The sequence below is a fragment of the Pyrus communis genome, chromosome 15, assembly GCF_963583255.1.
Source record: "Pyrus communis chromosome 15, drPyrComm1.1, whole genome shotgun sequence".
NCBI classification, from domain to species: domain Eukaryota; kingdom Viridiplantae; phylum Streptophyta; class Magnoliopsida; order Rosales; family Rosaceae; genus Pyrus; species Pyrus communis.
This window is the reverse complement of record NC_084817.1, coordinates 9608976-9718323: the sequence shown is the minus strand read 5'-3', so window position 1 is coordinate 9718323 and position 109348 is coordinate 9608976. Positions and strand designations below refer to the sequence as shown.

At 37.9% G+C, this 109348-nt stretch overlaps 14 protein-coding genes and 1 pseudogene across 19 annotated transcripts; 7 read left to right on the top strand and 8 right to left on the bottom strand.

The window, feature by feature from the left end:
• The first annotated feature begins 10895 nt into the window (after positions 1-10895).
• Positions 10896-13697, top strand: LOC137718271 (uncharacterized). The gene is made up of 4 exons (XM_068457789.1): positions 10896-11027; positions 11171-11222; positions 11333-11497; positions 13528-13697. The coding sequence occupies exons 1-3, from the start codon at positions 10949-10951 to the stop codon at positions 11481-11483; spliced, it is 282 nt and encodes a 93-aa protein (XP_068313890.1). The 5' UTR covers positions 10896-10948; the 3' UTR covers positions 11484-11497; positions 13528-13697.
• LOC137718268 (potassium channel KAT3-like) lies at positions 11494-18547 on the bottom strand (annotated as a pseudogene).
• A 4027-nt stretch (positions 18548-22574) lies between these two features.
• On the bottom strand, positions 22575-23757 carry LOC137718269 (acetylglutamate kinase, chloroplastic). The gene has a single exon (XM_068457788.1). The coding sequence runs from the start codon at positions 23713-23715 to the stop codon at positions 22726-22728; it is 990 nt and encodes a 329-aa protein (XP_068313889.1). The 5' UTR covers positions 23716-23757; the 3' UTR covers positions 22575-22725.
• A 3211-nt stretch (positions 23758-26968) lies between these two features.
• On the top strand, positions 26969-30322 carry LOC137717806 (aspartate--tRNA ligase 2, cytoplasmic-like). The gene is made up of 10 exons (XM_068457291.1): positions 26969-27552; positions 27667-27774; positions 27870-27983; positions 28087-28377; positions 28472-28582; positions 28788-28841; positions 29042-29121; positions 29224-29339; positions 29677-29791; positions 29954-30322. Exons 1-10 carry the CDS (start codon positions 27040-27042, stop codon positions 30078-30080), a joined length of 1629 nt encoding a protein of 542 aa, XP_068313392.1. The 5' UTR covers positions 26969-27039; the 3' UTR covers positions 30081-30322.
• A 1930-nt stretch (positions 30323-32252) lies between these two features.
• LOC137718639 (fasciclin-like arabinogalactan protein 14) lies at positions 32253-33400 on the bottom strand. Its single transcript, XM_068458189.1, has one exon. The coding sequence runs from the start codon at positions 33332-33334 to the stop codon at positions 32483-32485; it is 852 nt and encodes a 283-aa protein (XP_068314290.1). The 5' UTR covers positions 33335-33400; the 3' UTR covers positions 32253-32482.
• A 1562-nt stretch (positions 33401-34962) lies between these two features.
• LOC137718563 (uncharacterized) lies at positions 34963-37946 on the bottom strand. The gene is made up of 4 exons (XM_068458116.1): positions 37411-37946; positions 36271-36367; positions 35718-35777; positions 34963-35335 (listed from the first exon to the last, which is right to left on the bottom strand). The coding sequence occupies exons 1-4, from the start codon at positions 37833-37835 to the stop codon at positions 35255-35257; spliced, it is 663 nt and encodes a 220-aa protein (XP_068314217.1). The 5' UTR covers positions 37836-37946; the 3' UTR covers positions 34963-35254.
• A 3454-nt stretch (positions 37947-41400) lies between these two features.
• LOC137716720 (glycosyltransferase BC10-like) lies at positions 41401-45415 on the bottom strand. Its single transcript, XM_068456099.1, has 10 exons — positions 44978-45415; positions 43733-43831; positions 43530-43654; positions 43366-43437; positions 43170-43260; positions 42313-42393; positions 42158-42217; positions 41923-42045; positions 41793-41831; positions 41401-41580 (listed from the first exon to the last, which is right to left on the bottom strand). The coding sequence occupies exons 1-10, from the start codon at positions 45383-45385 to the stop codon at positions 41452-41454; spliced, it is 1227 nt and encodes a 408-aa protein (XP_068312200.1). The 5' UTR covers positions 45386-45415; the 3' UTR covers positions 41401-41451.
• A 6080-nt stretch (positions 45416-51495) lies between these two features.
• On the bottom strand, positions 51496-55421 carry LOC137717030 (putative disease resistance RPP13-like protein 1). Its single transcript, XM_068456349.1, has 3 exons — positions 55202-55421; positions 51931-53222; positions 51496-51840 (listed from the first exon to the last, which is right to left on the bottom strand). The coding sequence occupies exons 2-3, from the start codon at positions 53212-53214 to the stop codon at positions 51496-51498; spliced, it is 1629 nt and encodes a 542-aa protein (XP_068312450.1). The 5' UTR covers positions 53215-53222; positions 55202-55421.
• A 4016-nt stretch (positions 55422-59437) lies between these two features.
• On the top strand, positions 59438-63651 carry LOC137718378 (pentatricopeptide repeat-containing protein At5g24830-like). The gene is made up of 5 exons (XM_068457916.1): positions 59438-59718; positions 59809-59954; positions 60402-60587; positions 60725-62307; positions 62612-63651. The coding sequence occupies exons 1-4, from the start codon at positions 59713-59715 to the stop codon at positions 62079-62081; spliced, it is 1695 nt and encodes a 564-aa protein (XP_068314017.1). The 5' UTR covers positions 59438-59712; the 3' UTR covers positions 62082-62307; positions 62612-63651.
• Positions 63652-65147: 1496 nt separating this feature from the next.
• On the top strand, positions 65148-69350 carry LOC137717621 (uncharacterized protein At2g24330). The gene is made up of 6 exons (XM_068457039.1): positions 65148-65378; positions 65501-65794; positions 66009-66153; positions 66850-66959; positions 68353-68773; positions 68874-69350. Exons 2-6 carry the CDS (start codon positions 65531-65533, stop codon positions 69125-69127), a joined length of 1194 nt encoding a protein of 397 aa, XP_068313140.1. The 5' UTR covers positions 65148-65378; positions 65501-65530; the 3' UTR covers positions 69128-69350.
• Positions 69351-70464: 1114 nt separating this feature from the next.
• Positions 70465-70947, bottom strand: LOC137717029 (basic form of pathogenesis-related protein 1-like). Its single transcript, XM_068456348.1, has one exon. The coding sequence runs from the start codon at positions 70945-70947 to the stop codon at positions 70465-70467; it is 483 nt and encodes a 160-aa protein (XP_068312449.1).
• Positions 70948-76336: 5389 nt separating this feature from the next.
• Positions 76337-83726, top strand: LOC137717739 (ubiquitin carboxyl-terminal hydrolase 26-like). 4 transcript variants are annotated; one of them, XM_068457203.1, is made up of 15 exons: positions 76338-76670; positions 77419-77516; positions 77610-78206; positions 78330-78585; positions 78837-79576; positions 79691-79799; positions 80135-80313; positions 80564-80848; positions 80923-81130; positions 81521-81589; positions 81817-82047; positions 82371-82634; positions 82750-82891; positions 83041-83249; positions 83350-83726. In XM_068457203.1, exons 2-14 carry the CDS (start codon positions 77437-77439, stop codon positions 83133-83135), a joined length of 3255 nt encoding a protein of 1084 aa, XP_068313304.1. In that variant the 5' UTR covers positions 76338-76670; positions 77419-77436; the 3' UTR covers positions 83136-83249; positions 83350-83726. The 4 variants fall into 4 exon arrangements, with proteins under 4 accessions (XP_068313305.1, XP_068313304.1, XP_068313303.1 ...); XM_068457202.1 differs by having other exon boundaries at positions 83347-83726; XM_068457201.1 differs by having other exon boundaries at positions 83344-83726.
• Positions 83727-87230: 3504 nt separating this feature from the next.
• LOC137717740 (uncharacterized) lies at positions 87231-90027 on the top strand. Its single transcript, XM_068457205.1, has 4 exons — positions 87231-87668; positions 88001-88312; positions 89083-89275; positions 89418-90027. The coding sequence occupies exons 1-4, from the start codon at positions 87321-87323 to the stop codon at positions 89843-89845; spliced, it is 1281 nt and encodes a 426-aa protein (XP_068313306.1). The 5' UTR covers positions 87231-87320; the 3' UTR covers positions 89846-90027.
• A 789-nt stretch (positions 90028-90816) lies between these two features.
• On the top strand, positions 90817-93443 carry LOC137717391 (uncharacterized). 2 transcript variants are annotated; one of them, XM_068456754.1, is made up of 8 exons: positions 90817-91054; positions 91400-91642; positions 91974-92082; positions 92189-92234; positions 92371-92456; positions 92538-92596; positions 92935-93061; positions 93172-93443. In XM_068456754.1, the coding sequence occupies exons 1-7, from the start codon at positions 90966-90968 to the stop codon at positions 93035-93037; spliced, it is 735 nt and encodes a 244-aa protein (XP_068312855.1). In that variant the 5' UTR covers positions 90817-90965; the 3' UTR covers positions 93038-93061; positions 93172-93443. The 2 variants fall into 2 exon arrangements, with proteins under 2 accessions (XP_068312855.1, XP_068312857.1); XM_068456756.1 differs by having other exon boundaries at positions 93151-93443.
• A 353-nt stretch (positions 93444-93796) lies between these two features.
• LOC137717390 (uncharacterized) lies at positions 93797-97455 on the bottom strand. 2 transcript variants are annotated; one of them, XM_068456753.1, is made up of 3 exons: positions 96900-97455; positions 94611-96730; positions 93797-94164 (listed from the first exon to the last, which is right to left on the bottom strand). In XM_068456753.1, exons 1-2 carry the CDS (start codon positions 97256-97258, stop codon positions 94618-94620), a joined length of 2472 nt encoding a protein of 823 aa, XP_068312854.1. In that variant the 5' UTR covers positions 97259-97455; the 3' UTR covers positions 93797-94164; positions 94611-94617. The 2 variants fall into 2 exon arrangements, with proteins under 2 accessions (XP_068312854.1, XP_068312853.1); XM_068456752.1 differs by having other exon boundaries at positions 93797-94153.
• Positions 97456-109348: the final 11893 nt, after the last annotated feature.

Sequence of the window (109348 nt, the reverse complement as noted above, 5' to 3'; positions counted from 1 at the left end):
CATTGTGAGAGATTCTTTTATAAAGCCCCAAAGATTCCTCGAAGCTTTAAAATGGACTATATCCATCATTTTTCTAGCCCTATAGAGGATGCTCTAACTTTATTATTTGTTGAAACCATCACTTTTTAGTGCATTTCAAGTGTGTTTGTTTAGCCTCACTAATAAATTAATAATCATTGAACTAGACTGCATTAGGTATTGGTCTAGTCCTTTGTTTGTTCCGTGTTGAGATTAAGATCAATAAAACTAAAGGGGACTCGCACTAGGAAAAACCCTTCGCTAGGAGATCTTACCACCACCCCACCCCACCCCCCCCCCCCCCCCCCCCCACCCCCCAAAAAAAAAAACCATGGGACCTCTAAGACCTCCCTCCTCTTTGTTTGCTCTCTGCCCTCCTACCCGTGTTGTGTGTTTTCTGTCCACAATCTAGCTCCCTCCTCTTTGTTTGCTCTCTGCCCTCTTGCCCGCGTTGCATGTTTTCTGTCCACAATCTAGCGAACACTACCAAACCACCACACTCTCTCCCCTCTCCACGTTCTGCTTGACGACAGTGCCTCCCTGGGTGAGCAAATCCAAATTGCCATTCACCAAAAGCTCGATGCCAACTCTCATCTACGCGTTCGTGCTCAACCACACCATCTGCAACTCTAACGCCTGCATCCATCGGCCAATGTTTCATCTCGTTAGGGTTCATTGGGTTGTGCCCGGTTCCTGAATTTGAAAAGGAAGACAAAAAGAAAAGTAAAGAATAAAAAGGAAGGAGAAGCATCTAGAAAGAAAGAGAGAGAAAAGAAAAAGAAAAAGAAGGGGGAGAGAATTAAAAAAATGACAAATAAATATTTAGATCGCAAAATTAATTTAGCCCGTGATATTGTCTAATACTGTACTGCGATTTAGTTTGACATTGTATCAAATGCCTTATTATTCTTATGCTAGTTAGTTCATGTCAAGTTAATTCAACTTAGTCTCTGAACTTAGTCAAATCCAAGATAGTCCGGTAAAACAAACACATCCTTCATGTCTAGTTTCTATTAGCTTCAAAACAATTATGTTATATTTAATGGCCTCTTAGCTTAAAAAGATGGGCAAAGATTGAAAGAATTAGATCTATTTGTCAATTGAAAAATGTTAAGGGGATTTTCTCAAAAGTGTAATTTTCTAGGAATTTTTGTAATCTCACAGTAACGTTAATTCTCATGCTAATATTATAAAACATTGTACAAAAAATATGAGGTGGTAAAAAATTCATAGAGAGTCCCATTAGCATTTCTCCAATCAATTTGTCTTTGAACTTGTATTGAGCTGTCAATTTCTCTCTTAAACTATAATTTTAACTAATTACCTTCCCAATCTTTTATAAATAGTCAATTTCTCCCTTACGTTAGATTTTGAATTCTTTCATCCAATTTTCCATTCATTTTAGTTACATGAACAACACATGACAACTGTATGAAGGCAAAAGGATAATTCTATTTTGATGAATTAGGGGCAAAGACAATACTTTGCAATTGCTAATTAGACTCCCATGGCTAATCTTCAAACATAAAACATACGAAGTCAGATAGGGGAAGAGAAGAAGAAAAAAACAATTTGATGTTCATATAAGGATAAAATTCCTTTGTTGCCTTCAAACATTTGCCATATGTTATCCATATGACCAAAAAGAATGAAAAATCGGATACAATCAAGATTTTGAGGAGAAATTAACAATTCCTTACAAGTTTGAGAGCGAAAATCTACAAATGAATTGATTTGTAATTAACTAATAATTTACGGCCTCTTGTGCATTTTTGTATGAAAATGTCTAGAAGATGAAAAACAGATTTATTTAATTTGACGTGTGGTGTGCATCAATTAATGGGATTTGGATCCCATCTGAGAATTCTAAAAATCCTCGGATCCTATCATTTCATCGTACATTGTGAAATAAAATATCATTATGAATTTTTTTATTTAAAAGTAAACGTTAACAGTACTTAACAAAATCTAATCGTACGATAAACGATGAATGAATATAATGTAGATCCTCATAAAGAGAATCCTCATCTTATCAATGCATATGTAACATTGCTCCTACTCTTCTTCTCAAGTACTCCATTGGAAGTTAACGGCGGTTAGAAACTTTAGATGCAAGCAAGCAAATGAATCAAAACAAAATACAAAGGAAAAATAAGTAGGACCATTTCCCTGCAATGAGATTACGACATTTCCTTACAGACTCACTTTTGTGTTTCTCTCATAAATCCCATTAACGTGACAAATCCTTATTTTATTTTGTATTTTTTTTTAAGTTTTTCAATAACATATTTTGTTGCTTAATGACGATTGTTATGAGTTCACATACGTATAGTTTGTTAACCGCTGAAATTCTTTTTAGAAAATTCTATTTCAATCTTTGAAGAAGATCGTTTTTATAATAAAACTGTGTATAAGATTAAAAACTAACTTAAGTCTTTGACATTTAAGTGTAATAATCAAATATTAATTAGGCTGTAATAGCTATTGAGCTTTTGTATGTAGGTTATATAACTTATATTGATCCTCATAAACAATAAAAATATTATTTGACAATTATTATTAAGTTCCTACAATAAAAAAAACCACATACATCATATATTCTTCATTGTGCGTAAATTTCTATATATATGCATCTAACATACCTATATATGTACTATAGTTATGTTCCGAGATATTTTGTACCGATACAATTGTATTGAAACTTATGTCCCAATGCAATCGTACCAGGACCGATCCAGAGATTTTTGAGGCCCGGGACGACGCTAAAAAATGTGCCCTCACTTCATATAAAAAAATTTATTTATTTTCTCACATAAGACATCAATAGAATTATATTTAGAAAAACACTTCAAACTCAATAATTTAAAAACACGGAATAACTAATTTATTTTGTATCGAGAGAAGGAAACCAAAAAACTTCGGGCTTACAAGTAGATAGATTATGAGTTTTGTTTTCCATCTAAACTTTTAAGTGAGCTATTTTTTCTTATTTACTAACGTTAATATAAGACTAAGAATATAATAATATTTTCGAGTCTTTAAGGATATGTATAAGTAATGAATGAACACTAAATTAAACTTTTTTATGACACGTAATATTATTTGCAAATTTGGGCTAAAAATTAGTTTACGCGTTACTCTTTGTTGAATATTAAACTTGAATTAGAACGGATATTTAAAAATAGCAAACCACATAACTACTAGCTAGTAAATAAATTAACAACCAAACAAAAATTTGTAAAAAATTGAAAAAAATACTCATGCACATAGCATTTCAAACTTAGGACCTCTCGTTAATTTTAAACAACGACAAAAACCATTGCTTATAATTAAACTTCTTGATCATTTAGCCAAATTTTATAAATTTATACTATTATGAAAAGAAATTTGTAAAAATTGGAATGTAAATAAATACACACGGTGTTTTGAACCTAAGACCTCCTCATTAATTTTAAACAACAAAACCACTAGTTATAGTTAAAATTCTTTGTCACTAAACCAAATTTTATAAATTTATACTCTTATAAAAATATATATAATATACCATCCTAATAATTTTGGTGCCCCCAATTTTTTTGGGCCCTAGATGATCGGCCTGCCTGCACTGGGCCTGGGCCAAGCCTAAATCGTACCGAAACTGATGTGCCGATATATTCGTACTAAAACTTATGTATTGATACATTCATACTGAAACTTATGTATCGATACATTCATACCAAAACTTATGTACCGATGCAATCGTACTGAAACTTATATATTGATACATCATACCGAAAACTTTGTACTGATACATCAAATCAAAACTTATGTACCGATGCAATCATACTGAGACATATGTTTTGATATTTCCATACCTATGAGTTTTTTTTTTTTAATATAAATTGTTTTTGTATTGTTGTTGAATTTTGTTATTATAAGAAATTAAATTTGAATAAAGTCTTTTTCTAATATGTGCGGACATGATAAATAAAATGGTTCATTCGTTGAATATAAATATGAATAATTTTCACAGCTATATTTTTCCTCGATTATTGTCATCCTTTCATGTTACATATTTTATTAATTTTATGATAGATTCAAAATTATGTATTCTCTTCTTTTTAATTTAAAAAAAAAAAAAATTCCTTGTTTGCCGAGGTTAATCAAAGTGCGTAAGTTGGTAATTTGATAAAATAAAAAAAATTTGGTAATTACTTTTAGTATTTAGTTTTCATTTTTTTTTTTCTGTTAAAAGAAATTGAAAGTACTTACTAAATAAAATTAAACATAAATAATATTTGAAGAAAATTGATCGTATGATGTGCGATGAACGGATACAAACGATCCTTACAAAATAGATCAGGAGAAAGTGTTTTTCCATTAAAGTAAAAGAGTTGCTTTATACCTGTGAAAGGGGGTTGGGATTTTACTTTTTGTCCCAAGGGGGACACGTGGGGTATAATATTCATATTCATATATTGATCAAGTTACAGTAATTATTACATGCATTCGGCCTTGCTTTCTTCCGATGGCCTTTTTGATCCATTAATTAATTAATTAATTAATGTCAACCTAAGGGGGAGAGAAACACTAAAAGACTCTGTTAAAAATAAAATTTTCATATTTTTAACATAGTATTTTATAAAGAAAATTAATAAAAAATGTTTGAAATTCTTAAATTTTAACAATAAGAATAAAATAGATGATAAAATGACTAGTATTAGGATTAAATTTTCAATGTAAAAATATAATTTTTCGTTAAAATAAATAATACAGAAAACTTTTCGTTAAAGTTTCTTATTTTATAATGTTGATATTAATAGTAAATTATGAGTGACGGAAAATCGATAAAATATACACGTAAAATCATCAATAGATGACTAACACTGGAATGCTGGATATCTTCATAATATGCCCGAAATCTAAGACGCGGCGGAGCGGGACTGTTTGAACTTTGAGGGGGTAGGTTATAGGTATTGTGGTGGTTCCCACAAGACATGTGAGGATAGTTTGAGTAAATAAATTTGAATTCCCATTCAGGCTTGTCCAGTCCTACCTTCCCTCATGGAATTCAATTCCCGCGGCATCAAAAGTTTGACTCAGATATGTAAAAATGAGACTTTCTTAAAAGTAAGACAATCTATTGATACTTTGTTACTTTATATTTTTAGTGTAATATATTAATATTAGTATAAAAATTAACGTTAAACTGTGAAGTGACAAAAAATCTATAGAGAGTCATACTTTGAAAGAGTCTCCTAAACATTTATTTAGACTCCAAATTTAATGTGGTACTTTTCATAAGGCTAGGTCATTGAACAAAAAAGTAGTCAAAATGACACATGAGATTAGCATAACTCTTTATTTTGATCTCTAAGATTTAAAATCGATAGAAGTGGTTCTTAAGTTTATCTACTGTCAATCATTTCGGTCATTCCATGAAAGAACTCCGTTAAATAATGAAAATGACAACAATATCCCGAATTGTTGTCAAATCATTTTGGCCTATTGTTTATTAAATTGATGATATATTTGTTATTTTGTTCCTTATTTATCAAAGGTTTTTCATGGAATGATCAAAATAATTGACCGTGGACAAACTCAAGGCCCACTTCTATTGATTTCAAATCTCAGAGACCAAATGAAAAATTATGCCAATCCCAAGAACCATTTTGGCTAAAAAGCCAACAAAATATGACTCCATGTACTTTTGCTAAGCATATGGTGGAGGTGGACTTTAAACATATATGTTTGCTTTCCACCTTGTGTCTAAAAATTCTCTGCTATGATAAAAGGTGATGACTTTATAAAATTTAACACGGAATGACAATTCCATATGAGTGTTTGTATTGAAACTAAGCTTAGAAGTGCTTTGGACAATGCCATGTTTTTTAGGGATTCTTTTTGTCAAAAGAGTTGGATTCTTATTTGGTAATCCAATAATGTCAATGTGGTCATATGACTACATTCTTGCTTTTATGAGAAGCATAACAACATATATGGGACCACAACAAATGTAAGTACATATGCATGTTATGGGGTTTTGTGGAAATCCCCCAAATTATTGTCAATGTGGTCACAGGACCTTTGAGAGTTTGGTCCTATGGCACTTTCCCTTCCTATTAATGGCATTACTTCTTTTTATGTATAGCTAATTTACTTTTGATACATTTAACCCAACAACCAAACATCAACGATGTTATTAGGGGAGAGAACAAATAGTTAAGTGACTAAATTATCCAGCATCTGCAGAAAGGGGGAGATAGATCCAACTAAAACGAAAGTCGCTAACAAAATATATGAACTTGGGGGAAATGACTGATGCAACACTCTTTCTCAACCGGTGGGAGCTGGCGGTTAAGGAATTTTACTTCTCTTTCGCTGTGAAAATGTTGTTAAACAATTGTCAATCAAATCCATATTTCAATGAAGAATGGTGAATTAAATCAGTCTAATAGGCCACGACCACGTTCATATACAATACAAGTTCATATGGTAGGATAATTTTTTTTTTTCTTCTTTTTTTGGCAAAACGCTTGTAATTTAGTTGATTAAAAACATTTGCTATTGCACACGATGTTTTGAGTCATCTTAATAAGTTTCAATACAATTCCTTAGAGCATTAACAATGGAGTTCTTAAATAGGAACAACCACCGAAATGAGTATACAACAAATATGAAGATAAAATAAATCTCTAATGAATCAAAAGGTGAATCCCTTAAGTATAAGGATTCACCGGATACTAAGTACATGTACTCACATATAGAGATTGAAATGATGGACCCGTTGGACAACTTAAGTGGTTAGCTTCCCCACCAAACTGAGTGCTGCTGTGCAGCATGAACACCAAATGGATCTTTGCATGAAGAAAAGGGAATTTTGGACCTTAGGGTAGAATATCATTTTTACTCTAAAACGTATTCATTTGGAGTGTCAATAACATTTCCCTTAATGTTTTGTTTATTAGGTATTGAATCAATGTATTTATTTTAATTTTTTTCTATTTAACAAATGATATTATTTACACTAAGTAAGGGGGTGGCTTAGCCTTACAATAGGCTAGCAACTATATGGTTCAAAATCACTTTTTGGCGAGAATTGAACATAATACCTCTCACTTATAAGTAAAGATGAATATCACTAGACCATAGTATTAAATGTCAATGTATTTTTTTTAATTAATAGTAAGCTAATGCCATCTTCCCTGTCTCTAATTATTCCTCATATGTTCACCATTGATCTGGTTTAATATAAAAAATTATAAAAAAAAAAAAAAAAAAAAACGAGGTTACCACATTACAATATATTTTCTATATAGGAAAACTCAAATACTTTTCAAAAATGTCAATTCGTATAGGTACAAAAATAAAATACGAAGAAAAAAACGTATCCCAACCGTCTACCGACTCTTTGGATTGATCACAGATTGGGATCTGGGTAAATTCATGTGGGTCCCATTTAAATTAAGGAGCACAATGAATGTACGTTTCACTCAATTCGTGGTGCTTTCGGCTGCTTTTGTTTTATTTTTATTTTTAATTACTTAGGCCCCGTGTAGTGGGCAAGCTGGACTCTGCTATTTTCACTGAAATTGGCCTGTAGCACAGTTAAAGTTTGGCAAGAAAAATTGTAACACTAATTGTATTGGTTACAAATATGAAACAACGGAAAATATAATAATTATGTAATGCAATCACACATATGTGTTATGTAACTCATCTCTGTTAATCAAATTTTATTTCTAAGGCTCAATCTCATTCAATTTACCAAACCAGCCTTAAAGATCTCTCTTAAAAGTGAAATTTTTTGTTATCTTATATTTTCGGCATAATAATTTATAATATTGGATGAAAATTAACGTTAAAACTATACATAAATTTCATAAAGAACTCTCCTTTTGAGGGACTCCATTTAGCTTCTTTTTTTTTTTTTTTCCCTTTTATCTTTATTAGATTTTATGTGGTGCTTAATTAGCAACATTTCGAAGGAAAAAAAATAATTTATAAACACACTTCAACTAAAAAATTACATAATCGTATGTAATTACAAAACCTTATATCCTGCAAGCTTCCTAGTTACCCAAACACAAAGTACGAAAAGCAAAATAATATTTGTTTTTTACTTTTGTGAAATCTTATTTAATTTAAGAAAGAGAATTGTTATTAGCACTTCAAAAATCTTATTTGGCATTCCAAACTTTCTATAATTTGAAAAAAAAATACACTTACGAAAAGTGTAAAATAAGATTTTTAAAATGATAATAACAAATCTCCGAAGAAATATGTATGCATCATGCTTTGTTTGCTACCTCCACAAGTTCCAAAAAATTCCGCAGTGTAAGGAATAGACAAATAAATAAAACTTTATTGTTGGAAAATTACCGTTTCATTTTTGTCCTCGGTAAACGCTTTGGGTAGATACTTCACGTGGACACAGTGTTGGCCTGTTGCTGTTGGTGGTATGTGATCTCACCGTATGCATAAAAATACAAGAAAATATGACCACATCAAATATTCAATCGTTCTCAAAATAAAAAATAAAAAATTCAATCGTTCAATTCAATATTCTAATTTTGGTATCTAGTTGCTTCCTTTAAGGATGCCAAGGAGCCATCCACAAAGAGGTTGTAATTTATTTTCTATTTTTTTTTAACAAACGACTTTATTTAAACGATAGGAAATGAGGTTTTAGCATCACAATGAGTTAGTAATAATGTGATTCAAATTCGTTTTTGACGAGAATCGAATCTAACATCTCTCGCTTACAAGTAAATAGTTTGTAATTTATTTACCAATAAAAAAGAGTTTGAATTTTGAGCCAAGTGTTTTTTTTTTTTGTTTTTGGTCAAAGTGATTGAGAACCTAATTTTTTGGAAAATACCTAGAAATAGGACAATTTATCAATCTTGAGACAAAAATAGGACATTTCAAAAATGCACACGGGATGCACCACAATTGAACTGAACTGGAATTTTCCTATACCTTGAAATGACTTAATTGCCCTCGTATATAAATGAGTTATTTCCTCTCATTTTCTGATTTCTCTCTCTACTCTCTCTCCTTTCCTCTCTCTCTTCTCTCACTTTCTCCCTCACGCACTCTTTCTCCCCTTCTCAATGTGCACACACGGTGCACTATCATCCCGACCAACATAGCCCAAATTGAAGCCACCACCAATTTCATCTCGTCCTCACGAGTCCAAAACACCCAACCTTGTCATGAATCTCATCCCCGATCATTAGAATCGAAACTCAAGCAGGCCGCGAGTTTTCAAGCCATTTTCCGGCATCACGGCAAACAATCGAGGCTTGAGACCACCATCACTGGACTCGCATCGAGAGTAAGAACAAAGCCTAGTCATTAACTGTTGGTGCACAAAACCCATTTGTTTTTTTGCTCTCTTCCTTCCAATATTTGCAAATTAGTGGGATTAAAGAAGTGAGCTTTTTCATATTTGGGGAAGGGGAGAATAAACCTAGAAGTTGTATGAAGTAATAGTGAAACAAAATTTAATCAATTTCTCCCTTCTATATCATGGAATTCCCTACCTTGTTTGAATGTTGTGATGGTGTTTACTAAAAATTGGTGATTTGTTGGGTGAAATTTTTAGGATATGCTCACTGTATGTATACGACATGCACATGATATGCTCACAGATCTGAGCCAAACCAAAAGTCTAGATCTCACAACTCTCTTTTCGAAATCAGAAAAATGACGTCATCACCTGTAACATCACCATCAAAATTTTCAATGTTACTATTTTATAAGGTCACACAATCAGAAAGAGGAGATTTTCTACTTTTGGGCCTAAATTTCACAACTTTGCCGTGCACATGAACCCCTCTAAAAAAAAAAAACACAATTTGTTGTTTTGAACTTGACAACATTTATCCAAAATATTCATCATCAACGATGCGAAGCAATCAAATATTTAACTATTATTATTATTTCTCTAATTTGTTCTATAGAATTAACTAATAGAAACTAAGTTAGTTTCTTAATTTACATTATAAAATTATAATAAACTAATAGAAATTAAGTTGAAAACATATAAACTTAGCATGAATTTTATAAAAAAACTTATCCAAAACAACACCGTTTTGAGTTTGGGTTGTTAAAAAAAAATTAAAAAAAATTCAAACGCTCCACTTTCGCTGGGCAGATGCGTTTTTTTCATAGCTCCGCCCTAAAAACCACCTAAGCAAGTCTTAAAACTAATTTTTAAAAACACTAATATTTGATTGAATAAACTACACTGTTATGGATTTGGCAAACAAAATGCAGCTCTTCTCTTACTATATGATATGTCAAGCGATTATAACTAAATTGTTATTAACATTCTAAAATAATCGTTATGTAAACAGAAAACAAACACAAATAACTATTGTCTCAATCGTATTTTTCAAGTTCCATTTGATTTGGTTCACAATAATAGGGGAAAAAAAACTATTAAAACGAAGGAAAGATATATCACCATACCAAAATGATAACTCGATTTAAATAGGGGTGTGCTATCCACACACTCTTTTTTACTTGTCACACACCTTCTTAGTTTCTGGCCATCGAATTGAATGAATTAAAGAAGATAAAATCACAGAAATTAATAAGGAGTGTGTGAGAACTAAAAAAAAAAAGTGATATTTTAAATCAGGGAACTATTATTAGCACTCCAAAAATCTCATTATACACTCCTCATAAGTGTATTTTTTTTTAATTATAGAAAGTTTGGAATGACAGATAAGATTTTTGGAATGCTAATAACAATTTCATTAAATAAACTCAAATTTAACATTTTATTAAGTTTCCCTCCTTTTTTTTTTTTTTTTTTTTTTTTTGAAGTACTCTATAAATTGGCAATTAGCGCATTCCAGAATCTAAAATCCAAATCCATTTCAGCTGCTGCTTTTGCCAAAAGCTCAAACTTTACATACACACAGAGATCGACACTCCAATGGCTTCACCATCTCAGTCGGACCTTCAGCTCCAACTCCAATCGGAGTCCGAGTCTCCGATGTCATCCATCGTCTACGGTCATTTCACTTCTCTCTCGCGCAATTCAATTTCACTGTCATTTGCGATTCCGTTCTACGATTTCTTCCCTTCTAATTTGAGTTTTGAGCGCCAAGAAAAAAACTGTTTAAATTTAAATTAAATTTTGGATAAAATGGCGCAGTGATTTCACAGCAAGTCCAGGGTGCGATGGAGAACATGTTTAAGATGATGAGGTCAGTTTTCAATTATTCTTTTCAATTGATTTCAATTTCAACGAACTGTTTGATCGATTTGAATCTTCCGAAGTTTTGAAGGACGATTTAATTATTATTTTTTTTTATAGCGAAATTGATGAGAACTCTGCCGGGATTTCGGAGGAGATCGAGAAGTGCAAGGAATCTGCTCTGGAGAAGAAGAAAGGCTTAGAGGAAGCCAGAGAGCAAGTCGAGAAGGCCGCTTATGCCGTTTTGGAGATGCTCAACAACCGTCCATAGAATGCACAGGTGCTGTAAGTTCTTGAATCTTCATATTTTCCATGAATTACATTATAAAATTTCGTTTACAAGATGGCCGAAACTGATTGATTAGTCTTCATTCGTTCATACATAGAGTGTTTGTGTTCAAAAGATAAACAAGCGGTCGTTGTCTCTTAATGCGTTTAGCTCTTCGACCTGTGAGCCGTCCGCCATCACAACCGTGCTCCCTCTTTTTCCCAACTTTTTCTCTGCATTTTCGCAGTAAAATAGTTAGTAAGTTCGAATATGTTATCAACTTGTGACGAAAGTGTGAGCAAGGTCGAAAATTAGTGTTTTGTTTGGTATGAAAGTGATTGGTAAATGTTAGTTACTGAGAAGATTGTGATATTCTAGTTTGTTTGGCCATAGGTTGAATCATGAACTCTCCGGCCTTCTGTGGCGGATTTTATTCTCACCATTTGTATTAGCCACTAATCATCTCCGGCCATTTGTATTAGCCACTAATCTTCTCCGGCCATTTGTATTAGCCACTAATCTTCTCCGGCCATTTTATAGTTTTTGGAATTGTTTAGCTTAGTCCTTGAACAAATTTTTGTGGAGGTATGTGTCTCAAATATGGTAGTACCTGCTAATTTCAGAAGGTCTTCCACTGACTCGGGCAAATGAATGAGTTTTCCATTCGTGTAACCTTCATCTGGATGATGTCCGTGAATTATGACTCTCATAGGAATTGGCCCCAGAGTGGAAGTTTCGCTTGTTTCTGTAAAATGATAACAAAATCTTAAACTAAGATGACAAATATCCTGAAAAATTTCATGCATAGTATTGTAATGCTGTGTCCACATGTTCATCCTCTTCAAAAGAAAATTTGTGTTTCGCATTTTCGATTTGACTAAGGGATGAGTTTACCTTCCGTGTTAGCTTCTCCTTGGTAATTCACTGGTTCGTTTGGTTGTATATGCTGCAAATAAAATCATCATCATTAGCATGAACCGAAACTACTCAGTGTTGGGTTTCCTTCAATGCAGTTGAAGTTAATCTAAGTAAAATGTCTGGAAGAATTCCGAGTTCTTAGTCTTTTACATTGGTGTGAGCTCACGATGTTTTTCTCTGACAAACAATACAATCTAAGGAAAAGCCATATAAGTAGACTCAGATTTACGGTCAAAGTATTCTGTCAAAAATGGAGATGTGTACCTCTATATTTAGGTCATCCAACAATTCTGTTAGAAACGGTAGTTCTTCTCGCACCTCTGTTTGCAAGTCTCTCAAGTGCTGAAAAGGAAAGAGTCAGCATAAACAACTGCCTATGCATGGTAGGGTTATTTGTATATCTTAAAAGAACAAAACGAGAGCAATGGATATTTAGGTCACAATGCGAAGCTCTATGTTTTAGCGAAATGATGTGCCTGAGAATTTACTTAATCTCATCAAGTTTTTTTCTTAAAACTTCCAAACCATGTCACGATAATATTGTGGAGGGAATGAGATAGATTTGTTACCTCGATTAAGTTTTTGAATATTATCTTGCTGTCTTCATTCTGTGACTGTACCATTTGCTTGAATGATTGATGACTGATCCGAATAACCTGAGAAAGCTTTTTTGTTCTCACTGTAAAAGGTTGGGAGATGTTGAAACATATCCCAATTTCTCCTACCAAGTCTGCAGATCCTAGGTTTGACAAAAACTTAAAATACAAGCAAGTTTAATTAGAACAAGATACATAAGAAAAGGCTTCTCATTGTCAACATTGATGCAATAGCTTGTTTATGTGTCAGAATTCAGAGGTTTGATTCATAGGTCATCAGTTAGTTGGTTAAACATGTTAGCGATCTCCCGCTTAATGCTACTTTTTCTTTCTGTTAAAGCTAGGGGAAGAGAGGGGTATAGGTAGTTCATGGTTTCTGCTTTTACCATATCTATTCCTTGTATTCATTTTCAGACTGTATCTGGTTATTGAAGAGGAAATCTGAGATGAGCCATTTCTTACAAGTACAATATCCTTTCTGAGCTACGGTTCAAAGTTGAAGTTTTATGATCTTTGTTCATCTGCATCTGCAGGTTGTTGGAAGCTTAAAAGACACAACTCAACGTGAGAAAGCTAGGGGTGTCTTCCTTGAGGTTGGATTGATCAATTTCTGTATAGAGAGATGCACAGTAGGAGCTGTTTAAGATACTTTTGTGAATTTCGTTCCATACACGCTTATGTCATCTTGCATTTCATGCTTTACTATATTACGATAATTTCTTGACTCTCGAGCCTTTCATGTTTACCAGCCCTTCATGATTACTTCTTCATGTTTAGAACTTAAAGAGTTAAACTAGCACATACAAACGCAGTACACTCTCTATAAAAACTTTCTAGGCAGATGCTCTCCTGTATGGAAGATGCAACTTACATCTCACCGTTCATCACTGGGGAACCTTAAGAGAGTAAATTGCATCTTCCATATAAGAGAGGTTCTGGAACCCGAAACACTCTATGGAAGGCTCACAATGAAGTGCTCAAGGGTACCTGTTCTGTGCCGTTCTTGTACTTCAGCACGTCCTGCATTTCAAATATGCGATGCAAGTTTATGTTTCTACTATAGCGTGTATAGGAATGACCAAGATGACCATATTAGAGAGAGAGAGAGAGAGAGAGTACCAATGCTCCAGTTACTAGAATGTAGAAATCTGTTGGGATTTCGTTTTGTAAGATGATGTCAACTTTAGGTGGAAAATATTCTGCTTTCATCTCTGAAATCTGCAAACAACAACGTTCTTTGATGAATTGATGCAACGACGAGATCATTGCATAGGAAGAGAAGAGAGTAGCTATACCAATTGGACGGTAAGGTGTTCAGAGACTCCTTTGAACAGGTAGGTTTTCTCAATGGTTTTTTTGGAAAAGATGGTGGGCAATGCTGGATCTGATTGCCTTGGGAAGGTCTTGAAGCACCACTTCTTGCTGCAACTCTGCAGTCTTGAACTTGAGCTGCGTATGAGCCAGCATTTGCTCCTTCAACCCTTGAGGAAGTCTGTTCTTACTCGCATATCTCAGTATCTCATTGATTGCATTCCTCTGTTTACAAATCACATTGAACAATTTAACACAACTAGCCACTTCAAATTAGTCTATTATATAAGTAATCGACATTGCGTCTAGTTTATCAATGTTTTTCGCACACCCTTTTTCTCACTTGCTGCACACCCATATTAATTTATGACTTTTAAATTGCATATATTGAAGAATAATCAAACAACAAAAATAAACATGAGTGTGCAGAAGGAGAAAAATATGTGCATAAATTATTTCCCCTATCCAAATGTTGGGTCAATTATCCACATATGGGTGGTTATTATGGTTATGGACTCCAAAGTGGGTCCTACATGCATTCAAGATTAATACTGAGTAATGTTGAAAACATTGGCAATGTTGAAACCGTTGGCAACTTAATGAATGCCCACATAGTTTTTTCAATACCCACACAAAATGATGTAGACTTTGGAAATAAAGGTGATCGTATTTTCAAAGTGATGTGCTGTAAATTTCAAAATGTAAGAATATGTTCATATGAAGTTGCTCTATAAATAGAGCACTCCAATTGCTATCAAAACATACAGAAAACAAAAAGGAAAGATCAATAACAGTATCTATTCCTTCCTCTTTTATTTGTCATCCCCTTGAATTATAGTTACAATGTGATATTTTACCCCTACTTCGCTCATGTTACTAGTAAATGTTATCTCTCTAACGTTTACCTATTTATAACAAGTAAAGATTTTTTATAAGATAACGTGTTTATGTTATTAGACTCTGATTATTATTACACATTCAATCGGCATTCATGCAACAATCATCTCAGTTAATGTCCTTAGAAAGCCGATTTCTCTTTAGTTTATTTGAGAAAAATGCAAAGAGGAGGAAATGGTACCATGAATAAAGTTCGGACAGCGCTACGGACGATGAGATTGGTCATGTTTCCAATTATGTAAGCAACGAAGCCAATGTTGAAAAGCATATAGAAGATGGTAAAAATCTTCTCTTTGAAGTTGACCGCATGTATGTCGCCATATCCAACGGTGGTGAGAGTGACGGTGGCCCAGTAGATGGAATACGTGTAACACAACCAGATGCTTCTGGTCTCGAAGTCGTTGATTTGGATCCCGATCCATGTGTCCGCTGCTTCTTTCTGACGGGTTGCCATCCAGAAGAAGAAGCAACCTGATGAGTGCACTACGAATAGTGTAACCTGTGCTCCAAAACCCCACAAGGGAAAAAGAGGGGTTGATTCTAACTCTGTGCATTGTTACGATTTATGCTGTTAGATTGTGAATTAGGTTGTTGATTACGTAAAATCATGCTTCTTTGAATGTGTAGACATCATATATTCTAAATATATAATCAAATGAGATGGCTCAATGTGTTTGATAAATAAAAAACGTATGGTTAAGCGTACTTCAACTAACATATTAAGTTGTTAGACTGCTAATTATGATCCATGATAATAGGAATTCCGACCTAATTATGCAGTCACATGGTGAATATGTTAAGTGAAACAATAGCTCAAAGGAGGAAACTAGATACTCACACAAATTAGTTTGATGTATCGAACCCAGAAGTAGCTGAAGCGTGTGTCTTTCTCTAGCCTGCATGTGGATTAAACCGAAAATGTTCGCTAGGATCTTAATCACATGTTAATTATGTGTGATTAGGGATTTAATATGTAGTTAAGTGCTAAAGTACCTTTTGAAGAGTTCACTAACACGCCTGAGACGCCATAGGCGAAGCATATTAATGAAGCGAAAGACTTGTTGATGGTGCATATTGCCAGTAAGGATTCTATATATCACATGAAATGGTAGAGTAGATACTACGTCGAATGGAAAATATATTCTTGTAACATACCTATAATTGCCAACAGAAATAGATAATTTGTATTAGTATCAAGATTAATTAATCATCATTCTTAACTTATTTTTTTAGGGTGAAGCGCTGATTGAGTCCCTGAATTATCATCTTAGTGAAAATTAGGTCATTGAATTATTTTTTCATTAAAATAAAGTCCTTAAATTCATTAAAAATTGCTAATTTCTTCCCTACTATTATATGCAAAGCTATTTTATCCAATTTTTCGTTAACTTAAGTCACTTGACACACTTTAGAGTGTAATACCGTCATTTTCTCGTCTATAAGCCCTTAACATTTCATATAGGTTGCAAATCTAATGTCTAATTTACCCTCCAAAGCTAACTTTATACACTGTTTCTTTATGAAAAATTACCAATCTACCCTCCAATGTGTATCACACGCATGTAATGTGACTTAAATTGATAGAAAATTGAATACAGTAGCTTCAAATCTAACATTAGAGATGTAATTGGCAAATTTTTATAATTCAAGGACTGATGTTTTTGAAATAGTTTAAAAATCTGATTTTCACTCAGGTGATAATTTAGAGACTAAATTGACATTTTACCTTTTTTTTTTTTTTGTTTAATTATCATTGGTAGTGGCTAACTTTGGCAATCAATATGAGTTTTTTTTTTCGTATAAAACTCGTTGTATGTAAGATAATTCACAATAATACGAAATAAAGAATTAATTCAAGTGGTGAGGTAAGATAAATTAATAAGAATCAATTTAACTATGCTAGTGTGATCCATCCGAAGAAAGGAAATAAATTCCATACAATCATTAGTTTTTAAGATAATTTTTCCCGTTTTTTTTAATTTTAGTCGATTACTCACTGGACATTTATAATTGGCCAGTTTCTAGTAATGAATTTTTTTAGACGAGTAAGTATTTTTCTTATCTAAAATTGAGTCTTAAATTGAAAGAGGTGAATCAAGACGGTCATGTGAATCAAGTCACAAGAAAGACTAATGAAATGTCATCACAACTCTAACATGTTGCTGAAAAAGTAAGGCCGTGGAGAAGATTCATATATAGTTGTCCACATTAGGGATAACATTCAAGCAAAAGTGTACGGAATGAACTAGCGGAAGAGAAGAAGAAAAAAATCAAGATGGATAAACATTTCCGTAAGTATAACGCCAAGAGGAAAATTGACCAATTATAAAAGTTTAAGAGAAAAATTGGCTAAAACTAAAATTCTGGGTAGAAATTGGCAATTCTCATAAGTTCGGGGAAAAATCGACAAATAACTCAGTAAGAAAATATGACACCAATTGGTATCCAAAATTTATTTTAGTAAGTTGGTCTATCTAGCAAACCATCCAATATAGTATCAGCAAGATTCTTGAAATTTTCTTTCAAATCTCATCAATTAAAAAAAATCTTAAATTATATGGCAATACTAACAAGAATTTTTCATAATCAAATATGTTTCCTATTAAATAAAAAAAATCATAAATGGTATCAAATTAATCTTTTTTCTAAAAGGCAAAAAAATATCTAATTTATGACGCCATAAATCACTCCTAAAAAGGGCCGGGAGTAAATCCAGGGGGAGAAGAGAGATAAGAATGATTACCTCAAAGCGATTTTCTTGTGATCAAGTACTAAGAGGTAGGTTGTCTTGTCCAAGTAAGCCACGAAGAAAGTTAGGACGATATCAACGGCGAAGAATGCATCGACAGCCAAATCTACGGGCAGGAGTGATCCAGTTGCCACCTTTTTGAAGGCCAGTTCGAATGGCGACGCCCATGCTGAGTATATCACCAGCACCACCAAAAACGCCTGCCACCACCTTCGTGGATACGAAAACGTGTTGTCAGACTGTGAATCAGAACAGATATTTATACTCATTGTTAACTGCGATAGTATGTAACGTATGTCAAACTATATGATAAGAGAAAAGATCTCAGCGAGAACATTATGTTTTACCTATATCTCCTATCATAAGGAGCAATAACAAATTTCTTGAGCTGCAAGTGGGCTTCATCGACAATGGTTCCAAAAGCCGGTAAGATGCTGCTTGACACAGAGGCCAAGTTCCTAATCTCGCCGCCCGAACGCCTCCGGAACAGCAAAGGCAGCGGCGAAGCAGTTGCCGACCACGACGACATTTTCAAGTGAGAAGGGAGAGACAATAGGAGGCTGTTGCTTCTTGTTATATGTAGATTATAGTTCTAATTGTTTTTTTTTTTTTTTGGAAGGAATTATAGTTCTAATTGTTTGTGCGAGTGTGAGGGCTGAGTAAATCTTATGCTAATCAATTTTTTGTCACAAGTATATAAGATAATATTTTTTTCTACCTGATTTGGGGAATTATTTGTATCACATCCGTTTGCTTAGAGCCAAATATTTCCAAAAGAAGTATAAATTTAAATCTTTCTAAGCATCTTTTATCTTGTTTTGTTAATTAGCATCGCCTTTATAACTTCCCTTATCGGACAGTGTACATTGTATGGAGTATGTGGTCCGCTACTAATTAATTGGTATTTTCTCAAGTAGTCTCAAGTACATAGAGTTTCAAACCAGTGGCAGTGATGTATGGGTGAAAATCCAACATACAATCCGCTAGAATATTGAACCACACATTAAGCAGCATTTTAATTGATTCAATCTAAATTAGGAGAGGAGATATGAACTTGGGGTGCAGAATAAGAAGCATAGTGTTTTAGCTAATTCGGGTACACTCTAATCAGCACAAGTAATTAAGATAATGAACTAGAATTACAACTCTCAATAAGCAAAACGTGTATAATATGAAGAGGCTCCTCAAACCAATATGTTGATCGCTGATAATGAACTTGAATAATTCTACTTGAAAAGGACTCCACCTCGAATTCATCTTAAAATTGTATGGCACTAGGAATCACGAAGCTAGATAAGCAAATATAATCTCTAACATGAGGAGCCAAAACTTCTTCAAGCCTGGATGGTATAACCATGTAGTCGATCCATAAATGAGATTTGAATGTGCTTGCTAGTTCATGCTCGTGTTTGATAATGGCTTACCTCTTACAAAATGTTCTAAAAGACGTTAGAGGTTAGTCGAACGGCTGGCTGGGGGCCTAGCCTCCTAGGCGGACTAGGTGGATTTAAGTAAATTTATTATATTTCGTGTAAATAAGTGTCTGTTTATACTTGAAATATATATAATTTCATCATAAACTACAAAATAAAATGACATATTTATTATGAAGTATTGGAACATAATGAAAACATGGGGAGTAAAATATAATGTGTGCTCATTTAAGTATGTAACATGTCTCTTAGAATTTATTAAAAAAATAAAATGCATAATGAAAGTTATTTATTTTCTGTTTAAGTGAGCCGTGACCTAGGCGTGTCTGGACATGTTAGGCAAGTGGCTAGGCGGGCGTCTCAACATGTCTAATCGCATTTTCTTAATTTTCAAACCTTACAATAATTCTATTATTTAACGCTAAGATCGGATATGATTCTTTCCTTTTTTTTCATTTATGACTTTTGCATATTGTCCCACCAAAAAGCCATACTTCCCTTTAAACGGAAAGCAGTTATCTTGACCATCTTCTCCTCTGAAATAATTATTTCTTTGAAGAATTGATCCACAACTGAAACTCAATCAAAAAAATCTTCTATGCATTCACTACCCTCATAACGATGAATCTTCCCAACATCAAGTTGACGAGTTTGTCTTGAAGCAAATCCTCCAGTGCATTCTGCATTAACAAAAGATTGTCCGCAACCACCATAGAAGATCCTTGATGTGCCACAAATAGTCTTCCTCCCACAATCAACATTGAAGAGAGGTTTGCTTTTCCTACATCAATTATCATTAGAACATGGCAAATCCCTCCTCTAATACCAATTGACGCAACACGAAGAAAAGAGATTACAAGCGTAAAATCTTGAAGAACCAAAGTTTCTGGAATTCACTAGTTCGATAAAAATCCCAAAGGATATTTGATTGTTGATTGAAAAGATGAGTTACAATAATAACATCAACGACTTAAATAAGCCATTTACAACTTTTTGGACAACTCAAAAGCTTAGGGAATTAAACGATAATTAAATTACATTAATCATACAGAAAACAAAAGGTCCGAATTTTGTTATAGAAATTAAAACTACATTTTGAAATTCTAAACAACTTTAGATGACCACAAATACGACATATGACACGCCCAATTATAATACTCAAATATTTCTCACTGCCTATCCATCTCCATATCAATTGACTCAATATTTCTCAACTTTAATTCTTGTTTTTTCAGAATTCAAAACATTTTATTTTCTTTATACTTATTCGTCAAAATTAACCTACGTCTATGTCGGCTAAAACATTAGAGAAATTTTTATTTTTATTCTGATAAGATAAGTGCCTATTGACATTACTCAAAACCCTCAAATAAACACTTTTCCTTAGCAAACAGTCAAAGTTCATAGATTAATACTTAAAAAAAAAAAAAAAACAGATGAATTCGAGCTTAAGACATCTTTTAAGATTGTAAGTTACTAAACCAATAGCTAGTTATAAATTAGTACCGACTCATGTACCATATAGCATGAAAATTATTTATTTTGGTGTAAACAAATGAGGTTGGCAAGGAATTCACACGAACAAATGAAACATTGTCAAATCAGTTCAAAATTGAAAAGAGGTGAAATATGAGCTAGAATAGAAAATAATAGCGACTGGCCGGAGACACTGGCCACTCGGGTCAGTCAAACGGATGCTGAGTCTCTGCAATTACCATTCATGTATGTAAGGGGGGTTGGGGATACTGCTGACCTTGTGAAAGTAAAGGTGCTTTATAACTGATAGATGGTGGAGGACTAACCAGATTGACAAACACATTAAGCGCCGGTTGAATATATCTGGGACAAATAGAAAATCAGATTAAATGCATTGATATCAGAAAAGCAACACAACAAAGTAAGAAATGACTCGTAAGCAGGTCTTTAACTCAAGGTCCACACAGCTACCACCAACATGAATATTGCTTAATGTCGAATCATCTTGCGGCTGCTAGGGACCAATGCAACAATATGCAGAACACCCGATGCATTTGAAGTAATCGTGTAAATTACGCTCGACAGGTGGAGCCTGCAGAAAGAAAAATCAGGTATAATCACATACGGAATCAAGTGAAAAGGCAATAGAGTATATTGGAAGTTCATGTTGCAAGGGTGGGGAATATATTATACCTGGCATAACTCCAACATAGTAATAAGTCCATTAAAACCCAAATCTTATCTACTGCAGGCCAATGAGTTCTCACTTCTCACAAATGCAGGACCCAGCTTTCGGTCCTTCTGTAGCTGCAGGAATACTGCATCCACAGCTTCATCACTGATGTCAAGCGGCTTCAAAGCAGACCTTACACTTTGGAAGATTCTGAGCTGCACTTCGAGTGTTCTTATTTGGATCCACAAGCATAATAAGATGTGCTCTGAAGTACTGCTGCAAGGCAACACACGTGCGGAAAGCTTTTTGTTTCTCTGATGAAGTAAGTACGTCTGCAGGTGACCTGCCATTCCGAAGTGATCCTGAACTAGGGGGTCCTAGTGCCCCAGAATTTAGTCTAGACCTTACCGATGCAGCATCATTTAAAAGTCCCAGTAACTTCTGAAAGCCATCCTGAGAATCAAAAGCATCAAGAACGGCCCCGGGAACAAATGCAGCAGCAAAAAATAAGGCTGCATTTTTCCTGGCTTGATCCTGTGAGCACTCATGAAGTTGAAGTGCTAATTCAACCACCTGGTAGACCACATCTGAAGGAAGAGCACAAACCCGCTCCATTATTCCGTTAAAAACATTAATTGGCCATAAAAAAATGAACAGAGTAGATGAATTTAGTCACCTAAGTAAATGAGAATTAGACCTCTTAAATGCTAAGCTTCACCCGATATGTCATGACCTGGAGAGAGCCGATAGTAAATAGGCAAGAACAAATACCAAAGAAGGTTTGAGTAACCCCTATCCACAAACAAGGCAGAAAATTTACAATGAGCAGCCAAAGCACAGACAAGCTGCATCACATCAGGCAAAAGCATCGCAACGTTTGACGCCTCATATACAGACGTTGGTTCTTTTAAGACTCGATATTGTATCGATTAACATGTCAATAACAAAACACATTGACATGTTCTGGACACATTGTCGGTACAATATCGATCATGCACAGAGAATTTCTAAGCAGTTATGCAAATATCAAAGGATATAGACTTAGAGCAACAGATAATTCATAATTGTTGAACCTCGTTGTTTATTACAATCGATGTTGCTACACTAAGGGGAAGTGAAGGATTTGAACAAGGACTTAAGCAACTAATTAACATTTAATCATTCAGTACTTAAGCAACTAATTAACGTTTAATCATCCAGTAATCATAGTTCCAGCTCCTTCATCAGTCAAAATCTCAAGCAACAGAGAATGTGGCACTCTCCCATCAACAATGCTAGCAGTCTTCACACCCTGCGCCAGCGACCTCACGCAGCAACTCACCTTCGGAATCATTCCGCCGCCGATCTTCCCCTCCGCCACCATCTTCTTCACTCCATTGATATCAATCTCCTTCACCAAACTCGACACATCATTTCGATCCTCCAGAATTCCCGCCACGTCGGTCAGCAGGATCAGCTTCTCCGCCCCTACCGCCGCCGCCAGCTCCCCCGCCACCGTGTCCGCATTGATGTTATACTGCTGCCCGGTCTCGTCCGCCGCCACGGATGCAATCACCGGGATGTACCCTGCCTCGACGTTGGACCGCAGCGCGGCGGGGTCCACCCGCGCAACTTCCCCGACAAATCCCAATTTGGCGGCGTTCGGAACGGGCCGGGCCGTGACAAGCCGCCCGTCCATCCCGCAGAGTCCGATTGCCTTGGCGCCGGCCCGGTCGATTAAGGAGACCAGATTTTTGTTGACTTTCCCGACAAGGACCATCGATACGACCTCCATTGTTTTGGCGTCGGTGACTCGGAGGCCGTCGACGAAGGTCGCCTCGATGCCGAGGCGCTGGAGCAAGAGGTTGATCTCGGGGCCGCCGCCGTGGACGAGGATAGGCCTGAGGCCGACGCAGGAGAGGAGGACGAGGTCGTTGACGACGGAGGCCTGGAGGGACTCGGATTTCATGGCAGCGCCGCCATACTTGACGACGATGGTCTTGCCTCGGAATTTCTGGATGAAGGGGAGAGACTCGGCGAGGATGTCGACTCGGAGTTGCCCCGGAGTGGGATCAGGAGACGACGGGGATTGGGGGAGAGAGTTACGGATCGAGAGAGAAAATGGGGGTTTGCGGTGGAGGGAGAGGTTGTTTGGGAGCTTGAGTGATGGCGATGGGTTTATTAGGGTTTTAGCTGCCAACATTTTTGCTTTTCAGTGAGGCAGTGGAAGCGCGAGAGTGAAGTGAGACCTGAAGTGACGACTGAACTCACGTGAGAACCGATTTTATTCCAGTTTTTTTTTTTTTTTTTTTTTTGTCAAGCATAAATTTTATTGTACTTCAGTTAGTTGACACGAGCATTTGTAATTCTCTTATTTTTTAAGTTCGAATATTATAAATGGCAAGTTCAATGTTAAATTTATTTTTCAATTTTTGTTAAGATTAGAGAGAGAAAATGTGAATTATTTTATTTTTATTTATTTTAGAGTTAATGCACAAAAAATTACTCAATTTTTATTTATGATTTCAAATTAGTGTCAACTTGTTAAAATATTTCAAATAACTACTTAGTGTTTTGAAAAATTAGACATTTGGTAGGGACTTTACCTACATTAATGATGACATTACTTTTTTTTTTAGAGCATCTTGATATTTTTAGACTAAGGAAATAAGGAGTTCAGCTAAACCATACAATGAACAATCTAATTTGGTATCAAATACGCCATTCACGAAATTCAAACCTTATACCTCTCACTTCCAAGTGAAGAGGAATATCATCAGATCGTAGTATAGCTACTTAGTGTTTTGAAAAATTAGACATTTGGTAGGGACTTTACCTACATTAATGATGACATTACTTTTTTTTTTAGAGCAACTTGATATTTTTACACTAGGGAAATAAGGAGTTCAGCTAAACCATACAATGAACAATCTAATTTGGTATCAAATACGCCATTCACGAAATTCACTTAGACCTCTCACTTCCAAGTGAAGAGGAATACCACCAGACCGTAGTACTGAGTGGTTAATAGTTCCTTGAACTAGTCACTTACATATTTCTGTTAATTTTTTATTATTGCTTTTAATTTGTTTCGTGTAATATATGTTGATGCTTCAAGGTGATAGCGTCAAATTGAGATTGTGGCTGTAAAGTCTCTTGGAGAGTGCCGTAGTTCTGATTTAGTTGGGAACTAGCTTGTGTAAATTTTATTGGGATTCTAGAATATCCTCTAGATAGTGTTCTGTTTCAATTGTATTACTTAAAAGAAGAAGATTCTCATTTCCATACTACAATAAATTGATTCGTTTGGAAGTGCTTTTAAAATAAATTGACTCGTTTACTGCTTCTTCCACAAAACACTTAAAGTGTTTTAAGTGTTTTGTGGAAGAAGCAGCAAATATATGCTTCTTGTAAGAAGCATTTAAAGTGCTTATACTTTTATAAGATTCACTTGAATTTTTAAGAAGAATTTGTTTTAAAAATATTTTCTCTAAAAGTACTTTCAGTTATTTTAAAAGTACTTCCAAACAAGCTCAATATTAGACACAATGGGTGAGGTAATACACTCCTCATAATTTACCAAATCTCTCGCTACTCCTTGCTGCACCTCTCTATCCCTCTCTATAATTCTTCACTTGAATCGACTTATACTAGATAAAAAAAAGTTTGTGGCGCTTGCCACTTAGTACTACGCTAGTGACATTATTCTTTAGTTGTAAATGAAATATTTTATGTTCGATTCTCATCAAAGGTAAATTTGAATCACATTATTGCTAGTCCATTGTGAGGCTAACCCACCCCTTGGTTTAATTACACTAACACGTCCTGAGGTTTTTCGTGTTTTCACAAAAACTCCTCCCATTTGATAAGGATCACTAATACCCCTTGAGGTTTAAATTCGCTTTCACATAACCCCTCTAAAAACGTATATACCCTTGTAGTTAATTACTTAAAATAAAAAAGCATAATAAATAAATAGAAAAAGAAATCAAATTAAAAAGAATCACATTAAAAAATGGCTAAATTGTAGAGTTCCTCTTGGCTTTGAATTCTGCGATGCATGTGTTTGGGTTTTTGGTTTTGGTATTTGACTATTGTTGGCTTCCTTCAATGTTTTCAAGATTCATAATTAATCTCTTTATATTTTTTGGGTCTGATTCATAAACTACGACAACGAAAAATTTCCTAATATTGTTTATAATTTACCGGAAACAAAGATTTCATTTGATCATTTTTAATGTCTAGAAATAAAAAATCCGCCAAAATCCAAAACAAAAAACAATCGGAATTGCAAAGACGGATGTTTTTCACTCTGATATGACGGCAGTGGCCAAAGCGGTGGTGTTGAAGAAGCAGTTGTAGAGGCTAGTGAGGGACGAATTAATATAAAAATGGTTTGTGCATTAGGTCAGCGGGTTTTCTTCACTAAACACCGTACAAACATGTCAGGCTGCGACCGGTCTGTGTGGCATTGTTGTTGGGTTTTTGGAATGTTCTTGCGATCCATTTGTGGTGATGACTAAAGTATGGGGACCAGATCCTTTGAAAATAATGCCAATCTTGAAGCATCTCATAAGTTGATCGCTTCATAGGGTTTCTTTTGTTTTATTTAATGGTGTTTCATGTAATTTTGTTTAATTTAACATTTTTCTAGACTTATTTTATTTATTTATATAAAAAATTATTTTAAGTAATTAATTATAAGGGTATATTTGTCTTTAAAGGGGTTATGTGAAGGCAAATTAAAACTTTAGGAGATGTCAATGATATTTCTCAAATGTGAAGAGATTTTGTGAAAACACGAAAAATCTCAAGAGGTGTTAATGTAATTAACCTCTTACTTTTTCCTTATTCATGTAAATAATATCGTTGGTTAAAAATAAAAATAAAAGTTTGGGGCGTTTATATGGCAATTTGACATTTTGTACAATATTTTGCTCCACCCGATATATTAAATAATAATGTTATTTAATAAACTTTTTATCTTTATGTGGAGTTGGCAACCAATCAAATATTTAAAAACATAACAACATTTATTATATATTACATTAATCTATTAAAATATCATTTAATAAATTTGACATTTGGTGTCAAATTTGACAACAAAAGACTTTAACTTTAAATGACTCAACACCGTCTAAGAAATTGAAGGTTCGGTTGGAGAGAAATTGTTGCTATTTTTTACTATTATATGCCTACATGGTAATTTTGACATCTCATTTAGATATGAAGAAAAAAAAGGAAAATTTCGGGCCACCTTTCATCATCGGGGTCCCCTATGCGGCCGCCATTTGTTTGTGCCTCGGTTTGTTAGCAGTCGGGTTTTTGACCCGTTCCTACAGACGAGACCTGTTTACAAACCTGAACCGTCCAGATATCATCCAACGGCCCAAAATAGACCACCCTTCCCATTACAAAACCCGCACCCCGGACGGACAGATTCATTGCCATTCCACACTCGAAGCCCCTGTAATTTCTTGCGTACTTTTCTTCTCTTTGAAATTTCCACACTCCGATTCCGATTCCAATGTCGACACCGGAATCCCAAAACCCCGTCGCCTCCGACCCAACAACCGAAGACGCCTCCTCTGTAAGCAAAAGCGCTACGAAAAAAGCCGCCAAAAAAGCCGCGAAAGAAGCCAAGAAAGAAACCCCGGCCGCGGCGGCCCCCTCTCTCGCCGTCGACGAGCAGGACCCGCTCGCCTCCAACTACGGCGAAGTCCCGCTGGTCGAGCTACAATCGAAGACGGCTGAGGACGTCAGCCACTGGACCGAGGTTGGAAACCTGACCAACGCGTTGGAGAACCAGTCCGTGCTGATACGTGGCCGGGCGCAGACGATTCGCGCCGTCGGGAATAAGATGTCGTTTGTTGTCGTCAGAGAGAGGGGGTTTACGGTGCAGTGCGTGGTGACGGTGCAGCCTGACACCGTGAGCCGCCAGATGGTGAAGTACGTCGCCGGGTTGAGCAGAGAATCGATCATCGATGTTGAAGGCGTCGTGTCTGTTCCTAGTGTCGAGATTAAAGGCACCACGCAGCAGGTTTTGTGATTTTCGTTTTTTTCTTCGATTTTTTGATTGGTTTGTGTTTAATTAAAACTTTAATTAGCTGAGTGATTACGTAGTGATTATAATCAAAATGTTGGGTTTAATCAGGTGGAAGTTCAAGTAAGGAAATTGTATTGTGTGAGTAGGGCTGCTGTCTTACCAATTAACATTGAGGATGCTGCTAGGAGTGATGTCGAAATCGAAAAGGCGTTGCAGGTAGTAAGATTACAAGTTTTACTTTGAATTGGGTTGTTGAAGCTTTGTTAAGCATTTTGGGAATTTCTTTCTCTTAGTATGTGTATATTCATTAGGCCGGAGAAACACTCGTTCGGGTTAATCAGGATACCCGCTTGAATAACCGAGTTCTTGACTTGCGAACACCGGCGAATCAGGGTATATTCCGCATTCAGAGTCAAGTTGGAAATGTGAGTAGTCTTTGTACCATTTGCAGTTGTTTCTCTTTGCAAAGTTGGAGGATTTTGTAGTAAGATATTACTGCTATGTGTAATTGGTTGCGTTGTTCTGTAGATCTTCAGGCAGTTCTTGATATCCGAAGGCTTTTTTGAAATCCACTCGCCAAAGCTGATTGCTGGTTCAAGTGAAGGTGGTGCTGCTGTTTTTAAACTCAATTACAAGGGTCAAGAGGCCTGCCTTGCCCAGTCACCTCAGCTTCACAAGCAGATGGCTATATGTGGTGACTTTGGCCGTATTTTCGAGATTGGTCCTGTTTTTAGAGCTGAGGACTCCTTTACCCATAGGCATTTGTGTGAGTTCACCGGTCTTGATGTTGAAATGGAGATCAAGAGGCACTATTCTGAGGTAGAATTATAATTTTTAGGCATTTGTTTACCGGTATCCCCCCATATGATGGTGGATGTTAATTCACGGAGCAATTATATGCTTGTTTGTTCAGGTGATGAACGTTGTTGGTCCATTGTTTGTTGCAATGTTCGACTCCTTGAACAAGAACTGTGCAAAAGAGCTTGAAGCTGTGGCAAGGCAGTATCCATTCCAACCGCTAAAGGTTGCACTTCTGATTTATTTTTTGCTGTCTTTGGTATTTGGACTTTGATATGTTGGGTGTTGAATGGTCAATGAAGCATTGCCTAAGCAATAGATTTATTATCTATATATTCTGAGTTATAGAAAAAAAAAATGTTGCCAACGATTTCAGTTTCATGTCCACACAGTTTTTGGATTCTGATTATTGTCATTTCTCAAATTTTCAGTACTTGCCAGAGACGCTACGTTTAACATTTGAAGAAGGTGTTCAGATGCTCAAGGTATTTCCACCCATTCTTTTTTCGCCACTGAGTTGAGTAACAAATAGTAAATGCATGGTTGTAGACTTTGGCAGAGTTGTTTCTCGAATCACATGGTCTAGAGCCATTATTAGTACTAAAAGTCTGGAATCTGAAACATGCATGGCCTGCTTTCAATTGAAGATTTCTTCCATATATTCTAAGTTTGATGTGTTTTACAGGAAGCTGGGGTTGAAGTGGATCCTTTTGGGGACTTAAACACCGAGAATGAGAGAAAATTGGGCCAACTAGTTCTGGAGAAGTAATTTTTCTTGCTTGTTCTACCCAATTTTTAGTTTGTTCTCATTTTATTTAAGTTCCGTTGTCATCATAAATGTTTGAACTGATTTTTACTCGATTATAGGTATGGCACCGAGTTCTACATACTGCACCGCTATCCTTTGGCTGTTAGGCCATTCTACACAATGCCTTGCCATGACAATCCCGCTTACAGTAATTCGTTTGATGTTTTTATTCGAGGTAAACCATCATTGTTTCTATCAGTATTACTCTTGCATTTGTATCCTGAATCATTTTGCTAATTTGATTTTGGTTTTAAGCTCACAACTTCAGTGCTCGATAGATATGTTAGACATCATCTAGCTGTTAAATAGTTGTTAATTTTTTATGCATATTGGGTTAACTGAGCTAGGAAAGTTTATAAGTATATCATAGCGTCTTTTATTCTTAGGTATGTTAGATTACATTTCCTGATGGTATATTGGATAGAAAATATATTATTCTCTTTATACTTAGGGACTCCGGTATACAGTAAACCGTTTTGGAGTGACGTGACTAAATGTAATCCATCCTTTAGGCGAGGAGATTATTTCTGGAGCACAGCGTGTACACGTTCCAGAGTTATTGACTGAACGTGCACAGGCATTGGGAATTGACGTGAAGACGATATCAACATATATTGATTCTTTCAGGTATCCTTTCCTTTTGCTCCCTGTGTTATTGTTATTATTTATTCAAAATGTTGTAAGTTAGAAGCTCTTCACAAATTGGCTTCTGAGTTTGACCTAACCGTGCGATACTAGTTGACTTCCCTCGATTACACTGCTTAATGAACCTTATGATGCTTCTTGCAGATACGGTGCACCTCCACATGGTGGATTCGGAGTAGGGCTGGAGCGTGTTGTCATGCTTTTTTGCGGTTTGAATAACATCCGCAAAACTTCTCTCTTCCCTCGTGATCCACTTAGGCTCGCCCCTTAGAGGTGCCACTGTTCATTAACATTATCGGAGAATTTTGTTTTTGTAAGTTTTACGAAACCATCTGTTCTTACAACTGATGACAGACATACATACGTGCCATGTTCAAAATCTCTATTTTTGTTGTCTGCTCGAGTCGTTTTATTAATGTTCATATGTTTCAGAGTTGAACGAATGGATTATTTGCTATACCTTCTATCTACATTCTAGTTTCCACATGAAATGTAACACCATCTTCAGAATCATTCGTCTCTGCAACAACGTGAGATTTTTTGCTTTACGAGATTTGAACTCAGAACCTATTCCAAACTAAGGCAAAATGGTAGAAACCAAGTCCGCTGGACTTCGCGGATCGATGGCCTTCCAAGAAATGTGGAAGACACCATGCACATCCCTCACCACAAATTTAAACCAGAGGAAGCCTTTGTACTGAATTAACCTTCTCTGTTCTCTCGATCTCTTCATCTTCATCGACACTCCTCTCCTCTCTCTCTCTCTCTCTCTCTCTCTCTCTCTCTCTCTCTCTCTCTCTCTCTCTCTCTGTAAGCCTTTCTCCGATGGGCTCACTCTTATTGCTCACTCGATCTCATACCCTTTTCTCTCCCATGGCCAGGCCACCACAACCACAAAAATGGACGAAACCCACATTTTAGCGAGGATAGTATTATTTATACATTCATTTTTAACTCACATGCATCTTTGTTAATTTTCTGCTATTGATCTCTTCTGTTCAATCAATCCGACGGCAAAAAATTGAGAGAAGTGTGTGAGAAATAAAAATGAGTGTGTAGATAGCACTACCATTTGACAACTGTTCTTGCTTCTAATCTTTGTAGCTCTTATTTTTTGTATTTTTTTTAAGAAGAGTACAATGTCTTTATTCATAAAAAAAATTTCTTTTAATAATGCAAAAAATTGCACTTTTATTTATTTATTAAATGGGGAACAAGTCTCAATGAGAGTCCTATTTTAGGATTTCACCACCTTTGAGGACTTCAAAGAAATATTCAAGTCCCTAAAGAAACATTATTTTCAATGGAAGGCCCTTATAATATAATCCCTAAATGTAAGGACTGCAAGATTAAAAAAAAAAAAAAATCATTATTAATTTGGTTGAAGTATTGTGGCCATTGGTAAAAAAATTAAAAATAAAAACCCAAGAATCTATCTAGACCATTGGTTGAGAAAAAAATTAAGTTGATGCAGGGTCACATGCACTCTTGTTAATTTTTTGCTATTGATCTCTTCTATTCAATCGATCTGACAACCGAAAATTGAGAGAAGTGTGTGAGAAATAAAAATGGATTTGTAGATAGGACTACCCTTTGACAATTGTTCTTGCTTCTAATCTTTGTAGCTCTTTTTTTTTTTTAAGAAGAGTACCATGTCTTTATTCATAAAAAAAATTCTTTTGATAATGCAAAAAATTGCACTTTTATTTATTTATTAAATGGGGAACAAGCGTCTCAATGAGAGTTCTATTTTAGGATTTCACCACCACCTTTGAGGACTTCAAAGAAATATTCAAGTCCCTAAAGAAATATCGTTTTCAATGGAAGGCCCTTACAATATAATCCCTAAATGTAAGGACTGCAAGATTAAAAAAAAAATCATTTTTAATTTGGTTGAAGTATTGTGGCCATTGGTCTAAACAGTAAGAAAATAAAAAAATTTCAAAATTCAAAATTCAAAATTCAAAAAAAAAAAAAAAAAAACCCAAGAATCTATCTAGACCATTGGTTTCCCATCAATTGAAAAAAAATTAAAAAAAAATTAAAGTTGTGTAGGGTCACGCTTGACGCAGTTGTCTGGTGAGAGAGAAGCTGATGTGCAACCCACGTGGGTGGGGTTTTTGTCCCACTCAAAATCAACCTTGGGCCTCACTATGGAGTCCTTACATGTGGGGATTTCTGTGGGTACTCCGGAGAGTCTCTATTATAAGGACAGTTGAAAGTCCCATGGTCCTTATATATAGGGACATACGGTGGTAAGGACAGTTTTGAGGACTCTCATTCAAGGCCTGAGAAAATGATGCATAGATGCACTCTTTAGTCTAGTTAACTTGCCCAATGCTTTGAGAAAATGGGTGTGCATAATGATTTGAAGGGTCTCAAATGTTAACTAACTTGCATTGCAAGCAAACTATTTTTTCAAATGCAAATGCTAATGATCAAGAGGAACTGAACTGAACTGTGGATTAAACCAGTGAAGAAGAAAGCAGAAAAAGAAAAATCACAAGAAAAAGAAAGTACTTAAAGGGTATCTGATGCATTTCTAAATAAAAACAAAGGTTGCTTACATGTTCTATCCATTTACCACACAAAACCACTAACCGTGTACCCTTTAAGTTTAATCTTTTCCGTTCCTACATTTTCTTTTTCATCTCCTCATTTACTGAAGAAAATTTAAGCAACCAAAAGGGAAGCCAAACCCATGATCACCACTCCGGTGCCAAAACCCATCTCAGCGCGTGAAGCAGCAGACGGTGAAGGTGCAGAGCTTGATGATCCGGTTGGTCCATCACTAGATGGTGAGGATGAAGGTGTAGCATCACCAGAAACCGGTGGGGATGAAACGTCATCTGACGGCGAGGGTGCCTTTGATGACTTGGGTGATTGGCTTGGGGCACTGTCATCAGAGGGGCTGGGAGCCTCAGAGGATGATTTGCTTGATGGAGAAGAAGCTGATGATGCGGAGGACTTTGGCGAGCCGGCAGGGCTAGAGGCAGCAGAAATGTCGGGAATTTCAATCGCATTTGAGATTTGAAGAACTGAAATGTTGTAGGGCTGAGAGACAACGGCTTTCACGAGCTTGGCGTTGAGCTTGCCGCCCTTGACAGCTGACCCGAAAGCAATTTCTCCATCGCTCTTACCGACAATGATGAACCCTTGCTGGTCCTTGGCCTGGCCAGAGGACTGGAGCATTGTGGTTAGGGTTGATTCCTTGCTGGAACCAGCCAGACTGGTCAGTTTCTTCTGGTCGAAGTAATCCAAAACAACGTGTGCGCTCAGGATCTTCTTGATCACATCTTGGGATTTTCCGGAGATGCTTGACATGCCCCCGTTGTCCACTGCCAACACTGTGATGGTGCTGCGCTTGTTGATCTCATCGCCGAGCTTGGTCTCCTTGAGGTAGTTGGTGAAGCTGCTCAATTCCGACTGCTTCTCAAGAAGCTTGACGATGTCAAAGGCCGAGGCCGAAGAGAAGACAAGGAAGAGGGCAAGGCAGAGGATAACAGAGGCTTTGGTGTTCTCCATCTTTATTTTTTATCTTGCTTTGCCTTATTTCTTGCTTTGAAAGCAATGCTTTATTTATCTTCCAAAGCTCTGGTTTCTCAAGTGGGGATTTGGGGGAGTTATATGCAGATTGATTTGCTATAATTACACAGAAAATTTGGATGTTGGTGGATCCTAAAGGCTGGGAGCGAATTTCTCTTCACCACACAAAAAAAACTACGATATCATCAGTAAACGATCACGTGGAAAGAAGAAAGAAAAAGTACCAAACGATCACATAGAAATCACGCGCATAACAAACGTCATTCATTTAATCTTAAAAAAGAACTAGTCGACATTTTTCAAAAACGAAGAAGAGAGAAATAGAAACAAAAATCAATGACAGAAAAAAAGAACATGCACAAGGCTCACGTGCGAATCACGTGCATATGAGATGATATTAGTCTAAGATAAAAAAGAATGAGTCAACTTTTTCAAAAATACATGTGTTTGTTTCTAAAAACGCTCAGTTGATATGGAAGGATCGTAAATGCGGCACATGTAACATTTAGCTTACAATACATTCAAAAATAAACATGTAATTTAAGAAAGTGTTTAAGTTGGTATTTGGGGTTTGAGAGTTGAGGCAACAGAGAGGACAAAAAATAGAGCCTCCAAATTTGGATTTTCAATTGTTCATGGTTGTCTTCTCCAACTACAATCCCTCTGGCATACATATCTTGCCTATAAAAAATAAAAAAACCTCCGAAGGTTCGTTACCGCCATCAAACAGCCTTCATAATTTTCAAATCGAAAACCATGACAACTCACGGAGCCTCTCCCCTCCTCCCCGTCTTCGCTCTATCCCTCGTGTTCTTCAGCTCCGCTATCTCTGAAGCCTTGGACCTCCCAGCAGGTCTCCCTGAAGGGTTCAAAGAATTCGGCAAGCTCAAAGACGAAGTTCTTAAATCCAACATCATTAATCAAATCGATGGATCAGCAGGGAAAGCGGCAAATGTACCAAAGAGTGGTGATGCTCCGGCCCCTGGTGGTCAAGGCAAGTTGGACAAAATGATTAAGGAATTGGGGGTGCCAGCGCCCGTGGCAGATGCAGCAAAGAATGGAGATGCTTCGGCACTAAACAACATATTCAAGTCTGCTCCAGGGCCTGGTGGGGTTGCTGCTGGGGCTGCTGATGCCTTGACAAAAATGTTCAAGCGCAGTCCAGCCCCTGATGCTGCTGGGCATAAGTCAGCACCCCCACCTCGTGAGGGTTCTGGTTCGACTCAGCTGGCTTCAAGCTTCCTCTGCGTTGGGATGATTGGGTTCATCTCATTCTTCGTGGCTTTATAAAGAACACAACTAGTACTGTAACACATAAAGAGAAACGGAGAAAGAGGAAGTATGGGGATCGCCATCAATCGTTAACGGAAGCAGACAATCTCAAAACATCGTTTGTCATCTTCATTCCGCAAAACTGAGAGGGAGACAGAATGCTTTGCCATGGTTTGTTGAAAATTTTATTACTTCTAAAACGATAATACCTTATTTACGTGTTAACAATTTTGTTGAGATGATAAATGGATCTGAAGCTTTTTTGAATAATGCACAATGAATTCAGCATAAAATCACAAAAGATTGGAAATTAGAAATCGATAAATTGTGATGTCAACGAAGTTCTACTCACTTTCATTCACGCATTCACAAAAAGAGTACGATATCATCAGTAACCTACATTCTCTTGTATGCAACGGCGAATCATGAGCCTTTTCAAAATACATCCAGATCGTTGGCCTCACCGGGTGCAACTTTACAGTTGTCAGACAAAAATATGAGCACGATCAAATGTAGATCAGTAGTAATCATCCTACTGTTAAAATGCCAAATAAACTTGGTTTACCCCCAAAAAGACAGTTACTCCAACTATCAAAAGCTCCTCTAGAAGGCGATATATCACATTGTTCACTTGATCTTCTCAATTATATCGCTAATGACTTCCTCCATGTTCAGCGCCTTCATTTTTGAAAAAGGTCGTTTCATGTCCTGCAAAATAAAACCCATAAATGACAACTTGGATAAATTGATTACTTTTCAACAAGCCGATAACATTATAAAGAAGATCACCCTCTCTTCACCAAAATAAATTACTTAGAACATCATCGAAGATCATTCAGAATATTGATATTTCCTTTTGCGAAAAGATAAGCATCCTGTTAAGATTCATCATCAATATGCATTTAAACTATCTCATAGCAATTATCATCAACCACTTTTAGCCTTTTTCAAACTGAAACCTACCTTTTTGGGAAAACAGTGGGCTATTTCGCTCTCCTATCCAATGACTTTCAGAATGGAAAAGACTTATTGACTAAAAACATGCAAATTGAATCTCGCAAGAATAGAAGAATGTTGGTGTAAGAATTACCAGAAGACTGAGGAATGTCTCACCGCCTTCCTCCCGTATCTCTAAGCATCCTTTTCTTGGCTATTCACAAAAAAGAAGGAAATAGTTAGATCATTACTTATACCCACCCATGATGCCTAAATCTGTAATTGATTGAAAAACGACTTGGTTAAGAAACAGATTAGTCTTAAACATGTACTTACTATTTTCCTAACAGCAAATGTTTTGCACGATTCTAATCTCATGTTGTGAAGATTGGATAATTGTGTGAGTTATAGGATACAATAGTCGACAGACAGCTTAAGACCTAATACTTACTTTCAATATCCTGTAGGAGGACATCAAGTCTACAAAAAGTCAAAAATAAATAAGTATCAAACAATGTTTATCCCCTGATTCTTTATGGTTTCAAGTGATTCCTTGTATGCACTCAATTCAAATTCATAAAACTAATGTTTTTGGTCTTTCTACTAATTCAGCGTTATTGTAATATATCCAAATCCTTTCTTTTAAATAATTCCATCCACATAAGCTCGAATCCATGGAAAACATTAATATCCTTCATTAAGTATACCTTATCAGGGTTTAGTAGAACTTTGATGCCAGGAACACCTTTCTCCAAACCATTTTTGACCTGATCAGCTCTTACCTTGAATGACTTGCATTGCTTGCTAGAGAAAAGAAACAAATCAGTCCAAAAGGATAATAAAAGAACTGCAAGTACACAAAGATCTTGCTATTGCAGGGGGAATGGGGAAGCAAAACGTACACAATAAAAACTAAGGACTAAACGCTTAAGAAACAATCATCATAATCTTATTAAAAAAAAAAAAAAAAAAAAAAAAAACAAGGTTGGCGGACTGCACAAGACTTTAACTAACATGGGATTTGGGGAGAGCAAGACATACGCAATAATAACACTGTTTCTAAACGAGGCTGTTTTTGCAATCAAAACCCACAACTACCAAGTCGCTTGGGCCAATCCATAACCATCAACACAGATTATCCTATTGCATAAATGATAAATCCAACAAATAGTTTTCATTTTCCAAATGGGAGCAAAGGTTCCGTAAACTTTTATCCAGCAACGAAACTACAACAATATAAAATGAAACAGCTGGATTGCGATACCACGACAATCCAACTCATAACTACTTTCACTTATTTCAGAATTGATAGAATCAAAAGCTCTCCCAAAGAATCTACAGACTCCTGCAACGATGGTACTGCTAAATCAACAACTGCGTGCAGTTTAATGACCAAGAGACCCTAATTTCATCACCAGTTCATGCATCCTGGATACTAAGTTAAACCACATGTACCTCGAATAGCTATTAAAACAGACAGTCAAAAGGCTTGCACACAGAGTAAATTAACAATTTTTTCACTAGACCCACCACCCCATCTACAAATCCTCCTTAGCTTTTAGCTAAATTAATCCAATCCTTGTTTCTTTTTGCAAATTAGAAGTCTATAGTACCCCCAACAAATTTCCTAAAGATTCCAAACCCTAGAACGAAAGGGGGGTTAGGAAATCCAATCGAGCCTACCCCTAGTATGAATGTGTCAAAATTCTCTAAGCCAAAATCGTAATCTGAAGAAAGTAAATAATAAATAGTACACAATATACGAAATGGCATTTTCGCGCGTATCCTAAAATTTTCTCGGCAACCAAACAGGACCAAAAAAAGATTGAGGGATAAAATTGCCTAACCAATGCTCAATCACAATGGTCCTCTTCTCCGACTCGTCGTCGTCAGCCTCCGTACCTTCTCCGTCGTCCTCCACTTTCGCTTTCCCCTTCTCCTCCTTGTTCTCCGCCTCGGCCTCCACTTTCTCCTTCCCTTTCTTCTTCTTGTTCTCGTTCTCCTCTTCGGCCTCCGTCTTGCTCTCGCCGGAGTTGTCCTCCTCTTCCTTCACAGCTTCCGCTTCTTCCGGCTCCACCTCTTCCTTCTTCGCCCGCCCTTTCTTCTTCTGAGCCTCCTTGGCCTTCTTCCTCGCCGGCGCCACGGGTCGTGGCTCAGCCGAGCTCCCACTCGGAGCCGGCCGAGCCATACTCCGAGTCACTCGCTGACCCGAGTCCTGAGCCACCAGCTGCTTTTCTTCTTGCTCAGTGGTCTTGCGTTTCCTCGGCGCCATTCCCACAAAGCCCAGAAACCCTAGCACGCTAACGGAGCTCCGAGATAGATAGAGAGAGAGAGAGAGAGATGAACCACTGCGTTTTAGGCTCTCTCACTAGCAACGCAGTGAGGAAACTGACTGAGTGACTCACTCTGGCTCCGGGTGGTGCCGTTTTGTACTCCCTGGCTCGCAGATATTTTTCCATTTTCCCGCGCTTTTGCTGTTCGTGGATTTGAATAGACGGTGGGGATTGGTTTAGGGGTGCTGGATGAGTGTGGGCCGTCGATTGACGAGCGAGTACGGAGTCGCAATGGGTGACTTCGAGATAGGAAATGACAAGGCCTTCGGCGGTCCAACCAAGTCCACACAATTTCTCCCCCTTTACGGACACGCTCATCAAGAAATTACTGTTTTATCTTAAAATTTGAGAATTATTATTATCATTTCAAAAAATTCATTCGGTTTTTCGAACTTTTCATAATTAGAAAGAAAAATATATTTGTTAAGAGTGTAAAATAAGATTTTTAAAGTATTAATAATAATTTTTAAAATTTATTACATTTTAGCCATTTTATGCATCTTAGAAAGTTTTTACGATCTTTTGATATTAGTGTAATCGGATAAATAGTTCATATGGTGATAAGATAATCGAAAGATAACCTTCGTAGTAAAAAACATTAGGATTTAAACTCTTATATTGCTAGTCTGTTAGCAAATTTAGTTAAAAGTAATTTTTTTGTTAAATGTCTGTTAATTAAAGGGTAAACATGTACTTTAACTTGTGCACCTTCTTCTTCCTCCGCAGTTGCATCCAAGTTCAATGTCACGACTTTCTGTCGACGATTACAGTGAGATTTTCGAGAGCGTCTTCCTAAATCAAACCGTCACGAACCCATCTTCCTCATCTCTTCAATTCCTTCCCGCTCACGAACCCATCTTCCTCATCTCTCTGCTCCACTGCAATCGCCATTTCCATGTGCGTCGCCAGAACATTCCTGTTCATATGCTGCTCCGCGTGCAGCGGCCAAGGAATCATCGGAACCCCCCAACCACTGCTTCCAAGACCGAGTTCCATCCGTAAAGCGTCACGAACCCACCAACCGATTCCTTCTTCAACACCACCACCTGCGGCGCTCATGACTTCACTACCATCCCCCTGTCTTTGGTCTTCTCCAAGAACCCTTCTGGCAAAACACCCTCCAAATCAAAGTCGTCTACTCCAAGGACCTGCTTTGTTAGAACACACCTCACAAATAGTTGGTATAGCATTTTACAAAATAAATGGAGGGGGAGGGGTCATTTGCACAGAGCCCCATATCGGCAGAAGGGGAGAAAAACTAGGATTGGCACTGGCCTGCTCCTTCCCAACGCCCCCAAATCGAACCCACTCGTGTCAAAGAAGACCCATCGACATAGCCATCACCGGCCATGGCTGCGATCTTAGCTCGGAACCCACTCCAAGGACCTGCTTTGTTCGAAAATTTCGTTGTAATCGTCGACAGAAAGTCGAGACATCGAACTTGGATGCAGCTGCGGAGGAAGAAGAAGGTGAACAAGTTAAAGTACATGTTTACCCTTTAATTAACAGACATTTAACGAAAAAATTACTTTTGGACTAAATTTGTTAACGGACTAGTACCAGAGTTTAAATCTTAATTTTTTTACCACAAGTGTTATGTTCGATTACCTTATCACCACATAAACTATTTATCCAATTAGATCTTAATATTTGATCCTTAGCAATGGTTTGAAGGTTATCTTTTTCAATAAGTAGGTGATCATCGAACATTAATGTAAATTGAACTGACAATGCATATAACGATTGATTGAATGACTACAAATTTAAAAGTGATAGAATTCCATTATGATTTGTTTATTAATTTGTAATTTTTTTTTTACAAGAAACAATAGCAATTTTCTATTAATAATGATGGCAATAACAATTACAAAGATTGTCATATGGGTACAATCTCCAATGACCAAATATTTGAATCGGAGGTAATTCGTACAAAATAAATAGTGATTATAATAATTGGCTATCACAAAAGAACACACTAGTATAAACAACCTGGTACAAATCTACCACAAAGAAAGCAGAAGCAACAGACTTATCTCGAAGCACATGTAATGTCACCACCACACAAGCAGGGGGCATATTAAACGATAGCTAAGAAACGATGTCACATTAAAACCACTGCACACACACGGGGCTACATCTCGTAAGCCGAAACATTACTCGCTAAATGCGGTTCAAACGAGCTACACTGATTTGCACTAATTCGAGAAGCGAAATCCTCCAGTTGGATTGTCTCTAACGATTAGCCCATCTAAACCTGCAACATTACCACTTCGCAAGTGAGATCCGCCACAACCATGAGCATAGCAAGGCAAGGTCACCACAGATCTGGTCAGGGAAGGCGGTGCCGGCATGGATCGGTCAGAGGAGCCACAAAACCCTGAAGAAAAAAAAAAGACAAAAAGGAGGATCCGACCCACAAACAACCAATAACCCAACCAAATAGATGGAATTGAATTGAGGAGAATTGAATTCCATGATGGTACTAATTGAATATAAATTGTTTGCTAATTCACTTCAATTAAACTATGAAAGTCTGTACAATTACCAAGGGGCATTGGTGAGGAAAGGAGACGTATCAATGCTGGGTGGGGGTAACTGGTCCTTAACGAAAACAAACAAGGTACAACAGTAGGAGCTAGGAAAGAACACCAGCCAAACCTCCAAAACAGAGAGGACCTAACTATTACAAACAAACACAAACTGGGGCAATCTCAAGCCAATAAGGCTCCTTGTTTTGCAAAGGTCGGGAGATGAACGTCTATTATACGTTGCATTACCTTTACTTTGCAACAATGTTGTTTCTACGACTTGAACTCATGACCTAACTTCAAATAATAAGTAGGTGATTATGCATCGTTAATGTAAACTAATCCAACATTGCATATGACGATTGATTGAACAACTACAAAATAAAAGCGATAGAATTTCATTTATGGTTCGTTTATTAATTTGTAATTAAAATAGGTGGAATTGGATTGAGAATGCGTTGAATTGAAGAGAATTGAATTTTAGAATGGTACTGATTGAATGTAAGGTGTTTACTAATTCACTTGAATCAAAATAAAAGTCCGTACAATTACTAGAATGTCTAAAACATAGAGGACCTAACTGTTACCAAAAAAAAAAAAAAAAGAGTGGCCAAACCTAATCCAATAAGGCTTCTTGCTTTGTGAGGGTCGGCGAAGGAGCGTTTATTGTACGCAGCCTTCCCTTTGCTTTGCAAATAGGTTGTTTCCATGACTCGAACCCGTAAACTAAGATAATTGATCCTTACTACACATGTCACCATCTTTTCAAAACTAATCCAAATTTTCATTAACTTCTTTACAGAAAGTAAAAAGAAACCTGAAATTGAATGCAATCTCATTCAAAATTCAGTTATTTAAAATACACAAATAACAACAACAACAACAACAAAAAAAAAAAATAAAGAGGCAAAACAATCTACAGGAACAGCCAGCAGCCTCTCAACCCACCAATCCAACCCATATAAGACATATATACCAGGACCTGGAGCTGAGGAAGCAATTGGATGACCAAAAAACCAAAAAGGATTTAGACTTTTGTGTAATTGGAGAAAAGCTGAACCAGTTTCCCCAGTGTTTCTGGATAGAACTTTCGGGCAAATAGATAACACGGTCGCTTCATCCCGTTCCACAAGCACGGAGTGTTCAGAATTCGCTTCTGCAGCAAGTAAACGCCAACCAGTCAACAATAGTACAAGGGTCGTCAAATTTATTCGCCAAATGACGTGGCAGGTGATATGATATGATATCATGTTAGAAACAAACATGCTCGTTCATACCGCGGACACATTATTTGGGATACAAAATTGGTGATCATAGTGTTACTGACTACGTATGGTTACCACACTAGAAGGGTTGTTAAGATTGTACCTTGTCTTCGCTTGTAATATGCGTGCTCTCAGCAATGGACTGAAATGGATGAGAAAATATCGATACATGAGAGCGTGAAATGAAGAAAATGAAGTGAGGGTTAAAGAAAATGCACTTCTCTAGACCATACCGTGATGTTCCTAAGAAGGTCATAAGTAACATCCTGAGTTCTGAACGCTCTTGGATGCCATTTCCCTTCAGACCAATCGACATATGTTACAGACCAATTCGCGAGTCCACCAGGATCTTTCAGCTGAAAACCATTAATGGGAAAAGAAAAAGAAAGTTGGCGGCAGCAAAGAAATTAAAAAGGGAGTGAAAATGCAGCTCGAATTGCAAAGAAACAAACAGTTTAATGTGCTGACATTGAAGAAGGTTGGCAAGTAATGCTCATCCGAATAGCAGTTGCGTCCATCCAAGTTTGGCTGAGAAAGTTAGAAAACATCATGAGCAAGAGATTGATTGGAAGTTCTTCTCATGAACGTTGACAAAAGCACATCACAATAAAGAAGAGATTTACCCTGCAGAAAAGCTTGAACTTTGTATAGTATAGACTGTCCGCCATCATGACAATTGCGTGTTGCCGCTTAATAGAGAACCACTGCAGTAAAAATGTCGATTAAATCCAACCCTATATCTGCGTTTGCACAAATCTACATCTGATCAATGAGCGTGTTATATACCAAAACTCCTCTTGTTGATCCAGTGTTACGTTAATATAAACAAATAAATGTGCACAAGAACGAACAACCAACCCAAACATTGCAATAATTTGTACACTTAGGACAAAGATAGGGGAGAGGAGCTCAGGTGAATTGGAACAGGTGAAAAGATTATATGAATCAGAAATATACTCATAGGAACTGAACTTACAGAAGTTTAATTCACTGTAAAAGACATATTTACGAAACATGTAACCCGGCTTCTTTTTCTGGTTTCATATGGGTACTGACAAAGAAAATCTCCCCCATCGGTTAAACATAACATTTTGCATCAAATCATTCTGACTGATGATGCACCAAGATAAAAGATGAATCCAACCTAAAATTTGAACTGCTTAAATGTCTAACATAGGTCACCGATTGCGTAGATTCCCATATCCAGTTTGCACAATTACTGATTCTGTGAAGTTGAATAATAAAAATTAAAAAATTATCTTACAAATCGAAGAACCATATTTGCAAAGCAAGTAATCCAGCTTCTCATGTGCTATCTTGCCTCATCCATCCAGCATTAACACAACGGACTGAGAAGAAATTAACTTTACAAATGCAACGAGATTTGAAACTGTTTCCAGAGCTGTGTATCTTACGCAGAAGTCCGAACCAAATATGTAATCTCAACGTTTTTTTTTATGGAAAGTATATGCTGAATTACCTGTGAACCCTTCCGGAAATTGCTCCTGTCAACTTCAGGCAACATATGTTTTGAATACCGGCCAGTTCCATGCGGACCAGGATCAACAAAACTAGACATAGAGCAAAGTAGATGGAATAAGAAAGTCCCAATTACTAGCGGGATAGAATTTTGAGAATTGCATCAGGTTTTCTTTTGTAAAATATAGTTTGCTTACCAATCGATAAAGCTGACGTTTGTGTACATGAGATAGTTATATACATAATCGAAGTTATGCAGTGGTATGCAACTGAAACCAAAATATAAAACAAAATCAATGGGAAGAACTAGCAAAATTTCGTCAGAAGAACCTCATTGCAAAAGTTGTTTCAATGCAATGACCTATCAGACAGCAAGACAAAATGTTGGTTGTCGGGGTCTAAAAGTGCATTTGCCAAAAGTCTCTTCTCTGCCTCAACCATCGAAAATTTTCCCCAAACGACCTGAGAATTTAAGATTAATGGCATCTTTAAAGAAAACCATGTGTTTTGGTCAGGAAAAAAAAAATACTGTACTGCAAGCATTATCCGAGAGGCTCTGCATACCTGTTCACTATGTATGTCTCTGTCAGCAAAATACCGGCTCGCATGTACTGGTTTTTCCTTGGATGCATGTACATAAACGGTAAATTTGTCTTCGTGGCCCTAGAAAAACCATGTCATTTTTGTTAGACATTGAATTAGTTGTTCACTATATATAACGAAACATCTCAGCAACTAAAGTTAGGAGATATATTCCACACCAAGCTTATATAAATGAGGATTCAAGAGGCGGTAATATACTCCACGGAAAAAAGGTGGTGAAAACTCCAAGCACATGTTTATCCTATCTGTTGAAATAACATACATTTTCGACAAGTCCCTTTGAGTTAACATACTAAGAAATCTAAAGCAACTACCTTTTCCTCAGGTGATCAAAAGACTGGCACCAATTTGACAGTAATTCTAACTGGATAAACCGAAACTATAGTCACAGGAGATACAATTACATTGCAGAGCGGAGCATTAACTACACTAAATTACTGAAGCATTTTAGTTAAGAAACCTCTGCTGTTGGTACCAAGGCTTAAATATATATAATTTTAAATTTTAAACCCAAAGCAACGCTGATTTTGGGAAAGATCCTTGTTTTCCTCTTCCTCTTGGCTAAACCCGGAGTCCCAGATTCAGTTCACCATGCAGCGCCTCCTCCAATTACCCCTCCTTCCTCCATACCTGTGACCTGACGCCTCCTTCATCCATGCCTGACTCCTCTAAAGCACGTTTATTAGTTTTGTTTCGGTATTTGGCTTATGATTCTGGTTTGTGGTGCGAGTTTTTTATTTCTGAAGCTCTTTACTGAGAGTTGCTTGACTGAACAGTGATTTTGGATAGAGTGGTAAGGTTTAATGAATGTTGTATTTTAAGTGTATTGTGTTTTTGAACTTGAATTAGATGTATTTTGGTGGGTTATTCTGCAAGTGAAATTGTTGTGAAATCATGTGTTATGGTGCAAGTACATATATTTTATTTGTTACTATTTTATGCTATGCAAGTATCGAATAGCTTATGTGGAATCGCTACATAGCGCGAGATTGCATAGCGGTACCTCCCACGTGACACCTTACGCAATACGATTTCAAACTACAGTTAGTACTTCTCAGTCATGGCTGCCGTAGGAAATGCCTAATATTGTAACGCTAGACTACCAAACTTCTGAATGCAGTTCAACAAATACATCTATCCATATGATTCTTTGATGAATAAAAGGCAAATAAAAGTAATGAAAATCATAAAGAGCCATAGCCTTACTTGGAAGAAATTTTCCCACAACTCCTCGAAAGGCAAAGTTCCGGGAGTCAAAAACATGAAAGCAATTTTCGGGTTCTTGGATTGAAGAGGAGGTGTCTTGAGAATCTCCCTAACTACAACCTCCGACGCAGTCTCATCATCGGTCAGCTCCCTCGCAGGGCTAGGGGGAGTCCTTCCAAACAGACAGCCACTAGAAGAAAACAGATTGCAGGAGGCAGAGTTTTTCGGAGAGTAGAAGTAGGCAAGTATCAGAAAAACACAGATGAACGAAACCAATGCAAGGATCCATGTTGGTCTTCTCAACGCTGGACGCGACCTTGACTTAGACATCACCGTATCTCTCATCAGTTGCGGCCGCCATGCAAATGACTTTTTCATCTGGATCGAAGGCAACACAGAACCTCTCATTCAGTCCGTTTTTCGCATTCTTCACTTTATTTCCCCCTTGTGCAAAGTGTAAACTAAGAAGCTTCTGTAACTTGCAACACAAATAACATCATTTCAGACGCATTTTTGGATCAACCAACAAGAAAGAAAACAACTTTCACAATTTAACGAATACCCTTTTGAAAAAAATCCCCCAAAGCATCAAATTTCAACACATTTCATCAAAACATTGATTTATCAAAATTTGGGTGTGAGTGAAAAAACAGAAAAAAGCCACAAACTCTGAAAACATAACGCAAAGATCAACCTTTGTGTTAATATCGGAAACAATAAACGGTGTTGGTGGTGAGCAAAAACGGAAGAATCTTGATGGGTGAGGGAAATAAAAACCTGGGTGCGGTGAGGAAATTAGCTTCAATCAATCAAAAATGTTCAAATGCAGGTGCAGGTGATGTTTCAGCTTCTCAGAGGGGAAGCGGTTTCGGGGGGAATGTGGTATGAGGCGATGGGAAATGGCGATGTGAGGCATTGTGAGTATATGGTAAAAGGAGGAGGGTGTGAATCTCTGGTTCTGGACAATTGAGGGAATTGGATGGTTTTTGGGCGATGAACACTTCAGCCAGTGAATTATGGTAATATTAATAAATGATTATTTATTGATTTAGGGGGAGATTAGGGGTTAAGAAAAATTGGGGGAAGCTTATAGCTGTCCAATCTATAAATCGACAATAATTGTCCAATATCTTCATAAAATGTGTAGGGGGGGTGGTGGGGTTTGTATGATTTTTTTCCTAAGTTGGTCCCATCCATTTTATGCATAAAAATGTAGGGAGTTCTTATTGGTTTGCGTTACATACAAAACCAATAAGAATCTTTACCACAATGTTGGAGAGAAAAGCAGGGTGCTCATGACGTGTACGTGTGGGATGAACCAAATTCTCGTTGAATTTTATTTTTGCATTAGAAAGGGTCGTACATGTTCTGCAAAAACCTACCGTCGTTGTCCCCAGACTTAGGCCTTGGGGTCAGTGGCAATCATTAGCCGTCGCCAAGTGCTAGAAAAAGAGAAAGAGAGCTCAGAGAAGTATGAGTTGGAATTTTCAAACTCAAAGGTCGGTATTTTGTCTCAGAATTGATGCAAAATTTTGGTTTTTGTCCCACCCAATTGCAAGTTTATAACTTTTGACCAAGAATTATGTACTGGTTAATTGCAGTTATTTGATAATTTTGGGGCACGTCATTGGCATGTAGAATTTGTGCATGAATGCAGGATGCCATGATTTTACAGTGAGCTTGCATTTTCTGTAATATGAAATAAATACAACGGAAGTATTCACACTTTACATTTAAGCAAAAGTCTTCAGTAAATAAAGTCCGGGACATTTTTCGTACGTCTAATATCGTATTTTTGAACCCTTCGAATTGCAATGCAATGTTCGTCCTTTTCTCGTTTTCCTTTGTTAATGTGAATATTTTTTCCACATTCGGAGCTGCAAGTATTATTCTTTGTCTTTCTTCCTATTTACATGGTTGTCATGGTTAGTTCCCGTCCCGATACCATTATCTCTACTCTTCCTTCAAGTTATTTTTTATCTCAAAACCCTTGTGATGCCATTATATTCTTCGCTAATGGTTATTTTATCCGAAGTTGCTTAAACTTTTCAGGTAGAGATTGCAAAATACACAGGTCAAGCAGTGGTAAGCTCTCTCCAGCTCTTACTGTAATCATTTTTACAATGTACATACTTTTACATACTGATTTTATAAAGAGGTAAACCAGACACCTACTACAGGCCAAGCAGCTAGGAAGAAATGTAAAGAACGAGAACTGTTTTATCACTTTGTTGCATTGCGAAACAGTCGGTTTTATCTCCAGAACGGAACTATCTTTGTCCCATTTTTGTGACCCAACAATGTATCCATTGATATAGAAAGGATTTATCAGTTTGCTGAATGATCTTGATTTTGTCGAATCTTTTGAGTAATTGGTAAATTTGGTTTACATTTGTGTTTGATTGAACCTGCTTGTCGTGTGAACAATGAAGTATCAGTTTGCTGTGTCTTTTTTATCGTGTCAATCTCTTAGCACTTGGCTACTGTGTTTGTTGGACCTCGAATTTCCAGGTTTTCTTTCCGATTTGAAGTGATTTTGATTTTGGGCAGAGACCAATTCCCATACGAATAAGATCAGTAAAGGAAGAAGAGATCGCAAGGCGTACAACTCGTACTGCTGTGTTGATGATGTTCGTATAGGGAAAAAATCCCAAAAATGCACGGTACTGGCCATCGTATTTGACCTATATCATCACAGTCTTTTTACTTAACCTGAATAGACACATGCTTTTCTAAGATACTCAGAAGAACTTTTTCCTGTAATTATGAATATTGGACCGACGCATGGAGTAAATGTTCGTATTGTGGGTTTACGGATCATATCTTGTTGTAGAGCTTAATTTAGTTACCTTTTGTGTAGTGATTTGAAGGCTCAGGTTGATCATGAAGGCAATGCTGTCGATGATTGGGTACAGTCTGAGCACCCCTTGCTTAAAGCGTTATGCAGATTCAATTGTATTGTTAAAGGCTCAGAGCTGTTATACTAGTATCTATATTTTCATTTTGTAATCTTGTGCTTGTAGTTCGTGCTGTTGGATGAGCACGAAAAAGACATAGGGTCGGAGCAGATGGCAGAGTTGGTTGGGGATGCTGGGAAGATGAGGTGAGTGGAGCATAATAACTTGGGAGCTTCTTACTGTAGGCAACACTAATGTTTTTCCTTTCTGTAAGGAGCTTCAAGACTATCGTTATTCTGCGTTGGTGGACCTTACGGCCTTGGAAAACAATTGCGAGAACGTGCTGATGATACTCTGATCATCGGTAGCCTTTCTTTTACTGATGAACAACCCCATCAGGTATTCCTTTTCTTCTTTATTACTTCGGTTTTTACGTTTACTGCTGATGTTCGGATAGAGGGACTTGAAAATGAATTGTTGCTTAAAATGATATTTTGAAAGTCCTTTGTTTTGTTTCTTTGTAGTGCGTTTGTAGGGTTTTGGTAAAAGATTTGTAGTGCTTGATAGTGCTTTTGTAAGGCATTTTTTACCAATCGACTCGAAACTTCTTTGGTACTTTGAAAAAGCGTCATTCAAACATAAGATTAACGAACCTTTTGCAGCTGAAATAGAAATATTACTACTGAAATTACATTATACATCCAAAATAGCCCTAAGAAGACACGATCGCAAGCGAATACTTGGCATGTTCCCCCTCTTCCCGGCCCATCGCAAGGGAAACAAAAACCAAGATGTTCTTTATCTGGTATGAAACGCAAACTACGAGCAAACAGAACACCTTTCAGGAGTATTAATACTGTCACATGAATTGTAAACGCATGAATTTGATGCACCAAAAAATCTGTGGTTCCCAATGGAATAGGTGGAAAGAGAACGTATTGAAGAGTTCTACTATGATCACTCTGTCGTTTCCGAGGGGAAGCCTCTTGGAAAGATGGAGATTGAGGCAATGATACAAGCTGCAATAGAGCCGCGGCATATCAGCTCCGCTCAACATGCAGGATTTCTGTTGGATGTGTAGGTATAGTAAGGAGTGTAAAAATCAATTTGATAAGTGTGTTAGAACAGAAGAAACGCGAGACCTTGATTCTCCTTTGATTCATTTGATCCAATGGTTAGAAATACAAAAAGAGTGTAAAAATCACTATGATAAGTGTGTTAGAACAGAAGAAACGTGAGACCATTTTATGGGATACAAAAATGCCAAATATAATGTGAAGATGATAAGAATTTGACGTTGAACGCTATGAACCAAAGAACAGAGTTCCATGGAATCTTGGAAGATTTTACAGATGAATCTTATTAGCACATTACGATATAAAAGTTTTACAACACAAAATAGGCACAATCAAAACAGAACAAGAAACTTCACCCCAAAATGGACAAATAACTATATCCACATGCCTGGATATACGTTTTTCCAAAGAATCCATCCCTTCTAATTGCTCGAAGCCATTCTTTGCCTATGCTGTATGTTCAGCAGTCTTATCTACGGTCTGCATTCGTTTCCTGCTTAATCTCATAGTAATCAAACATATAAGAAAGACAGTAGGCAAAAGGGACATTTTGATCGGAGTTTCAGCACGCTGGATTAATGATGCGAGACTTATACGCGCACAAATTAAACCCTCTTTTCGTCAAATTGTAGTATAAGTATAAGTAGGGATCGTTCTGGACCGGGGATTAGGAGGGATTGTTAACCACTTGGATTTGACTCAAAAACGTAAAATAACAATATGAAACACTATACTAGACTCAAGGAATGCAAAACTAAACTTTAAAACACTAAAACAAACCAAAAGACTCAAACATTACCCAAAACACTCAAAACTGCCTTAAAATCACTTTCTGGGCAGTTTTGAGCACTTTGGTGAATTTGGACGAATTTTGGGAAATAAATTGAATCAAAACACTTTAAAACATAAACTAAACAAAGTCTAAACACTAAAGAACAAGAAAGTAAAGGGGGGGTTAGGTTTTGACGAATTTAAACTAAAAGAACAGATTGTAAGTAAAAGCAAAATGTAAATGTGAATGTGTGATAGAATTGAATGGAATGAAGGCTAGCTAAGGGGTTCATCTCCATACATGTTATACTTGCATAATAAAATGATTTCCAATTGCATTTCAATAAACTATGATACTCAACACCCCAAGTTAACCGTGATGCACTAATTAACCTTCAAATCTTCCTAACGTTATTGAATTGGATGATGCATGCGACAATTCAAAACATTCCCCACAAGTCCTCAACATGAATGCATAGAAGAGGTACAAGCAAGAATCATTACGCTCTATGAAAATTATAAGTGTTGACGAGGCATTCGTTACTATGATTGCATGAAACTTATGCCAAGAATTTGTTTAACGCGATTGTTTATAAGCAACCTCCACTACTTGTGAATATAAGTTCGTAACTATTAGGTGAAACTCACTTATATTCTAGCGTCATATTCATGCATGAAAATTAAGCGCGCATTCTCAATAAACATACATAAATAAGTTATCAATCAAACGGTTAAACAAATTGAATCCACAACTTATGAAACGCAATTAGAAGTAATCAAATCAAAATGCAAGCATAAACATATATTTCGAATTCCCCCCTAGCCAAGGGGGGTTTAGTTGAATTTAAACATTGGAATCAAAGAAACACCTAAACATTCCAACAACTCAAACTTGAATTGTATGAACGTTTAGGCACTCTTCTCTTCCATTCCTCATACGTACAAAACAAAGAGTATTGAAATTAAACATTGAAATCAAAGAAACACCTAAACATTCCAACAACTCAAACTTGAATTGTATGAACGTTTAGGCACTCTTCTCTTCCTCTTCGTTGTAGCACAAGGTCTAAGGATAGTTTGATGGTGTGAATGGTTTGGGGAGTGGTTGGAGTGGCTGCAATGGAGGAGAAAAGTGTTTTGGTGGCTGCAATGAGGGTGTGGAGAGGTTTTGACGAATTTCTGGAATATGGAAGAGTGTATGAGAATGAATGCAATGGATGCTTATTTATAGGTGAAATGGGGGGAACATGACAGCTAGGAGGGAATGTGGCTGCATGTTTGAATGATTAAAGGATGCATGTGGGTTGGAATTGCATGTGCAATGAATATGTGGCTGCATGTGCAAGGGGACAATCTGAAAATGCATGTGAAAGCATGTGTTGGCTGCAATGATGAAATGGATGGGAGTGCATGTGGCTTAATTAATTAAAGGGAGTGCATGTGCAATGTTTTAAAGGATGGAATGCATGTGAATATGATGGAAATCTGATATGGTGATGGGAGATGCATGTGGCTGATTTATGCATGTGAATGCATGTGGCTGCAAGGTGTGAATGATTATGGGTGCATGTGGCTGCAATGGATTAGGAATCCTTCAATTTCGTCCATTCCTTTTGCTCCAAACATAAGCTATCCATTCCAAGTCCAATTTTGCTCCAAAATGCTCCAAAATGCATCTTTTTGCTTCCTTAGCCATATGAACCTAAAAACACACGAAAATGGCTTAAACGACTAAAACAACTATGAATTAACAATATAAATGCACGAAAACAAGCTAAGTAAGTCGCCTAAATATGCTTCTATCAATTAAGTAAGCATATTGAACTGTTGAAAAAACAAACTGAGTGATACCACCAAGTAAGCCGTAAATATTAGGGAGAGAACCCAAAAGCATGTAGTAAATCCATGACCGTATCCCCTGCTGCTTCCTCCGCACAAAGTTTTCTTCTCTCCCTTTGTGAATGAGCTCCCATATGCAAATGAGTACAGCTGCAATAGCCAAGAGCATACCAGAAAGTGCATAGCCGGGCTTGCTTGGCGAGGAAGCCTGATCACAAGCAGCTGATACAATTTCTAAGCAGAGGCTGGTGACCAAAAAGATCCATTCTGCTGAATTGGCCTGCTTTAAGTAGTAAAAAGTTTGATCAACAATTAAGATACGTAGAGAATAATGCAAAACAAAGGCTAATGACTTGTGAAGTTGGATTACCTTCTTCCTAGTAGAGTGGCCAATGTTATGTGATTCGCGTCCCTTTTGCCTCATGTATTGTAGTAAGCAAGTTGGAAGATCACGAGCAATCGAGGGTAGCTCCCAAAAGTTGCTATTTAATATGCGGTGCCATTCCTCAAAAACAGTGTGCCTTAAGAGACCCCCAAGTGCTTTTGCAATTAAAGGCAAACCATGGCACTTACGCACTGCAGTTTCCTTGTCAAGTTTTTCAATGTTTCGGTGTGAAATGGGGTCTCTGTTTCCCAAAGCATGTTGTAGAATTAAAAGCCAAGTATCTTCACCAGATAGCGGTTGCAAACAGTAAGTAGGAAGATTGCGGACAATTGATGCAACTGTTGTGTTCCGTGTTGTTATCACGACCTTGCTTCCCTTGGCCCCGTACTGAAAGGGAGCTTGCAGGAGCTTCCAGACATGATAATTCTCATTGCAAAGGTCATCCAATATAAATAAAAATTTCTTTCCCATCACTCGGTCTTTGAGATTGGCTTGCATGAAATTTAGATCGTTAATATCACAAACAGTTGCAGTGACCGACTCAAGAATGGTTTTAGTGACTCTCGTAGCATCGAAATCTTCAGAAACATAAACCCAAGCTCGAAGATCAAAGGAATGTGGCACATATTCATCATTGTAAATTAGTTGAGCAAGGGTTGTCTTACCAATCCCAACCATTCCTTCGATGGTGATGACAGATACATTATTACTGCTTCCATCGTCGTCAAATGTCAATAGCTTAATTAACTTATCTCTGTCTTGTTCTCTACCATATATACATGATTCATCAAACAAGGAAGTTGTTGGTGCTTGTGAAACCTTGCGAAGACCTTTTCCAAGACCGAGCACTTCTTTTTGGTTTGCAAGGAATTCTAGTCTCTTAGATAACTCGGCTATCTCTCTATCCACGCGTTGAAAAGAATCAGAGAGGATGTTCACGGGGGTTGTAATCGTGGACTGATCTTTTGCTTCCATTTTATTCCGGGACACATGCAGATCGATCTCATCCAGTAGGGCCTTCGTATCAGAGACTGCTTTTCTGAACTCGTCAAGCCAGTTTGCTACATAAGCGTCCCGAAATTCCTTCTCATGTGCTTCGTCGAGCACTGCATCGAGGGTCAGCAGTGCCAACTTGAGTTTATTCACAAGTGACTTATCAAGTTTGGTTGGCCCGAACGAGTAACCCAATTCACACGAATCAATCCTTTTGCAAAGAAGCTGGACCGAAGCAGAGAGAGAAGCCTCATCGCTGATAAAAGCTCCAGCCATTTTTGCTGCTATGGATTTCCAACAAGTATGGTAAGTAATTTGCAAATATCTGAAACTGAAAGAAAAAAACACTCTTTCGAAATGCAGGTCAGCAAAACTTAGAGACACATCTAGTGTTCTTTATAATCACATTGACTCGGGCTAGAAGTGTGATTATAAAGACTTCCAAGTAAATTCCCTTAGGCGTAGTCGGCCATCTTCGGAGCGTACTACTAAGTGGAAATACAAGCGGAAGGAATATTAGAAAGTGTGATTACAAGAGATGTCCTACGCAGATAAGAGGACACAATTTCATTGATATGGGAATGCCTTGTAGCTCGGGTTGTATGCCTCGTTCCTAGGTCTTGAGAAGGTGCAAAACAAAACATAAGTGGACCAAGTTTATACATACGTAATACTAAAATAGTTATTCTTCAACGTACTAACCCCCAGTTTAGAAAACTCATATAGCATAAGTAGTAATAGGTTTTCCGAAAACCCTAGCATGCCATAAAACCTTCATAAAACATATATAATATATAATGTGCTCAGTAGTGGTATCACAATCGCCCGAAGGCACTACCCGAAGGTCATATATAAATATCTTCCGCCCGAAGGCATTACATCGCCCAGCCAAAGCCATATATAAATATCTTCCGCCCAAAGGCCATTGCCTGGCCAAAGCCATATATAAATATCTTCTCCCCAAAGGTACTGCATCGCCCCGCCGAAGCCATATATAAATATCTTCTACTCGAAGGCACTACATCGCATGGCCGAAGCCATGTATAAATATCATTCACCCGTACGCCCTTCATCACCCGACCAAAGTCTTATATAAGTATCATTAGCCTGTAGGCCCTTCATCACCCGACCGAAGCCATATATACGTATCATTCGCCCGTAAGCCCTTTATAACCCATCCAAAGGCATATATAAGTATCATTATCCATTAAGTAGGCACATAAAATCATAAATATAATCTTTCCAAAATATATCTTATCGGAACTCAATAGCTCAAACATCATATCATAAATCATAGGAGCATTCTAGCTCAAATCATCATCATAAACCATGTTCATAGTATATAATCATAAATCTTTCAAAGAACGTAAATCCGATAAAGTGTGACATTTCATAAAGTGTAAATCCAATTTACTCATAAACATTTCATAAAACGTAGTAATCATGCTTTTCATGTATGCATTTCTAGTAATTAAATCATGCATTTTGGAAGGGGTCCACTCACAGATACTCCGTCGCCGAATAGCTGCTCAAACTAGAGAGGACGAGGTCTCCACTAACAAACACACTTAAGCACATAAAAGGACCAATTAATAAAACTCTACTAAAACGATTGAATTTGAAAAAAACGGAGAGAAATTAGTCTATGAGGGGTCCTGGCCGAAACTCTAAAAAGTTAACCCAAAAGTCAACGGTCTACAGAAGTCAACGGATCGGGTCAACGGGTCAATAGTTTGGCTCAATGGGTTGCGTGTACTTGGTCATCTGAAAACCCACCGAAAACTGGGTTTTTGGCCAGAAATATGGGCAATTTTCAAAGCTTCATAACTCACTCGTTTCTTAACTAAATTCGACTTATAATATATCAAAATGAAGATAGGAAAGTGTAGAACAAGATTATACATATTTGGAAGTCCAATGGTGGCCAGAGATGGCAGGAAAATAATCTAAAAGGTGACTGGTTCATGGGAAAACTGGGGAACTCGCAAGAAAAATGGAAAACTTTAAACGTTTATAACTTTGTCAATACTCAATGAAATTGAGTGATTCAAAAACAAAAATCATACCTCGGAACGAGATGAACAGATTGGTACCCTTTTCGATGCCTAACTAGCCGTGGTTTGGCCAAAAAATGGCTCAAAAGCCGCGGAGGTCACCAGAAATTGGGTAAACTTTAAATGTTCATAACTTCTTCAATACTCAACAAAATTGAGTGATTCAAAAACGAAAATCATACTTCTCGACGAGACGAAGAGAATGGTACCTTTCTCAACAGATAAATCCTCGTGGTTTGGACGGAAAATGGCCTGAAAGGTCGCGACCCGACTTGGGTTTCGATCTCGACGATCCGAAAGCAAGTTCGAGGTGAGGTTGGGTGTTCTAGGCTCGTGAGGATGATACGAAGCTTGTGGTGCTCTTGGTTTGGACAGTGGTGGGAGTGTTGTTGTTGTTGTTATTTGTGGGATGGCTTCCTGGAGAGGGAAGGCTAGAGAGACTGAAGAGAAATGAGAGAATTTACAAGGAAAGAGAAGTGACAGAAAGAAAAAAGGGAGGGGGGATGCATGGGACAAAGGGGAAAAGCAAGGGGACAAGCTTTTCATTGTAGGTCCTAGTGGCTCACAATTTAAGGTCACTAGAAACGAAACATGGAATATCTGAAAAACGTTCGACGTTTCGAAAACGTAAAATCTTCGTTATAACTCCAAATTCGAATCCGTTTGCGTCCATGCGTTCGTGGCGATGAGTACAATAAGAATAAACTAAGAAAATTAGTAATACGCATCATGATGAGACGGTCAACGAAAGTCAACGTTCATACCTCAAGGGCAATTTGGTAAGTTCGATAATATAAAATATGACAAATTAAGGACGAGGTATCACATCTTTTATAGTTTTGTAAGGTGCCTTAGAACTTGGGGTTGACTTAGGGTTTTAAATGGTTCATTGTTGTCTGGGGTTGATCATTATGGGTTTAGATTTTTTGAATGTCTTTGGAGGGAGCTTGGGACTTAGGGTGCCGTCTCGGGTTTTGGACGGAGCTCGAAATTTAGGAACTGCACCCTATACCTTAAGCAATTAACATAGTGAATCCTCTATAAAAAGTATTACGTATGCATGTTAGTCACAATGCATTGAGAAGGTTAATGACTTATAGGTCTCATGATGATAGGGTTGTGCATTATTGTCATTTTAACTAGCAAATTAGTTTGACTTTTCAATTAGTATGAGTATGGTACTTTTGCTGATTTTTTTTTTTTTTTTTTGTTTTTTTTTTAGGATTTGGTATTTAAACTAAAAGCTCCCACCCTCCCACCCCACAAAAAAAAGGAATAATGTGATTACTGACATGCGTTTGGTTTGACACATATTTGACATGGTCCTCATTTACTAAGTTTAAATTCTCAAATCACCTATAACGATCAAATATGTGTTGACACAAAATGCATGTACATACTAAAAAATTCAAGTAAATAAAGAGAAACAAACTGACACCAAACAAGTCAACTAAAAATGAGGAGTTAGGTGGGGGATGAGCTAGTTAAATTTAAACCTTTCTTTGAAGTTTCTTGTAGATGTTGTTTTAAGTTAAATTGGTTCTCCATTTCATCCCTCCTGCAGCCGCCAACCCTAGCTATGGCTAGGGTCAGTGGCAGTCCTCTTCTTCTCATTTTACACTTTTTTTTCATTTCCTTCTCCCTGAGCTTCTGTTTCCCCCCTCCAGGGGTCTAATCGCCACTTTCTTCCAACTTCTTATGCCTTGATTTCTCTGTTTGTAGCCCCTTTTTCCCTGGTTTCCTTCCTCCCTTCCACTTTCTTTCCACTTTTCCCCCTTTTTTCTCCCTTCTCTCCTCCCTTCCACTTTCCTTCTTCCTTCCTTCTACTTTTTTTTTCCTTTTTTTTTTCATTATGCTGTTTCTTCTTTTTTCCCTTTCTTTGCATCTTCTTTCCATCTTTTTCTCATTTTTCTTCCACTTTCCTCGGCACTTCACTCCATCTTCCACCCAATTAGCCCCATCCTTCTTCGACTTCACATCCTGGTTTGGCTTCTCCATCTTTGTACCACGATTTTTCGCTTTTTACCTGGAAGGTGCGTAGAGTTTTCACTCGAGTGTTCACACTACCACCTTCCTTGGGATTGCCTTTGATGGCACTGTTGCTAGTGGGTTGCTCTTTCCCACTGGCTTCCTTCGTTATGGGTTTCATTTTGTTGGCCTTGTTGCTAACGGGTTGCTTCTTCCCGCAAGCTTCTTCCGATGTGTGGCAGCTACTGGTGTGGTGCTCGGCGGTGTTTGGAGATTTGTTTTGGGGTTCTTTTTTCACTCCGTTTTCTTCTAGTTTTGGGGCTCTGTTCAGCTTGTTTTTAGGTGTGTGGAGGGAATGTTTGTTTTTGTTGGTTGGTAAGCGGCTTCTGGCGACTGCGAGTTTAAGCTGATAGGCTTTGTTTCGGTGTTTTCTTTATTTTGGGCTCTTTTAGTTGCTTCTGAGGTCCTTATTTTTGTTTATGTGTATGTATTTAGGCATTTTCTTGTGTAATTATTGTGTTGGAATAAAGCAACTTTTCCCTACCAAAAAAAAAAAAACAATAGTTCTATTATACAACCATGCACACTAATTTCTACAACAACCATGTTCATTAGGAACATTTTTCTCTCTCGTGAGAGTGAATAGTTTTTAAAGGTAGTGTTATTTCATTTTTTGCGTAATTATCTTTGACCCCTTCATATTTGGGTTGGTTTTCAAAATGCATCACGATGCTTCAATTTTCTCATACTATCCTGTAAAGTTTTGAAATTGTGTCAATTTACACTTTTTTCTATTGAATTATTTGGATTTTCATTAAATTGATGACATCGTGAGCATGAAATCTGTAACTAATTTGACATTTAAGTCACATTTACACCACATAGCCTAAAAATGTATTTGAACCAAAATGGTTTATGAGATTGGCATAACTCCTCATTTTGGTCATTGAGATTTGAAATCGATAAAAATGGTTTCTGAGTTTGTCCATCATCAATCATTCTGGTCATTTCATAAAATTCTCGGTTATAAGGACAAAAATGACAAAAATACCTTTAATATGATGAATAATGGGCCAAAATGATTTGATAAAGTTTGAGGGTAATTTTGTCATTTTGGTCTTATTTAGCTGAGATTTTTTTTTATTGAATGACCAAAATGATTGACATTGATTAAACTTAGGGGCAATTTCTATCGATTTTAAATCTCAAGGAAGCAAAATGAGGAGTTATGCTAATCTTAGTGATCATTTTGGCTAAACGCCCATAAAAAACTCATCATTTTAATAGCTAACTGGACGTTCAAATGTACAAAAGATGCAAATTGATACAACTTCTTACTTTGGTGCTTGAGAATTAAAATCAATATAACTGGTATCTGAGTTTGTTCGCCCTCAATTATTTTATCATTCCATGGAAAATCTACTTTAAATAAGGAGAAATGACAAAAAAAACATTCTTAATTTTTGTCAAATCATTTTGAATTATTGTTTATTAAATTAAGGATATTTTATTATTTTGGTTCTTATTTAACATGAATTTTTACAAAAGGAACAAAATGATTGATGATGGACAACCTTATGAATCACTTCTATCAATTTCAAATTACATGAACCAATGTGAGAAGTTCTGCCAATCTCAGTGATCATTTTAGCTAAAATTCCTTTTCATGTAAGGTCTACTAACCAAATTTTCGTCGTTGGTCCATGTCATCTTCTTACAATAAAACCCCACTCTGAACTGCAAATGCGTAGCGCAGATTTCTTCACAAATTTTAGATGAACTACGTTTGGAGCTCTGCAAGAGCTTAAAAAACTTATGGTAGCTAAGATGTTTTCGTCACCTTTTAAGGCGCAGAATTACGATCGTGAAGGCGAGTATGTGTCCTACTGGGTTCCTCAACTACGATCGCTTCCCAAAGATAAACGGAACTTCCTCGGAATGGCATATATCAAGCCGGTTGTACCTCTCAAGTTTGTAAATGCCAGTAAGCACCAAAACCAGGACAAGATCTCGGCTGCTAGAGGCGCAAATTTCGGAGGAAGACAGCCGAAGGAAGTATAAGTTGCTCATAATCGTGGATTGAGAAATTACCAAGTTGATCAAATCCGAATTAAGTTTAGGTGATTTTTTTCAAGCAATATTTTATTTTTATTTTTATTTTTATTTTTATAAAGTTACAATCGGGAAGGGTTATTTGAACCGAAGATCCTTACTTATAATTGAGATAGGGTGTTAGGTTTCTACCCATGAATTCTGAGTTTGAAACTTTCCATTCTCTGAAGTATTATAATAGTTTGAATAATAATAATTAAAAAAAAAAAAAATGCTGATAGGGGGTTCACCGTTCTGGCTTGCAAACATAGTAATAGAAATATTAAAGAATAAAAAGCTAAATAATGTATAATCTAAAGGGATATGGGCCTTAAACTATTGGGCCATTTTGCTGATTTGAGGCCCATATTATTCGAGTCTGGTTGGCCCTCCGACCCGCCCCAATTTGTACAATCGGGTTCCTCAATCTTCAACAGAATATGAGCCACTTGGATCCGCTTCCGAAAACTCGCGCCGTCGGGAGCTAACCTCCCACAGGAGAAAAACCAATCCGAGGCAAAGGCCAGCCTCAGTCTCAAACCGTTAATAACGGAGTCAAGGAAGAAGAAGAAGAAGAGGCAGCAGCAGCAGAACAAATACTCCCCATATCGTCTTCTTCTTCTTTCTGAAAATCCTTCAAGTTCTTCACAGAACGCCTCCAATGGCAGTCAGTCCAAAATCCCTAATATATATGTATGTATATCTAATATGTTTTTGTACCGATTGCTTATTTGATTGTTTGGTGTGGGATTTGCAGCTTGTAATCGCGTGCGGAGAATCGTCGCCGTCCCACATTGCCCTTCTGAGATGTTTGAATCGAACCCTCGACTCCATAAAGCACAACATTGCTCGCATTTTTGTCAACATTTTGTGCTGCCAAGCTGACTCTGATGCCAACGCCAGGTAGCTTGTTGTCATATCTTAATCTTACTCTGCTGTTTGAATGCTGAGAAAATTGAGTAGAAAAGAGGAAGGAAAAAACCTAAGCTTTAATGGAGATATGGTATTATTACTTGTCATTTTCTAATTTTCTGTTTGGTTTCCGAGAAAATTGAGTAGAAAAGAGGAAGAAAAACCCTAAGCTTTAATGGAGATGAGATATTATTACTTGTCATTTTCTAATTTTCTGTTTGGTTTCCGAGAAAATTGAGCAGAGAAGAGGAAGAAGAAACCTAAGCCTTAATGGAAATATGATATTATTACTTGTCATTTTCTAGTTGTACTCTTAATTTGCTGTTTGGTTGCTGAGAAAAAACTGGGTAGAAAAGAGGAAAAAGAAAACTAACAGTTTGCAGTGGGTATTAGTTATTGCTAGAAACCTTATGGTGCTCTCAAATGTGGGAAATGTAGGGGTAAGGATCTACTTCCAACTACTTTTGAGGATTTCATGAAAAATTGGAATGAGAATTACCATTTGAGTGCTCAACATTGGTTTTCAAAGAAAAATAATTCCGACGGTGAACAAGATCCACATGCAGTTTTCAATGCGTTGGATGCAATGTTGAAGGACAGTTTGGAACGTCTGAAAACAATGAGGTCAGTTTTCGGTCTTTGTAATTTTTATCAAATTTGCAATCTTGTTTGATAGATAGGGACTAGTGCTCAAGGATTGATACATATTTCGTAGTTAATATTTCATTACATGCTTTTGTTGATTATATGAAAAATTGCAGGGAAAGCATATCAATGACAGAGATAGGCTTTATAAGTTGCACTTCGAAAGTTAACTACATGAATCATGTGGGCATCATAAGGGTTTTATGCATGGATGGTAAGTTGGGAACAGCTTTTTGGCTTCGGAGAAAAATGATAAAGAAAGGCTTTGTTCCTGATGTTTTGACGCACAATTATCTTCTAAACAGACTATGTAAAACTGGTGACTTGGAGAAGGCAGATTGGCTTATTAGAGAGATGTTAGAAATTGGCCCTTCTCCCAACTGCGCCACATACAACACGTTTATTAAGGGTTATTGCCTTATTGATGATGTGGACAAAGCTCTTTATCTTTTCTCCACGATGAGTAACAGTGGTATTAGTCCGAATAGAGTCACTTGCAACATACTTGTACATGCATTGTGCAAGAAAGGTCTTATGGAGAATGCAAAGAAGCTTCTTAACAAGGTATTGGGTGTTGATAATGACAAGACAGCATTAGATCTAATCACCTCAACTACACTGATGGATGGTTATCTTAAAAACGGGAATACAGTTCAGGCACTTCGTATTTGGGATGACATGGTCCAAATGAATACCCAAATAGATGTCGTTGCTTATAATGTTCTCATCCATGGATTTTGTTTGAGTCAAGACATGAACCTTGCTTACGGTTCCTTTTGTGAAATGATCAAAAGAGGATTACCTCCTAATGTTATTACTTTTAATACACTTATAAGTGGTCTTTGCAAAGAAGGAAAATTAGAGGAGGCTTGCTACGTCCATGAAACTATGTCAAAAATGGGAGTTATTCCAGATCAAATTTCGTACAAAATAATCATTCAGGGCCTGTGTATTAAAGGAGATGTTTTCAGAGCTAACAAGTTTCTTCTTTGTATGCTAGAGAAGTCAATGGTGCCTGAGCCTCTACCATGGAATTGTATTATCGATTGTTATGGAAGATATGGGGATCTTAGTACTGCACTCACAGTCAAGGATCGTATGTTAGCTTCTGGTGTTCAACCAAATGTGTATACTTACAATGCATTGATCCACGCACAAGTAAAAGGAGGAAACATTGAACGTGGTCTTGTTCTCAAAAAGGAAATGCTTATGTCTGGTCTTTGTCCTGATGTGGTCACTTATAATTTGTTGATAGGTGCTGCTTGTAAGTTAGGGTACATTTATTTTGCATTCCGGTTACATGATGAAATGCTGAGAATAGGATTTGATCCAGATATATTTACCTATGCTGCACTAATCAGAGGGCACTGCATGAGAGGAAACATGAAGGAGGCAGAAGAGCTTTTTACAAAGATGTGGGAATCTGGTTTACCCATCGATCATGTTCCATATCAGATGCTTTTCAAGAAGTAATGCAAAATTAAGCTGCCTGACATGGCATTTGGTGTTTACCAGAAGTGGCTGAGAAGGGGAAGTGAGTTGTCCTCGTCAGTAAATTCAGACCACGTGTAGAGCATGTTCGAACATTGTCATTTTGGCATGCAAGTCAAAATACTTGGATTAAAGTCCATAGAATCCATTCTGATTGGCAGTTTTCTGCTTGTGGCAAACGGGAACCCTTTATATGCTTTTAAGGAAGGTATGTGTTTCCACAAATGTTTCATTACAATTTCAGTGATTTTTTTGTTTGTTGGTATTTGTGTATTAATGACTGTTTGGTAATTGTGGTCAATGGAAAGCTCAAACTGCTAGACTACTAACATCCGAAGACGTTTGTCTAGTTGGGTGTGTTATGTTTGAACTTGATAGCTTATGTTGGAATGGATAAGATAGTTTTTGGTCAAGTCTAGTCCTTATCAACTTTGGGCTTCAAACTATTGTGTTCATATTCTCAGAGTTAAATGGTCAGTGGTCACTGATTGTTCTTTGCAAAACTCTTACAGGATCAAGCAGTTGACAGGTGGCCTTCAGTCTTCGGATTGATGATCCTGCTCCTTAAACTGTGATCAGATCTTATCATTCCTTTCATGGAAGCGGAATCCTTTCATATACTTGTGAAGATTGGATGGGGGGCATTGGGCCCAACATCCTACATATTTGACCACCATTTTAAGGAACAAATCCTGACGTGACGGAGTATATTCAGCAGGACTTTGCCAAGCATGCTTCACCTATAGTTGTTCAGGTTGGTTTATTCAATCAGTATCCTTCTAACTCATATTTATCATACTTATTGTAATGATTTACATTGTTTAGGGATATATGTGCAGTTTTATTGAGACAATATGTATCTGAATTAGTCACTCTGCAGTTTTTTGGGTTTGTTTTTGTGTTTAAAAAATAAAGGTAACAAGAGTGAACTCGCACATGTAATGAGAACAAGATCTTCCTTTTGAATGCTTTATTTTCGCATGCAGATGTTTATACCGCTATACAGCAGAGATGATTCGGGATTGATTGCATATATGCACGCTCCACATGTCTTTGATTTTCAATTCATCATGATTCAACATGTAATTCCTCCAGTTTCGGAGGATTTAGATTCCATAGAATCCCTTCTGATAATGGCAGTTTTCTGCTTGTGAAAGAAATTTGCAGGCTGGAAAGTTACCGCAAAGTATTAAATTTTGCTTTAAACTTTTCATTCTTCGTAGTAGAGAATGTAACACATTGGTTTCCAGTGTCCATAACCTTTAGCTTCCGAGTCATCCTTGCATAATTCTGTATAGGAACTTTAGAATTCGGCCTTTAATCCTAGTGCAAATGTTCATTTTCTGGAAAACCAAGAGGCGATCAGATTGGTGAAAACCATTAACAAAGCGTGTTGCAGCTATGAGAGGAAAAGGATGCAAGAAAAGACCCTTTATGCTAAACTTTCAGCCAGTTCTTCAAAACCAAAAGGTCAGAAAGAATATCTGAAATGCTTTCTTTTGGAAACGGTTTCCTGGCTTCTTTGTTGTAGCCTCTCAAAATAAGATTCTTTTCTTTTCCTTCTTTGCAAGTTACTAGGGCTGGGCATTTAAAAAAAAAAAAAAAGAAAAAAACCAAGTAAACCGCAAGGACGACTTTGGTTGGTTTTTATTTTTTTATTTTATTTTATTTTTTATTTTCAGTGGTTTAACCAAATTGCACAAACCTTAATCGGTTTGGCAACTGGTTTTCAAAATTTTTAGGGTGCGGTTAACCGAACCGACTTGCATATATTTAATTTAATTTTTTTTAATCATAATTAATACGTGTAGTAATATAAATGGTTAGTTATTTATGAGTTAACGTGTTTTCACCACATGAAAACAAAACCTGATTAGTTAAACAGTCCTTTTGGAGAGGAACAGGGGGGACCATTTGGAGAAGGGGTCAGCTTTGGTGCTCTCCTTGGGTTGCTTCATTTGTGCTTTCCTTTGAGCAATCACTCATATTGATGTTACATTATGTAACTTTTGGACATAAATTTGTTATGTGTTTTCATCTTCACATAAACCGAGAATGGACCCAAACCAACCTGCCACTGTCGATTAACCAACCTGATCGGTTTTAGACCGAGCTTTGGTTGGTTTCGGCTTGCAATTTTAGCCCAGCCGACTAGGTAGGTTTGGTGTCAGTTTTGGCCCACCATGCCCACCCCTACAAGTTACTATGACATGTTTAGAATAGGTAGGTAGAGACATTAATCTCTTGCTGACATATCGTACGTTCACTAAATATAAGAAATAGAAATGAGTACCAAATGTATTATTCTTATTCACGACTTATCTGTTACAAAAGTTAATAAAGGAAAGGAAACTTTGCCTCAAATTCGAATTTCAAGAAAATGAAAATTTTGATCCCCTTTGGGAGCATGTATTTATCAAAATATAAAAATTATTATATTTGAAACACTTAAAAGCGTTACACCATTTTATCAAGGTGCATCGAAATTCTAACATCGGATATCTTTTAACATTAGAAACAATTAGTTAAACTTACTAGACCGATTTGAATCAAGAAACAATTGAATTGCATACCATCTTCTAATATTTTTAGTTATTATTATTAAAATTAATGTTATACTTACTACATATTCGTATCATCTCTAGATGTAAAGTCTATCAAAACATGTGAATCTTATTATTTGTATACATAATAGTACAAATATGTAGTAAGAATGACGTTTTTTGTATTATTAATCGATGTTTAAAAGCGCAAACAAATTAAATTAGTGTTTTTTTTTTTTTTTGAACCAATTAAATTAGTTAATTACGCTGCAAGGTGGTTGAGTGGTTAGCAAAATAGACTTTTTGGCGGGGGGATTTTAGTAAGGTCCAGCACAGCGTGGTTGGAGAGCTGGCGGGGGTGGGTCGTGCACTCCAACGAACACGGTCCCTGCGGTCCGAGTGGGTCCCACTCACCGCGTACTCCGGCTTCGCGTTGTCGTTGTTGCGAAAAAAACACAACGAAATAAAAAAAAAGGAAAGAAATAAAAGAAAACCCCGATTTTTGAAGACCCCCTTTCTCTCCTCCTTTTTCCCTCGACACTCTCACTCCATCGCCGATACTCTTTCTCTCTCTCCTCTCCCTCTCTCCGTCTCTCTCTTCATCGATCAGAGATTCAGAGCTCTGCGTTGCCCTCACGGACTTCTCTTCTTTTTGTCGATTTCCATCATTACCCCCAACATCCAGAAAGTTCGAATCGATTCAACCTTCTCTCGATTCGCCATCGCCATTTTCAAGGTCCTCTCTTTCTTTCTCTCTCCCACGACTTTCTCAATCTTCCGGATCATATTTCGTTTCTGTATTTTGATTAATCGATGTTTGCTTTGCTTTTTGCTTTCAATTTGTGTATTATATTATAGAAAGAGATAGAGAACCGCCAAATTGGTGTAATGGCGGAGGATAAAGCCGTAGGAGGAGAAGGCGACAAGAAGGACGCCGCGGCGGCGGCAGCGCCTGCGGTTGCGAAGAAGAAGCGGCAGGGAATTTTCTCCAGAATGTTCAGTGGGATCTTCCGATTACACCGCGACGATTTCGAGAAGCGGCTTCAGTACATTTCGAAAGAGGAAGCCACTGTCCTCGCTAGAATGCAGAGGCGGACCATTACTTGGAGGCGCATGACCAGACATCTCATTCTCTTCTCCGTCTTCTTTGAGGTTATTGAAAATTTCTTGATTTGCTTAATTAATCGCAGTAAATTTGTAAAACCCATTAATTAGGGTTTTGTTGAGGATTCCCATTTTTCGTGCCAATGTCCATTAAAGGTTTAAGAATGCACCACAACAGTTGTTAAGCTTCTTGGAATGGAGTGTTGAAGTGTGATAGTATCGGAGAAGAATGCTGGGTTTTGCTTAATTTTGTCAATTTCAGGTTATTGCAATTGTTTATGCTATAGTAACGACGAGAGCGACGGATTTAGATTGGAAGAGGAGGACATTTCGTATTCTGCCCATGTTTCTTTTGCCTGCTATATCTTCTGTTTCGTATTCAGCATTTGTGAGCTTCACAAAGATGCGTGAGTGTCTAAAACTTTACAGCTTACTTTTTTTTTTGTTATGTTCATGTGATCATATCTGAAACATTTGTTTTGCAAAGGCATCTGGTTTCCGTGTTTGTGATAGCATTTTGGTTGTGCATTAGATAGGACTTAGGCGGCATTTAGATTTATTGGTTAATCCTTGCGTTGGTGGCTTCTGACTTTTTTTTTATTGAGTTTTTTAAGCCTCGTCGTATGTTTTTAGTGTACATGGTGTGTATTTCTCATCATATGGCATTTAGAGCTGGAAAGCTGTATTCACAATTTTCAAAGTTCAATACAGTTTCAATGTGTACGTATATCATGCCTTTCTTGAGATGTTATTTTTTGTAAATTATGTATGTTGTGAGTCTGCTTATCAGCTTTCATGCATGTCTGTATCTTATGAAGTCCATATTGAAGCATCAAACATATGAGTTTAGGAGCCTAGCACCATGTTGGCGTTGTAATGGATCATTGACAAAAGGCTAGAAACTAGAGCTAGGATGTTTTTCATTAGTTAATTACTGTTGATTTAAAATGTTTATTGAATGCTTTTGATCATTGGTATATGAACTTATCTTTTTCTTTGACTCAATTTCCAAATAGGATGCCGCCACTAATTGAAAGGTATTTGACTAATGTTATGCGCCGACATGCATCAGCAATCTGATATCCATATGTTTCAATGTACAGGTGATCGCAAGGACACCAAAACCCTGGAAAGGCTTCGAGCTGAAAGGCAAGCAAAAATTGATGAACTTAAAGAGAGGACAAACTATTACACTACTCAACAACTTATTCAGGTAATGATTAGGAAGAGTTTTGTTGCTATATTGCAAACATTGTACGTCTTTATGTCTCATTATTGATTTCTTTTTGGTATTTCTGTTAGTTTGTTGAACTTTTATCGGGTGAATAGGGTAGGTTTTGATGCATCATTTTCCCCTTATGGGCCTGTTTTGGTGGGGGTTTTGTTGGCTCCAAAGGATTTGTCAATGATGGGAGTAAGGAGTGAAGGGATTAAGGATGCTGAGTTTTGAAGTTTCTTGTTTGGATTTGAGGGGATCAAGTGACGGTGGGATTGAAAAACCTGGGTTTTGAGATCTGCTTAGTTTTTATTTGTCAGCCATTAGAAAAAAATAATATAGAAATCATGATTGGAAAAAAGAAGAAATCTGGAACATAATCCTGATTGTACACAACAAACATAAAATTGAAATACAATAACTTCAAATTCAACAAGCATGATAAAATTAAATATTAAAAAAAATTGGAAAAGGATAAATTCAAATTAATTAAAGCAAAAAAAAAATCCATAAATCAAAAATGGAAAAAGCCAAAAAGGAATAAAGAAGTCCGGTAAAAGATTATCCAACTGTCCTAATCATGATAAATGCTTGTTAAATAAAAATATAATAAATAATTTTGTTTCAATAAAAATAGCATGAAAAGAAAAACAAGGATTGAAAGCTGGAGAAGACGAATACGCTGGAGAAGATGAAGATTTGGATGATGATGTTGGTCAAAGAATTGGAAGATCAAGAATTGGATGATGACATTGTTGCGAATGGAGTTGCGGACATCGAGGGGTTTGACTGTGCACTCAAAGTTGTCAGAGAGGAAGCACTCAACTGTGGGTTCACAGAGGTGGGGTTTGATGGAGGAGAAGAGGAGATGTGAGATCAATGAGCTTGGATTTGGAGAGGAGTGGAGGACGTGAGATTGACGACGGGGAGGTTTGGGACTCCAGAGAGGATTGCGAAAACCCACCTCTAGAGGTGGGTTTAGTTGAGGCTTTTTTATGTTTTAGTGAACCCTTGTTTTGCAGATTCCTTTTAAATGTTATCCAAACCAGGTGGTTGAGAATGGGGATCTCCTAGACCCTAGTTTCATCTGAGTTACCTGAGTTGACTGTTTGAATGGTTTTATAGAGTTTCTTAGATGTTATTTACTAATTTTGGTTGAAAGAACTCCAGGAGCTCATGTAAAGTGAACCGAAGAAACCGTTCTTGTGGGCTGAAGTGAAGTGTTTGGTTCTTTGTGAGCACTGTGCCAGACTTGGCTCTTGTATACCCCTTTGCTGGGTTTTATGCTATTTATTTATAACTTTACGGAAATCCTCACTGGTTTGTGTTTGAAGAATGGTATATGTGAAGATGTTCCTTGGTTTGCGCTTAAGTTATGTCATTTATGCAGAGATATGATCCTGACCCAGCAGCAAAGGCAGCTGCTGCAACTGTCCTGGCATCTAAGTTGGGTACGGATTCAGGTATGAAATTTTATGTGGGAGATGAATCTAAGGGTAATGCCTCAACAGGGAAAAGCCATGATGTTGAACTTGTGCACTCTGGTGAACTTCGAAACCGTAAACCAGTACACACCAGATCGAATAGTACCGGGAGTGTCCCGCTGAATCCTCTTGAAGAAGAGACACCTCGTTCTGCAAGGTCTGACGGTCAGACTTCCGAGTATAATCAGCTAGTCGTTAGTCATCATAATCCTCAAGGACCATCTCCACAGGATGGAGGATGGATTGCTCGGATTGCAGCATTACTTGTGGGCGAGGATCCAACACAGTCTTATGCGCTCATATGCGGCAACTGTCATATGCACAACGGTCGGTTATCAACATCCGAATCTTATAGTACTCTCCTCAGTGTTAGTTTTCTTTCATTCTTTTGCTTGAATCAAACGGTCTCATTTGTTTCTCTTTGCAGGGCTTGCTAAGAAGGAAGATTTCCCTTACATCACTTATTTTTGCCCGCACTGCCACGCCTTAAATCAGCCAAAACATTTGGAAGGGCATACTTCTGGTTCTAACACCCCTATGACCCCAACAAAGCAAGCCAGTGATTCTCTGGATGACAGTGCAATCTCAAGTGTCAGCCGGGTCAGAGCTGGTTCAGAGATTGAGGACGCAACTGAAAGGCCTGCATTGGCCGATACAATTAGTGTAGAAAAACATGAGTAGGGTTAAGATGTTCGTTTCTTCGATTCCCTTTGCTTGTACGTATGGGGCTCATATTCTGCTGGATGGATTTGTGTGTTATATATGCTTGGTCGTGTTACTCAATGTACAAGAAAATGTTACAGATGCCTTACCGAGAAACTTTCCGGGCTTAATGGTGATAGAATATGCAGATTGGGTGTAATTTCGGGGCTTTATGATCATAGAATACGCGGGTTGATTGTAATTTTGTGCATCTTTGAGCTTTTGTTTTACTATTTTCTTATCAGGTTCAATTGTTGGAGCTGGTATACAGTTAGGGTTCAAATACCTTTTACAAATTAAAACTGTACTGCTGTAGTATTACAAGTGATGCGTAAGAAAAGATAAACCAACATACATGGTATACGTATTTCAAGATAACGTTCCAATGATTGTCACATATTTAAGTGGTTACATGAACTCAGAATTGAGTGAGCTTTTATAAGAATGAACTTGGAGAGAAACCTAATTAAAATACAATAGACAATTTAAAAGTGCAGTTCACATATGGATTTTTAAAATACAATAGACAATTTAAAAGTGCAGTTCACATATTGATTAAGGGCTTATTTGGATGTGCTTTTAAAATAATTGAAAGCATTTTTAGAGAAAATGTTTTTGGATTCCAAAAGCATTTAAAGTGCTTTTTGCAAAAAGCATCAGTTATGTGCTTCTTCCAAGAAACATTTTAAGTGCTTTTTTACGATTCACTTGCATCTTTACTAAAAATTTGTTTTAAAATTATTTTCACCAAAAACGCTTTTAATCATTTTAAAAGTACATTCAAACGAGCTCTAATACAATTTAAAAGTGCAGTTCCATGATCATCATATGCTCCTTCATGGAAAACGGAAAAAAAAATTAGAACGCTAATAGCAATCTCATAAGGGAATTATTATTAGCACTCTAAATATTTATTTTGTACTCTAATTTTTTTTATATTTTAAAAAACTACAATTGTGAGAAATGTATAATGAAAATAGTGCTAATAACGATTCCTTTACATAAATGTGTAAAGGGTAACATTGAAGAAAATTTCACCATTTAGTGATATGGAGAGGAAACAAATGGGAGAGATTTGATTTGAGGAAGAAAAATTGAAATGATTTTTATTCTTTTTAGGGTGTACACCAATTACATGTCTCTCTCATTCCCTTTTCTTTTCCAATTTCTTATCCAAAGGAAGAAAACAGAAGACCCAACCAAAACATGATCGTGTCTAGTATGCATGAGAAAAGCACACTCGTAACATGACCTATCATGTGACGAGTGAACAAGTGCTAAAAATACAAGGATATAATGTAAGTTTTATTACTCATTTAGTAAGAGTGCTCGCCACCTATTTCAGAAGGATCATAATCGCAAACGATGAAGGTTTGTCCATTCGTGCACAACGACGTGGTACAACCAACATAGGTTGATTTGCTCCAAATCACAGCAAGGTAGTGACCACATTCGCCGTAGACACATTTGTTTTGGTTGTAGTCATAGAACTCCTTCTCGGTAACCCAATACTTGACAGCAGCTGCACCCGCCATGCCTTCACCTGAGGCTATGTTCTCACCATAAGACCCCATCGAGTGCTCCATTGCGCAGTCCCTAGATCTTACGTCGGCATAGCTTTGTGCATACCTTGCTATGGCCTCGTTACATTTGATCGGACAGACACCGACCGCCGCCCGAGCTTTGTTGTATTCATCGATGAAGCCTCTGATATCTCTTCCGGAAGTGGCTGAGGAGACGCGAGCTAAGATTAATGCCACGGAGCAGATGCACAGCATCAGTTTGCAGTTGTATCCCATTTTGTTTAAGGTCTTAAGATATTGTGGATAGAGACTTGAGAGGGTTGATGGATGTTAATACAAATTGGATATGGGATTTGTCTTATTTATAAAGGCATGTTACTGTTTTTTTTCCTAGGACGGTTAAAAATAGCATCCTTTAAAAGGGAGGGATCTGATTGAGTTGGAATTAACAGATAAATATAGTGGACAAAAACAAAAGGGATTTTTTTTTTTTTAAATTTTTGTATTATTATTTTATTATTTACAAATGATCTCTAAAATTGATCAAACTCATTATTTTGGTCTCTCACTTTCAAAATCAATCAATGTCATCCCTGACATTCACTACCGCACATCAATTTGATCATTCCGTTAACATTCCGTCAACTATTCTAATAGTTTGTATGTGAGACTCACAAATCCAATAAAATGGTGACAACTAGATTATACACAATAAGGGCTTTTATTGCAAATGGTCTCTGACATTATGAGTGGGCACTTGGAACCAAAAGCTGAAATCGAAACACAAACCAAATTGGACTGCACCGAACGATTTGGTTTTGCAATTTTGAAACAGTTTCGATTTTGGTCCCTGAGTTTCAAAAATCGATAAATTTGGTCCCTAACTTTTAATACCACATGTCAATTTAATCTTTCCGTTAAATTTTCGTCAATATTTTTTGTCTCACTAATCCAATCATATGGGCCACGTGGATTAACTACAAGAAACTATTTTTTTTTTTAAGATTTAAAACTAAAAGTAAAATAAGAAACTAAAAACCAAAACTAAAAGAAAAAAAAAATCATCATCGTTTCATCAAGGTATGCTCAAAAAGAAAAGGAAGGCATCATGACACCACTAAAATACTTGGCATCCTGAACTCATTCCTCGTTTCTCTCTAGTTGGTTATCATCTTATCAAATTTGAATTGAATTTGGATTCTGATTTTATCGAACTTAGATTGAATTTTTTCCCAATTGGGGTTGTGGGATACAAGAAAAATGTCAACGCGAAATACTAGTCTGTTGGTTAACTCTTTTAAAAAAATGGCTTTTTATTTTTATTTTTTTTATAGTTGATTCACATGGAACCATATGATTGGATTAGTGGGACTACATTGGCACACAAACGAAAAATATTGATGAAATTTTAAAGAATAGACTAAATTGATGTGCAGTAGTGAAAGTCAAGGATCAAATTTATCGATTTTTGAAACTCAGGGACCAAAATAAGGAGTTCGATTTTTGAAATTCAAGGACCAAAATAAGGAGTTTGATCAATATCATGAATCATTTGCAATAAAAAAAAACCCTATTTTGTGTAATCCACGTGTCACCATTTCATTGGATTTGTGAATCCTACATATAAACTAATAGAATAGTTGACAAAATCTTAATAGAATGACTAAATTGATGTGCGATAATGAATGTAAGGGATGATATTGATTGATTTTGAAAGTAAAAGATCAAAATGATGAGTTTGATCAATTTCAGAGACCTTTAGTGATAAAAACTCAAAACAAAATGAATAACTAATTAACTTCTGATTTGGTTAATGTGTTGTACATGAAATTTGCAAAGGAAAATAATTGCCTCATCACTTGGTTTTTTTTTTTTTTTTTTTTAACAAGAAGCGAGGTTCTAAAAGACGTTAGGTGTTAGTTAGGTATCAGACTGGGGCCTAGCGCCTAAGGCATACTAGATAGATTTAAGTAAATTTATTATATATCGTATAAATAAGTGTATTCTTATACTTAAAAAAGTACATAATTGTATTGAGATACATATAAAATGTCATATAGATTATAAAACATTATAACATATTGAAAACATGGGGAACAAACATATAATGAGTAACCATTCAAGTATTCAGTAAGTCTCTTACAATTTATTGAAAAAATAAAAAATAAAATGCAAAATAAAAGTTATTGATTTTCTGTTTAAACGAGAGTCACAACCTAATTGGGTATGGGCGGGCACCTAAGCAAGTCTAAACGCTCTTTATTAGTTTTCAAACGCTTAGGAATTAACTGGGATGTGGTCAACCGCCTAACTCCTAGACAGCGTTAAGCGAAGATTTTTAGAACAATGACAAAAAGCGACAAAGCGATATTTCATTAAACAATACAAAAGATACATACGTGCTAATTGGTTACATTGCTCGAGAGACCAAAGAAATTGATCTAGAGTGAAAAAAATTATTATTGTTATGAGTATGAATCCCACATCTGAGTCACGAGGGACCTTGTATGTACTTATAAATATTGATCTACTCCTCACATAACTAATTGTTTTACGGTGAAACCTCAACTTTTTCATGGTATTAAAACATGTTGTTCTATATGTGAAGCTCAATGACCGCACATACTTCAAGTCATTTGATTTGTATTGTTTACGTACTAGACTAAAAAAAGCACCACACTTGAGCAGCGGGAAGCTGGAAAATTCTCGTTGTGAGGTCATGATATTGGAGAATTAAATATTGATTGGCTTTTTAGATTAAAGTAGCATTGTTTTGCTTAACATTGGGGTCACTTTACTAAGATCATGCGGTCAAATTAGCAGTTTAATGGAACAAAGAAACATGATGTTGGTGTCAAGGGACTTCATTGCCTGCGGTTCCGTCACTGCACGTGAGAGGTCTTACATGTACTTATAAATAAAGGAAAACTAATGAAAAAAGTTTGAAAATTTTGAGTTTTAACGATAAGAATAAAATAAAGGGTAAAGTGAATAGTACCATGATTGACTTTTTAGTGTAAAAATATGGTTTTTCGTTAAAGTGAACAGTACCGCAGACTTTTCGTTAAAACTCCCTATAAATAATTGAGTTACTCGTTATATAACCAATTAGTTTTATGGTGAAACCTTAACTTCTTCAATCACCAATTGGTGTTTCATAAATAATCCATACGGAAAAATAAATTTCCTTGCAAGGAGATATATTTTGTCTCTACCTTTCTTACCTATTGAAAGACTTATCACCCTCATGATTGAGAGTAAAAGTTCACCATAAAACTAATTGACAATATAAGATTCATACCCGTAACACGTATAACAATATTCTGTGAATTCAGGTTGCTATCTTATTTGATTAGCATAACAATTTTCAATAGTTCAAAGTGATCCAAGTTCACGCTAATAATGGAATACTATTGCTCACACACTGTTTCCTTATTCAAATTTTTTCCTTCTAGTGTTAGATCTGATGCTTTATACACTAGCTGATTAGTGTGCATATAATGTCACGAGGGGGTTATATGATGGTTTAGCATTAAGAAATAAAACTGTCATGCCTTGCCCCTTTCTGTTTGCTCAAACAGTAGTTTTCAATTCACCATATAAGATTCTCTGCTTCTGTTTTATTTATAGTGAGTGGGACCCCAGGTTTTACAAGAAACTAATAATACTGACAAATAAGCGAAGTTGCTTTGATACGTTATTTCCAACGATTAGATTTTTGTCGAGACATAATCAAAGACTCTATGCACGCTCAAAGACGTAAAACAATTACTTGCTGAAGATGACTTAGCAACATTACCCTGGGGAGTCGTCACCCCATCTGAGGACCTCTATATAAAGAAAGGAGGATAATCTGAAAAGAAAAAGAAAAGCAAGAAAAGGAAAGTACCCCTACGATCGCAATTTCTCCTGTGTGTGTCATAATAAGCCTAGGGCTTCTCTCCTTTATATGTAAGATCCGTGTACAAACATATATATCATATATATTTTTTAATCAAAATAGTCTCTGAGATTTGTATAATTCATCATTTTGATTCTTAAGATTTGAAATCATTAAAAGTGAACCCTGAGTTTGTCTACCATCAATCATTTTGATCATTTCATGAAAAAATATATTAAATAAGGATCAAAATAACAAAAATACTCTCAATTTAATAAACAATAGGCGAAATGATTTGACAAAAATTGAGGGTATTTTTGTCATTTGAACCTTATTTAATGGAGATTTTTCATGGAATGACCAAAATGATTGATGATGGACAAACTCAATGACTACTTTTATTTATTTCAAATCTTAGAGATCAAAATAAGGAATTATGCAAATCCCAAAGATTATTTTGGCAAAAAAGCCTGTCATATACTATAGTTGCTGTAGCTCAGTTATGGATGAACCACTATCTTTTCTCTTGTTTATTCTATATCAGTATATGTCAAAAGCCTCCATTATATACCAGGCTATAACCCTAAAAACTCTAGTATTTATACCCTGCAAGCACCGTAAATCCCCTAAGAACAACCTTTATTAGCCTTACCAAATTTATGCGTTAACCGACATTATTCTGATTTATAATTGTCTCTTTGTCCTGTGTTTATATTGGTGCAATTTAGCTCTAGTTTGGTACTGAGATGTTTCTGAAAAAAATGGCTATGCTTTTTTATGTTTGGTAAACATTCAGCTTCAGTTTTTTTTCACAGTTTTGGATAAAAAAAGCCGAAAACACACAGCTGCAAAACCCAACTTTGAAAAACCAATTTTTTTTTTTTTGACATCTGTTTTACATAAAAGTTTATCAAACACTATAATACCGTTTTTTTTTTTTCAAAAGCACTTTTACAAAAAAATTTACCAAATATTATGCTGCTTTATTTCACAGCTGCTTATTCTCACAGCACAATAGAAGCAATTTTTTTTTCAAAGAACAATAATACTAGCCCTTAATATGCATATGATCAATGCATTTCCAGGAAATGTGAATGACAAATCTAACTGCATATAGGTTTTGCAAGTGGCCTTTTGCAACGGTGATGGAAAGATGTTGAGTTCTTGCATGATGACGTAAGTTCAAATCTCGTTGGTGGTTAATCTAATAGCTAAAGTAACATAATGTATCGTTTGAAAAAAAGAGCATATAGGTTTTCAAAATAGCTCTTCATGGTTATCTCATTTTCGTATAAAGTTAACGTATTTCTATAATATGAATATAACAAGCTTGGAAATATGTTAAATTCATTCACAAGTCATGTTCTTACAAATCAACCATTAATTCTGAAAAGTTTGAGGAGAAATATAATCTCATATATTCCCCAAAAATAAAAAAGAAAATAATCTCATAATCCTTCTCAACCCATCATTCCTTAAAACAAGCATTATTCTAAAAAATGTAGATATTACAATCTAGACGTATTCATTATTTATCCGTGCTTTAGTAATTTAAGAGATTTTAAAGTCGATCACTGTAGTTTTCATTCTTTTTAACTTTTTAACCTAGAAAATCTTATCCCAACCGATTCCCACGCACTCGTTGATGACACTTGTACCAAAAGTTGATGTGGGCAACCGAGTGCTAATTTAACAGACGTAAAAGACTGGTCCCCTACCCACTGTAAAAAATCTCCATGGATTCTGACTGGATCTTTTGACCAAAAGTCCCCAAATTTCACAACTGAAAAGTGAAAAACTTGTGTTGCTCTGTCTCGGTCGAGATCTCTCACTGTTTCTTCCGGAGTAGGATTCTCTTCCCTCCAAATCTACTGGCTCAACCTTCTTTTCCATCCATATTTATTTTAATTTACAAATTAGCAAAATTACAAACAAAACCGAGCTGTTTGGTTTACCAAAAATCGAAGCCATTCCTCCCTCCCTCGCACGCTGACCTATATAAAATCCCAAAATCCCAGTTTATTTTTTTTGTTCATTTAAAAAATTATTAATTCGTCAAGTTTCAGCTCCAAAGGTCCAAGCTTTCCTCTTCTTCTGCTTCCTCAGCCTCTGAACCCAGGTACCCTTTTGAACTTTTTCCCTCTATTTTTTTGGGTTTAATTTCTTTCAATTTTCTGTTTCTTTAATATGCTTGAATTTTGATTTGATTGCTTATTTTGATTTGTTTCGATCATGCTGTTTTTTTCTTTCGTTCTTGTGGTTTCTAGGGTTTTTTTTTTTCCCTCTTTCTATTAATTTATTATTTGCTTTTTTTATATTTTTATTTCTTATGGATACTGCTGCTTGAAGATCATTCGTAGGAACTCGTTTTATTTTTCATATGCTTTGAAAATGCATGGTGGAAGTCATTGCATCTGGAATTTATCAGAATGCAAGCTTATGTTTGTGGCAAACAAGAACATGTTCTTATTTGAGAGTATCGAAAAGTGTATATTTCAAAGCTTCAATTTTTTTTTTTAAAAATAAATATAAATAAGGCCAGTAACACTCGAAAATTAATTTTTCGGGTGCCCTTTAAACCGTGTTAGGATTCCTACATCCCACATTGAAGATATCGAACATGTTTGGGTTAGTATGCGAGCTTTTGGGCACCCTTTTCGTGAATGCCAGTTTTGCAAGGGTACTCTTTGTACACTTTGACTACATCCTATTGTAAAAAAGATGATCGCCGAATATTATAGAGCGTATAATTCGTGATCATCATTCCAATTGTGTGCGTGTGTGGGAGTGTGCTCGTGCGCGTGCACGCCCATGTTTACTTCTTAGTATTCCTAAGAATTCATGTTTTGAGTACATGTCCATTGCAGGGTTGGTCGGTTGTTAAAATGAGCCGACCAAGTACGCGCAGTAAAAATAAACGAAACAGACAAGGAGATAATGTTGACAACACTTCCGAAATATTGAGGTAGAAAAGTTTGCCGTTTTATGTTAAGAAGAGTTATCGGTTGCTTGATATGCACCCTTGTTATGTGGCTTATTTATGGTTGGTATTGTGTAGGAAAATACATGCAACGGGTGAAATTACAAATGAGGATATATATACGCTATATAAAATTTCAAAGCCAGTTTGTCAAGGCTGCCGTGTGAATTCTAAAGATAACCCAAACTGCTTTTGTGGGCTAATTCCACCTCCGAATGGAAGTAGGAAATCAGGCCTATGGCAGAAGACATCAGAGATTCTGCAAACTCTGGGCCCAGATCCTTCTCAGGACCTTCGTCCTTCTGCCGATTCTCCTGCAGGCCTCACAAATCTGGGTGCAACATGCTATGCTAATAGCATACTCCAATGTTTGTACATGAACAAGTCCTTCCGTGAAGGTATCTTCTTGGTTGAACCTGAGGTTTTGGAACAGCAGCCAGTGTTGAATCAGCTTTCTCGGCTTTTTGCTCAGTTGCATGCCAGTAAATTGGCTTTTATAGACTCATCTCCATTTGTAAAAACACTGGAGTTAGATAATGGAGTTCAACAGGACAGTCATGAGTTTCTGACCTTACTTCTTTCTTTGCTTGAACGTTGTCTGAGCAACTCTAAAGTTTCAAAGGCAAAATCTATTGTTCAAGATCTTTTCCGTGGAAGTGTATCACATGTTACTAGGTAAAGACTGAACCTGATTGGATTAGAATTATACTTCTTCGTATTATGGCCTTTTACTTTGTGCTCGTATTATTTCTGAAATCTCTCCTTATCTTTATGTAATTTCCACTTGCATGTACTTAGGTGTTCACAATGTGGAAAAGACTCTGAAGCTTCTTCAAACATGGAAGACTTCTATGAGCTGGAGTTGAATGTGAAGGGTTTGAAAAGTTTGGGTGAGAGTTTAGATGATTACCTTAGTGTTGAAGAGCTCCATGGAGAGAATCAATATTTTTGTGAGTCTTGTAAATCAAGAGTCGATGCTACTCGAAGCATCAAGTTGCGCACATTGCCTGAGGTTCTGAACTTTCAGCTTAAGCGATATGTTTTCCTGCCAAAGGTAATTATGAGATCCTTGGTAATGCATAGTTTTCATTTTGTAGTTATAATTATCAATTGTTGAAATCGCGAATGATCACAAAAAAGTCGTGTAAGCTCTATTTTATATACCACACATGCTTGATATTGATGCAGAGTAGAGGTTGTGTTCTTGTTTGTTATATGGTTTATTGTTGACGTTGTCATTGATTTGTGGTTAATAGTTATTTTATTCTCTTTAATATTTTATTCTATATTGATTTGTGTCAATAGACAACAACCAAGAAGAAAATTACTTCTGCATTTAGTTTTCCTGGAGTACTTGATATGAGGAAGAGGCTCTCTGACCCGTCTCAGGGTGAATCAGTATATGACTTGTCAGCTGTGCTGATTCACAAGGGAACTGCAGTTAACAGTGGCCACTATGTAGCGCATGTCAAGGATGAGAAGACAGGGCAATGGTGGGAATTTGACGATGAGCAGGTCTCAAACTTGGGTTCTCATCCGTTTGGAGAAGGGGCTTCAAATTCCAATACCAAGCCTGTTAAACTCGAACCTGTTGATCCATCTTGCATGGAACAAAAGAATGCTATTTCAAATGGTGATAATGTGGATGTCATTCACCAACAACCGTCAGAATCTATTACCAGTCATGTAGAGACGTTTTCATGTGCTGATGCATATATGCTGATGTATAGTCTCAATCATTCCCGGAAGGGTGAAGAGAAAGTGCATGTGGAATGTAATGCCAATAATAGGAAGATACAAGGTGATACTGTTTGTAGTTCTCTTCCATCTCATCTTTGTGATGAGATTGAAAGCTTTAATGCATCATATCTTGATGCTTGTGAGCAATACAAATTTAAGAAAGAAGAAGAGATGAATAATATCACAGAACGAAGACAGGAAGTGCGTTCGATTTTGTCGGAAGCTCCTGTTCAACAACTTGAGGAAACCTTTTTTTGGATATCAATGGACTGGCTTCGTCAGTGGGCTGATAACATGATTTCACTGTAAGCATATGGTTGATATCTTTGCTTTAGTTCTTAACTTGATTTCTGCTGGAACTAAAATGTCAGGGTTTTTGGTTCGCAATTTCTTTTTGGGCTTACATAGTTATCTTGCAGTGCTCTTGACAACACATCCATCCAATGTTCGCATGGAAAAGTTCCAGTTTCAAAGGTTGGCCACATGAAAAGGTTGTCAGTCAAAGCATGGACCAAACTGTTCTCTAAGGTATTTGTATGTGTTATTGGACTCGCTTAATGTTGTGTGAACTCTATCTGTTGTTTATAAATACTTACACCAATTTGCATCATGATGCTTATGTGATGAACCCTACCTGTCAACTTCATACCTTCTCGCTCCAGATTAGTACTTTGGCTCATCTTTTTCTGGTTTTTCATGTGTTGGCATAATGGCATTATCAAATGTTCTTTTTTCGCTTTTGCCTCTTTTTATTTTTTTTAATTTTTTTATTGGGCTTTTCTTTCCCATTTTTTAGTTTTACTTCCGATGATATGTATACTAGTTACTGATGATTTTTCTCTTCTAACTGAATGCTGGTTCAGTATAAAGGGGGGCCAGAACTGGCCAATGATGACTACTGCATGGTTTGCCTTATTGATGGTGCTCGAAATGTAGTCTGTGCTGACAGTTATAGGGATAGAAGAATAATAATGAAGCAAGTTGCAGAGGATGCACTTGCAGCGAAGTGTTCAGGTGGAATGTATTATGTTTCTAAAGCATGGTATGACTGCAAACTGTTTTGTTACGTTTTATCCTTCCTTCAGATCTCTTCATTCTTATGCTAGACTTTGCTATGACTTTTTTTACTAGGGATTTTCTCATACGAACACACAATCGATGGATAAATTAATTATAGTGCATTACAGAAGATAAAGCCACTATGCTTTGTTTCAATACTTTTGTGCTTCTCATAGCTTCTGCTACATCATATTTTGTTTTCTCTAATGATTCTAATTCATTTTTATTTGCAGGTTACAACAGTGGCTTAAAAGAAAAATTCTTGATGCTCCAGCTGAAGCCGATGCCGGACCAACAGCTTCAATTAGGTGTCCTCATGGGCAACTTATGCCTGAACACGCCACTGGTGCTAAGAGATTGCTTGTTCCTGAGAATCTATGGCTCTTCCTTTATGAAGATGCTTTAACAGTGAAGCCTGATGATCATTTGGGTTGTTTTCCATTTCCTTCTGACTCTGCACAATGTTCCCAATGCAGTGATGAACTATCTGAAGTTGCATGTATGGAGGATTCTTTAAGGTAATTTAAACTTTTACTTGTAGCAGAGAGCTGTTAAGCATGTGTAATTGCGTTGACCAGTATTTTTGCTGCAGATTGGTGAGGCTCAAACAGCGCCAGACTCATGAGAAACTACTTACGGGAAAAAGTGTGCCGCTTTCTCTGCATTGCAAGTATTACTTGATACCCAATTCTTGGCTTTCAAAGTGGAAAAACTACATTACTGCAAATGGAAAGAATATTTCCTCAGTGGAGAAACCTGAAACATTAGAGGGCACCATGGATTCGCTAAAGTGTGAAAAGGTAATTTAGAACGTTTCTGGATGTGCTTCTATTGAAATCCGGCACCTCTAGTAGACTCTAATTTTTTGTTTGCATGCTTTTGACCTTAATCATGTTCATCAGTCTCATAAATGCAGTCTTTATGTAATTGAAAGCTGAATGCATATTTAGTTTTACTTTGGGCTGGACAACACTTGCTATTGGTCCAAATTCAATAAGCTGAGTAAACCTGGCATCAAGTTATGTACTAATTACTGGAACTAGAAATTGTGTAGTGTATTTAAGAACTATTCTGGTTCTTCTCTTCTCTAAAAATAAAATTATCCTGGTCCGTGCAGTTCAGTCTGCCTTATTTTTCTTCACTTATTAGTGTTATGCAATTATTCTAACCTCCCTGATGCTTTGTTTCAGCATTCACAACTTCTAGAAAGGCCTGTTGATCTGGTCCAGAAACGTGGTCTGATTTCCCAGAAGTCTCCTGTAAGCATATGAATAAATGCGAGTTTGTGTATATTTGTTGATTGAACTTGTTGGTCCTTTTTTTCTTTTTTTTTTTTCCTTCTCATTTGTAAGATTATTGTTTCTTATAAAAGAAACCTTTTCTGGGTCTTTTAATTTTCACTGGATTGTGCGGATCAAATTTGTACGTGTGAGAATGTTCTAATGTGGGAACTCTTACTTCTTTTCTCGTTCTTTGTGGATTATAGGTGGATGGGTTAATACTCATTACTGAGAATGACTGGAAGTCCTTCTGTGAGGAATGGGGTGGTATTGAAGAGAAAGGAATATCTGCTGAAATAGAGTTAAGTAGTACTGAAGAAAATAATTTGGCAGGGTCTTGCGAAGAGATGCCAATGGGCGAGGAGGACCTCAGTACTCCAAATCACGTAAATGGTGAAGTTGAGTCTAGACGACTTGTGATTAAGACTTGTCCTGAGGTAAAGGCTTACCATTTTAAGTTGTGTTTTCTTGCCATGCATAGTGGAGGACACTTGTTATATATCATGTTTCTCTTGCTTCGTTTTAAACTTAAGAATGTCTTATGCTAGAGTTGATGCTCCAATATCTGGAACCTTTCGGTTGTGTAGTCTTCTGGCAGATCATTAGTGACTCCAGTTAACTTGTATAAAACGTCAATAAGTGGCAGCAACATCGATTTTGCACAAAAATTGTATAAATTTCGAGTCATATATTTAGAATTCATAGTTACGAGAAGCAGTTTTAAAGTTGTTCGTCTGATTAGGTGCCTCAATTTTCCTAGATATGTGAGGACTGCATTGGAGAAAGAGAAAGCAGGGAATTAATGCAGAAGCTCGATTATTGCAACGAGGACATATATGTATACTTTGTACATGGCAAGGAAGCTCCAAAGTCGATTCTAAAACCATCTGATACAAATTTCGATCCAGAACGCCGAGTTTCCAAGCGCTCTCGGAGGACAAAAACTGGGGATCAAATAAGCTTAAAAGTCTCTGGTTCCACAACCATCTACCAGTTGAAAATGATGATATGGGAATCTTTTGGGGTATGCTTCTTGAAGCTAACACGTAGATACGAGCGTACTCACCAATGCATGGGTTAATCATTTGTCCAAATTGTTTTTTTCCTGTGGCATCTGATTACTGTTTTAAATTATGCAGATTGTTAAGGAAAACCAGGGACTTCACAAAGGTACTCGGATAATTGAGGACGAATCTGCTACTCTTGCGGACATGAATATCTTCCCTGGTGATAGACTTTGGGTGAATGATTCAGAAATCCATGAGAACCGAGATATTGCTGGTAATTTTATGCTGTTATTTCTTTGCATTTTCTTTGTAATATAATGCTTAAAGTCGTAGGAAGTGTTTGTAGTTGATGTGATTGAAAACTTTTACTGCATTGATTAACTTAAATAACCTTAAACATGCATTTTGACAATTGTTCCACAGATGAGCTATCTGACCAGAAAATGGATGCGCAACACACTGAAGAGGGGTTTCGCGGGACGCTGTTGACCACAAATGTTTCGTCCCAAGTTGTTTAGAAGCATGCTTTTTGCTGGTTAATATTTGAATGTAATACCCATGTTTTTGTAGATATTGATAGAGGGGAGGTGACTTGAAGTTTTCTCGGCGTTTTGATGACCTGCATTGTTGAGGTTAGTTGCGAAAATGCATGAATGTTCCCTTGTGATTTGCTGGATTTTTTGGGACATCAGTTTTGATTATTGACCGTTCTTGCTCCTTTGGCAGCAGCAGTTGTCCAGTGCATGTATAATTCAGGTCACCCATCCCTTGCCTGCGGAGACAGATTACAGTACGCTGCCATTGCTCGCTGACACATGAGAAAAGGAAATGTGATACGCGCTGTTTCCTGGTCGGAATGTTTTGGGTCTAACCACTGCGGTGGTAATTTTTCTTTTGATAAAGATGTTACCGCGACTTTTATGTGTCGAACAATGCTGATTACAATGGTGTATATTGTCGAATGTGCATGTTTTTTTCGGGTGTGTGGGGTGACGTTTTATCTCATAGCTAATAGCTTCCGCCGGTGGTCACTGTACAAGTAAGTTTTATAAAGTATATTATTTTAAGAGTTTCATGTGTTAGTTCCTCTGTTTCAGTTTCTGGGTTCATTCCTATCATGAATCATGTGTTCATATTCTCGGATTGGAGGAGCAAGAAAATAAATTGAAATTATGTTTGTATAAATTTTCCAGTAAATAAATCCAAAAGGAGATGTGATGATAAAAGGGAAATTGGTTAATCAAATTCCCGTTGCTAAATTGATCAGAATTTTATATTGATAATATGCATACTAAAAACTGATCATTTCATCGATTCGAGATTTTAAAAGGCACTAGTCGGATAGCAGGGCAGAGAACTAGCGCTTAAGCTTCTAGGCGAGGCCTAGGCAAGGGCTTGGCATCTAGGAGAGGGCTTAGGCCCATTTTTAAAAAAATTAAATTTATTATATAACATATAAATCAATGTCTATTTATACTTAAAATAAGTACATAATTGTATTAAGATACAATTATGTATTTATTTTAAATACTTTTATATATTTATTTTAAAAATTAAATTTATTATATAACACATAAATCAATGTCTGTTTATATTTAAAATAAATACATAAAAGTTTATCAATTTTAGATCCAGCGGCTGTGGTTTCTGGAGTTGTTGGCTCCCCGGAACCACCTATCCCACCCTACTTCACCTGGTCCTTTAGTCCTGTGTACACGAATTAGATCACCCGTTGAAAATAGACTTAGGGTGTAGGGTGAATGTTCTTAACTAACTGAGCTACAACGATATTAAAAAAAAGGGCTGGAAATTGGAATTATGTCTTACCATGGAAGCAATGGATCAGATGTTGATTCAACGCTTGCAATGAGGCTGTATAAGATCAATATTACCAAAAAAAAGAAAGAAAGACGAGGGGTTGGAGCCGTTGGATTGAAATGTGAACAAAAAAATATGAACAGTTGGGATTTGATTTGCTTACTCTATGCAGACAATGGAGGATTCACCTGTTGTCTCAAGTTGGTCCAGCTCTTTCTGCATATGAATCACACAACCTTTTTCAGTTTTCATAAATTCTTCTTGTGCGCCAATATGAGTTAGGCTAGTTAACTAAGACAATATGTCCGCTCCCACATCCAAGTCAAAGTTCCGCTCTAAAGATTAGACTAGTTTAGAATATTGTATCATAAAAGAAAAATGATGGAGATAATTGTGAGAGAAAAAGATGGACCTGGATGATGTCGATTTGGTTTTGGAGATGGGAAATGGAAGCTGCGAGCTTATGCTTGCCAATGAAAGTGGGAAATTGGCCAACTCTTGCTCTGTCTTCGAAACAAACTGGCAGAGCCATTCCTCCTCCTCCTCCTCCTTCATCTTCTCTTGCTCTTGCCGGAGAAGATGATGGGTTTGCTTCTTCTACTTGCTTATCCATTCACAAATTCCAACCAAATCTCTCTGTCTTTACACCTAGAACTAATGATATTGTTGAGAGAGAGAGAGAGAGAGAGAGAGAGAGAGAGAGAGAGAGAGAGAGAGAATGGGGACCTATGTTTTGTTCATGATTAAAAAGCACTGAGGAGTGGACATGGAATAAAAAACAAAAAATAAATAAAAAGCAATTAGATTATAAAAAGTCATGAATTTATTTAGGGATATATAGAAAGGGGGATGTGGTGTGAATGATCATGTTATATAACTTATTTATTTAAGTTAATAATTGATTTTTGGCGCTGATGAATCGCACGATAGTGGCTCAAGAGACGCTGAAATGCCTCTGTGAATCTCTCGGTCTCCAAAAGAGTGGACTGCCATGACAAATAAATCATGAATTATGAGCAGAGCAGTAGACAGGGCAACATGCCAACAACTAGACCGCATATTTTGCTTCATCCATCCATCCTCAAATCAATTAATTTATACATAGTTTTAGAGAAAAACTTGTGTGGGACTCTCATACCACATGATTCGGAAAATATCTTTCACTATACATGAGAAAATAATCTCTTTTTCTAATACCATCCAGCGTTAACTAATCCAAATAAGACAATCCTAGCGAAATTTCCGTTGCTTTGAATGAGTATGGTAAAGAATAAGGGATGAATGAGTCATATACCAAAGGTAGCAACAAGTCAAAACAAACACACGACTGCTTTTGGCGGTTTAGTTTGACAGTTGACATATCTGCTTAGCTCAGACCCATTCAAACTGTGATGGTTTTTTCAACAATTTCTATCAGCAATAAGTTCAAAAGTTTTAAGTATTTCCCCCCCTTGAGTGCTATGAAGGTTGTGACATTCTTTGGTTTGAAAAGCCTCCACATTTTATTGTTCATTTACTTTCAGCTGAATGTAATTGAAAGGGCTTCTTCGCCTTCTTTCTCGTTTTGTAACCGTTCTCTTTTATAAAATCTATCTATCGTTGCTTTAAAAAAAAAAAAAAATTTAAACGGAGGGATTTCTTGTAATGAAAGAAAAATACGGCTCTTGGAATTCTTTTTTTAATATTTGCTTTTGGATTTTGGATTTTGGATTTTGGATTTTGACGTTTTGGATTTTCAGTTTGGGATGTGCACTTTTGAAGTATAGGTGTTCATTCTTCGTATTTTAGAGTTTCAAGTTTTGATTTCAAACATTTTCAAGTTTGAAGTATGAATTTTGGCATATAAAATTTCAAAGGCCAACATTCCTACTTGAAATTCCAAAATGTTTACCAAAGAAAATTTTCAAATTGACAACTTGAAAACGCCTAAACCTAAATTTCAAACTCAAAACTGAAATCCCAAAATGCTCGAGAGAATTTTATGAAGGGTTTTTTTTATGACAAATGGTCCCTAAAATCTTGTGAAGCCCATTTATGTGTCACATTAGCACTTAATGAGATTTTTAACAGAATTGTGACGGAATGACCACATTGATTTGCAACGTCTATTTTTAAGGACTACATTGATTGATTTTCAATTTTAGAGACTATCCTGATGGTGATGGTAAATTTCAGGGACTATTTGTGATAAAAACTTTTTTATGAAACAATTTCAAAGCCACATTGACTTTCCGGACTATTAGTACAATGCCAATGTAAGAATTTCTTAACATAGTCTTATATTACTTGTTAAGAACGGCAATATAACTATGAACTGATTCTATCTAAGGTCATTCTCCAAATAGCACGCTTCAAAACACCCAACTCCTAACTAAATATCTCGAATACTAGAAATTCCAGAAAACCGACCAAACCAAACCAGAGACTAACCAAAGTCCAAAGTCCTACTCAAAGAATGAGGATCCTCTCCGGATCTTTTTTGTGAGGATCTCGAAAACCTGTGAATCATGTCCGTTTTTCGTACATCGTACATCGTGTGATCATAAATTATTTTAATATTTTCATTTAAAATTAAATACAAACATCATTGAAGAAAACTAATTACACGATGTATGATAAATATACACGATTTACGAATTTCCAGGTTCCTCACCAAGAATCCGGAGAGGATCCGGACTCCTAGTCAAAATCCCACACCCAAAAGCCGAAAGCCTACAAAAATGCAAACTCCAACGGTCCAACCCTGAAAATTGTTCTAATTGGGGTTTTAGGAATTTGGATTTGGGCCAATCCAGTGTAATCCCAATCCCACCTTAGGGTTACAAGATTTAAAATTAAAACGACATCAATGTGAATGTGGGTACAATTTTTTTTTGAACAAAGAGATGGCAATAGCATCAACAATATCGTCATCAACCTCAAAGCTCTTCTCTTTTTCCTCGTTATCACTCCGCCTGAGAAGCCTCACAACCACCGCGCGCAGCTCCAGAAGCAACTGCAGCGCCGCCAAGAAGAAGAAGGAGAAGCAGGAACTGAGGCAGATAGTGGTGCTAAAGGAAAAGAGGAGAACGCGTTCCGACAGAGAATTCCAGTTGGAAACAATCAAGCGCTATGGAGGCACCGCCACCCACATTCCCGTCATGCTCGGCGAGGTTCTGGACGTTTTCCCCGCGTCCAAACAGCTCCGGTACTTCGTCGACTGCACTGTCGGAGCTGCTGGGCATTCCTCTGCGGTTAGTAATCACTCTTCTATCTTTCCTTCTACAGAAAGCACTTGTGGTCATAATCGCTTCTGCTTCTGCTTCTGATAGAAGTGATAATATAAACAAGTTGAATTTTGTATTAAACGTCTAATCCAATCCAAGTTATGCAAGAAGCACTTGGGAGTGCTTCGTGAAGAAGTGCTTCTTGAAAAAGCGCTTCATGGAGCTAGCAGCACTACTAAGTTTGTTTGCCAAATGCACTTTAAACTTTTTGGTTGCCCTACAAGAAGCAATGCTGAACAGACCCTTAATTTGATGTAATTACGAGTTGGGTTTTGGCTTAATTGTTTGATTACTAGCAGATAATTGAAGGGCATCCGGAAATGGAAGTGTATGTTGGGCTTGATGTTGATCCTACGGCGCTTGAGAAGGCTCGAGCTCGGATCAACTCTGTTTTGCATGACCCGACTAGTTCGAGCCTCAAAGCTTACACCTTTTTGGAGAATTTCAGATATGTGAAGTCTCTGCTTTGTGATGTGGACGAGACACTGGTTGAAACTGGGATTGATGGGATGTTGATGGATTTGGGAATGTCATCGTTGCAAGTGAATGATCCACAAAGAGGGTTCAGTGTGCTTGCTAATGGACCTCTTGATATGAGGATGGATCCTCAGGTAAGAATTGTTATGGCAATTTTGTATCCAATTTAGTTGAATGAGATAAAGACTAGGAAAAAGTTATTTTCTTTTTTATGGTCCAAGTATATATGTAAGAAACTTAAGAGCGCATTTGTGGTTTCGAGTTTTTTAACGGGTGGAGTGTTGTTATGAACTGTGGGCGATCTTATTGAGTCAATTGGTTTCTTGCAATTTTCATGGTAATGGTTAAACATTTTTATCTGAAGACTCATCGGGGAGGCTCTGATGCCATTTTATTTGTACATGTGTTCCCAAGTCCAAGGACCAGTTCGAGGGTGTTCATGTGAGTGATAGCTCAAATAGGATGCCTATAATAATGCCCCTTTTATCATGTGTAAGAATGGTGTTCTAATGGGTAGGTTACAGTTACAGTTACAGTTACACCACATGTGTGCACATGTGGAAAATTGGTGTCGTGACCATTTTACATATACGTGCTTCCAGCAGTGTGGGGATCGTGTAGTTCATGTAGGGATGTAAAGATCTGTATCACCCAATCATGATCCCCTCGTCATATGCACTCATGATTCCTGTCTTCTGTAACTAAGCTCAGTTATCTTTTTCCTTTTCCAAACTAATGTTCTCTGCCGGTACTGACTTTGATTCATTGAAGTCCGAGGTGATAGTTTGTAGGGTGAATGAAAACTTTCTAAGAAAAATGACGTGTATCATTACTATGATTTACTGACTGCATCATGATTGTAAATGTTTGTTTCATTTAATTGATTGGAGTAGGGCTTTGACAGGCAAGTCTGAAAGCTGAAGACATTTTGAACTCTTGGCCAGATAATGAGGTAGGGCGCATCCTGCGGGACTATGGGGAAGAAAGTAACTGGTACTCTCTTCAAAATAGAATTGTTAGAGCCCGTTCACAGGGTGGATTGCATACCACTGGTGATTTAGTAGATCTTATAAAGAGTGCAACTCCGCTGAGTCGAGGTAGGCATCCTCTTGTTCTCTATTGTTCTTGTACTTTGACCTTGCATAGTATATTTCTATCAGAACCATAGTTCCATTGATTGTTGTATTAATGGATATGCAAAAAAGCTTTAATTACTAAGGTTGAATTCAACTGCAACAGAAGGACGGCAAGGTTGGATTAAGACAGCTACAAGGGTGTTTCAAGCTCTGAGGATAGCCGTGAACGATGAACTGAAGACTCTCGAGGATTCTCTTTATTCTTCTTTTGACTGCCTTGCACCTGGTGGCAGGTTGGCAGTCATCTCTTTCCATAGTTTGGAGGACAGAATTGTGAAACAAACATTTCTGGACATCATCAACGTCAAAGACAGAGATGGTGACGTTGACATGAATGAAGAAGAACCACGGAAGAAAGATTTGAGAAAGATCATGAGTGACATTGATGAGAACGAGGCATGGATCAAACAAACGGTACAAGGCTTAAGAGGCATAATTCTCACTAAGAGACCAATTACACCGTCTGAAGCGGAAGAGAGCCTGAACAGCCGGGCTAGAAGTGCCAAGCTCAGGGTGCTTCAGAAGCTTTAATCCTTTGATAACTGCTGGAGATTAGGTTAGACGTGTACAAGTGTTTCCCCATATGTATCGGCATCATTGGTGTTTTTCCATGTTTTGATTCACGTTTTATTTAAGTTGAAGCTTAGAGTTGACATACAAATTACAATTGTTGCTGTTAGGAAATGTAACATTCCACAAATATGATATATCTGAAGGCCTTGATCGTTCATTTGATTTGTTGCATTTGAATCTCCGGCCACGATGTCTCCTCGTGGTGATTTACATAATTTCTCAGGGAAGTTTCCTTTTCAGGGAGTTAGCAAAGCGCTTCCTGGTTAACGGATTCTCAGTATTTGATCCAGCGACATTCAATCTCCATTTGAGGAGATTTGCTTAGTTTAAATTTCATGAACGTTAGTTTGATGTCTCGTTGAACTAAGGAAAATAAAAATGGGAGTTCTCATCGTGTTAATTAAGTGAATGGTCAAGAAATAGCATCCATATCCATTGACTTTCTAAATTATTTTAACCTATAAAAAGGGAGATTCGAACTCGGGTGCAAGAGAGCAAGCGTATTGTTTTAGTTAACTGACCTAACACCGGTATTCATACATTGATATATTTGACGAGAAGATTGCAAAATGGTGAATAATATGTGAGAGTGTGAAGACAAAATCCCACATCAATGAGGGGCCAAATCCTGCAAGCCGCCTAGCACCTAGGGAATAATCTGGGTGGTGGCGAGCCTGCCTAGCGCCTAGGCAGAGCTAATTGGGGATTTTTAGAATAATGCTTAGAAGAAGTTAAGCTACTCTCATATTACCAATTAATTTTACGGTAGAATCTCAACTTTTTTCATAACCAAAATTGTAAAGTTCTGTAGCGTATGCATTATCTTGTGCTGACTTGTCAATGGCTTTCCTTTTCATCATCCTACTCCTACTGCTCCCACCTTATCTGAAATCTGAATGGCCTCATGCACTCCAGTGGCATTTCCGTAATTTTCAACACGACGCAAGAATGCACTGCATAGCTCTTCCTTCTTCCAGCTGACAACAAACTGGCGAACTTTCTCCATTTTTTCTCGTCAGCCAAACAGAAATTAAAATAATAATAATTTCGCTATAGTTTCTTTTATTTTTCTGAATATATGATGACACAAACAATCAAGTGGCATGAAGGAGTAGTGCATGGCTGTGCCTCATTCCCATCCTCTGCTATTCCAATCTTCAACACCAGGTTCTTATGCTCTTCAATTTTTCCCTTTTCTAATTCTAGCGATAATCTGCACTTAAATAATTTAAACTACGGCGATTGAGATCCGAACTTTGGTAAAAAGAAGGAGAGCGCATGTTGTTGTAGCCAACTTGGCTGAGTCAAAGTCCACTATTTCTTTCAATCATTAGTTTTGATACAAGTGATATTGGGAGGGGAAATTCGAACCCAGAATCCCGAATGCGGGGTAAATGCTCTTAACCGCTTTGAGCTACAAGCTCCTTGCATTTTTTTGTATGAAAGTAACCAGGGAGTGTAGGGAGTATAGTATTTGCTTATAAATTGTGAAAATTGTTAATTTTGTTGCAGGAAGAAAATTGAGGTGATAAAGGTAACTTCAAAAGCAACGAAGTTTATAAGTTCAGTGTCAAATGGAAATAAAGTAGCAAATTTGTGTGCTGCGAAGACGGAAAGAATTAAGCTGCCAAATTACGATGTCGGAAGCAAGAGTTTCCACATCGGTGAGTTTTTGAACCACCAATCAGGAATTGAAGCCATGCTCAACACCAGAGCCTTGGAAAGTTTTCAATCCCTTGATGCTGATACTTACAGGTCAGCGTTCTCTTCCTTTCGCTTGTTTAGGACCCGTTTGATAACCATATCATTTTTAGTTTCTAGTTTTCGCACGCTTGACTTCTTCCATACGCATTAATTATTGTTTTCAAGGAGCCTTTATTTGTTGTGTTCACTTGAAACTTGGACGAAATGTTTTCTTTTGCTTGTTTCAAATTGGTTAAACTGTAATTTTGGACTTGATTGCGACTCGCGGTTAACTATGGAGGGCTTGGCTTGGACAATTGAAACTACATGGACGAAGTTGAAATCGAAGTGAAACCACGCGAACCAAGTTTCTGTTTCATAAAATGTCCGGTTGTTTGTGCAGGTGCACTCTGCCAAAACTTAAGCTTTTGAATTATGAAGCTGCTCCAGTTCTGGACTTGAGAGTAACCCCAACAAATGAAGATTGTATAGTTGAGATGCTTTCGTGCAGGGTAAGTTTCATTTCATCCGTTTGATGCCTTGTTGCAGGAGCTCTTTCGGAGAACTAATTTTTGTATTCAGTTATTTACCTAAGTACTTACCGATTATGGTTTGCAGTTTGAAGGTTCAGAAGCTGTGGAACGCCAAAACAGCCATTTTTCAGGTGAATAATAATTCGGTGAGAATCTCGTAACTTCTGGAGGACTAAGATTTTAGTCCATGGGAATAGAGAATTTTACAAGAAAACTGTTAGGTTGAGAGCATAAAATTTTCTTTTAATCTGTGGTTTCTTTGTACAGCATTCATGACTAATCACATGTCGTGGGACACGAACAACTCTGAATCGTTTTTGGAGGTTGATGTGAAGTTGCAACTCACACTTGAGGTTGTTAATTTTCCCTTTGATTTTTTTTTTAAGTTTCGCTCAATAGCCGATGGTTAAAAACATTATGATGTTTTTGTGCAGATATATACACGCCCTTTTAATATGATGCCGGTATCAGCTGTTGAGCGTCCTGGAAATCTGTAAGCACTTCATTAAATAAACTTCATTCAGATACATAAGGCCCTGTGGCTCGGTTGAGCTTTCCGGTAGAGACATTTTGATGGTTCCTTGGTTAGCACTTAGGGTTCTTCGTGCCATTTTATTTCGAATGAGAATTTCCTTGTCCCAACCCACAAGCCTTAACTCAAATAGCATGGCATATGCGACTTGTGTGGTGAGTGTAGAGATTCTAGGTTCAGACACCGATGTAATAACCGAAAATAGAGCAAATACTTGCAGATTCGGTATTCCTATGTTGAGAATGCATCTTTGTTGCCAGCCCCTCCATTTAAACTGTGGAAGTGTGATGACAATGCAGAATGATGCAAGCGTTGGTGGATCGGCTGGTGCCATTGCTTCTGCAGCAACTACTACAAGATTATGGAAAATGGATTGATGAACAGTTACAGGATGTCTCATAAAGTGGTCCATTCATGCATAGAGAGGTAGATTTTCTATCCCTCCGACCATTTTTCGTGTCCGAAATTATATTAAAAATCACAACTGATAATGCAGCCGTATCTCTGCTTGACAGTTCGTATTCCCCTTTTTTCAGTAGGTGGCCTTGCCATCTAATTGAAAGCCGATTGCAACGAGGGAGGGCACATGTATGCAGATTGCGTAACCTGGGCACATTGTTCAGCAAACCCTCCAAGGGATTACAAGATAAATCAAGATATCTCAAACGTATCAGTTCACCAAGGGATTCCAGGGATCTGTACATGACCATATTTTAACTGTGTTTTGAAAAGAAAGATGAAACGACAATTTCGCTCGTGTAGTTATACTTTGAACTCAATTTCAATCATCTAGTTTGAATTGCTCGAATCAAGCCCCTATCAATTTGAAGCCAAATTACTTATTCGAGTGCATTATAAAGAAAAAGGATGGGAAGGGAAGAATAATGCCCTGCCTTTGTTCCTTAGAAATGGACGACAGCCAGAGCCTAACAACGGTCCCAAGCTTACTGGGAAGGAGGGTGTAAGGATTATGCATATGATGCTTGTTACAAAAGAAACAGTATAGGATCAAACGAGGCTAGCTTTTCGTCAACGGTCACAACGGTTACAGAAGAAAGTCGAAGGATTACAATTTACGAACGAAAACAATGAGAGATATATTAAAGAAGAAAAATGCACTTGCACTTGTGGCAAAACCTGTGCAAATCCATGGCATCCAGATGCTAATAAGGCCAACACCACCAGATTTCATTTTCTTACAAACAACAGACTCCAAGTACTCCGTGCATGCTGCTGTAACGAGGCAAGTATAAAGACTCGCGAAAATATCAAAACAAAATCACACCATTCGATCTGATGGCCAACAAAAATGCTAAAACATTACCGCATAACATAAACTGCGTTACTAAACCATACTACAAATAAGTTGCACGATCTTCATACAGATCCAACCAAAACATTACAACTCAAAGTGCGATACAATAACTTATCGAGCTAATATTCCATCTCCATTCAGCTCCCAGTAGTCAATGACTCCATTGTCTTAGCAAGCACTGACAGGCCTTGGCACGATAAAACCTGCAACATAACTAATGTCAGGATTAGAACCACCAATATTAGAAACGTATATTGCTAACGTTAAACACTTGATTTGGAAAACCATGGGTAGGAGACGAGTTGCAAAGAGCCAAAACTGACTTAATAGAAATACCATGTGGACACTACGAGGGTGCTGCTGCCATAATATATAAAGCCACACTTTCTTGCAGATAAAGTTATAAACCAGTACGTTTGAACAGAGGTTTACTACCCTCATTACAGGATTCTCTGCCTTGCAAAAAGGAAGCTAGCGTACAACACAGCTATTAAAACAGTATAAACGTGGAGATAAAAGCATGGCAATCTATGCACGGTAGGTTTTTCAGTAACAAAACAAATGGTTTTCCAGATTTCGCAGAGAATGACAGCTAAATGTACTCCCGCTGCCACAATATCAGTGAATGTAAAGTTCAATAGAGGATAGTATATAACTTACCACCATATCAGTCTCGATGCCTGGAACGACCATCATTATGTTTGTCACTTCCATATCTCCTTCTCTCGCTTGATCTAGAATCATCATATCTTGCTCTCTTGTAATCAAGGTGTCTATCCCTTTCAGTCTCCTTACTTCCTCTTTCTTCTACTTTTCCAGGCCTTCTATTCCCACGCTCCTCTTCAACATCCTCTCCATTCCTCCTCTCAATTGATCTAGAATCATCATACTTCGCTCTCCTGTAATCCATGTCTCTATCCACATCCTTATTTCCCCGTTCTTCCTCCATTTTTCCAGGTTTTCTATTTCCAAGCTCCTCTTTGTTATCCTCCACCTTTCTGTACTCGTTTTCCTCTTCATCTCTTCCATGCTTCCTTCCCTTGTACTCTTCATCCTTGTCATGCCTTCCACGCCCTCCACAATCCTCTTCATCTCTTCCATTGCGTTTTTCACTTTCACGCCTCCTCTCAATTGATTGAGAATCATCATATTTTGCTCTCTTGTAATCCATGTCTCTATCCATTTTTCTAGGTTTTCTATTTCCAAGCTCCTCTTTGTTATCCTCCACCTTTCTGTACTCAGTTTCCTCTTCATTTATCCCATGCTTCCTTCGCTTGTATTCTTCATCCTTGTTGTGCCTTCCACGCCCTCCACGATCCTCTTCGTCTCTTCCATGCTTCCTTCCCCTGTGCTCTTCATCCTTGCTGTGCCTTCCATGCCCTACATCATCCTCTTCATACCTTCCATACTTTCTCGCTCTGTGTTCCTGATCATCCTTGGTGTAGGTTTTAACTCCTCTCTCTCCATGATCCTGATTAACTCTTGTACTACCCCCTTCTGGTTCAACATCTTTGCTGTAAATTTTGTCCTCGCGCCCTCCTCTAGGTCTTTCCAATCCTGAATACTTCTGATCATCCCTGTTTGGACGATACCTGTCATCATCAATTTGACGACTTATTTCATAACCTTCAACTGCATTAGATCTTAACCCCTTCTCTTCAGAATCAGAATCTTCATCTGAATCATGCCTCCTACGAGATTGTTTGGATTTCTCTACTTCCTTTCTGGATCTGTCCTTGGCACCATCATCACTACTAGCAGAATCAGAATCATCAGTCTCATACCTTCTACTTTTAATATGCTTCTTTTCAACCTTCAGTTTTTTGCCAACATCAGCTTCAGAATCATCTTCATCTGAGTCATGCCTCCTCTGAGGTTTTTTAAATATCTCAACTTGCTTCCTTGAACTGTCCCTCCTAGCATCATCATCGCTGGTAGCAGAATCAGAATCATCCTTTCTGCTCCTACTATGTTTCTTAACAACCTTCTGCTTCCTGCCAACATCAGCTTCAGAATCATCTTCATCTGAATCGTGCCTCCTTTGAGGTTTTTTGAATTTCTCAACTTTCTTTCTTGCACCGCCGCTCCTGGCATCATCATCACTTGAAGCAGAATCAGAATCATCAGTGCCATCCCTTCTGCTCCTACTATGTTTCTTAACAACCTTCTGCCTCTTTCCAACATCAGCTTCATCTAAATCTTGCCTCCTTTGAGGCTTTTTGAAATTTTCAACTTTCTTTCGTGCACCGTTCCTCCTAGCATCATCATCACTTGAAGCAGAATCAGAATCATCAGAGTTCTTACTTCTTCCCGTCTCATGCTTCTTTGCAACCTTGTGCTTCTTGTCAAGTTCAACTTCAGAATCATCTTCGTCACTGCTGCTACTTCCACGACTCTTCTTTTTATCAGCCTTGGGAGGAGGACTACCACTGCTTTCGGTATCGGAAGAATCATACTTATGCCTTCTCTTCCTGCTTTCCTCCTTCTTGTTCCGCCTAGATTCTTTAACACTCTTTTTCTTATCATCCTTTTCAGATTTCTGCTTTTCCTCGGCATGTTTGTTCCGCACGTAGTCCCTGTCCAAAAATGCATGCTCACTTCTCTCTTGAAACTTGCCATCATCTTCTGGACCTTTCTTTCGACTACTTATCTGTCCATCTTCGATCTCATCAGTATTCTTGTCAGCTGATTCGGGCGCAGCTAGCCCAAGAGCAGCTCTTAATGTTTCCATTTGCTTCTCCTTCCTAGCAGCAATTTGGTGGGTCTGTGTATCTGAAACCCTATTTAAGTAACAAAATACAAAATTGATCAATATTCTTCGAGTTAATCAACTTTTAATCACACTGGTACTTAACAAAGCCGCATTCGCATCCAAATGACACTAATCAGAAATATAAGATAATTACGTTAATCAATATTTTAACCAATAAAAGGAGATAGCAAACTTACTTCTTATCGGAAACCACAACGGCGCCGGGTCCGCCACCCTCCTCCGAAGCCACGGCGGCGGCTTCGAGAGTCTTCCGAGCCTCATCGAGCTTCTCGGCAATCTCAGCATCGGTGAAACCCTGATCGATGAGCTTATCTTCTAGGACGACGAGCTTGAGTTCAATCTGGCGCTTTCGATCGTGCTCGAGGATGTCTCTGTTGGGCTTCTTGGTGACGCCGCCGGTACCCTGGTCGTCGTCGAAGCCACGGGAGGAGTCGGCGACCTTCCCAGTCCTCGATTTGATGAAGAACTTGTTGGTCTGGATGTAGCCATTGGTCCCCGACCCCCTCGGAGTCTGTAACCCTATTCCGTTGTACATCTCGCCCCCCTTTGAAACCCTAGATCCGAAAATTAACGGATCTAAATCGAGCAGAAACAAAAACAGAAGAGGAAGAAGGTGTTTCCTGAAGGAAGAATTGCGAGCGACTGTTTTTTGGGGGAAGCAAACGGAAATCTGGATTGGTCACCGCCCTCGCTCTCTCGTATTGTCTCCGTGTAACGAAGCGGAGGAGAAGATAATTATGTTGGGGAATGACACATAATGGACCGGTTCAATCTTTTGCACCACGAGTTAAACCCGGTCTAATAAACTTCCAATGTCCTACATTTCTAAATCATTAACTCCCACGCTCCGGCGTGTGGTAATTTTTTTTTTTAATAAACGATATTATTTATATTAAGAGAGTAGAGGCGAGTTTAATCTCATAATAAGTTGACAATAATGTTGTAATTTACTCTTGTACATGTAATTTTTTTTCTTGTAATTTATTTTTCAAAAAAATTTTATTTTAAAAAACTAACAGAAAAAAAATTGTCCAATAGTTTTATTCTGTTAGTTGGATTTTTTAAAGGGAACTTTAACGAAAAACTTCCGGTACTGTTCATTTTAACGAAAAACCACATTTTACACTAAAAAGTCAATTATGGTACTATTCACTTTACCTGTTATTTTGTCTTTATCGTTAAAACTCAAAGTTTTCAAGTCATTTTCATTAGTTTTTTATTTTTATTTTTTTATTTTTAAAATTAAGCTAGTATATACCCATACTGTGACATCCCACATCGCCCAGGGGAGTGATCCTTATATGTATATTTTCATCCTTACCTAGCACAAGGCCTTGTGGGAGCTCACTGGCTTCGGGTTCCATGGGAACTCCGAAATTAAGCGAGTAGCGTGCGAGAGCATTCTCAGGATGGGTGACCCATCGGGAAGTTCACGTGTGAGTTCCCAAAAACAAAACCGTGAGGGAATGGTAAGCCCAAAGCAGACAATATTGTGCTACGGTGGTGGCGCGGGCCCGGGAAGTGATCTGCCCCAGAGTTCCTAAAAACAAAACCGTGTGAGTTCCCAAAAATAAAACTATGAGGGAATGGTAAGCCCAAAGCAGACAATATCGTGCTACGGTGGTGGAGCGGGCCCAGGAAGTGAAACTGTGTGAGTTCCCAAAAACAAAACCGTGAGGGAATGGTAAGCCCAAAGCAGACAATATCGTGCTACGGTGGTGGAGTGGGCTCGGGAAGCGATCTGCCCTGGAGTTCCCAAAAACAAAACCGTGAGGGAATGGTAATCCCAAAGCGGACAATATCGTGCTACGGTGGTGGAGTGGGCCCCGAAAGTGATTGGCGGATCACTTCCCAGGCCTGCTCCACCACCGTAGCACGATATTGTCCACTTTGGGCTTACACTTCCCGGGCCCGCTCCACCATCATAGCACGATATTGTCCGCTTTGGGCTTACCATTCCCTCACGGTTTTGTTTTTGGGAACGTGAACTTCCCGATGGGTCACCCATCCTGGGAATGCTCTCGTGCGCTACTCGCTTAATTTCGGAGTTCCCATGGAACCCAAAACCAGTGAACTCCCAAAAGGCCTCGTGCTAGGTAGGGATGAGAATATACATATAAGGATCACTCCCCTGGGCGATGTGGGATGTCATAATCCACCCCCTTTAGGGGCCCGACGTCCTCGTCGGCACTTCACGGTTAGGGTTAGGCTCTGATACCAAATGTCACGTATATCATAGGATCACTCCCCTAGGCGATGTGGGATGTCACACATACACAAAGTGTATGTGAAGTCTTTTATTTTCGTTTAAAATTGAAGGAGAAAGGAATAGAGTGAGAGAGAACGTGGGGTGAGGAGAGAGGTTTATTTTTTAGGGAGTTTTCATGAAAAAGATTTGGGCTAAGTTTATTTTAACAAAAAAAAACCATGTTATAACTTTATTTAATGAAAATGACACAATTTTAATATAAAAAAAAAATTAGAAAAAAAAAGACCTCATGCACGGGACCATGCGTCCATCACACACACTGTTTATAAAGCTGAACATTATTTATGAAATTTAATGATACTACACTATTTATTAGTTCAGTTTCATAAATAGTGTCTAGTTCTTGGTCATGTTTCATAAATATTGTCTAGTTCTTGGTTTTAGTTTCATAAATAGTGTATAAGCAATTGGTATAGTTTCATAACTAATGTCTAGTTATTCGGTCCATTCTTTTTCTATACATGATCTTTGAACGAGGAAAAATGAACCGATTATATCTTCCCATATCAATCAGCGGAAAATTAGACAAGAAGCCAAAATAATGACTATACATTTCTCTACATTTTATTCATGTAGTCAAAGGTTACAAGGACCTTGAGTGCGGCGAATGCTGGTGGTTATAAGGTAAATGATACTGTGAAGCATCCATCATCCAGTTGTTGCGGCAAAAATCAAATTTCTAAGAAGTCTTGACCTTTTTCCTATGAATCCTGGTGGTACATCTACCTCCTCTTATCCTAAAGGATTCAAAAGGGCTGCCGTAAGAGAAATAGAGGGTCCGGATCCCAGAATTCTACATTCAAAGGTGGTGTCTTGGGCAAAAATCACTTAACTATCCTTGTTTTGCAGAAAGAATTCCCTAGCACCGCCACAACACTGGTTATCCGATTCCGTTGAAATATGGAAAGTGCGCCTTGGTAGTGACACGTTAAATATCGTAAACACCATTATTACCCGTGAATAGTAGCGAGAATTAAACTTGAAACTACATACTACCGAGGAAATTGCACAGAACTGAAAACCCGTTTCGGGTTAGAGTCAGGTAGGTCGAACACCTTCACTCCATCGGAAAGATGATAAATTGCACTGGGAAGACGGTAGACGGTAGACGGTTGAACGGAAGTTAAGTTGATTTACACTAGCTAGGGAGAAGGCAGACAGTAAGGATCTAAGTTGCGGCTGTACTTCAAGCTTCCTCAAATTCATCCCATTGTTCAAGAAAATTGTTGTTTGGGTGCTAAATATCCCATTCCATGTGGGCATGTAGAGGTGAGTATGCAATGGACCAGTACCATTATCAGACTTCCTATGACACGATTGTGGAGCCAAAAATAATCAAAAGGCGACAGGTAGATTTTTGGGCAAAAATGAAAAAATTACCCTTGAGGAGCACCGGAATTCCTACGCGCGAGCAGCGGACAAACATCTCACAATCAAGTCAAAAGTGCCCAAAATAGGTAACAAATTCAAAGTTATTTCATCTATCCTCATCCTATATTTTCCACAAGGTAATTATTTCATAACCTTCAAAACATTCCATATAAATTGAGTTAATTGGCTATTTAATGGATTTATTCCTAATTAATCCATTAATTACCAATTAAATCACCCATTTCACATAAAAATACCCCAAAGGGCCGGCTACCTTTTCTCAAGAGGGGGACCGGCCATGCACTATATATTTAACCTCATTTCCTCTAAAAACCTAGGTCTTGACTCTTGCTAAACACTCAAAAACTCTCCAAACATTTTTTCTCTCTAAATTCTAACTTTGGCATCAGAGGTTCTTCGACCAAAGCCCCCCCATTCATCGTGGGCACGTGAGGCTCTTGGCCTTGACCCTAAGATGTTAATTGTTTTGTAGGTGCAACTTTGTCCACAAACAAGGAGGAAGAAATTTGCATCCACAAATTGGTGCTTTCATTGAGAGTTGAGTCCCACACTTGTAGAAGACTCTCGCATCCAAGGTTTTCTATTTTCTTGTTCATTTGTAGATTTTTCTTACGTTCTTATTATTAGAATTTTTTATTTGCAAAAATTCTTTGATAAAACGTAAAAGAGAAGTACAATGGCTAGAAATTTAGAAAATTCAACAAATGAAAATTTTAACATTCAAGAGATGGGACCACGGCTATCCACGAGGCTAAATGTGATCATAGGTGGAACGACACCACCACTACAGGGCTCCACCATGGCAACCACTACAGTGGCCACCACAGCCACCACCCGCGGCGAGGTCCATGGCACCACCACCGCGGCCCGAGCTGTGCCACCTAAACAAGCCTAAGCCGTGTCATCCAAGGCCCACGACACCAAAATCACGGCCCAAGCTATGTCACTCCAAGCTCAACGCGAGCCCAATACGTTGCTAAGCCGAGCATTAGCCTTACACCCACGTGCGCCACATGCCGAGCAGCCTACTCCCATAGCTCAGCCTGCTATCATGGCCCAACCTGCTCCTGCCAAGCAGCTTGCTCTTGTGGCCCAGCCTACTCCCGCCGAGCAGCCTGCTTCTGCTGCCCAGTCTGCTCCCGTGGCCTTCCAAGTAGCCCAAATTGATCCAAGATTAGTTTAACCGTCCTGGCTCTAAATTTTCAGACTGACGATCGAACTGGGAACATTTTCACCATATTGTTCTGCAGATTTGACATTTCCTAACTCAAATTTCACGCCCGGAGTCTACCACACTTCGATTGCTCAAAAAGACGCATTCATTCCAAGCTATTCCAACCCAAATGAAGAACAACACTTGTCTTGACAAGTCATAGAGTTGACGAGCGCCCTCGCATAGCAGACGACCTTGGTGAACCAGCTTTTATAGTGCACTGAGATGCAGCGTGCCCCAGACGAGATGTCCCGAAGTAGGACAAGGGCAGATAAAGAACCTCTTCAGCAGCGTCCTGGCAAGCATCTACTCAACCAGCCATGAACCAAGTGTTCGGGCAGTGTACATTCCTGATTGGGCCCTCGAGAAAGAATATACTCTTGTCTTAGCGCACGTAGGAGCGTGCATTCTCCACTAGGCCCACAGACGATCATACATTCACGGTTAGGGTCACACTCCGATAGTCAACATGAGCAACCTTCCAAGCGAAGTGTTCAGTCACGGCTAAGCCTGCAAAGAACATCATTTACATTACATCGGAGTAGGCAACACAATGGACGGAGAAAAGCAGTCACTTAATCTAGCTTAAGCTTAACCGGCATCCTGCGAAGAATTCACTCGTCTGCTAGGGACGCACCACACGCACCGAGTCCGTGGCATAGACGAGCCAAACACACGGAAGAACAGCTTAGACCAGCAAGTCACGGTCGGGGGTAGCCGAAAGCTTCGTTACCCCAACAAAGGCAAATTCAGGAAGAAATAGAGAGATTTTTGACCAAGCGATTGCGTAATTTTCAACACAACGAGGTTGCCGACAAGGCACTACGACGGAACATGACTAACATAAGCAGGTCACCCTTCACGGATGAGATCGAGCAGGCAGAGCCTCCACGCGAGTTCAGCATGCCACATTTCACATATTTCAAAAGGGATGAAGACTCGGAGAGACACTTAAAGCATTACCGAAGCGCAATGATCCTCTATCGAAACAATAATGATCTCATGTGCAAGAAATTCGTCATCACTCTATAAGGCGAGGCACAAGATTGGTTATACACCCTACCGCCACAATCTATCCGGAGTTTCGACGAACTTTCTTTGGTTTTTACCAAAGAATATTCATCATATCGCTCGATCAAAAAGAAGTTCGACCATTTGTTCAATGTTAAGAAAAACCTAAAAGAGTCGCTTCATGACTACATGAAGAGGTTCAAAGCAGAGAAGGTAAGGATAGTCGAATGCAACGACTCGATAACTATAGCAGTCTTCCAAAAACGACTTCTAGCAGACCACCTTCTATTCGAAAAATTGATCATGAAAGAGGATCTGACTCTAGCAGAGAAACATGCACTTTGGGACGAGGCTTGCCAATGCACATTCAAGGACTTGAAGAAGTACCCGACATCACCTCCATACTATCCAAATCGGAAGCAGATGAGGACTTATTCACATGTTTAATGGTATCTAAAACCAGCAATAAACTCTACCATCATACGAGAAGAGTTAGGGGCTCGATTACCTGTATTCCACAGTTCAAAAGCTCTTCTCGATGCTATCAGAAATTCAAAAGCTAACTTTGACAATAGTTGTTGCAACTTGAAAGCTCAAGTTTTACCTTTAAATGCACGTAGTCATCCTTATGACACATTATTCCGCCCAATCCAGACGTGCGATGATAAAGGCATAGACCCTGGCGGATGCAAAGTTTTTTTACGAACGCAACAACTCGGCCCAAAAGATACGCCAAGGGCAGACGAACACTGTAAGGATATACTCAGAAGCAAGTTTTATCTTCGTTGCCCCAAAAGATTCTACATAGGAGCAACATGTACCGGCAGTTGAATACTACCTCCTACTACACGTCACATGGCACTAACCGACCCTTGCTCCATAATTTAGCTCTAGAATGGTCCAATACTAGCAGTTGAGCATTTCCTGCCACGTGTAACATGGCCCCAGCTCCACGATTCCGTACCATGCATTCATAACGCAACAAGAGTGGCTTAACGATGCCCCGAAGGTAGTCGAGCACGTCCTAATCACGCCTGTTCTACCCGATAGAGACTTTTGGCATTTCCATGTTGACGGCTCATCCAACTACAAAGGTTCGAGAGCAGGCATAATCCTTGTTACCCCAGACGATTCGATACCCGAACATGCGATCACTCTAGGCTTCAAAGTACCCAATAACGAAACAGAGTATAAGACCCTACTAGCAGGTCTCCGAATGGCAAAAGACTTGACTGTAGACAACGCTCACGTGGCCGCACTAGCCGGCCTATGCTCTACCCCCGACTACCAACTCAAACGCTCTATCCTGGAGGAATATCTAGACAAGCCAAGCATAGAGGCAAAGCCAGAAGCCGAGGTGTCATAGGTTAGTACAACTCTAAACTGGCAAGATTCTATTGTAGACTACCTGGTCAATGACATATTTTCTACAGAAAGATTGGAGTATAGGAAGCTCCAAATCAAGGCAGCATGCTACTACATGTGGAACGGCATTCTCATCCAAAGATCCTACACCAGACCACATCTCCGCTGTCTAGCATATTCTGATGACTTGAAGGTTTTAAGCTTAATCCACGAAGGCGTTTTTGGAAATCACTCTGAAGGTTGATCTTTAGCACATAAGGCTTTTAACGCAGGCTACTATTGACCTACTATGGACTAAGATGCTAAGAAGTTAGTACAAAAGTGTGATCGCTGCCAACGCTACAAACCGATACCAGCACTGCTTGCCAGTGAGCTACATTCGCATACGAGTCATTGCCCGCTCATGCAGTAGGCAATCGACCTGGTATGACTTATGCCGCCTGTTACTGGGGGTGGGGCATGATGATTGTGGTAACCGACTACTTCACAAAAATGGGTAGAAACAGAGCCCAAGACGACCATGACTTAGACGAACATAAAACACTTCATATGGAGGAACATCATTTGCTGATTTGGCATCCCTCATTCCATCATCACCGACAACGGGCAAATAATCATTTGTTGATGTGGCGAAGTTCTTCCAAAAGTATGGCATCAAGCAGCCATGTCCACACCGAGATATCCTCAAAGCAATAGGCGGGCCGAAGCATCCAACAAGATGATCCTAGACTGCCTCAAGAAATCCTTTACCAACAAGAAGGGAAAAAGGCCAAACGAACTCCCCGGATGTTTATGGGCATATCGCACCACCAAAAGACGAGCAACCGGTGAGACTGCTTTCTCTTTGGCATTCGGCTCAGAAGCAATCATTCATCCCAATGTCATCAAGCTAAGTATCATTGCTCTACTACCAAGCATTGAGCAGAACAGTAAGGAGATCGCCACAAGCTAAGATCTGGCAGAGGAGAAACGCGAGCAAACCATCACCCGCATCGCAGCATACTAGTAGCAGCTCTCATTTAGGAAGGTCTATACAAGATTAGCAGAGTAGGCGATAAGAGTAATTACACCCTCATCACCATGAAACGACAAAAAGATTGAAAAACAATGGAACACCTACAATCTAAGGAAGTACCATGTGTGACCTCCTACTACATCAAAGTTTGAAGACTCAAGCAGCTCGACGGGCACCACCTCACAAGCCGAGGACTATCCAGTTGTTATGTAGTTTCTACCTTACAGCTAAGTTTTCGTTCGTTTCACTCGTTTTTCAATGAGGAATTCAGAAGTAATCACAACTTGGCTCGGCTGCATGCTTACAACAACCGATCACTCCTGCACTTCAAAAGAAGACTGTGCCCTTCTTAGGGACTCATCGCAGGAATTGCGCCTCATGAGGAACCAACCATGCTCTCCAGTGCGAGAGGGTAAACCAATTCCCCAACACCCGCACGAGTCAGCTCTCCAAGATGGGAGGATAAACTCTACACTCCAAATATCTAGACGTGGATGAGCCTGGCTGCCCTAGTATAACTAGATGCATGATGGCTTGCGCTGAGATTCCTAGAAGTAGCCACAATGGTCTTTTTCAAGGCTTAGCTAATTGAAGGATTTTGGGTCTTTTTACCTAATCAGTGGGGAACCAGGTCCTAGAGATGGAGGGGGCACATTACGCAGTACATTTGATGAACGGCTGCCCTGGAACCCTAAAGCTATTATCGAGTGCACTAAGGTAGCCTACGATTTCCAGAAGACTGTCTACGGCTTACCCTTCGAGCAGTAAAGCCACGCTAAACTTATACAACCACACATTCTTATGAAGGTTAAACAAGCTAGCGTGCATATACGAAGCTTTATCCACTGCCGACATGTTACGTAGTCGATAGGCTTCACCTCTGCCAAGTGCGGAACAACTTACACCAAGTCCTAAAGTGTTGTGATACTTGTTACGCAACCGATGAAATTGGAGAAAGCCAAGGTTAACAGCCTAGTGGCTACGCAGACTTGTCTGCTTCTGTAAGTAAGGCATCCGGCTACCAACCTTATGGCTAACAACTTCGCAAAGTTCTACACCAACACCTACGGCTGCATAGGCTATACATGCCTGTCTGCTTATAGAAAAGTAGCATACCTGCCACTGGTTTATAAAGTCTAAAGGTTAGGGCATGAACAAAAGAAGCAAAGATGAAGAAAAACGAATGAATCATGTTTATAAACAACTAGCAAGGGCCAAAGAAGTTTAAGAAAAACAAGAGTTACAAGGAAAAACAAAGAAAATCTTAAAGGCTACCTAGAAGACTACACTTCAGCAGCTTTAATATCCCATGACTACTCGGTCTCCACACATTCAGCAGCTGCGATGCTCTTAGCAGCAGCATCATCCAGCGTTTCACCCCCGGCTGCCCTAGCCTGGGCACCAACTTCTTCAACTACTTCACCAATGGAAACCCTCAAAAGTAAAAGCAAGCAAGTCTTCTGGAGAAATAGAGAAGGTCTCGAAACCTCAAGCCCATCATTCTCACCCTTCAGCTACTCATTCTCTTTGAGTAGACCAACACGGACGCGCTGCAGCTCATCCACTTCATTCTTCAGACTTTCATTGATCTTCAGTACACCTTAAAGTTCCAACACTTGGGGTTCAAGCCTATCGATGATTCTCTTAAAGTGGATCACTTGATTATAAGCATTAATTAACTCTTTATCCTTTGCATAAGTAGCAAAACAAAGCTCAGAAACGGCAAACTCAAGATCTTGAATCTGACGTATGTACTATCCAATCTCATTCTCTGCACTTTCATACTTAACTTGGATCGTGTCAAGCCTAGTCTTTAAGTCAACGATCTCTTGGTGAACGGTCTCAAGCTGCAGAGAAGTGGGGGCAGAAATATTAGACCCCTTCAAAGCAACGAGCTCAGAATCTAACCTCTTAATGTCCTCAGCTGAGGAATAAGCTTCAGCTGCCATAGTCTTCACTACCTCCTTGGCAGCCTTGCTATATATGCATCATAGCAAGCAGAGCAGTAATTCTATATTAGGTCGTATGCTTCATAAAGAAACTTGGGCAAATAAACCTTTCTAACGCCATCAACAAACTTGGCACAAACGTCCATGTCTTCAAGCAGATCTGGTTTCAAGAGCACACAGATCTCAGCAGTCTCCCCAAAAGCAGGCTTAGTGGATTTCTCACAACTGCCCATGCAAGCAGTCTCCTCCTTCCTAGCAGGCGAATCAGTCTCAGCAGCAGAGGGAGTGGGCCTTAGCGCCACTTTAGCAGCAAAATCCACCTTATTGTTCTTCATAATAGCAAGCCTATCCGAAGGAGAACATGACATAGCTCCCAACAAACGTCTTGGCACAGACTTCGACAGTAGGGGCATAACAAGACCTCTAGACTGAGTAATACTATTAGCAATTGAATTAGCCATTCTCGACATAGCAGGTGTGACAGGCTCAGATCTAGCAGCCTCATTTTTCTTCCCATTGAAAGAAGTCATGTCAATCACAGGCCTTTCGACAGTAGGTGGGCCCTCATGAGTAACGGAGGAAGTCTTCAGTTTATTCTTAACCAGCATCTCTTGAGCAGACGGGGAAAATCTCTTCTTTCCACCTTCATTCATAGTAGGCTGCACGACAGCGATCAGACGAGCCAAAGTATCTGCCTTGATCCTCTTTACCTTCTCTCTCAGGAGCAACCAACATTTCTCCCGGTGAAGAGAACTGAGCAACCAACGCTATTTACGGTACTTAGTAGGGGAACTTAACCCATATTGGCTTTTTTATCATTTTTTCTCTTAGATCAGCAGGCAAGAGGCCTGCATGCCCAGCATTCTAGCAACCCATGAAGCCCTCGACCTTTTCATCTCTCTCAATCGCCGGTATGGCCCCCGTCAAGTCCAATAGCCCAAAGGACATAAGCTATGTAGCTCGCCTAGCACTGCGCCTTAGTGCCTCAATCTGCGGCCCCAGCCACGCAAGCTGCTTTGGCTCTAGCCAAGCCGAGCAGCCCAAGCAGTGGTCCCTGCCACAACACCTTATCAGCCCATGCCGAGCTGACTCTTAGCCCCTGCTAGTCGACGTGCCGCACCACCTCGACGGCTGTGCCGCGACAGTACTATCCAAGAAAAAGACAAGGAAAATTAATTTTTTCTTACCTCGGTGTGGTGCGGAAAAGACAAAGAAAGCAACGAAAGACGATCTTTTGCACGGGCAAGATGTAGAATATTGCTAGAGAAGGGGGAACAAATATTCTCTAGTCTCTCTCTCTCTCTCTCTTGTAGGGTAGAATAAATCACTCTCCAAAGTCGATTTAATAACCCACTTAAGGTGGACTTCAATAGGCTTTGAGAGAAATTTATTTCCCTTTCCTAGAAAGATCTAATTTCTTATTAAAGAGAGAATCAACATCAACATAGGAAACAATCCTACGTTTCCTAAAGCAAGAATATCTCTACACCTGCTGCCATTTCCTACGAACAACCCAACAGGTGTGGGGTCATTTGTGGAGCCAAAAATAATCAAGAGGCAACACGTGGATTTTTGGGCAAAAAGGACAAAATTACCCTTGAGGAGCACCAGAATTCCTACGCGCGAGCAGTGGACAAACATCCCACAATCAAGTCAAAAGTACCCAAAATAGGTAACAAATTCAAAGTTATTTCATCCATCCTCATCCTATATTTTCCACAAGGTAATTATTTCATAACCTTCAAAACATTCCATATAAATTGAGTTAATTGACTAATTAATGGATTTAGTCCTAATTAATCCATTAATTACCAATTAAATCACCCATTTCACACAAAAATACCCCAATGGGCCGGCCACCTTTTCTCAAGAGGGGAACCGGCCATGCACTATATATTTAACCTCATTTCCTCTAAAAACCAAGGTCTTGACCCTTGCTAAACACTCAAAAACTCTCTAAACACTTTTTCTCTCTAAATTCTAACTTTGGCATCGGAGGTTCTTCAGCCAAAGCCCCCCATTTATCATGGGCGCTTGAGGCTCTTGGCCTTGACCCTAAGTTGTTAATTGTTTTGTAAGTGCAACTTTGTCCAAGAACAAGGAGGAAGAAGTTTGCATCCACAATGATATTTTGATTTTACGATTTATAGAAAGATAAAAAATGTCCATCTGCATTTGAGTTTGAATTAAAATTTTATTTTGATTCAATTTAGGAGTCTGACCTTTTTTTTTGCCCGGGGGGGGGGGATGGGGAATTTAAGAGCTAGACCCAGTACTAACAAAAGGAAAGCAAGTTTTTAACAAATGAAGGTTCTTTATTTGTAGGGAGTTGGTTTTCACGCACATTTTTTAACTTCTCACGAATTCATCTTAAATATTTGGTCATTGGATTGAATAAATCAAACGAAATC

Coding starts and splice junctions, on each gene's coding strand:
- LOC137718271 (XM_068457789.1), top strand. CDS start 10,949: ATGGCTTCACCATCTCAGTCGGACCTTCAGCTCCAACTCCAATCGGAG. Junction 11,028..11,170: donor GATGTCATCCATCGTCTACG/GTCATTTCACTT, acceptor AAAATGGCGCAG/TGATTTCACAGCAAGTCCAG. Junction 11,223..11,332: donor AACATGTTTAAGATGATGAG/GTCAGTTTTCAA, acceptor TTTTTTTTATAG/CGAAATTGATGAGAACTCTG.
- LOC137718269 (XM_068457788.1), bottom strand. CDS start 23,715: ATGTTGGCAGCTAAAACCCTAATAAACCCATCGCCATCACTCAAGCTC.
- LOC137717806 (XM_068457291.1), top strand. CDS start 27,040: ATGTCGACACCGGAATCCCAAAACCCCGTCGCCTCCGACCCAACAACC. Junction 27,553..27,666: donor TTAAAGGCACCACGCAGCAG/GTTTTGTGATTT, acceptor GGGTTTAATCAG/GTGGAAGTTCAAGTAAGGAA. Junction 29,122..29,223: donor GGCCAACTAGTTCTGGAGAA/GTAATTTTTCTT, acceptor ACTCGATTATAG/GTATGGCACCGAGTTCTACA.
- LOC137718639 (XM_068458189.1), bottom strand. CDS start 33,334: ATGGAGAACACCAAAGCCTCTGTTATCCTCTGCCTTGCCCTCTTCCTT.
- LOC137718563 (XM_068458116.1), bottom strand. CDS start 37,835: ATGGCGCCGAGGAAACGCAAGACCACTGAGCAAGAAGAAAAGCAGCTG. Junction 35,778..36,270: donor TTCTACTAAACCCTGATAAG/GTATACTTAATG, acceptor TTTTGTGAATAG/CCAAGAAAAGGATGCTTAGA. Junction 35,336..35,717: donor AGACATTCCTCAGTCTTCTG/GTAATTCTTACA, acceptor TTTATTTTGCAG/GACATGAAACGACCTTTTTC.
- LOC137716720 (XM_068456099.1), bottom strand. CDS start 45,385: ATGAGAGGTTCTGTGTTGCCTTCGATCCAGATGAAAAAGTCATTTGCA. Junction 43,438..43,529: donor TTTGTCTTGCTGTCTGATAG/GTCATTGCATTG, acceptor TTTTGGTTTCAG/TTGCATACCACTGCATAACT. Junction 41,581..41,792: donor ATATTACAAGCGAAGACAAG/GTACAATCTTAA, acceptor TACTTGCTGCAG/AAGCGAATTCTGAACACTCC.
- LOC137717030 (XM_068456349.1), bottom strand. CDS start 53,214: ATGGCTGGAGCTTTTATCAGCGATGAGGCTTCTCTCTCTGCTTCGGTC. Junction 51,841..51,930: donor GCCACTCTACTAGGAAGAAG/GTAATCCAACTT, acceptor TACTTAAAGCAG/GCCAATTCAGCAGAATGGAT.
- LOC137718378 (XM_068457916.1), top strand. Junction 59,955..60,401: donor GACTCTGATGCCAACGCCAG/GTAGCTTGTTGT, acceptor TGGGAAATGTAG/GGGTAAGGATCTACTTCCAA. Junction 60,588..60,724: donor GAACGTCTGAAAACAATGAG/GTCAGTTTTCGG, acceptor GAAAAATTGCAG/GGAAAGCATATCAATGACAG.
- LOC137717621 (XM_068457039.1), top strand. CDS start 65,531: ATGGCGGAGGATAAAGCCGTAGGAGGAGAAGGCGACAAGAAGGACGCC. Junction 65,795..66,008: donor TCTTCTCCGTCTTCTTTGAG/GTTATTGAAAAT, acceptor TGTCAATTTCAG/GTTATTGCAATTGTTTATGC. Junction 68,774..68,873: donor CAACTGTCATATGCACAACG/GTCGGTTATCAA, acceptor TTCTCTTTGCAG/GGCTTGCTAAGAAGGAAGAT.
- LOC137717029 (XM_068456348.1), bottom strand. CDS start 70,947: ATGGGATACAACTGCAAACTGATGCTGTGCATCTGCTCCGTGGCATTA.
- LOC137717739 (XM_068457203.1), top strand. CDS start 77,437: ATGAGCCGACCAAGTACGCGCAGTAAAAATAAACGAAACAGACAAGGA. Junction 78,207..78,329: donor AGTGTATCACATGTTACTAG/GTAAAGACTGAA, acceptor GCATGTACTTAG/GTGTTCACAATGTGGAAAAG. Junction 79,577..79,690: donor GCTGATAACATGATTTCACT/GTAAGCATATGG, acceptor GTTATCTTGCAG/TGCTCTTGACAACACATCCA.
- LOC137717740 (XM_068457205.1), top strand. CDS start 87,321: ATGGCAATAGCATCAACAATATCGTCATCAACCTCAAAGCTCTTCTCT. Junction 87,669..88,000: donor CTGCTGGGCATTCCTCTGCG/GTTAGTAATCAC, acceptor GATTACTAGCAG/ATAATTGAAGGGCATCCGGA. Junction 88,313..89,082: donor ATATGAGGATGGATCCTCAG/GTAAGAATTGTT, acceptor GGGCTTTGACAG/GCAAGTCTGAAAGCTGAAGA.
- LOC137717391 (XM_068456754.1), top strand. CDS start 90,966: ATGATGACACAAACAATCAAGTGGCATGAAGGAGTAGTGCATGGCTGT. Junction 92,083..92,188: donor TTGAGATGCTTTCGTGCAGG/GTAAGTTTCATT, acceptor TATGGTTTGCAG/TTTGAAGGTTCAGAAGCTGT. Junction 92,457..92,537: donor AGTTGCAACTCACACTTGAG/GTTGTTAATTTT, acceptor GTTTTTGTGCAG/ATATATACACGCCCTTTTAA.
- LOC137717390 (XM_068456753.1), bottom strand. CDS start 97,258: ATGTACAACGGAATAGGGTTACAGACTCCGAGGGGGTCGGGGACCAAT. Junction 96,731..96,899: donor GTTGTGGTTTCCGATAAGAA/GTAAGTTTGCTA, acceptor TTACTTAAATAG/GGTTTCAGATACACAGACCC.